At 39.9% G+C, this 144,179-nt stretch overlaps 1 protein-coding gene across 6 annotated transcripts; it reads right to left on the bottom strand.

The window, feature by feature from the left end:
- Positions 1–40,360: 40,360 nt before the first annotated feature.
- On the bottom strand, positions 40,361–104,307 carry LOC149184697 (transcription regulator NOT2/NOT3/NOT5 family protein). 6 transcript variants are annotated; one of them, XM_089417669.1, is made up of 16 exons: positions 103,859–104,307; positions 103,591–103,722; positions 90,451–90,588; positions 89,799–89,849; positions 72,683–72,772; positions 71,285–71,431; positions 70,673–70,792; positions 68,896–68,970; positions 67,287–68,069; positions 66,233–66,412; positions 60,671–60,902; positions 60,355–60,509; positions 44,549–44,839; positions 44,242–44,361; positions 43,961–44,142; positions 40,361–40,655 (listed from the first exon to the last, which is right to left on the bottom strand). In XM_089417669.1, the coding sequence occupies exons 1-16, from the start codon at positions 103,949–103,951 to the stop codon at positions 40,583–40,585; spliced, it is 2,862 nt and encodes a 953-aa protein (XP_089273795.1). In that variant the 5' UTR covers positions 103,952–104,307; the 3' UTR covers positions 40,361–40,582. The 6 variants fall into 6 exon arrangements, with proteins under 6 accessions (XP_089273795.1, XP_089273799.1, XP_089273797.1 ...); XM_089417673.1 differs by having other exon boundaries at positions 90,451–90,567; XM_089417671.1 differs by having other exon boundaries at positions 44,549–44,827; positions 103,859–104,306.
- Between the last annotated feature and the right edge of the window lie 39,872 nt (positions 104,308–144,179).

The raw sequence follows: 144,179 nt of genomic DNA, 5'->3' as shown, positions 1-144,179 counted from the left end.
AAAGGTCGAAAAGATCCTTCCTCCCATTTAGAAAAGCTTCATTTCGAAGAAGAGACATTGTGGGAGTATCATGTCACTTAGGAACAACCAGTCAGAGTACTTACTCAATCTTACGCTCGTTCCCTCTCAACTCCCCATCTTTCACTCTTTACCTCTGACAACTAAAATAAAGCCAAGGATCTATTCCATAAACGAAGAGACATCTGCAGCCCCTTCTCTTGAAGATATTGTGCTAGAATCCTTGCAAAGTATCGACACTCCTTGGGAATAAATTCCTGAGGATCCACTCTCTGAAGGTAATCCCTGGCCCGATTTGGGAAATCCTAATAAATAAAGCCTCGAAGAAACCTTCAACTAGAACATCCATATCCACAATATGGCTAACGTTCCTCTTCCAGGTGGGAACCAGCTTCAACAGGGTGGGAACCAACTCCCACCTCCTCCAGGAGCACTTCCTCCCTGGCTCGCTCAGGACGTCGTAGCGATACCTGGGCAGCAGCATCCCTTACCCAAGAATTCAGAATGAGAACTACCTAAATTTGACCCTAAGCGGGGAGACACGTCTGATAACCATATTCACTCTTTCTTCCTGTTCGTGCGCATGTTTGGGGTAGCCGATGAAGATATAGTATGTCGCCTATTCCCTTTTACTCTGATTGGTGCAGCCTCCACATGGTACTTTAGCTTGAGAACAGGATTGATCACCTCGTGGGTTGCCTTTCAACAGGCCTTTTTAGAAAAGTATGGCAATGACAAAACACCTGTGGCCTTAGTTTTAGAACTATCCCATTTGAAAATGGAAACCAAAGAAAAGGTCAAGGATTTTAACATCCGATTCAACACCTTGTTCAACAGAATCCCGGCTAACGCTAGACCTACTAAGGAGGTGCTCATGGAATTCTACATCATTGCTCTCCCTGTCCCTACTGCGATCTGGGTCAAAAGGAGTAACGCACAAACCTTATAGGGTGCTATCAATGAAGCAGTAAAAATTGAGAATGAAATGATCAGTCTCATAGCATGCCATCATACAACCAAAGAAAAGAAAGCCTCTCAAGCATCCAAGAAGAATAATGGGAGTGATAACAAAGGGGTTGAAACCAAAGAAAAGGATACCATATATGTGGAAGGTTTTCATCAGATCATTAAGAAACTGACAAACACAATCATCAATATGAAAAGGAATTCTGGAGAGAGTGGAGGAGAGTATAACAATAGAAAACCCTTCAAACCTTTCTATCGTAAGAAGACAGAAGGTGGTCATGGTCAACTTGCATTGCCTGCTCCACCCAATGAAGGGAATCTAAATATGGAAGAACTGGCTCTTATTGGATCGCTCCTTAGCAAAGAAGAACCTATAGTGGAGTTGGAGCCAGAACAAGAAAATGAGGAAGAATACCAAGTAGAAGAGCCCTTGGACGAAGAATCTCAAATCAATGTACTGTGGGATTTCTATACAAATGAGAATGATGATGACGAAGAAGATAGCACGGCAGAAATCCACACTAATGAAATCCACACATGAATTAAAGGGCCACTTGCAGGCGTAATGAAGCCTGTAGACCAAACAAAGAAAGATGTTCGCCCTATGAAGGCATCTGCTCCCAAAGTTCCTGTTGAGAAGGGTAGACCTAGTAGTGAGTCCAAGACTACTCCAGTTGCAAACTATCCAGAGAAAGAGAACACATCTTCGCCTGTGACGAAGGTGACTCAAAATGGTCAGCTCCCACCTAAGAATGGCAAAAGCAGTATTTGTACTCTGCCCTAGCCTGTTTATAACATTGATTACAACATTGTGGATGATCTTAAGAAATCTAGGGCTAATATCACATACTTTGATTTGTTGAAATTAACATAGCAAATAGATCGGCTCTTGAAATCTATGAATGAGCAGAATTGCAAAACTCCCACCATCTCTAGCAGCCAAACCAAGAAGTCGGTGTCCAAACCTGTTAGTACCACCAATATAGCCCAAATACCATTAGCTATGGAAGCCACTCTGTCTAAATTGAATCGAAACCCCCAAGATGTCAGTGCAGCCATGATAGGGAGGAAATCAAAATCCATGACTCCACCTTTCCTTATCACATTTGAGATCCTCAACATGAACATATACAATTGCTTGGTAGATTTCGGTGCCTCATCCACTGTTATGCCTTACGTTGTTGCTAAAATACTTCATGCAATACCTGAGAAAACTAGAAGTTGAATTATGCAACTGAACAGAATGAATGTGAAAGTAATTGGAGAATTGAAAGATGTGCTGATTCGGATGGTTGCAAAACCACAGTACACACAAGTCATTGACATAGTGGTAGTCGACATACCCAAGGCTTATGGAATGTTGGTTAGTAAAACTGAATGGATATTTCTCAACTGATTGGTCCCATCTCTTGCTGCCTCAAAAGGGAAAGGGTGATATGCTGAGAGTTGATCGAGAAAGATACATGAAGTATGTGGTGACGGAACTAAATGACCCTAATGAACCTGTAATGTTTACCAACTCTATCCTTAGGAATTATAGTTTCAATGTTTGTGCCACAGAAACTTGTTTTGGAGAATTCCATGCAGAAACAATTGAAGAAACTGCAATAAACACACAGTTGGAAGCTCTCCCCTGTAGTCCACCTGATGAACCACCCTGTAATATAGTAGATGATAGAACTAGTTTCGTAGGAAGCAGTTCATTTGATGTAACATTAGACTCTATATTTTGGAAACTCTATTTGATGGTTGTAACTGCCTTGAAGGTGCAGGTGCTGGGAGCATTCTCATTGACTTGCAAGAGAACCAACATCTGATGGCCAGCTGGTTGGAGTTCACGTGCACCAACAACATGACAGAATACGAAGGCTTGCTGCAGGGCCTGAAAAAAGCCATTGATATGAAGGTAAAAAATCTTAAGGTTTTTGGTGACTCACAGATAATTGTGGACCAGGTAAGGAAGAGGATACACTGCAATTCGCCACACTTGGTAAGATACCAACATGAGGTATGGAACTTAATTGATAGTTTTGATTCTTTTAATATCACATACATACCTCAAGGGCAAAACCAAGATGTCGATCTGATGGTTGGTATGGCTGCAAAACTTTTGCCGGATTTTAGAGTAAAGAAGAATAAATGTTATGTTGAATTGATTTTCAGACCATCCGTGCCTGATAACATCTCAAATTGGCAGGTGTTCGAAGATGACGAGAAAATCCTTGAGTTCTTGCACTGCAAGAAGACATTCAAGAATGCAGTCATTGATGAAAAAGAGCATGACAGACTTATGAACGAGAGGGAAGATGAGGAAAAGGATCAATCCAATATAATTCCCAAGTCAATTGTCAAGATGGAGCACTTGTATGACCTGCATGATAAATTCAAGAAGTCGACTAACTGCAAAACGCATAGCTCATCCATGAAGTATGAATCGATCAACCTTGGAACCAAAGAAGACCCAAAAAATGTCAATGTGGGCCTGGGGTGCTCTCCACAAGAGAAGGTTGCATTTGTTAAGTTTTTTAAAGAGTACAAGGACGTCTTTGCATGGACATATGGTGACTTAAAAACTTTTGATACCAGCGTTATGCAACATGTAATTCCTTTGGAAAAGGAGGCTAAGCCCTACCAACAAAAGCTTCGCAAGATGCATCCAAGCCTAGAACCGCTGGTGAAGAAAGAATTAAACAAAATGCTGGATGTTAAAATCATTTTTCCGGTCAGACAAACCCATAGGGTAGCCAATCTCGTGCCAGTAAGAAAGAAAAATGGAGACATCAGGCTGTGTATCGATTTCAGAAACTTAAACAAAGCATCGCAAAAGGACAACTATCTTGTCCCTTCTATGGAACACATTCTTCAATGCATTTCTAGGTCTGAAATGTTGTCCCTATTAGATGGGTTTTCAGGATATAACCAAATATTGGTGTCTAATGGGGATCAGCTTAAGACAACCTTCAACACTAAATGGGGCACTTATGCATATCGTAAAATGCCTTTTGGACTTATTAATGCGGGCGCCACATTCCAGAGAGCTATGGACATAGCTTTCCGAGGGTTGATTAACAGATCAGTAGTGGTTTACATGGATGACATCACTGTGTATTCATATCACAAAAGGGATCATATTTATCACCTGAAACAGATTTTCGAAAGATGTCGAAGATACAGAATATCGTTGAATCCCAAGAAGAGCATCTTCGCAGTTACAGAAGGGAAACTATTGGGTCATATCCTTTCTAAAAATGGGATTGTTATTGATCTTGAAAGAATAGAGATCATCATGAGAACACAACCCCCTGCAAATAAAAGGGCAATGCAATCTTTCTTCAGGAAGATTAATTTCGTTAGGAAATTTGTTTCAGGTTTTGTAGAAAGAGTGCGTCCTATGCAGCTAATGATGAAAAAAGACGTTGTGTATAAGTGGAGCGATGAAGCTAAGAAATCGTTTCAGCGAATCAAGGAGGCCATCGCAGAAGATCTTGCATTGGTCAACCCCAATTTTTGCAAGGAATTATTCTTGTACACTTTTGCTTCTGATGTTTCATATTCCACAATCCTCACTCAAAAAAATGATGATGGCAACGAAGTCCCTATTTCTTATATGAGCTCTAATCTTCAAGGAGCAGAATTGAACTACCCAAATGTGGAGAAACAAGGCTTTGCGGTTTTTAAATTCATAAAACACTTCCGCCCTTATTTATTAAAGGCTAGGACTAAAGTAATCGTTCCCCATCCTGCTGTAAGAGCCCTCTTCATGCAGAAATAAATGGGTGAACAGAGAGGAAATTGGATAACCGCACTTCAAGAATGCGACCTCGAGATTAATCCAGCAAAGATAGTTCGAGGGCAGGGATTGTGTAGGCTAGTTGCAGAAGCCTTGGAGGATAAAGAAAGGGCGTCCAAAGAACCAGAAGCGCAGAGCATGCAAAATGCATGAGTAGAATTCAGGGAGGAGCCCCTATGGATTAATGAAACGCTGATGTATAAGCGCAAAACGTTGGAATCCCTTTTGGATCCTGAGTCGTGGTATTACGACATACGCTTTTATCTCACACGGGGGCTATGTCTTAAACACATGGATGCATCACAAAGGAGAGCGCTCAGATTGAAATCTAATCAGTATCACTTGGCCAATGACACATTACACATAAAAAATTATGATGGAATCTAGCTCAGGTGTTTGGAAAAGGATGATGTTGATCATGTCCTGAAAGAAATTCACGACGGCCCAGCAGGTGGTCACTATGGCGGAGAGACCACTGCTCACAAAATATTAAGAGCCAAATATTATTGGCCCAGGGTGTTCAAAGACTCGCATGCTTACGCTCACAAATGCAAGGTGTGTCAAACCGTCGTAGGACGAGAAAAAAATCCAGTCGTTCCCCTCGGGCCCGTTATGATTTATCGCCCGTTCCAGCAATGGGACCTAGATGTCATAGGCGAGATCACTCTGCACTCTTCACAGCAGCATAAGTATATATTCACGGCAACCGACTACTTCACCAGATGGATTGAAGCCATCCCGCTTCGGAAGGTAAATGAAGACAAGGTAATATCATTTATTGAGAAATTCATTATCAATAGGTTTGGCATCCCTGACACTCTCATATTTGACAATGCTTCTTACTTTTCATCACTGAAATTGACTGAATTTGCTATTGATAAATCAATTCACATAAGGTATGCATCAAACTATTACCCCCAGGGAAATGGAGTTGCAGAGTCCTCAAATAAAAACCTCATCCGCATAATCCGTAAATCTGTTGCCGACAACCAGAGGAATTGGCACAACGCTCTAACAAATTCCCTTTGGGCCGATAGGGTCACCCCAAAAGTGGCCTTAGGAAACTCCCCATATTTCCTCGTCTATGGATAGGAAGCCATCTTGCCTCCCAACGTTACCCTTCCCTCTTTACAGCTCTCCCAAGCCTCAAGAGGGACCCCTTCAGCCTTACTTCAAGAAAGGATCAACCAATTAGTGAGGTTGGAGGAATTGAGAGATAAAGCCAGAAATAAATTTAGAAACCACCAAATGATTGTAAAGAGATGGTTTGATCTCCATCTGGCAGGAGATAAAGATTACCAAGTAGGAGAGCTAGTCTTGAAATGGGACAAGTTGAATGAGCCAAAAGGCAAACACACAAAATTCCAACACTTATGGTTGGGCTCGTTCCAATTTGAAGAAAAAATTGGTCAAGGAACTTACTGATTGAAAACTTTATAGGGAGAAACTGAAAAACTCCTGGTTAATGGCCAACATCTCAAGAGATGCTTCCAGTAGCCACCACGTGGTGGTTACTTCCTGAGTAGGTTAGGATTCATTTTTATTTTTTCTGTTAGCTTAGTTATCTTGTCATCCCTTCCGTTCTTGTTATTTCCACAGAGTTTATTTTCCTTTGAATTTTAGTTCATTTCAGCCAACGGATTTCGGTCCTCCACTCTCGTTTTTGCTTCTATAACTTTTTTCAGATTGCCTTCATTTGTCACCTTTAGCTTTGGCCTCCCTCATTAACCTGTTGATGAGTATATCAGTCTTAAATTCATCATTTCCCTACAAATCAAACAAACTTTTAATGAGCCTACGAGAACTTGAAAATCAATTGTGGAATTCAAATCGAAGCCACTCATTTTGCATCAGTTGGGAACTAGGTAAGATCTGTTGATAACCTGGATACCTGGAGCATGTAGGGGCATCTTTATAAAAAAAAATGTATAACCACAGCTGGACTGGCATGGCGAACGTTATCACCCCAAGAAACTCACCTAGGTTGTATATCAGTGATACTCAGGAACATTAAAAATTCAACAGTTTATAGTTGGATAAATGGTGGATGAATGGAACAAATGCTGCATATTCAAGCCAGATAACCACTTCTACTATGATTGACCCCAGACATGGGTGAACACCCCCAGACTACAAGGCTTTTAACCACCTATTACTCACAGTTTGAGGATAAGGTGATAATGGAGAAGACTGACCACACCAGCAGATGCACAGGACCCTGTGATGGCCGGCTGCAACCAGTTAAGAGGTCTGTTAATCTAGTTTCTAATGCACAGACAGGATGACAGCTCTCTTATGCATTAAACAACAGAAACCTGCACACATGTTCTATGATACATGCTAAATTCGAACACAGAGGTGGGATGACAACCCCTCTGATGCTAAACATTCACAGCAATAGAACAAATGGAAACAGGCACAGCCTGGAACAAGAAAGAGAAGTGGAAAGTGAGCAATAAACAGCAAAAGAAGCTTGTATTAGCTGGAAATGAAAACCAGACGCTGCAGGTTACAAAGTAATTACAGTCTCCAGAATTTGAACCTTACAACAGGGTTCTCTTCATCTAACACTCATCCACTGATTACATCTCTGTTTTGGGAATATATAGAGTTTGCTTACAAAATTGCTCTGCTGGTTATGCGTGGAGGAGCCCATAAATGGTCACCAACCACATTTACACTTGGAAATGGGCTTTGATACAAATCTGACTGCGCTTTAAATGGATATGACCCTCTGGTGCTCTGCAGTCCTCCTTGGGCAGGTGGCATGAAATATGGACGAAGTCCATGACTGATAGATGCACTGAATTGCTAGAAGCACATACTCTTTCCGCTCAGCCATACTGCTTGTTGAATGTGGTGGTTGAAAGATAACTGCGCTGAGCACTGAACATTGTCCAGCTTCGTCCTTTCGAGGATATAAAATGGCTATTGAGGCCTTTGTGACTCTTGAAAATGCTTAATAAGAACTATTTTCCATTGTATAGGAAATGCTGCAATATTGATCTACAACGAAAATACATTGAAAATGGGCCTTGGCGGACGAGAAGGATTATACATTTTAGTTTTGAATCACATTGAGTCCGGGCCCTTTCGCAATGCGCAGATATACATATAAAGGTAGTGCCCCCTTGATCTTCCCGATTGCGATCAGCTGATCGCGATATGGGCTGATACCACCGATCCCTTGCTTTTCCTCATATTTGAAAATATAATGAAATATTGGAAAAATGCCTCCGCCGGACCTCAAAAATATATATTTTAATTCACGGACCCTATCGGGTCCGGACTTCATCGCAGCATGCACCTGCCAAGGCCTCCCTTTGTATTTCCTTTATATAAAGAGAATACACAAAATGCATTGAAAACGCGACGGGCGCGGACCTGAAATATTATGAACTGGAGCGTTGTATTGTTATCGGGTCTGGCCCATCGCATCGCCATATAACATAAGTTAAAGCCCGCCCCCTTGTCATTGCCGATAGCGATATCGGCGATCGCCGCGGACCCGAAATAATATAAAGTGCAGCGTTGTAAGGCCGTCGGGTCCGGCCCATCGGCAAGCGCTCATTGGTGAAGTCTTGTGCTTCAGTCGCTGTGGACCCGATATTTTATGACAAGGAATTAACACCACCATCGGGTCCGGCTTGTCAGATCGGAACATATATATGCAACAGGCCCTGCCCCTTTGAAAGCGATATGCCGACGCGATCTGGACCGCAGATCGGCCAGATCCAACGGCCGAGATTACAGCGGATCCTTAAGCCTGTTTTTTGAATTTGTTAATGATTTTAGAGCAATTGTGCCTCCCGATAATGTATTTCCGCCCCTTCAAGGACTTTCCTCTTGCAGTTTCTTGATCGGAGGGAGGTTTTTGGCCATAATTTGAGGATTTCAACAGCCACCATGGATCCTCTGGCATAGCAAAGCTAACACTGGCTCCTTCTGGGGATGAGATCCTCCCTGTGAGGTCTCAAGAACCTGTAGATCAATGCCTTCATACAAAATCAGCTTGAAAAACACTTGCCTAGTATCCATTGGGCATGGAGTCAACTAAGCATACAATAAAAACTGAACAAAAAACTATTTACAAACATAAAAGCCTGAAAATGTAAACTTCAAAATTTGCCCATTTGTTGGGCCACCAAAATTGTTTCTCCTGCTCTCAGCCTGGTTCATCATATATCAGCAGGACAGGATTTATTTGATCATCCACCTCAAACAGTTTAGGACACTTGAGCTTAATAGGTAGAGATGATCGGTGCTTCATTCCCTTTCTGTGTGTTTTCCTCGGACGTTTTTCAGAGGAGCCTCTGTACACCTGCTGGATAATCATGGCTGCAGTGTACGAGTCTGTGTCTTTTGCGGCTTGCTCCACTAATATAAAAAAGGAACCATTAAATTTTTGTGCAGGGGATACAGAAATAGCCTCCACTCCTGAAACTTTGTTTGAACAATCCTCATCCAAGGAGGACTCCCATGACTGCGCATCCTCTCCCTCTGTTGTCTGGATGGCTGCCCTTTCGATTTGTGTGGAGACCTCCTGAGCAGGCATTAGAATATTAAGACTGAGGTGATCAATCTCAACCTTGGGCATTGAGTTATAGCCTGCTTCAGGGCTTAGTGGGCAACCATGAGGGCTTGTCATCTGAGCATACAAAGAAACAAAAGATGATAATGGAGAGCTTTCCTCTCCCTTTTTAATCGCTGGATTGGGGACAAAAGTGGGCTGGCAAATTGGCAGATCTGCATAGCCATGTAAAGATGAGTTGGCTTCAGGCACAAATTCTTCGAGGGGGAAAGGATCTGTTGTTGGCTGCCACTGCTGGTCAACTTGTTCTTCTGTAGTTACGACAAATTGTTGAACAGTGACTTTGGATATTGCTTCCTCATAAGCAGCCCTTGTTAAGAAAGGAGCACCTTCCAAAACATGGACCTCCTCCTCTTCGGGATGCTCTTCTTCCATGACTATATTTTGACAAAGGGTTTTCACCCTTTGATCTTTGTTTACCTCTCTGCTTCTCTGCAAAATCTGCGCATGCTCATGTGTTCGTCTACATGGGTCTGGAGTTGGAAAAGAAATAGAACAATGAGCTCCTGCTTCTTCAAAATGCTGCTCAGCTCTCAACTTGGAAACTTCAGAGGTCAAAAGCTCGATCATCCTAGCTAATTTATCAATCTCAGGCTCTGAGGATGATGAGGATTCACCTCCCCGACTTCTGCATTCATCACCACCTTCAAGTCTTCCTGCAGCGATAGTATTGGCTTCTACTTCAAAGGCTGCAGCTTGCATATCAGCCAAAGAAGCACATCTCCTTTCTCTTAACAGCAGGCAGAACTGAGAATCGAAGGCATTAGCATATGTGAGCATGGCAGAAGAAGGGGTAGGTTTAATTTCTGCTGGCATTCTACTGTACAAATGATTAAATCTGATATTGAAATCAGACAGCAGCTCACCATCTTCTCTTTGCAAGTTCCCAAATTCATCATGATAGAAGAGCAGATCTTTATTATTTCCCCAGTGCTTTAAAAGTACATCATCTAAAGCATCAATGTCTGCAATGGACCTAGGGGGTAAATCTCTAAACCATTTTCTAGCCTCCCCATCTAGGCTTTGAACAAAAACCCTCATCCAAACATCCTCTTCATTGATATGAAGATTATCAGCGTAACAATAAAAAGATTCGAGGTGCTCTTCAGCTGATACTCCTTCTGCACCAGTAAACTTAGGCATATATTCCATATAATCTCCTACAGGCATGGCATTCAAAGGGGTAGGCAAGACCAAAGGTGCATACCTAGCAGCAACTATTCGTTCTATCTTTGAAAGGGCTTGCTGGCCTGCCATGACTAAGGTAAGGTCAAAAGATACTGGTAAACTGAGTGATATGAATCAATAAAGAGGATGGAGAGACAGAGGAAAACGATAGATAGCATGGATGCTTCTTTCAACTGAGGTCTGAAAGGGAAATGAATGGGGAAAGGAGCTGAATGAATCTCTCAAGGAAATACTTCAACAGCAGAGATACATAAACTTCTTTAAGGCTTACCTGACCCTGCTGCTCCTTCTGCAATATTTTCTTCGATTAACGATCTTCTCAGGATCAGGCACTGGCCAGCTAGTGATTACTGAAGATTTCTCTGAGAAAACTTCACGAACTGCGCCAGAACTTCAATGTGGAGTCGCCAAAGGATGGCCTTCCTCCAGTGGAGTCGCCAGACAGATGATTACAACCAAAATCTTTGTTCAAGCCTTGTCTGTCATCAAAGCTTGAAGCTGTGTCGTCTCCCAGGGAAGCTGAGCTTCGATTCTCCTCTCCCCGGCAACGGCGCCATTTAATGTTATCACCCCAAGAAACTCACCTAGGTTGTATATCAGTGATGCTCAGGAACATTAAAAATTCAACAGTTTATAGTTGGATAAATGGTGGATGAATGGAACAAATGCTGCATATTCAAGCCAGATAACCACTTCTACTATGATTGACCCCAGACATGGGTGAACACCCCCAGACTACAAGGCTTTTAACCACCTATTACTCACAGTTTGAGGATAAGGTGATAATGGAGAAGACTGACCACACCAGCAGATGCACAGGACCCTGTGATGGCCGGCTGCAACCAGTTAAGAGGTCTGTTAATCTAGTTTCTAATGCACAGACAGGATGACAGCTCTCTTATGCATTAAACAACAGAAACCTGCACACATGTTCTATGATACATGCTAAATTCGAACACAAAGGTGGTATGACAGCCCCTCTGATGCTAAACATTCACAGCAATAGAACAAATGGAAACAGGCACAGCCTGGAACAAGAAAGAGAAGTGGAAAGTGAGCAATAAACAGCAAAAGAAGCTTGTATTAGCTGGAAATGAAAACCAGATGCTGCAGGTTACAAAGTAATTACAGTCTCCAGAAGTTGAACCTTACAACAGGGTTCTCTTCATCTAACACTCATTCACTGATTACATCTCTGTTTTGGGAATATATAGAGTTTGCTTACAAAATTGCTCTGCTGGTTATGCGTGGAGGAGCCCATAAATGGTCACCAACCACATTTACACTTGGAAATGGGATTTGATACAAATCCAACTACGCTTTAAATGGATATGACCCTCTGGTGCTCTGCAGTCCTCCTTGGGCAGGTGGCGTGAAATATGGACGAAGTCCATGACTGATAGATACACTAAATTGCTAGAAGCACATACTCTTTCCGCTCGGCCATACTGCTTGTCGAATGTGGTGGTTGAAAGATAACTGCGCTGAGCACTGAACACTGTCCAGCTTCGTCCTTTCGGGGATATAAAATGGCTATTGAGGCCTTTGTGACTCTTGAAAATGCTTAATAAGAACTATTTTCTGTTGTATAGGAAATGCTGCAATATTGATCTACAACGAAAATACATGAAAATACATTGAAAATGGGCCTTGGCGGACGAGAAGGATTATACATTTTAGTTTTGAATCACATCGGGTCCGGGCCCTTTTGCAATGCGCAGATATACATATAAAGGTAGTGCCCCCTTGATCTTCCCGATTGCGATCAGCTGATCGCGATATGGGCTTATACCACCGATCCCTTGCTTTTCCTCATATTTGAAAATATAATGAAATATTGGAAAAATGCCTCCGCCGGACCTGAAAAATATATATTTTAATTCACGGACCCTATCGGGTCCGGACTTCATCGCAGCATGCACCTGCCAAGGCCTCCCTTTGTATTTCCTTTATATAAAGAGAATACACAAAATGCATTGAAAACGCGACGGGCGCGGACCTGAAATATTATGAACTGGAGCGCTGTATTGTTATCAGGTCCGGCCCATCGCATCGCCATATAACATAAGTTAAAGCCCGCCCCCTTGTCATTGCCGATAGCGATATCGGCGATCACCGCGGACCCGAAATAATATAAAGTGCAGCGTTGTAAGGCCGTCGGGTCCGGCCCATCGGCGAGCGCTCATTGGTGAAGTCTTGTGCTTCAGTCGTTGTGGACCCGATATTTTATGAAAAGGAATTAACACCACCATCGAGTCCGGCTTGTCAGATCGGAACATATATATGCAACAGGCCCTGCCCCTTTGAAAGCGATATGCCGACGCAATCTGGACCGCAGATCGGCCAGATCCAACGACCGAGATTACAGCGGATCCTTAAGACTGTTTTTTGAATTTGTTAATGATTTTAGAGCAATTGTGCATCCCGATAATGTATTTCCGCCCCTTCAAGGACTTTCCTCTTGCAGTTTCTTGATCGGAGGGAGGTTTTTGGCCATAATTTGAGGATTTCAACAGCCACCATGGATCCTCTGGCATAGCAAAGCTAACACTGGCTCCTTCTGGGGATGAGATCCTCCCTGTGAGGTCTCAAGAACCTGTAGATCAATGCCTTCATACAAAATCAGCTTGAAAAACACTTGCCTAGTAACCATTGGGCATGGAGTCAACTAAGCATACAATAAAAACTGAACAAAAAACTATTTACAAACATAAAAGCCTGAAAATGTAAACTTCAAAATTTGCCCATTTGCTGGGCCACCAAAATTGTTTCTCCTGCTCTCAGCCTAGTTCATCATATATCAGCAGGACAGGATTTATTTGATCATCCACCTCAAACAGTTTAGGACACTTGAGCTTAATAGATAGAAATGATCGGTGCTTCATTCCCTTTCTGTGTGTTTTCCTCCTTGGACGTTTTTCAGAGGATCCTCTGTACACCTGCTGGATAATCATGGCTGCAGTGTACGAGTCTGTGTCTTTTGCGGCCTGCTCCACTAATATAAAAAAGGAACCATTAAATTTTTGTGCAGGGGATACAGAAATAGCCTCCGCTCCTGAAACTTTGTTTGAATAATCCTCATCCAAGGAGGACTCCCATGACTGCACATCCTCTCCCTCTGTTGTCTGGATGGCTGCCCTTTCGATTTGTGTGGAGACCTCCTGAGCAGGCATTAGAATATTAAGACTGAGGTGATCAATCTCAGCCTTGGGCATTGAGTTATAGCCTGCTTCAGGGCTTAGTGGGCAACCATGAGGGCGTGTCATCTGAGCATACAAAGAAACAAAAGATGATAATGGAGAGCTTTCCTCTCCCTTTTTGATCGCTGGATTGGGGACAAAAGTGGGCTGGCAAATTGGCAGATCTGCAAAGCCATGTAAAGATGAGTTGGCTTCAGGCACAAATTCTTCGAGGGGGAAAGGATCTGTTGTTGGCTGCCACTGCTGGTCAACTTGTTCTTCTGCAGTTACGACAAATTGTTGAACAGTGACTTTGGATATTGCTTCCTCATAGGCAGCCCTTGTTAAGAAAGGAGCACCTTCCAAAACATGGACCTCCTCCTCTTCGGGATGCTCTTCATCCATGACTATATTTTGACAAAGGGTTTTCACCCTTTGATCTTTGTTTACCTCTCTGCTTCTCTGCAAAATCTGCGCATGCTCATGTGTTCGTCTACATGGGTCTGGAGTTGGAAAAGAAATAGAACAATGAGCTCCTGCTTCTTCAAAACGCTGCTCAGCTCTCAACTTGGAAACTTCAGAGGTCAAAAGCTCTATCATCCTAGCTAATTTATCAATCTCAGGCTCTGAGGATGATGAGGATTCACCTCCCCGACTTCTGCACTCATCACCACCTTCAAGTCTTCCTGCAGCGATAGTATTGGCTTCTACTTCAAAGGCTGCAGCTTGCATATCAGCCAAAGAAGCACATCTCCTTTCTCTTAACAGCAGGCAGAACTGAGAATCGAAGGCATTAGCATATGTGAGCATGGCAGAAAAAGGGGTAGGTTTAATTTCTGCTGGCATTCTGTTGTACAAATGATTAAATCTGATATTGAAATCAGACAGTAGCTCACCATCTTCTCTTTGCAAGTTCCCAAATTCATCATGATAGAAGAGCAGATCTTTATTATTTCCCCAGCGCTTTAAAAATACATCATCTAAAGCATCAATTTCTGCAATGGACCTAGGGGGTAAATCTCTAAACCATTTTCTAGCCTCCCCATCTAGGCTTTGAACAAATACCCTCATCCAAACATCCTCTTCATTGATATGAAGATTATCAGCGTAACAATAAAAAGATTCGAGGTGCTCTTCAGCCGATACTCCTTCTGCACCAGTAAACTTAGGCATATATTCCATATAATCTCCTACAGGCATGGCATTCAAAGGGGTAGGCAAGACCAAAGGTGCATACCTAGCAGCAACTATTCGTTCTATCTTTGAAAGGGCTTGCTGGCCTGCCATGACTGAGGTAAGGTCAAAAGATACTGGTAAACTGAGTGATATGAATCAATAAAGAGGATGGAGAGACAGAGTAAAATGATATATAGCATGGATGCTTCTTTCAATTGAGGTCTGAAAGGGAAATGAATGGGGAAAGGAGCTAAATGAATCTCTCAAGGAAATACTTCAACAGCAGAGATACATAAACTTCTTTAAGGCTTACCTGACCCTGCTGCTCCTTCTGCAATATTTTCTTCGATTAACGATCTTCTAAGGATCAGGCACTGGCCAGCTAGTGATTACTGAAGATTTCTCTTAGCAAACTTCACGAACTGCGCCAGAAATTCAATGTGGAGTCGCCAAAGGATGGCCTTCCTCCAGTGGAGTCGCCAGACAGATGATTACAACCAAAATCTGTGTTCAAGCCTTGTCTGTCATCAAAGCTTGAAGCTGTGTCGTCTCCCAGGGAAGCTGAGCTTCGATTCTCCTCTCCCCGGCAACGGCGCCATTTAATGTTATCACCCCAAGAAACTCACCTAGGTTGTATATCAGTGATGCTCAGGAACATTAAAAATTCAACAATTTATAGTTGGATAAATGGTGGATGAATGGAACAAATGCTGCATATTCAAGCCAGATAACCACTTCTACTATGATTGACCCCAGACATGGGTGAACACCCCCAGACTACAAGGCTTTTAACCACCTATTACTCACAGTTTGAGGATAAGGTGATAATGGAGAAGACTGACCACACCAGCAGATGCACAGGACCCTGTGATGGCCGGCTGCAACCAGTTAAGAGGTCTGTTAATCTAGTTTCTAATGCACAGACAGGATGACAGCTCTCTTATGCATTAAACAACAGAAACCTGCACACATGTTCTATGATACATGCTAAATTCGAACACAAAGGTGGTATGACAGCCCCTCTGATGCTAAACATTCACAGCAATAGAACAAATGGAAACAGGCACAGCCTGGAACAAGAAAGAGAAGTGGAAAGTGAGCAATAAACAACAAAAGAAGCTTGTATTAGCTGGAAATGAAAACCAGATGCTGCAGGTTACAAAGTAATTACAGTCTCCAGAAGTTGAACCTTACAACAGGGTTCTCTTCATCTAACACTCATTCACTGATTACATCTCTGTTTTGGGAATATATAGAGTTTGCTTACAAAATTGCTCTGCTGGTTATGCGTGGAGGAGCCCATAAATGGTCACCAACCACATTTACACTTGGAAATGGGCTTTGATACAAATCCAACTACGCTTTAAATGGATATGACCCTCTGGTGCTCTGCAGTCCTCCTTGGGCAGGTGGCGTGAAATATGGACGAATTCCATGACTGATAGATACATTGAATTGCTAGAAGCACATACTCTTTCCGCTCGGCCATACTGCTTGTTGAATGTGGTGGTTGAAAGATAACTGCGCTGAGCACTGAACACTGTCCAGCTTCGTCCTTTCGGGGATATAAAATGGCTATTGAGGCCTTTGTGACTCTTGAAAATGCTTAATAAGAACTATTTTTTGTTGTATAGGAAATGCTGCAATATTGATCTACAACGAAAATACATGAAAATACATTGAAAATGGGCCTTGGCGGACGAGAAGGATTATACATTTTAGTTTTGAATCACATCGGGTCCAGGCCCTTTTGCAATGCGCAGATATACATATAAAGGTAGTGCCCCCTTGATCTTCCCGATTGTGATCAGTTGATCGCGATATGGGCTTATACCACTGATCCCTTGCTTTTCCTCATATTTGAAAATATAATGAAATATTGGAAAAATGCCTCCGCCGGACCTGAAAAATATATATTTTAGTTCACGGACCCTATCGGGTCCGGACTTCATCGCAGCATGCACCTGCCAAGGCCTCCCTTTGTATTTCCTTTATATAAAGAGAATACACAAAATGCATTGAAAACGCGACGGGCGCGGACCTGAAATATTATGAACTGGAGTGTTGTATTGTTATCGGGTCCGGCCCATCGCATCGCCATATAACATAAGTTAAAGCCCGCCCTCTTGTCATTGCCGATAGCGATATCGGCGATCACCGCAGACCCGAAATAATATAAAGTGCAGCGTTGTAAGGCCGTCGGGTCTGGCCCATCGGCGAGCGCTCATTGGTGAAGTCTTGTGCTCCAGTCGCTACGGACCCGATATTTTATGAAAAGGAATTAACACCACCATCGGGTCCGACCCGTCAGATCGGAACATATATATGCAACAGGCCCTGCCCCTTTGAAAGCGATATGCCGACGCGATCTGGACCGCAGATCGGCTAGATCCAACGGTCGAGATTACAGCAGATCCTTAAGCCTGTTTTTTGAATTTGTTAATGATTTTAGAGCAATTGTGCCTCCCGATAATGTATTTCCGCCCCTTCAAGGACTTTCCTCTTGCAGTTTCTTGATCAGAGGGAGGTTTTTGGCCATAATTTGAGGATTTCAACAGCCACCATGGATCCTCTAGCATAGCAAAGCTAACAGCGAAACACATCATTTTTAGAATATCCCACTCAGACCTAGCCTATACTTGCCTGTAAGGTTTGCATTTATTCTCCATTGGTCCCATCCACCACACTAAATTTTCTAATACCTGTCATCTACAAGTAAACCTCCTTTCATGGGCTAAGCTCATTGTCATATACCCTGTGGCAAACCCAATTGTGCTCTAGTCCTTGTGCCTGAAACTGGAAGGACTTATGTAAAAGAATATGAAATGTTGAGTCCTTATGCCAATCTGGAAGGACAGGTTGTTTGGGAAGCCGGTTAGAGTAGGGATTGTTGTTGGGCTCAGAGTACTGGTTGACACAGCAAGCCCAACCTTGCTTAAGTGGTTTAAAAATATGGCATGATCCATGATTTCACCCCATTCAATCATATGAAAATATAGCACTGAAATTCTTACATAAAGTGCAGATAAACATATCTACATCAAGTTTTATGAGCGATAAAGAGCTGAGGTACACACCTAAATAGGTATTGACAGACTAGTGATGGCCTCGAAAGGACTTTTGAAAGTAGAAAACAGGTAAAGGAGGGTCAATAAATCCCATAATACTATCATTGGAGAATGCCTGTCAAAGCCCTATCAGCAAGTAGAAGCTATTTGTCTTTATCCCACCTGAAGCAATTAATGTTGAAGTGGAACCCATGCCTGTCCATCTATACATTTTGCATTTCAAGTTTATCTTAACACCTCAATGTTCTATTGATCCAAGGTTTATTTGGAAACAGAGATAACTGGTTCACCCAGTAGTTCACCATTTGTTGTGGCCACAACCACCACCCTATTAAAACCTGCCCTGGTAGCAATTTTGAATGGGTCCCCTAGGAGTTTGACCTTTCACCTCTCCGAATGATATTTTTTATCCCAGGGATTTTAACTCTTTGCCAAGTCACATCTTCAATTCTTAATGGTTAAGGCCCCCTTAATAAATCTCTACCGCATGATTCATCTATAACCCTTTCTAGCCCTTCATTCATATCCTTCACCGGGACTGTTTCAACCCTCAAAACCTCCCATCGCATCCTTGTTTCTATATCAATGCTTTGATAATAGAAATACTCGACAACATGCATAACTCACCCTTTTTCGCTTATCGCAATCAACATTGACACACAACGCATACCATGATACACCGGACCCGACGGCATTATTAACCATAATATATATATTTTCGGGTCCGGAGCCTTTCGCATATCGCAATCGGCGGGAGTCAAAGCCGAGCCATAAGGCCGATGCGATATAGCGGACCCGACAGGACTATCAAGTATAATACATACATTATTGGGTCTACTTCCCCAATCGCATATCGCAATCGGCGGAACCCAAGGGTTATATATAAGGTGCGTTGTGATATACCGGACCCGCCGATAACTATGAATTTGGGTATATAGTATTTCAAGTCCGGCCTTATGGTCGGATGCGGGTTTTCTCGTGTATTCCCATGTTTTCGATAAAGTGTTGTGGTCCAGTATTTAAAAGGAAAAGCCCATAGGGTGGACCCGCTAGGACTATTAAGTGCAACATATATATATTTCGGGTTCGAAGCCCATCGCATATCGCAATCAAGATTCAATGAAACCCAAGGTCCATTCGCTCGCCATTGAAGCATTGCGATGAGATATGGTGAACCTGACGATAACTATAGGCCTGGGTGTATATCATTTGAAGTCTGGCATTATGGTCGGCCGCGGGTTTTCCTGTGTTTTCCCTATGTTTTTGATAAAGCGTTCCAGTCTTGGTTTTCAAAGGGAAGTCTCATATGGCAAACCCAAGGGGATTATGAACCGCGGCACATATATATTTCAGGTCCGGCCAATCGCAAGTCGCAATCGACAAAGCCCAAAGCTTAGACATGAGGTGTTATGTGATTAATGGCCCCGGTGATAATTATACGCCCAGTTATATAGTATTTGAAGTCCGGCCTTATGGCTCGGCCATGGATTTTCCGATGCTTCCCTATGTATTGCGATAAAAGGTTGTGGTCCGGGTTTTCAATGGAAAATCCCGTAAAGTGGATGGTCCGCTTTTGAAGCATTGATTAAGAAATCCTTGAGTAAAAATGAATATTATGGGTAAAGGAAATGCACGTCACAGCAGGCTCAGTGGTTTGATAATTATAGTTGCTATGCGTTGCAAGATTAAATAGAAATTGTGGCTAAATGAAAAGTTTGTTTGTGATCATATTGTCATGTTGCATAATCATAAAACTAATGTTAATTATCTCTGTAGGAGAGGAGTTAAAGACGCATAAGTGGATCAGGAGAGTTCATATATGTGGATGTGTTCCGTTTAAAGATCCGGCCTTAGGGGTTCTCGATCGGGTTTCCATGCGTTGCCTGTGTATTCCAAAAGTGAAATTGTCCCAGGTTTCATCATGAAGAGATGACACACAGTCATCCTCTTTTAATCAACATCTATTCATTTCCCCAGGAAATGAAGCGCTTCAGCAGATATGCCTTCTACGTGTCAGCGGTTACACTAGTTGTTCTATGTCTGTGTATTTTGATTTGTATATTGAAAAAAGAAGGGAGGTGGAAAGAAAAAGGGAGATCGAGGGTCATCTCGTTCGGTACAAATATTACCTTCAGAGATGAGGGGAGGGCTTTTTTTGGGCAAAATAGCTTTTGATTTATTGTGAATAAAGAAGACTATTTGGGTCAAGAAGGAGCCTTTTGTTTTAGATTTATTTTTATCCACTTTCATGTGTTTAGAATCAGAGTGTTGTTGTTGGCATAAAGATAAATGTGTTTTGCTTTGTGCATATCGATAACATACAGTTAATGGTTATTCCTAGTTATTCGAATATAATTCAATAGCATGTTTAACTCATGAAAGGTTGTTGATTCTAAACTTTGTTAAACATCAGTTGCAAGTGTTATTTGTATTGAAAGGAATGTGTATTCCTTTATAAGTAATTGGATTGCAATTATGATTTAATACAGCCTTGTTCTTATGTGAACCAGTGATTGATTCATTCGGACTTGGAATCTGTATATGATGTTTAACCTCTTTTGTTATGCTCTTGCAGGATAGATTAGGATAGTTAAGACTAGCTTAAGTAGTGAGAAGTAGTGTAGATAGGATTTGATACATATAGGTTAGTTGTTTCTTTTGTTGATTTAATTGAAGTCTTCCTCTAGGAAGCAATCTCTCAACACCTTTAACAGTTTACGGGATCCTTTAAAACCCGTTGGAGCTAGCCACCCCCAATGAAATCAGATCTAATTGGGGTTTGTGATCGGGTTAGTTCCCCTTGTTGGTATAGCGAAAATTCGCCATGTCAACAGGTCCAAAAATGCATAAAAGAATACTCAAGAGAACCTTTCAGTCATGCTTGACTAAAGTATTTCTTTTTTGTAAATAGTCCTTCCAATCTGGAAAAGGGTTAAACTTATATTAGGAAGACATCCTTTGATTTACTTTAATGAGTGCGAAAAAGACAAGTGTTCAACAATTTTTTGATATTTTGGGAGTCTAAAAAGGGCTTAAAGGAAACTCCTCCAGAAGGAACTGGTTTCATTCATAATGGCACTACTCAAAATATGTAGAGGTCAAGAAGCATGCTAATAAGACCACTCATCACAATGATTCCTCTAGGAAAGGGTAAAATGCCAAGTGAAAGCGAATGATTGGCCAAGCAGATGATAATGATGTAATGAGAAAAACAAGGCTCATCTTGCAGAAACGGGTTGATAAAAGTTGGGAATCATGAAAGATAAAGTGTGGAATCCTTCCAGGGTAAAGCCAAAAATATGACCAAAAAAAGGACAAGAGGCTCAGATTCTAAGTCATGGTGGGTCAAAAGGAGGGCTTCCGAAAAGATAATTAAAATGATTGCATGGATACCTAGACGAAAAAAAGGTGTTGTACTAGGGCATCAATGATCAGGTAGGCTCTACCTAAGGCACAATGATGGCAAACCAAGACTAAGCTCGGAATAGGTTTCATTCTTTACACAAGCTTGAAACAGAGAAAAACTATGCTTGAGGTAAATACATTGGCCCCGACATAAGGGTAGGGGCATGTTTCCCCCACCCCCCACCCCAGCTTTGTTTCATGCACAAACTGTTTTTATGGACCCAAATATATTGTTGGTTACTAATAGAAACATGTTCACCAAGAAGGAAGGAGGAGGATCATGTCATATGGGCAGACGAAATGAAGGTGACATAAAAGAACGATGTTCATAAGTTTTTTCAATTTTATATGACCTTGAAACATAGACGAAATTATGCTCGTGGTGACCTATTTCATTTTTTAACAAGCTTGACACAGTAAACGAACTACGCTCATACGTATTATTTACCTTGATCATGGCTCCCAAGAGGCCAAGGCTCTGGAAGGAATAGATATCAAGGGTTTGATCATGGCTTCCAAGAGGTTTTCATCAGATGGGAGAAAAATGTCTGGAAGGCATCAAGGTATCTAATAGGGGTAGAAAGATTAGGCTCCAATTCTCCCAACAAATAATTTACCATATCACCTACTGGATCTAGGTTAAAAGAAGTTGAGAAAATAGTGAGAGGCTCTTATTCACTAGTAGGGCAGACATGGAATAAGTTACCACATAATTAACATGTGGCGAGGAGTATACCACTTACATATTAGGAACATTTAGGGAAGTTGGATGGTTGGCAGTCAAATCAGGACCAATGAATGAAATTTCGTCAATAGTCACAATTTTTCCATCATGCGAGAAAGACATCACTCGAAAGAGTGTTGACAAGACAGTTGGAAATAATTAATTCCTACTTGTCTATGGTTGTAATTTTCTATTTGAGGAGTTTGTTCCTACATAATAGGAATAAGCTAGAATATAGTTTCTCCTAGTTTAGTGTGTGGTTGAGAGAATCTCTCAACCACACTACTGTACGTCTAAGATAGCATTCCTATCTTGAGACTATTGATTGTATAAATATGTGTGTAATTCCCTCATTCAATATTAACATAATATATTATTGAGTGTCTGCAATTTTATCTTGGTATCAGAGCCTGTGAGGGCCTGGCCCCTCCTGGGCTAAGGAAAAATAATTGAGTGTATAATTTCATTATTTGTTTGTCCATCCAAAGTTGTGTGGGAAATGAGCGATCTGCCAGAGTGGTGCTAATCTTGATTCGTACGCCTGGAGGAGGTCACAGTTAGAAGGTGCAAGAATTCAGCTGCTGGTGCGTCTGCCGGGAGAAGGAGGAGAACCCAACGTTCGGGGCTACGTGAGTCTGCGTGTTGGGCTACCATTTGAGATGGTTGTGCGTGTAATGTTTCGGTCCCTTCGAAGGCTCAATGTGGATGCAGACCTTGTTGAGATGGAGCCAAGGTAATCATAGTAGACAACCTGGACAATCCATAACCCAATTTCGACAAGCGTTTTGCTCTCACACTCAACAAAATATACGCATGGGATCTCGTCCAGTATGAGCGTGTTGTCATGCTCGATGCAAACAATCTGTTTCTACAATTTTATCCTGGTATCTTCGTTTTACAGCCATCGAAGCACGTATTCAATGATATGTTGAATCAGCTTGCAAACGGCGTGAGGATCGACCTTCAGATTGCAATTCCGTGGAGAGCGATACTTACAATATAATAAAAATGATGTCAAACCACAAGGAGCCAACAACAGGGCTCGAATCAGACAGGTGGTACCCGTTCACCCTCGGCTCTACTCTTGGCGACCAATCTTCCACCAAATTCTTCTCTCTCATATATGAATTCAAGCCAGCGTCCATTGACACATGTCGGCCAGGGTCCCTTCATAAAAGCAAAGAAAACAAGGTCACCGTGGAGTTCAATAAGGAGTTTGTCGAAGGGCGTGGACCATTTGAAGTAGATAGAGAGCGTTGTTTGAAGCGTTGTAGGAGAGTGTTTCTCTTTTGAATCCGAGCATGAGCGGTGAGCTGCTGCTTGGTGCGGTGAGTGTGGATTCACTGCCGGATCGCAGGCCGGGACTGTTAATTGAGAAGAGAGGCCACATGGAGGCGTGCAGCGATTGGAGGCTACTGCCTGCATTTTTCGCTAGATAGACGTCGCATGGAGAGGTAGCTATCTGTCGGAGGTAGGCATCCAACTATCAGTCAAGATTGCAATTTATGCGGCGTGGAGGAGGCCGGATTGCCTGCGAGGAAGCGGTGGCCATGCTTGCTGTGTTGCCCCTGGATGATGCGATGAAGCGAAAGGTCGGTGGGGCTGTGGAGTTGGAGACCATGGCAGGATTGCTGCGGAGCAAAAACGCAGAGGCGCGGATCGGGAGCGCCGAGGTCATCGAAAGGCTGACGATGGACGAACAGGTCGTGTGGCAAATTTCCTCGGTCAACGGACTAATTGAAGGCCGGGTGGAAATGTTGAGAAGCCCTCCAGCTGTAAGGGCGGGTTTGAAGGCCCTTCTGGCGGTTTGCTCAGTTGGAAAGAACCGCGCCGAGGCCGTGGAGGCAGGGGCCGTTTGAAGGACGCCTAATTCAGGCTTGGTGCCGAGCCAATAGCGCCAAGGGAGTTGAGTGGATCCCTACGCCAAAAACCCCTGCGAATCCCCATACGGTCCTTTGTTTTCTTCAGGAAATTGAACCGGCCGGAACGGCCCGGATCCAGGTCCTGTAAAGGCTCAAGAGGTTGGCCAGGGACAGTGCCCGGAACGCAATCTGCATCTCGGATGAAGGCAGGGCCACGATCCTCGCCGTAGTTCTGAGGGAAAATGGGGACGAAGAGGGCTCAGCATTTGTTAAATGAACGTTTCTTTTCGGGTTACTGATGGAAAATTTTCATCATGTTTCAACTACACCATGGCGACTCTGAGCGGAGCCGGCGGCGTGGAAGGGAAGGAGAATCTGGAGAAATCCACAGAGATCTAGCTTGTTGATTGATTGAATCAAAGTGATTTCTTGGGGGATGATATAATCCAACCGCTGTTGGACACAAAAGAGAGCAGATCAGCTAAACAATTCCAACTTCGGAGGCCGAGATCCGACAACTCTGCTTAAAACAGCCCATTCACTGCTTGACTGCGTGCATGAAGGGTGGTTTTCCCGTCGTCGTTGAAAAAAAAAAAAGTAGGCACGGTGCTATGGAGGCCATCAGTTTGAAATGAGGGCCGGTTAGCATGGTGATGGACGAGCCATAACAGTTGGGTTCGAGTTTCTTTGGTAATATTCTGCCACTACAACAGTAAAATGTGGTATTTATAAATGTTTTGGAATTATAACCATTGAGCTTAGCTAACTCAATGGAGTGGTTTTGTTAGAATTAGCTACTCTAACAAATCATACAGGTAAATCCAAGACAATTAAATCAGAAAGATGATGCAAATGTACTATGTGGTGGGTAACAAGGTTGAATTGCACCAAATATTAATTTTGTGCAACAGTGACACTAAAGGAGCAACGACAACGTTTATGGTGGACAACAAAGTAGTTTTTTTTTTAGTCAATGTGGCTTGTGGAATAGACTCCCTAGCATGTTATTGTAATAGTCATTGTATGTACCCAGAAACTCCAAAAATGTGGAATCAGATGTAAGATTTTTAAAGGCATCTGAAAGTTCATGGTGATCTTAAAACCACTTTGTAATGGTTTATGGTCAACCTGAAACCATCTTTTGTCACTGTAAAGTGATGGTTGGTGGTGAGCCAGAAACCATTTATATAGTCTTTGTGACTGAAGTGCCTTTGTGGCCAGCTTGCCTTTGTGGCTGAATCGCCTATGTGGCTTGAGGTTCCTTTGTGGCTGGAATCGTGGATGTTAATGCGTTGTTTGACAAGCTTGCCTTTGTGGCTGTGTGTACATGAGAGCTTTGTGCTCAATTGAGGAGGTGGATTGCAGAACACCTGGCTCGGACTCAGATGATTTTTCTGAGTAGAAGGGGATTGGCGCATTTTTTGCGCTGACAGCAGCGCCAGGAAGGCCAACTGGCGCATCTGTTAGACGATTAATCGTGCCAATGGGCGCGGGTTTTTCGTTAAGGATCGCGCCAATTCACCTTCAAGAGGATCCGCGAGATCAGAGAAGTTATGGATCTGTCCGAGGGCGGCAGATTGTGTTTTTGGAGGTTTTGTACATGCAATTCGCCTGATGGTGGTGGATTTGACTATCATGACAAGTAGTCATTAAGGGGGGGAGTTGGAAATAATTAATTCCTACTTGTCTATGGTTGTAATTTTCTATTTGAGGAGTTTGTTCCTACATAATAGGAATAAGCTAGAATATAGTTTCTCCTAGTTTAGTGTGTGGTTGAGAGAATCTCTCAACCACACTACTGTACGTCTAAGATAGCATTCCTATCTTGAGACTATTGATTGTATAAATATGTGTGTAATTCCCTCATTCAATATTAACAGAATATCCCAATATGTGAGGTTATCTACTGAACAATGTCCCAAGACACAAGAAGAGGAAGAGGACATGTCCCGTGTTCCATATGAAAGTGCAGTCGGTAGCCTAATGTATGCAATGGTCTGTACTAGACCAGACATTACACATGCAGTGGGAGTATTGAGCAGGTTTATGTCAAAACCAGGGAAGGAGCACTGGACAGCAGTGAAGCGAGTTTTCAGGTATTTGCGTGGCACTAGTGATTATGGTTTGTGCTACCAAGACCAGGATTGGACAGAGTGTTGGATATTTGTGGCTTTGTTGATGTAGACTGAGCTGGAGATCTGGATCAGAGAAGATCTACAAGTGGGTATGTGTTTAACCTATTTGGAGGTGCAGTCAGTTGGATGAATAAGAAACAATCTGTAGTGGCACTATCAACTATAGAGGCAGAATACATGGCAGCGACTCATGCAAGCAAGGAAGAAATTTGGTTGTAGAGATTGTGTTCAAGTATGGGGTTAGTACAGGAAGCTATAAGGATAGACTGTAACAGCCAAAGTGCAATTTTCTTGGCAAAGAACCCTGCATATCATTCAAAGACAAAGCACATTGATGTTCAGTATCACTTTGTGAGGGATATGATAGAAGACAAAAAGGTGTTGCTGGTAAAGGTGGACACTTTGAAGAATACTGCAAATGCATTGACAAAATTTGTGAGCTTTGAGAAGTTCTCTTGGTGTAGAGAGACAATGGGCATTTCAGGGCTGGGAAAATGACTAAGCTCTCTTGTGGCCCCCTGTGGAAAGAAAACAACAAGTGGGAGAATGTTGGGTTGTGTTATATTCTTTCCACGTAGTTAACAGGGGGTTTGAGGGGCACCCGTAACCCCACTTCATGGGGTCTGGGGCAGCGCCCCGGAAAATTTTGGTTTTGGACCCTATGTTAGGTTGGGCGGACCCACCTATGGTTTTGTGCATGATTTTCCCACATGTTTTTTGGACGCGATGGTTTTTTTGTCCATGGTATTGGACATTATGGTTTTTGGTCCATGGTATTGGATGCTTCGCATGTATAAATATGTATTATAGTATTGAAAGGACCATAATGAAAAATCAAGCTGGTAGTCCCGGTTTTGGGGTCCAGGGGAAAATCTCTGTGTATATGTGTTTTATGTGTTCTACTCTCGCATTATTTATTTTCTGTGTTTTAGAATTCATATGCAGGTAATTTCTGTACGGGGTTAAAACCTACAAGAAGTTGGCTTGAGCTCCTAGTGATCTTATGCTAGCTGACCAAGTGACAGCCTGTAGTAAGAACTAGTACTTGTGCATACAGCGTCGTCGCTTCCAAGTTTGTTACGAACTACTGGGTTGATAAGAGTAAAGTAGGCAGCCCAGGAGTTGCAGCATTATTGTTGCAATACTGGCACTCACCAACTACATAGATCCTAAAAGTTATGGCAAATGAAACCACTAAAAACATCTCGTTCCCTAGTTGAGTCGCCAAGTTGTTTTGTGGAATAATTCCTTCTGCAAACAGAAGCAAACTCCCTAGACCTAGTGGCTTAGCCTAGAAACAACCAAGACAAAACTACAATGCTTTTCCTTAAAGATATTTGGAATATGAAAGGAAAACCTACTTGGAATCCAATGTGATCCCCTTTTTCTCTTTATTTGTTAGTTCCATCTCCAACTCCAATTTCTAAAAGTGGAACCTACAAAGCATCCAAAATAAGAAAGAGAACAAAATATACAAGATAACATATACAAATAACTCTAAACAAGAAGTCAAGGATTCACGCTCTACATATGCATAATCAAGACATAATGTATAGGAGAAACAATGCACTTTAGTATTAACAATGGCTAAAAATATTACAACCCTTGTAGGACTTGACTTTGTGAATCTTTCATAATTATCTTGTCCTTCCATTTCCACAATGGTAAGCCTTCAATCTCACCTAAAGTACATAGATGGATCAAGGACCTCTAGACACAAAGGAGCAGAATAAGGGCATAATCAGAGTCTCCAAAATCCAACCCAACCTCTATAGCAAGTAGTGCTCTTTTTTTCCCCAGGGAAAAAATCATAATTTTCATTTATAGTGGAAAATTACATATTGGAGATGCCATTGGAATATACAGAACGAGGGACCAAAGTCCTCAATAAGCAGAAAAGTTTGTAATAGTCTATACAAAAAACCCAGAAGTGGGTGAACCATCATGTGTCTGTAAGCATATACCTATATTTACAAAAATTTAGTCAAAAAATCACCATCAGTGAGTCTCTGTTCAGTTCTCAAAATAAAATGTACTATAATAAGTTAGGGCCTATCAGCCTATAGCAAATAGTGCTCTTATAGGGTAAATGAGGTAGTTTTGGATTTACCATACTAAGGCTTAGATCCAATTTAAGAGGTAAGCTTTATGAGATAAGATATAAGACCTCATTAGTAGGAGTTCAAGATTAGATCCAACAATAAATGGTTAGATCCAATCCTAAAGCTTCTAGAGAGAGAAACTTTGAAATTATTTTTTATTTTTACTCTTTTCCAAGTGTCATCGCACTTTTTGTAAAAGAAACCTGCACTGACCAGTGCAAGTTCCATGTGTGCAGCATGTGGCATCGCAGTTTGTCAGGGGAGTAAGTGTGATGAGGTCTTAAATTAGGGATTTTAGCCAATATAATCCAGTATTATTATAACTCCTAGAGAGAGAATGATTTTGGCTTTGTAGGGATGACTGCAAGGTGTAAATAGATGATGACAGATTTTGGTTTAGGGTCATTTGTTTTAATGTGACAAAATGACCTGTAACATGGTGGTTGAAGCCTTATTAATTTTCTTTCAATGGTTAGGGTTTGATTGATTATACGTTATCCATTATTATATTTGCATACATAGTAACTTTATGATCTTTCCCATGTATACAAGGAGAATTAAGAAGTGTTTACCATAATCATGCAACTGCAACTTCAACATATGCACCAAGATTAATAACAAAATATTTACCATATCTATATGAATGCCAAGTGTCAGGGAAATAATTGCATTATATACATCAATGTATTAAGATTGGGACCATTAGCATCATATCTACATATTTACAACATGATTGGGGTCATTACAATGTACATGCATTTTAATATTATTTTCCAGATAACAACTACACATTTAAATCATATTTTCATACACATGTATGCACCGGTATATTTACAGGTATCTACGGATGTACTTACAATCACCCTATGAATGCAACATGGCCAGGATTATATTTACAATATATATGTGAATGTACCATGTGGAGGACCATTGGCGTAATATCTATCTACTTTTGCAAAATGAAAAGGGGTCATTACAGCCTCATTCTAGAGGGAATTTTGTATACTTCCAAAACAAGTTTGGGTTTGTGGATATTGCCCCTCTCATTGAGAAGGAGAGCTGAGGAGACACCATTATGAATGGACATTCTCCCTGTGCCTTCACGACCTTGGTTGGAGAATGGTCTAATATTATCCATGTGTCATTATGACCTTGGTTGGAGAATGATTTGATAGATTAGATAACATTATTGACTGACATTCTTCTTGTGTCTTTATGACCTTGGTTGAATAAGGGCCCGATGGATTGACATTCTTCTTGTGTCACTTTGACCTTGGTTGGAGAATGATTTGGTAGAAGACACTCTCTCTATGTCACTTTGATCCTCGTTTGAAGAATGGTCAAGCAAAGGATATTCTCCTTGTGTCGGTTTGACCTTGGTTGGAGAATAGTCCTAAAGGCCGCTTAGATGAGAAAATGCCTCCCAGCAGCATTCGTGTATCTCTTTCTAGAGTGAGTGTGTTTATCATTGATGAGGCTTGTGGTGTTTCACCTTGACTATGTCTATAGATGTTTGATGGTGAACCGTGATTATGTTGATGTTGGTGATTATGATATTGACGGTGATGCTTATCTTAATCTTGATCCTTCCTTGTAGAATTGTCAACTTGAGAACATATTGATAGTCATTATGAATACCTCCCTAGTTAAGAGGGAGTGTTGAATTTTGTAACTATGGTCAGTCTTCATAATGTATATTTGCATGTTCTTCATGCTCACAAGAAAAATAATTTATCCCTGTATTTATCAAAATAAAAAATATTTACATTTTAAATTTTTATTTTGAGACCACTATTTTTCCAAGATGGCCCTCATGTATTCATTCGGCCAAACTATTCAAAGCACCCTTTCAGCCTATGGATCACTATATATTTGTGACACTCATCCTCCTTTCCAATTCAATTTAATCTTGACAACAAGTCATAACATCCTCTAGCCATACGAAGGAATTCAAGGAACTGAATGAAGATAAAGTAGAAAATTGAAGGCAAATCGAATCTCTATGGAAAGGGATGAATTTTTTTTGTGGTAAATATATGTGGAAGAGGGTTGAATTTTTGTGGTTCATCTTTGTGCAAGAAGGTCAAATATTTGTGGTTCATTTTTGTTCAAAAGGGTTGAATCTCCTATGTCTCATCTCTGTGGAAACGGGTGAAATCTCTTATCGTCTAACTCTATGGAAAGGGAGTTGAATTCTCTTTGTACTCTTGTGGAAGATAGACCTCTATTGCAGTCAATTTGAAGAGGGCTTGACTTGGACATAGATAAGATATTTTCAATTCTACTTGATGTGACAACTTGTTCAAACTCGATGTAACCCCAAGTGAAGCGCAGGGGAAGTGAAAAATAGCAGGAGAAATAACACGCAGAACTAGGGTTTGGAGTAGAATTTCGAAGTTTGGTACCATGTAGGGGTGAGAAGGGGGGAGTTCTACTCCCTCCTACACTCATGTAGTCTCTAATCGTTTCAAGAAGCCCATGGAAGTGGAAACCGGGTGTACAGAAAGAGGAAAACAGGAAAACAGCAGAGCACAGAGGATGGCAAAAATGCAGGAGTAAGTCAAAAGAGAGAAACGTACAGAAGTAGACAATCAGAAATCTGACCCCAGAATTCGGACAAGACCATGCAAACCCAGGGCTTTCATTACACCCCGAGTGGTGTTAAGTGACCCAGCGCTACAGGGGCATAGGAAGCACATGGCGAGTTATGCAATGATTTGCAAATTCATGGGGTTATGGCCAACGGAGAAGGCCCTACACGCGTGGATAAAAAACCATTGGAAACCTAAGGGAGATATAGATCTACACCTTGGATCCAAGGGTTTCTTCACAGTTGTGTTTAGAAACCTCGAGGATAGGGACAAGATATTTGAAGGAGGACCCTACTTCTATGCGGCTGCGGGTCTCTATATGCAACCTTGGGTGATGAACTTCGTCCCAGAGCGAGAAACATTTACTTCGGTGTCGGTATGGATAAGACTTTATTCCCTACCTCTAGATTATTGGCTGTTGAAATCACTAAAATCCATAGGTAATAAACTAGGGCATTTCATAAAAATATCAGAGGCCACACTGTGCAGAAAATATACCTCCTTTGCCAGAATATGCGTGGAAATGGACCTTTCTGGGGCTTTGTCGAATGAAATAATTCTAGAAGTTTATGATGAAGATTGGGTGCAAGCGGTGGACTACGAGCATATACCCTTCAAATGCAGCAAATGCCATGAACACGGGCACCTCTTCAGAGACTGCCCTTTAAATAAAATGGAGAGCAGTTTCAAAGCAACCTCAGGTAAAGAGACTAAAAGCTTTACCAAAGTGGGAGGCAAAGGAAAAGGAGGAAGAAAGAACCAAAAAAAATCTATGAGGAAAAGCAGCCTAGTCATAATAGGTTCAAGATATTAGAAGAAGAAGAAGGGGATGAAAGAGCGAAGCAAGTTCTGAAGGACAATCCAGTAGAGAAGGAAAAGGATGACAGCATGGAGGATAGACCTGACAAAATCCAACAAAAGGAGGATCAACCTAGCATGATGGAACTTGATAGGGACCAAGATATGACCTGAAGCGAAATGGGGACGAAGGAGCATGAACTGCGGGACATACTAGAAAGGGAGCGTCTCGATCTAGAAAAGTTCCTAGAGGAAGGAACTACCAGAGGAGTGGACTCGCCACCTCAAGAGGAATTTAACAGAGTACAACAACTCTTCCTCTGGAGAACTCAGGCAAAGGGTTCTGGGGTAAAAAGAAACCATGATAGTCAGGATAACGGAGGGGTCAAAATATGGAGGCAACAGAGGGACAAGCTCCCAAGAACCCAAGAAGAAAAAGAGGAAGAAAAAGACAAAATGCGCTGCTGATTTCTATGTGGAAAATTCATGATCAACTCAGGTAAGATGAAAGACCTAACTAGTTACTCATTTACAAATCTTTCTTAATGAAGCTTACAACATGGAACATTAGGGGTCTAGGAAGTAAAAAAAAACAACGAAATCTCAGCAATAGAATGAAGGAAGAAAAACTAGATTTGGTTTTAATCCAAGAAACAAAATGTTTTGTAGACAAAATAAGAGAGATACACAACAAGTGGCTTATTAAGTATGAATATCTAGAATTTAAAGAAGACAACGCAGCAAGGGGAATTCTTACACTGTGGAACCCTTAGAAACTTGGAATCCTAGACGCTGAAGCATCCAGGAACTACCTATCAGTGGTCATCCAACCTCTGGGGGACAAGGAAGTTTATCTGATCACAAATGTCTATGGTCCACAAAAGCTTGAAGATAAATTCCAGCTTCTAACCTCTCTGGAGGAGCTAAGAGAAAGACATCCAGGCATCCCATGGATTATGGGAGGGGATTTTAATATGATCAAATCTCTCTTGGAAAAAAGGTGGGAGTAGATCTCTAGGCAGAGATTCCATAGCTTTTCAAAACTTCATTACTAACATGAGGCTAGTAGATACAAAGACTTACAATGGTATCTTCACCTGGAATGATAAAAGGGGAGGCGCTGCTCAAGTGGCCTCTAAACTAGATAGATTCATTATCTTTGAAGACCTTATCCTCTCAGGGCTTGATTTCTTAGCTATGATCCTCCCTTTTGGAGGCTCAGATTACTAGCCTATTCAATTAGAAGCGTCCTTTTTAGGAACGCCAAGAAATAGACCTTTCAGGTTTGAAAACATTTGGCTTACCCATCCTGACTTCAACAACAATATTGAAAAATGGTGGACAGAAGATTTGAATGTTCAGGGTACTAAAATGTTCCTTTTACAGCAGAGGCTGAAACACATCAAACGCAGGCTTAAAGATTGGAATAAGAATGAGTTTGGCAATATCTTCGAAGCCAAAAAAGTAGTTGAAGGAAAGCTACAGGAAATTAACCAGGAACTCATCTCAAAGGGATTCACCGAGGAGGGTAAGAAACAAGCTGACTCGCTTCAACAGGACTGGGAAGGCTTATGTAAGCAAGAGGAAATCTTCTGGAAACAGAAATCGAGAGTTCAATGGTTAAAGGAAGGAGACAGGAATACAAGGTTTTTTCACAAGTCCACTATGGATCATCAGTCTCATAATAGGATTTTAAAACTAAAATATATGCAAGGAAATCAGCTCAATACCCACAAAGAAATAGAAGTTGCCATGGTTCAACATTTCCAAGGCATAGCAGAGGAACCTCTCATAGACAGATCACAATTCATCAATGACTTCACTAAGCACATTCCCAAGCTTGTGACAAGAGAAGATAATTATAATCTTAACAGGCCAGTGAATGAACAGGAGGTTAGCGAAGTCAGTAAAGAGATGCAAAATGGAAAAACTCCAGGCCTGAATGGCTTCAATGTTGACTTCTTCAAAGCATGTTGGAACATAGTCAAGCACGATATTTTGGAGGTAGTGGAGGACTCAAGGAAAAACAAAATTGTTTTGAAGGCCCTCAACACCTCTTTCATATCCTTGAATCCAAAACAGGAAAATGCAATGACACTAGACAGATCTAGACCCATAGCATTATGCAATGTGGTGTACAAAATTATTTCTAAAATAATTGCAAACAGGCTCAAACCCCTTCTTCCAACTCTTGTGTCTGAGGAGCAAACTGGATATGTGGAAGGTAGACAAATTCTAAACAATATCATTCAAGCTCACGAAGTGGTCCACTCACTGAAGAGCAATAAGCAGACAAGTATGATCATACAGCTTGATCTAGAAAAGGCTTATGACAAGCTTAGTTGGGCATACATCAGGGAAGTTCTAAAAGCATATGGCTTTGACCATAACTGGATAAGATGGGTAATGGCCCTTGTCACCACCTCAAGCTTTTCAATACTACTGAATGGCTCACCATCTAAAACCTTTAAACCTTCAAGAGGACTCAGACAAGGAGATCCGCTCTCACCCTTCCTCTTTATTCTCATGATGGAAGGGCTAGGCAATGCAATAAAAGTTGCCAAAGCAGAAGGCAAAATTCAAGGACTCAAACTCACCCTGAATGGGGATGCTTTGACTCATCAACAATTTGTGGACGACACCATGCTGCAGGGCACACCTACGGTCAAAGAAGCACATGCCTTCAAACAAACCCTGAAAGACTTTGCTAAGGCTGCTGGTACTGAGGTAAGCCTTACCAAATCAAAGATTTTCTTTTTTAATATTGATATTGCTATATAGAGAAACCTCACCAGAATTCTAGGTTTTCAAAGAGAAATGCTACTCTCCAAATATTTGGGAGTTCCTCTTACAAACAAGCCTCTAAGCAAAATAGTTTGGGAGCCTGTTACTAATAGACTCCAAGATAGAATCCAGAAATGGACAAACAGGTCTTTGAATTTGGATGGAAGACTATTGCTTACAAAAGCCATCCTACAAATTGTTCCTATTTTCATGTTTTCAGCACTCTCAGCTCCTAAAAAAGTTATGCAACACATTAGAAATATTCAAAGAGATTTTCTTTGGGGTAAAGGGGAAGAGAAAAAGAAATGGGCTTTGGTAGCCTAGGAAAAGATATGTAAACCTAAGACACGTGGAGGTTTGGGACTTGATGACCCTGAAACCTTAAATAACGTTTTGGGGGCAAAATTATGGCGGAGATGGCTAAAGGAATCAGATGCCCCTTGGGCCAAGATATGGAAATAGAAATATGCAAACAATTGGCAAGAAAAGGAGCACATCAGAATGTCTGGAATAATCAAAGGCTCCCACATCTGGAACAAAGCTTGGGAGAATAGAGCTATTGTTCAAAAACACAGTTTCTGGGAAATCAGAGATGAAAACCTTGCTTGGTTTTGGGAAGATAATTGGCAGCAGGAACCAAAACGGTTGAGAGAAGATTTTGACAATTTTAAGAAGGATACAGATGACAAAGGGTTACACAAGGTAAATGACTTCTGGGAGCAGGATGGAGATGAAGGAAAATGGGGAGTATGGAAGAACCTAATTTATAGTGAGGACTCTCTGTTAAAGGCACAGGCAGAAGCTCTCATAGTTATCTTGGAATAGAGAAAGATTCTGATTTCAACATCTTCAGACCAACTAAGATGGGGCAAAAACAATGAAGGTAACTTTAACCTTAAAGAGGACAAGCGAATATCCCTGGGGCTTGACTTTCCAAACCCTGACACAGTATGGAAAGACCTGTTGCAGAATCAAAACTAGATGAAAATCAAATTTTTCATGTGGTTGGTGCAACATAAAAAGATTCTAACTTGGGGAAACTTGTGGAAGAGAGGTGTAATTGGTCCATCAAGATGCCAGCGTTGTAAATTACAAGAAGAAACTATGGAACACCTTCTCAACCTATGTCCATTCACATCCACCTTGTGGAATTGGGTGGCTTCTATCTTCAGACAGTCTGACAGGGACATTGGCAGCATCAACAGCGCATTGAGGAATTGGAGGAGAAATTTCTCTGCAAATGAAATAATCAACAAAGCTTGGGAGTTGGTTCATGGCTTTCTAATTTGGGATGTCTGGAAAGAACGCAACAACAGAATCTTCAAGAACAGGATTGCTTTTACCCAAAGCATTATGGATCAGATCATAGGACAGCTCAAAGAGACTGTAAGAAGCCTTATAAAATCCCCCCCTAAGAACCAACCTCAGGATCAAGATATGCAGATACTTCTACATTTGGGCCTTCAGGGGCTCTTCCCCCAGGGAATAACCAAGAATGTAAGTCATATAACAACTGATAAGGATTTCTGGCAACCACCCCCCCATGGATTTATGAAGTGCAATATAGATGGGGCCTCAAAAGGAAACCCTGGCATTGTTGGTTATGGAGGAGTAATAAGAGATGACAAGGGTTTAATAAAAACCATCTTTCACAGTCATCTGGGTAAAGCCACTAATAATATGGCAGAGCTCATGGCCCTTGAGCAATGCCTAGAAATCTTAAGGGACTCAAACTTACATAATACCATAGTTGAAGCTGATTCTGAACTGATAATCAATTCAGTCAAGAAAATATGCAATGGCTCAGTGCCAGACAGAGTGTCGAAACACTGGAGATTACTGCAAGTTTATCAACTTATTCAATCCCATCTGCGCACCATGAGAACCCTTAGTTTCATTCATGTGCGAAGAACTGCCAACAGGTTAGCGGACATCATGGCCAATGAAGGTGTTCTCTGTGCCAAAAGCAATAAAATATATGAATGGTCAGAGACTCCTCGAGGTCGATTGTGGGATGAGTGCCACAAACAGGGAACCTTAGACATGGAGATCTGCCAAAACAGAGGAAATAAGCAGGGCGTTCGTCAAGAACAGAGGACTTTTAGTCGTCATGAGGAAGAAGTATGAGCAGGAGGTCAAGGACGGATCCAAAATTTTACTCTGGTTCTCGGGCGGGAAATTGGAAACGGAACTCCACAATCCTAAGTTTCTCGGGCAGGAAACTAATGATAGAACAAGTCTTTTAATACAGCCTTTTAATGTTTGTGCCGAGAGCTTCATTAAATAGTGAGTAGATCAGTGAAATCGCAGAAATACAATGTATTTCGCGAGGCAAACAGATAGTTGGTTAACCTTCCAAACAGACCCGAAATGAGATCAGGCGATGTCTCTATCTGGCTTCGAGTCTGAAGTAGTAGTTAAGTTTTACGCTGGTTGGACAGGCCTTTTGAAATCGCATGCATCTCAGGAATTTCGGGTGGATAAACTACACAGAGGTTATCTGCCCATTCGGACCCGAAATCGTTTATAGTGGTAGTTCAATATTCTTTTCGGGTCCGTTTCTATTGTTATCGAGTGAGCTTGTTGGTAACCCGATATATCACCTGGATCGTTAGATCTTCGAGGCTTGATCGAACGGTTATGTTTGTTCGGAGGGTCTTAGGTGGTAACGTGGAAAGGAGGTCTGGGCTTGAGTCTCGATTTGTGGACCCACAGACCAAGGCTTTGTAAAGCTCGGCTTGTGCATGGGAAAATGCTCATCTTTATGTACATTATGTAATTTGTCTTTTATTGGAATAGAAGGGCCTACGCTTACTTTAGCAAAAAGAAAAAGACAACTTGTTCAATCTCAATAGTTTTGTCTTTAACCTCTTTTCCTTTGTCTCTACCTGCTTTAGAGATTACCAAGTCCTCCATGGTTATATCAATGATGCTAGTAAGGTGTACCTTGATTTGCCACACCCTATTATAGTGTTTGATCAAGAGGTGTCATCAGTGTTCTCTATAACAACAACTTGGCCCTTTTGTAATTGCAATCTCGTTCTATGTTCATCTTCTCTTGTTATTCCTTTTTCCTAGTTTCTTATTTTGATTTTGCTCCTTCAAATTTTGCATTTTCAAGTTTTTGGTCTTCTATCATTGGTTTTGATTCCTTCTTTCTTATTTTTTTCATATTCTTTCTTTAGTTTGTATTCCTTTCTTATTCTTTCATCTTTAGCTTGTACCTCGTGCTTCTTCTTCCTTGGCTTTACCAACTTCTACTTTTAATTTTCCTATTCCTCTTTTCTTATTGTCATTACCTACCTTAATCCTCTAGTCTTCTTCTTACTTTATTATCTTTTCTTGAACTCTCTCCATATTCTTTCTTCATTGACCCCTCTACTTTAACCAATTTATGCTTTATTATTTCCTTCTATTCATTAAATGGCAAGCTATCAATAGGGGCAAAATCATTTGGCAAGTCTCAATGGTACATCCTAACAAGTTATAGCATTCTCAAAGGACAATTCATTGTCTCATTACTCATGTGCATGGGACCGCGTGATTGATATCATTATACTCTGTTTAGCCACTATGCCCAAGGGATCATGTCTTCTAATTTGGCCTCATGGAAATCTATATTCTAACATCACATTTGCTTCATGCCTTGCCTATTTGGAATTTAGCAAACCATAATGGCCAAATGTAATTGTTATAAGGGTAAAAGTTCTTTTTCTTGTATCATTTGCTAGTGAAGCATTGAAACCTTGCAGAATTGTCTGATAAACAATTTTTCCCAAGATCAACCTATTGGGAACATACATGAGCAAAATATGGGAAGCAGTGACCCCATAGATTCTTTTTGTCTTTATTATTGCACATGGCTTGACAATACACATGTATCGATGCCTCAACAATATTCCAATTCCATCTTAACATGAGGAAAATGTTACACGCATATATAATATCCATTAGATAGGAGGCCAGGTAAAAAATCGATAAGACTTTAATTTTCGATTTGGCCTTTTGTGCCTTATCAATGACTCTACTTAGTGGGATAGTATAGCAATGCAATTGAAAACACTCATAGTTGTCATAATGGTATCCACTAAAGGCACTCGAACATTCTTAAAGTGGATGCAATTTTGTTTCATGCACAATCTACATACAATAGCCATAGAGATTGTTTATATATATGGATCTCTTAGCTAAGCCATTATACATATATCATTAGTTTTTCCAAAGAATTTTTTAATCTGATTAATATTTTCTTAATATCGTGTTATTTGTAGAACCACTTCATAAAACCAATTATCATAAGAACATCTCTTTAGTTCAAAAGCTCGCTATGAATCTACATGCATATCTTCATCATTTAACATGTTCTAGTATCAACATTAGTGCAAGGGATTATCCATTATAGTGCTTTTAAACATGGAATATTTGGATTTCTAGTTGCAATGATGTGAAAGTGATATCCCCTTATGGTAATGAAAACCATGTCATCATTCTCATTGTTGGACCACTTAGAGGCACTGTCTTAATCATCCTCTTCCCTAATCCTCAAATAGATTTCACCCCATAGAGGGAAAGGAATTTGAGCATTAATTATGGCTTATGCATTTTCATATATTGGTCTCATTGGTTCAAAATCAAGTTTGAACAGTTGAATTACAAAGACAAGCTTTTTGGGGTGGATTACATATCACTCATTGTTCCACAATGCCAATTATTGAGTTCTTTCCTCCATGTGATTTTATTAGAGTTTTGGAGTTGTTTCCTCCATGTGATTTTATTAGAGTTTTGGAGGAAGGTTTTGAATAGTGGCATTATTTGACTTTCAAAAATAGAATTGAAATTACAAAAAAAAAATTGTATTCATCATCTACAATCTATGAGTATATTTAGCAATTAACAAAGAAAATAACGCTTTGTAAAAAAATAACATTTCTACTTCAAATTTTAGCGAATCAAAAAGGAATTTCAGTGAACAGTGAGAAAAATAAGGTTTGAACACCTGCCTCGTGGATTTAAGCTAAATGATAAAACACTTTACATGTGAGAAAATTTGAAATCCAAGATATGTTTAACATATTGCGACTAAATTGCCAGAAATCAAACTGCAAAGTTAGAATCCAATAATAAACAAGAGGCAACTTGCATAGGAAACTAAAAACTCACAAGAGCTTTGATCTTGTAGAAATGGATTTCAAATCCAAATCATAATGAACCATATGCAGTCAAAGCTTTGGCTAGACTGCAATCATTTGATTCTGAAACACATTTCATAAATGTTCATGGAAGCAACAATCAAGTTACTGGCAATGTTTAACACATTAATTAGTAAAAATTGTAAAAAACAAATTGCAAAAAAAATTACGAAGAGTATAAAATTGTTACAGGGCAATCTTATTTCAAGATTGAAGCATATTTCAACTTCGAGTCCAGCAAGAATCAAACTGATTTCTTCGAATTGTATTGGAAAAGTTGAAAACCTCATCAACATTTATTGAAAATATTTTGGCACCTTCCAATACAATTATTTCTCAAAGCTTATTAGAGCAAATTTGAAGTTTGCATCCGGGCAAGTTTACTTTTCTTTCAATTAAAGAAACAATTTCTTTGAGGTGTCATCCAAAAATATTTGCTTTCCATCAGATTGTTTTAAAACTCTTCTTGTGGTAAGGCTGATTTGCACTCGGCCCACGGTGCAGTTCAATTGGTGATGGCCGTGTTATGGTATATTATTTAAATACGAGATTCAAGGTTCAAATCTCCCACGCGTCAAACAAACACCAAAACCACAAGAACCACATCAGAAATATCTTGCACCACGCCTGCTAACTCTGAATGTGGTATGCAGCTATCATCCTCTAATTGACAATCCGTTACTAATTCTCATAATATCCATTTTTGGTAGAACCACTGCTTCCTGTTCACTCTTTCAACACAATTCGGGACTTCAATTAATTTGTTTTAAGCAATTAATTGCAACTCTTGGCTCTTTCATTCTCATTCCAAATTATTTAGGCTTTGAACCGAATCAACGTTGTCATAACATTCAGAAGGTACCATTAAGATAAAATAGTTATTTATCCTCCCCAATCTTCAATTTCACCCATTTTCTCATAAGATACCAGCAAGCCCCTTTCTTAGCACAATCATATACATAGATGGCAGTCTCTATTTTATTCCATCCTTCAGGAGCTCCCAAAAAGATTCTTACTCAACAATCATATGCCATCATCAATTTGAAAAATGTGCGTGCTCTCATCATGTAACCCAAACTCTGCTCTTTCCTGAAGATAAACCAAAAGTATGACGGGAATTAAAAAATATATATCGCCAAATGCACGTTCCCTGTTCATTATACAGTGTGTTGGAGTACATATGCTGATGATCATCAATAGTCCTATATATATATATAAACCAAGAAGTATGACTGGAATCAAAAAAAATATCACCAAATGCGCGTTCCTTGTTCATTATACAGTGTGCTGGAGTATATTTGCTGCTGTGTATATTTATAATCTTTCCATAAGCCAAATGGAGTCCAGCCAGATGCATGCAAAAAAGAAAAAGTGAATAACCACAAAGGAGGGGAAATTAAAAGAAACCTACAAAGGACAACCCAAAATGTGAGCATTACTTCTTTTCTTGTACATTCCTTTGGCCTTCATACTTTTCACGAAAGAATCCAAATATTTTGGTTTTTCAATTTCATCCAGAAATTTGCAGAAACACGTTTTTTTAACTAAATGCATGTATAAATATTCCCATTCATTCCATTGACTGCCTTTTATACAAGAGAAAATAAAGAATGACAAGAAGCTACCATTCTTTTTTTACTAGAACGATTTTTTCAACTCGAATTTGTTATGGGAATGAATTTTTAAGCAATGGCGTTGATAAAGAATGTAGAAGAACCTGATGAAAAAGACACTTTTAGCAAACTGAACACCGAAGTAAACTGAGAGAATACAGGATATTTAAAAAAGCAAATCTCAAAGGGACTAAAATAACACAAAAATGGATTTTACCATCATCAATGTCATAAAAAAAGAGTTAGCACATTAACAATGAAAATTTCTTTTCATCCACCTATATCAAATAAATGACCATCTCCCGCTCAAAGGCGTGCTCCAATGCCACAGCTGTCTGCCAGCAATAGGCAAATGGCCAGACAGAACAAATAAGGTAAACGTGTGCACAATCATAAAGATACAATTTATACAACAAGCTCATCTTCAAGATAGCTGTACTCGAAAGTAAACTCTGTCTTTATTCTTTGGCACCTGCAGCCATAAACAAAGTACACTGCAATCAATTGTGATCTGGAAAAGGTATACAGCTACTTTATTACATCCTCAACTTAAGCAATACGTCAAAAAACCATAAATTATTCCCATTACTCCTGACAAAATAAACCTTAAACATTCAGCAGCGATAAAAAGAGTGTTTGCAGATAGTAACCAACACTCACAATTCATCTTTCTTGATTAAAAATACACCTCAAGAATACTACAGCAGCCTAAAAAGATACCACAAAGTTCAAACCTACTAAAGACAAACCACTCATGAATCAGATAATAAAATTTAAATCATTGAGGAAATAAACAGCCATGCGTTCAGAGATAAACTGAAAGTACATCTCTGCCGAAGGACAGTACTTCAGGATGCTTTAAAATAGACAAATAAAGGTCATACATAGAACTAGAAAATAACAATCAATTAGACCACCAACCAAGCAGGAAATGGGCAAAGCACTACCAGGTTGTCATAGGTATGTTACAATGTAGAAGTTGAAAGTCCATAAGCATTACTTGTTGGCAAAGATTTTCCTTCCATGGGAAGTATAGCGATGAAGGCTGGAAGGACCTAAATGGATTACAGCAGGTTGTTAAGAAAACGGGGAGTATTTTTTCCCCTTTCTAGTGTGGTGCACAGCAACCAAGGTTGGAGACCCCTGTACCACCACACGGAATTTGAATGTACTCATCGATTATACGAGGCCTCTTTCTTGGCACCCTTTGAATCTTTTCCCATGGCTTCTTCCTAGGGTACTATTGCTTAATTGTGTCTCTTTTAAGCTTTTACTCTTCTCTTGCTCTCTTCTATTTTCTCCTACGGTTTATTTTTGCACTCTAAATGTACTCGTCAATTTTTATTCTTTGTAGTTCTCTCAATGCTTTGTACAAATTGGCCAACTTTTGCCACTAGTAAACAAAATGTCAACATTGTGATGGTATGACTTTCATGGGCATAAAAACAAAGAATATCAATATTGCAATGGTAGAACTTTTTGTTAGAAGAAAGTCCAAAACCCTTTCCAAACAAGCCATTCTCCATATCTTGAGCAGAGGACCAAAAGAAAACAACTGATTGTGTCAGTCAGCGCAGCGGATATGGGGGATTAATTTGAAAATCTATTACTTCCATCAATGAGATAACTGATTGTTGTTCCATGTGGCTGAGAAGAAAATCTGTGAACGTCTTCTCTGCAACATAGTTGCATCAATCACTGTTTCCTCCAGGAAAAAGATTATGATTTTTATGAGAGAATAAAAAAAAAATTTAAATTAAACTTATATCTACTTGCACTACTGCCTGTCTGACCAGTCGAATTCAACTCTCCAGTCTGGTTTCGCTCTTCGAGAAAGTGGAGTCCAGTCAGCTCTATACAAAGTTTGACTTGGCTTTGAAAACACTCAAATCAAACATGAACCAAATTGACTTGCAAGTCTCAAGTTGACCTTTTATGTTTTTTCACATAAAACAACAGACCAATGAATTATTCAAAATCCAAGGTGCTTTGTATATGTAGTTTCAAATGAGTTTTGTTGAAAATTTACAACCATACACACATTGTAAACTTACATATACATGGAAAATATCTATCTATTTTTTTACAAATTGTGTATTTTACTTTTTATTTCCTATACCAACCTCGCAATTTTTCACAGATCTGAGCCAACCCTTTAATTTCTTCCCTGGCAATTCATTCTCCATGTTGCACATAGTAACTCTTAAAATGGAGCTGAAAACAAATTTAAAAATAAAATCTAGATTTTTGATGCCTATAATTAGTAGTATTTCCAAGATTGGAATCCATTAAAAGTCTAGAATGGCGAAAAACTGTCCATAGAGAATTTTCAGCCTAAGACACAATCATAGTAATCTCTCTAGACTAAGAAAATACACTCACCAACGCAGAAGAAGAGCATGACTGGCATCCTTACATATATAACTATACCGACCAGACTCAACATTACATCAATAAACTAAAAACATTTCTGTACCATTAATCCACATTTTTGTACCATTAACAACTGACCAGAAGCTATTTCTACAACACGCATGCAAAATGACACTTCAGCAATAACTCAGTTTTACAGCAGACAATATAGGAACCATCCAAGTTGACAAGACACTGCAATATCATAGCAATTCCAGTTATAATGATGTTTAATTCCAAAGAAATGCAAGAATGCAAACAATCTCACTGTACTATACTTTACTTGGTTAGCAATAAAAAGCTACATGTTCCCTCAGAAAATCTAACTAATTAATTAACAAAAAGAGGATAATTCAAAAAATTACATACCAGCCTTGCTGATGATCATCATGTAATATGTGGAAGTCAAAATACACATATGTTCCTTGCTCATAATCATCTGTTGTAACTTTGGGCTCCTCATGCCGCTGGAACCATGTGTTATATTTTCGATGGTATCTCCAGGATTGTTTCTTCAATTCTCTTGCCGCTAAATACTGTTGATATGTATTCTGCAATATTGTAAGACCAGAATAGATGCATAAGCCAGGATTTCTAATGTGGAGGATGGTTCTAACTGTAAAACAAGAACTAAAAAAACAGTTGCATACTTGCTGGTAGTAGAAAGCAAAAAATAGGGCATCTGGGTCCAAGCGGTCCCAAAAGACAGGATTATCAATAATTGGAGCTTGTGTTTGGGGATAGCTAGCAGGTGTTACAGCAGGATGCCTCTGCACATTACATATGATGAACGTCAGAAATATATACAAGGCCTATAATATGACGATAAAATCACCGAATCAAGCACACAAGCTATACCAGAATCCAACATTCATCACTAAAGCACGATTTTGTAATAGAGCCAAATTTATTTACACATTGATGATTGAAATATAGGATAATGCAAGTTCTGCATACCGGCACATAACTTCTCAAACGTTCAGAATCCTTGGGTTGAGGAAGTTTGTGATATGATGATTCAAGCATCTGGTGACTATAAATGTGATCATGCACTCCTCCAGGGCTCCCAATCGAACCTACTAGATTATCACCAATTGCACCAAGATCAGAACCACTTCTCCGTCCAATAACACCATGCCCAAGTGAAGACTGCACAGGATGAACTGGTTGGCCTGGAGCCAGATCTGCATCTTTTGAAAGTTGACTAAACTCTGCTAAAGAACCAGGACCCTCAACCTGCACAGAATACTGCATTACAATTTCTAACTTGCTTCAAAAAATAAAATACCAGAATGATCTGCACATTACTCCTAGCCTGTCTCCTCTTATAACAAGGGTCCACTCCATCCTGTACTCTTCTCATTCCTATGTACTGCTATGCAATGTTTTCTATGAACATACAAAAAGCATCTAGATTATATTTCATGAATGGGAATGCACAAGTGAAAATATATTCCTTCCACTGTGACAGTCTACACTGGATTCAGTTTACACAAACAGATGATATGGCTATATTGAGTTCATCTAAATATAAACAAATCAAAATGGCAACACAAGTATAGCACAATAAAAAGAAGACATTTGGCTTAAAAAACAGATAGCAAACACAACTAGTGCACAACTTTCCTAGCTCAATACTATCTACTTTGAATTAAATGTGTCCACCTGACAAATGAAACTTCCTACAATGATATGGATGAAAAGTAAAGCCGTACAACTGAAGACCATTTTTGCTCAGAAGACAACCCCAAACAATATTCAACGGAATTTGTAATGGCCTCTGCAGAGCTATTCTATATCAATGTCAAATATTTTTGGTCAAGCAGAGCCCCTTTTACATGGTAAACATAACTAATGGCATTATTATTACTACTAGTCTTATCAATGACTTTATCACTGTTTGCTACGCATACTATTATTGTCAGAGTCATCTACCGAGGCAGAGGAATTGCCCGGACGGCCAAAAGTGGCCAGAATCCAGGCAAAAAGAATTCAAAAATCTTGTAGAGGCAGTGTTTGAATCGTGTTTTGATGGTGGAAATGGATTCAGCACCATCAAAAACTTCTAGGACACCTAAAATTTTGAAGTTTAACAACTATAACTTGGATTTAGAAAAATCCTTGCCGGATTTTCCATAACTTTCTGGGCAATTTCTCTGGCTCGTTAGACTATGGCATTATTGTCACTATCATAATAATAAAAAAATATTCCAACAATCACTACAGCTATTATAACTGTATAACATAACCCAACTTAAAAGAAGATTTCAGTGGCACAGATTGTCAACTTAATTTCACTGTATGCAATGCCTAGTAGAAATTATAACTTATCACTGGAACTTTGTGAGGCCCTTCGCCACTCCCCAAAAGCCTTCTAGCATATTATTTTTCCTAAACACCACACGATCGCACCTATACTCGATCCCCAGTCCCTGTTCTTCCACACAACCTCACTATATGACATCCTTGGACAACCTATTATCGGCATCCCCTTCCCCCCTCATGCCACCACCTCTTTTCTGAGAGGGGCGTTAGGAGAGCAGCTAATGAGGAAGGGCTTCAAGCCGAATTCCTTAAACATGCCATCCCATCTCTTGAGTCCTGTATCGCACCTTTATTTAACCATGTGGTTTGTTCAAGCTTCCCCTCCTCCTGGACAAGGCACATTATTCACCCAATCCACAAATGAGGGCGTATTTATGATCCGAACAACTACAGAACTATCATGGTGGGTCATCCATTCTCCAAGCGTTATGCCAGTCTTCCACCAGCAGCTCTTTGAGGAATTGAAGAGTCATCATCTTAAGGCTCAAGGACAAGAAAGTTTTCGATACAGCTCTAGGGGAGGCCTTGTTCTGAAGGCTCCGCAACATGAGACAGTGTGACCCATTATGAGACTATATGAGATCGTTTTGGGACACCTCATGATGGCAAACAGCCTTCCCAATTTCATCCAAAGTATCATCAAAGTCAAACAAGGTTGCCCCCTCGCCGAGCCTCTTCAAGATTTATATTGATGAGCTAGAGTCTTTCCTACATGAGCATAACCCGAGAGGGGGGTGGTTGTCTTCTACAAGAGGTGTTGATTTCGCTTCTCCTTTCATTGATGGCTTGGTCTTGTTGGCTTCTTCTCCTGGGGGATTACAGAGACATATTGATGCACTATCTAGCTTTTGTGATCTTTGATAATTTATTGTCAACCTAAGTAAAACCAAGGTTTTTGTCTTTAATGGATCAAAGAAATCTCTTACAGCCTTACATTTCTACTATCGGGGTGTTGCGATTGAGATCACCACCGCTTACACCCTATGTCACCTGTGTTGAATTCAAATTCAAGTTCGACAACTTTGAAGTTCGATAAAAAATCGACAGTGAAAAATTTTGTAATAAAATTCGGCATTAAATTCGAAATATTAAGAAATTAAAATATATATATATATAATCAATGAAACTAAAAATAAAAATATATTTAATTAAACACCTGCACAATTGGCTACACGAATTCTGAGTTAACACTGCAACTCTGCGACACCCATAAGCCTACAACCAGCTTGGAAGCATCATTTTTTGTTCATCACATGCGTGGTATACAACTAGAGCATTGAGATGCTAGTTATAAACTGACTAGTCATGGACGCTATCACATTGGAAACCTAGATAGTGGAGCCTAGAGGAGAGAAAATTGATAATACACTCCCACGTTGCATCCTCGGGTGTAATGAAAACGATAGGTTCCCAACAAAACCACAGGGAATTCACAAAACCATGGGAAATAAAATAAAATAAAATAAACCATACGGCTATATTTCTTTTTAATTTTACTGCCACCATTGAATTTCAATGTCATTGCCAAATTTCATTGTCGCAAAGATTAAATTGGCCAAGTTTATTCATTGTAAATTCATATCCGTTCCAGTTCAGATGCGAAGTGAAGTTTGATTTTCAAGGTCGGCAAATTTTTGTCGAATTAATTTAGCTAGCCTTCATATTTGGCAAATTTCGAATTTGAAGCCTGAAATTCACCAAGTGCAGTGACACAACTTACACCTACTTGAGGGTACAGTTCACAGGACCTCATTTTGGTATGTGACAAGTACTTCAGCCTCGGCTTAGTAAAGGATATGGTTTCGTAGCCCTCACTGGGAGAGTGTTTTCAGAGTCAGTTTCAAGACATCTCGTCCAAACTTCATGTCATGGAGGCAATATTTAGACCCATGGTTCTTTATGGCTTCGAAGTCTGGGGACCAAGCTTGTTGTAGATAGATTGGGCCTACAAGGAGGGAGTCCAGACCCGACTTCTCATACGCATCATCTGTTGTAAGCAAACAGTTTCATAGCCCACTATTCAGGCAGAGTTTGATGTCCACCCATTTCGCCTCAAGATCATTTTTCGTTTGGTTTCTTTCCTTCATAGAGTCCAGTCTTTTAGAGACTCGGACACTAGGAGAAAGAGGTATCCTATCTTGCTCTTTGCTCATCAAAGGATCTTGTCTCAAATCCCCCTTAGTAAAGACAAAAACAAGGTCGGTTTTTAGAGGCTTCTTGACTTCTCCAATCACTAACTATCTACCCACAACACCTTCCCCCATTCAGCTACTCCCTCAATGCACTAAGCCATCTCTTGCCGACTCAACAGATACTAAACCAGGCCATTAGAGAGGATATCTACAAATTTTACAATCAAGTCACTTGGACTTCCCCTCTATTGAAAAGTGTAACTAGGTTCGGTCTTCATAATGACATGTAATTGTGACTTTACGTAAAGAGATGTAAAGAAGAAAAATAAATTTATTGTAATGCTTGCATCATGGGTTTCATGACCAAGAGATTTATTTTTAGTTGAGGCTCCCATTGAGAGCCCTTAGGAATTTTGTCACCTAGTCATAAAAGTCTAACGAGTCATTGTCATGTATTGAAGGCATGTTACACTTTGTAAAAGATTCATACTTGTCTATGTAAAGTCACTCTCCAAGACCTTGTCACTAATCCTCATCAAGTCGGCCTACAACGAAGGAAGAATCCTAGAAGATGAAGATGGCCTACTCTAAAGATCATGTCAGCCTAAACAATCATGACAAACAAGTATATATACCCATACTCAGCCTCATTTGGAGACAAGAAACTCGGTGAAGCAAGTCTTTAATAAGAAGTATGCAATACATCTTAGAAGAAGTCTCCAAGCCAGCGAGGAACGAAGGAAGGTTAGCGAAGGAAAAAAGCATCATTAAGGACTATTTTGGGCATAGTATATTCTCACATGTGCGTAGGGTGCAAGTCTGAAGTTGGCAAGAAGAGGCTGAAGATTCCAATCATACTTAGGTACTCTTGTTTGGGTAGAAATCTTCGTTGAAGGAAGCTGAGTAAGATAGAGAGAATCTCTCTCTTTTGGAAGAGACTATTCAAGGAGCAAACCTGATCCAAGCTTTCTGCCATCAAGAAAGGAGTAGCAAAACGACAAGGAGAGGCCAAATTTCTGGAAGAAGATGAGAAGGCTAGTGACTTGGCCTTGGGAGGACTCTAGTGTCAAGGGTCTTTGTCAAGGCCTTAGTATTTGTCAATTGAATATTATCTATAAGAAGAATTTCGTTTGGGTTTTCCTCTCAAAGAGAGAGAGGTTTTGGCCCTGGCTGACAAGCCTATATATTGTATCTCTTGTCTCTTTATTGTGCATGATTTGGTAATTGTCTTTATGAAAAGAACACAATAATAACTCAAGAAGAGAAGATCCTAATCAAGAAGTAAAAAGACTATCACAAGCAATTATCATAAGTAGAAAAATCACATATCTACCAAAACCCTAGATTTCTCAACATGGTATCAGAGCTAAAGGTGCTAAATTCTAGGAGGGGCATCTAATCAACGAGACAAAGAATACCAAGCAAGAGATCAAGATCTTCATCATACCGAAACCCTAGATCGAAGAAATCTACTTTAGCAAGAGTCTTGGAATCATCATCAAGGAGGAATCAGAAACAAAGACCAAAACCCTAGAAGCATTTCCGAAATCATCACTCATCCATCATCTAAGGAATAGAAGCTTTTCAAAGTCTAAGAAAGGCTAGATCGAAGAACATTGCCATCATCTTCAAGAGGGTTGGTAAAGCAAGCTCTCGTCAAATATTCTATCAAGGAGTAACCTTCTTCTATCTGTATCACTCTCAAAATTGAGGGGGAAGCAAGTGGAGAAAGAAGCGTCTACTCAAGTAAGCATATGACTTTCATCCGAATCTAACAAAATGTTTTTTTGGCAAGGAAAGCAACAAATTAGTTGGGGCTTCAAAATTTCTTGCATGGGAAAAAAGAACATGCCTAAACCTCATTGAGAATGAAGTCATGCATCATATCAAGGGGTCAATAACCCAACCTCCCAAAGAAGATACTTAAGCACTTGCTAAATTCATGAAAGGGGCAGTGAGGACGCAGAGGATTCTCATAGAATTCATCAAAGACTCTCCCATTCCATATGTATCAAAACTAGACACTTCAAAAGAAATATATCACAAATTGGTAGAGTTGTTTTCTATAAGTGCTGCAGGAGAAGTTATCTCTCTAAGGCAAAAACTCTACAAATTGAAGATCTCAAAGGAAGAGGGAATAGCCTCATATTTCATGAGGATTTCAAAAATAAGAGATCAACTTCAAGATTTGGGCGAAATAATATCTGACAAATAAATGACCATTGTAGTATTAAATGCACTACCAGAGGAATGGGGCAACTTCACTTCAAGTATCTATGGGAAGAAAGAAGCCACTCCTTTCCAGGATCTATGGTCATTATGCAAGATCGAAGAAACCAAACTAAAGGCAAAAACTGATGTGGGATCAAATGAGCAAAATCAAGCATATGCTGCTATGACAAAAAGAAAGGGAAGTTTTGTTAAATTTGATCCTCAAAAGAAAAAGAACATGGCTAAGGTGCAATGTTATGGATGTCAAGAATATGGGCACTATAGAAGAGATTGTCTTAAACTTAAAAGGGACAATAACAAGAGAAATAAGGAAGAAGCCCATATTACCGAAGAGATGGAAGAACCTGAGACAAAGAAGCCTAAGAAGGAGAAAGTAAGAGATCTCTACTATGCCTAAGATAATCTCCTTCACCAGAAGGTATTCTTCTGTTATGTAAATTATAGGTAGGAAGCTTTGTAAATAAGATAGGATGCATCATATTAAAGTATGGCATCATGGTAGAAGCATTAGAAGACCTTGTGTCATAGACAACATGAAGGGTGTTTGGAACAAAACCTATAGCAATCAACTATGTAGGATATAGATCTTGGAAACCTCATTGAAAGCTCAAGTGATACTCATGAAAAAGGAAGAAGCCATCTAGGAAAAGGCTCATCATACATTAGTCAATAAGATAACATCTGCATGATAGGATATACAAGATCCTCTAGATTCTTTGATGGAATCTTCATTGTAAGATTCACCGATCATGAGTAGAAGCAAGCATTTCATCAAGAATTCCAAAATTGTATAATTCATGAGATGATGGTATGATGATATAACAAAGAAGCAGATCAAAGGAATTACTTAATTCAAGGGAAGTTGCTATAGGAAGTTTGGATGACCCAAAGGAAAGATGAGGTATGTATGCTTACATTTGATATTATAGGAGTCGTGTCATATGGTTGCAGGCAACATGGATCAATGTTCTATCTTGAGAAGCATGATCAAAGAAAGGATCTCCTCCCTCAAAGTATGTAGGAATGCATGGGTCACATATTTATTAGATGAAATCAACATAATATGCCCTCATATGAAGTATGAGATGATTAGCTACAATTAAGGAACTCTAATTGGAAGTTCCTTGGAATGAAATATGTGAATAAAGAAAGGAAGAGATCGTGGAATATACAACAATAGAAAAGGCAGGCAACATCCGAAAGACCAAGAAGATTTGACTATGATATCTCCTAGAAAGATATGTAGACTTTGATGGAAGTCTGGAAAAGATGGAGACCCTTGACATTACATATCTTAAGGAGATGTGTCAACATGTACGCTAGATGTTGATGCCTACTAGAAGATCTCATGACGAAAGACCATGACAAGGGTAATTATGATTTAAGTGCTCATTTCTTATTTATGAACTAGCATCTGGATGGGCTTATGCAAGGCTACAAAAGGAAGCACTGTGGATGCTTCCAAGAGAACCATGTAGAAGGATCTAAGATCCTTCCAAAGAAGGAAGCATGATTAAGGCGGCATAACATGAAGCAAGGCTAGATGTAGACTGATGAATCACTTTCTGATGAAAGGAATGATGACATGGTTGACTCATGAATGGAAGTGATGAATGATGTGTGCCCTATGTAGAAGTCCCAAAAGATGAAGACTTTGTAACAAAGAAATTCATGACATCGAAGGAAAGTGTTCTTCAAGCAACTGACTATCCCATCATCTCCACCTGGGGAGCTACTGTAGGTCCCTAATTAAGAGAGCTTGGAAACAAGTTTCTTACTTGGGAGAAACTTGAAAATTCCTAAGCAAAGAGGGAGCTTAGGTACATTCCTTCTATAGGGATGAGTACATTCCTTTATTGAATAGATATGTCCTCCCTAATTGAGAGGGATAGATAAGACACATTATTCTGGTCTTCACCTAGAAAGACAAAATGGAGGATTGGGTAATCATTTGGTATCCAATGCTCTTTTAGGATGCGATAGGGCATCCAAGAGTAGTCGTAGTCGTAGAGGACCGATATTCTTTGAGGACTGGGAAGTCCAAGATAAGAATAATCCTAATGGAACACACCCTGAAAGAACCCGGGTGGGGTATGTTCCGAGAGAGACAATGATGAGAGTGTCTGTAAATCATTGGTCTCGCTAGCATTGAGCTCAGATCTTGTGGAGAAATAGAGTTGTTAATCAAGGCCTTGCTATGTAACAATGTTGGTTCATATGATGCTAAACAAATGGGTTACCAATCCAACTCCTCTTATGAGATTATTCAGATTGAGAATGACCAAGTACCATTATGAAAACCTCCCTAGTTAAGAGGGAGTGCTGAAAAGTGTAACTAGGTTCAGTCTTCATAATGACATGTAATTGTGATTTTATGTAAATAGATGTAAAGAAGAAAAATAAAATTATTGTAATGCTTGCATCATGGGTTTCATGACCAAGAGATTTATTTTTAGTTGAGGCTCCCATTGAGAGCCCTTATGAATTTTGTCATCTAGTCATAAAAGTCTAAAGAGTCATTGTCATGTATTGAAGGCATGTTACACTTTGTAAAAGAGTCATATTTGTCTATGTAAAGTCACCCTCCAAGACCTTGTCACTAGCCCTCATCAAGTCGGCCTACAACAAAGGAAGAATCCTAGAAGATGAAGTCGGCCTACTCCAAAGATCATGTCAGCCTAAACAGTGATGACAAACAAGTATATATACCCATACTCGACCTCATTTGGAGACAAAAAATTCGGTGAAGCAAGTCTTCAATAAGAAGTGTGCAATACATCTTAGAAGAAGCCTCCAAGCCAGCGAGGAACAAAGGAAGGTTAGCAAAGGAAAGAAGCATCATTAAGGATTGTTTTGGGCATAGTATATTCTCACGCATGTCAAGGGTGGAGCTCTAAAGTTGGCAAGCAAAGGCCGGAGATTGCAATCATACTTACGTACTCTTGTTTGGGTAGAAATCTTCGTTGAAGGAAGCTGAGTAAGATAGAGAAAGAATCTCTCTCTTTTGGAAGAGTCTATTCAAGGAACAAACCTGATCTAGGGTTTCTTCCATTAAGAAAGTAGTTGTAGAACGACAAGGAGAGGTTGAAATTCTAGAAGAAGCTGAGAAGGAGAAGAGGAAGAGCAGTGTTCAAGAGGAGGCTAGTGACTTGGTCTTGGGAGGACTCTAGTGTCAAGGGTCTTTGACATGGTATTGGTATTCATCAATTGAAGATCTATAAGAAGAATTTTTTTTGGGTTTTCCTCTCAAAGAGTGAGAGGTTTTGGCCCTAGATGATAAGCCTATATATTGTCTCTTGTCTCTTTATTGTGCATGATTTGGTAATTGTATTGATGAAAAGAACGCAATAATAACTCAAGAAGAGAAAATCCTAATCAAGAAGTAAACAGACTATCACAAGCAATTATCATAAGCAGAGAAATCACCTATCTACCGAAACCCTAGATTTCTCAACAACCTCCACCAAGCTTGGGCTCGAAGATGTCCTTCTACCTAGAGCACTTCGAGAGCTACAAGAGGGCACACCATAGTCCGCCACCCTTACACATACCGACATTGGATGAATTCACTTAGGATCCCGCTAGGATAATATCGTGTTGGTACTCATAGACTCCGGATAGATACGAGCCACTATATACCACAACAAAATAAGATCTGCCAACTATGTGACATATAGGAGCCAAAGACAGAGACACCTCATTTTTAGGTGCCTCTTATACTATAAGATCAAAGGACGTTATTGTTGTCTATATTGGTATTCAAGAGGCTCCCTCTCTACCTTCTTCAATTACCAAGACCAATGATGATTAGCACTCTTTATCAGGGAGATTTTTAGCCACAGATCTCATAACCTACACACCATGCCCCGCCCTAGAATGACTAGGACAATCACCTCATACTTTCATGTGGATTTGTCAGACCATGGCCACAAGCGACAAGCAGAGGTTTAGAATGTTGCAAACAACAGAAAGGTGAGATATTGAATCTATTCTAACCCTTCCCCTTGGCGAGATCGACAAATACCTTAGGCACCAGTTCGACAATGTCGAACCATACATCACTTCGCAAGTTCTCAGAGCACCAAATCGACCAACTCCAAAGAGTTACAGAGTAGAGCACGTGACTACCTTGCAGTCCCATAGGAGCAACTAGAGACCTATTCAAAGTTTCTTCCTTTCAACCTTCGATGTTAGGAGTATCCCTTGCCCTAATACCCCCCAAGATCATACGATTGGACCCACTGCTAGCCTCAAGGAACTTCGACAGCAAACCTACACCCAGTTCGCTTCCCTCACGACTATTCATTACACTCAGGAGCCCCTGACATCTCTAGCTCCATTGCCAAACCTTAACATCTCACTCACTCATTCCTTTTTAGCAAGCCATTATTATTTTGTATCAAGCCACGGACTATTGAGTATTTTGGATTATATGATGATCTTATATACATGTCACAACAATACTACTAGTGGCTTCTTTCTCTCTATATATTATTTTTAACATTTTTTTTGGAGATGTGCTTGCACTTATGTCAAATCGATGGGAGTTCTTTCTGAACCCCACCCATCGAGTTATTTTAGAAATGATGTGAGATAGCATACATATCTCCATTATGATTTTTTCCTTCTAATATGAACCAGCGACATCATATTACTCCACCCAAACCTTACACTGCACAAGGTATTATGAATTGCATGGCAGCTCAATTGTGTTTTCAATTTGAGTTATATTGCCAAGACAAGAGACACACTCTACTTTCAGGTTTCTAGTGTATTTCAAGTTTTTAGGCACTTTGTTTTCTTGTTATACACTTCGATGTGGAGTATTTTTAACTTGAGCATGTTGTCTTGCTACCGTAGGGATATTTGTTTTACTTGAGCATATTGTACTATAACTGAGTTTTTAGCATTGAAAGTTGCACTTGGAGCTCCACTTGTAGCAAAAAAAACACTAGATGAAAGAGATGAGAGTGGCATGTGTCCCTTTCCTTTATCCTTTATCAACTGCCCTTAATGCTTGAACCTTGATTTCTGTGAAATAAAAGGAAATGTTGTTGTTGGAAAGAGAAACAAATCTAGTTTATTAATCCACCTTCAAATCACTTGGAATCCATAATCTTGATTTTACCCTTAACTTGCACAACAAAAAAACATGAGAGTTCCTTTCCTGTAGTTGAGGATGAGTAAAATACGTGAAAATTACCTTTTCGAGGCCAAGCACCATGGATCTCTTTTTTATGGACACATGTCAGCCACATAGGTACATGTCTAAGGTAGATTTCGTAGTGTGTCATATGTCATACATCGCACGCATAAAGATCATATATCTATATATATAATCTATGTTGCACAATATATTTCATTGACAGCGAAATCAACCCACACCTAAGAATATCTTCCTTGTAATCAAACCACAACTATGAATTCAATATACAATGAAGAAAATACTTCTCTAACTTGTTAGATTACCTACAAACCTAGCACTTGACACTTAAATTCCTAGTAGAAAAATTGATCTACTGATTTAAATGCACAGTTAGATTCCTAACACGATAAAATTCAGCAGAAGCATATATACCAATCTCAGACACAAAGAAACAAACAAATTATGCACAATCAAATCAATTCATCATTAACAATGACTCAGAAACTACTTGGGCTCCTGTTTTGGGATAATGGCCCAACTGAGAAAATAAAAAAGTCTTGGACCTAATCCAACAAATATGCCCTAAATCGGTGCTCGATCTTCTTGGCAGATCAAGATCTTCAGGCTCCCTCCTATTTTTCCTCGAACTCGGCATTCTTAAGTATCACACAGCTCCTCCTAAGGCTAATGTCTTTGTATGGTGTGTCTTCCCCCTCTCTCTAGCCCTACTTTTATACCTTTCCATTGACGTAAATCCCTAAGACTAACCTTAATCTCAAAGTGATTAACGATCAAAGTTAGATCTCACCTCACTTGAGATCAACGACTAAGATTAAAACAAAATCACTAATGTAAATTTCTTTACTTTTCCTAAGTTCCTTTTAGCTCAATAAGCCAACATACTAATATGTGATTTTTCATATGTTAAACTTAGAATAAATTACATTAGCAACTTGCTCACACTTGAGCAAATTGTTCTAAGAAAAATGTGGGCGACTTCTGCAAGCCTAGACACAAGGCCTATGCAAAAGTACCTACCCGAGCTACAAAAAAACAGCACTCCCTATTAGCGAGGAGGGTACTCATGCCACCTAGTACTGTCTTTGATCGTGGAACTGTATAGGTTGCCTTGGTTGTTACCTTTGAAACTAGAATCCTTCTCTGCCACCTGGTCCTCAATGTCCAACTCCCCTTAGCATTGTTCCTAAAAGCCTCCTACTCCTGACCATCCTGTAAGGTCATCTCGTACCAAGAGAGCTTCTCGACAAATTTGGAGGACTCTATTGTTGCTCCTACCCTCCTTAACTTGGATGTTTAGTAGCTCCAAATTTCTCAACTTTTGGAGCCTCCCATTCCTTGTTCCCTATCACTGCAATGCTTCTTGCCCTTGCACCTCTACTAACCCCTTATTGCATAGCACTATCGTGGGTCTATCTCAGTCCTCTTAGACACCCACAAAATTTGCTACCATGCCCCAATTGGTACGGTCTTCTTCTCTTCGTCTAAGGGTTGACCTCTACCAATCCTGTTGGCAACATTGTTGGTATTGTCATTTGCACGGTTGTAGGGGAGTGGCTCCCCTCCCTCGAACCCGCTCCGGAGCATGCTCCCGCTCCCTTTGGGAGTGACTCGGGAGCGACCCCGAGAGCGAAATTTTCGCTCCCTAGCCTTTTTTGCAAAAATAAAAAAATGCAGTAACATTCCAAATGGAAGTTTGTTTCAAAAAAACAAATAATTTTTTAGTGGGGCAGCCTAATGATCAAGCTTGGCCCTAATATTGATATGTGATTCATAGTAATGTTAAATTCTTGAAGTAAAAGTGACATTCTCCTTAATCTTCAATTTCATCCTTTTACTTAAATTTTGAACATTACCATGAAATGACTTGGGATGTTTGAGAGTGGTTCCGACCTCATTGGATTTCATATGGAGAAAGTAGAATTCTAGATCTCATTCAAAATCCAGTAGACTTATCACTTTTTTAGGATTTCAAGATAGGGGGATTGCAATGTTTCCATTGGATTTTGTCATGTATTAGGGTATGGAACTCGTATTTAATCCAAAGCACCAATCCCTCTATGTACCTTGATGTTAGTGACATTGGTTGTCGAACTCCTCTATCATGACCCTACTAAAAATGTACCCATCACTCAAACAAAAACTTGACTTGACATGCTATGTGTCTTCTACCTTATGTTAATGCTTAGAGGGTGATATTAATCACAAAGATTCTGATTTTCCAATAAGACTCAAAAATTAGACATTTGTCATGGCGGCAAGAGGCCCAAGCATTAGCAATAAATAATAGATTTACTTGTCTTTTCTAGTTTCTAGTAGTTTTTATAACTATTGACTCTTTCATATTTATTAATGATATTTTTGTAAACAATATATGACAATTTAAGTTTGAAGTTTGAAGTTGGCAATTATAACTCATTGGTAATGAATTATGAATATGATGCTAAGTGAAAGTTGAAAGTTGTTTCATTTCATTTCATTTCATGTTAGATATTCTTTGTTGTAATGACTACACTTAGCTTACAAGTACATCTTTGGTGATCAATGATGATAAATGTTATATATTGAATTTTGAAAGCTTGAACTTTAAGATTGATGAATCATGAGACTCAATATGTTGTATGTTACTAACTTGTGGACATGGTTGATGAAGATTATAACTTCTAGATGATTGGTGTTATATGGTTCAATCTATGTTTTTATGCTTTTTATATCTAATTCATCATTATACATGCTTTTGTTGACATATCTGCATCAAAATATAAATATATATATATATATATAAATTCGTTCCCGAACCAGGAGCTTCTGAAAATGTCACTCCTGCTCTCACTCCCCGTTTTCGCTCCCCCTCCCAAGTAACCTTGGTCGTTCGTACCATCTTGTTGGTTGAACCCTGCCAACACTTCTACTCACATCTTGTTGTGGTAGATCCCCTGGCCATCAACTTTTTGCAACCCATTGCATCCCACAGTGACTTGACCATGCCCAGCATGGAACCCTGCCCGCAGCGTGATCCTTTGTAGCTTGTCTATATGGCACCACCTACATCAGACCTTGTCACTCCCCCACGACTCACCCAACCATAGCCTAACTACACTCTGCACTGTACAATGCTTCCGCACGATTTCGACACCCCCTACACATATCCCTCACATTGTCTACAGTTGCTCAAACCATTGCTAAACATAGATCCTTAACCCTATCCAACCCTTATAACTAATTTTCCACCTTGCACACTTCCGCAAACCCCATAGCTAAGTACTCCTCATGAGCTTGTTGTCATGGTTGCAGGGAGTCTACTGAAAACACTTGTACCCGACCCAACTACCCACCTGCTTACCCACGGTTGCAGTCTCTACGCTTCCTCGCTTGTCGACTATAGCTGCTCCAATTCTCAGTCTGGCTATGTCGAATGGCTTGTCGCTATAGCTTCCGCTAGCCTACTCAACCAACAATTGTGCTTCTAGCTTCATCACGTCCTTTGGTGGCTAGCACTAATGGTTGTCTTGTCACCATATCAGTCACTCACCCTCTACTACACGACTCAAATCTTGTTTTTTTTTTCCATAGACCTTGCTTCACTTGCGCGTTGAGAGACCCTCTTCGCAGACAACAGCACACCACCTTTGCTCCTCTCTCCACCATTCTCTCGACCCAGCGTCTTTATTGCTCGGATTACCTCCTCTAAAGGCATGTTGCATCCACTAATCTCCATAGTTTCCGAGTTGGTGGATTGTTGATAGAGTATGGCATGTCGCCTTTCCCCACAACTACTTGTCGTTTTCTTGGTTTTCGACGTCTTTGTGCAACGCCCGCACTTGCTTACAACATCTGTCGACTGGCAACTTGACACAGAGCACTATTGTGCCCTCTTCCTGCACCTATGTAGTGTCCCTTGACTTGGTCAAATCATTGGTTAGGGTTTATGACAATCCCTTTTTTATCCAAATTATACCTACGATCTCCCTTCTCTTGCACAATTACAAAACCCTCACTTAAACTTCCAACAGTGACATGTTGTCACTAGATTCTTGATTTAACTCTCCCACAGCTACAGGAACTCTTTTGCAGCTGTTTGCCACTGTCCTCGATTGCAGCTAGCTATATGGTTACCAACCTATGACCAAGCTTCGATCCTACAACCCGTGGTTTGCTTGACTTGCATACCTTCAACCTACCTCGCTATTGTTGGACAAAGCCTAGAGTACCTCGCCACTTTACATAGAATGCCTCAAGATGTAGGAAAATGTCATAAATTTGTCTCCATAAACTAGTCAGCCCACAGAGATTACAGTCCCCCCTTCCCGACATTGCTTGTCCTCAAGAAATTGCAAGTTTGAGTGCTGCAAAATTTGTTCTCTTCCCTTGATGTTAGAAATCAGGGCATGTAGATGTTCAACCATTTTGATAGTTCCTTCAAATTCACACTCCTCATAATCATATCAATCATAGGTTGCCCAATGTTCTTTAGCAATGTCTGCGATAGATACCAACTTTTCACCAACCTATTTATCTTCATTCTCATGAGCGATAATTGAAGGCCAAGCTAGTAGGGGATAGCTCTTGTAAAGGATTCTACAAATTGATGCATCCATATTTCTTTGAATAAGGAATATGAATTGGCCTTGAACCAGCTACAGAAAGCAGGCATATTAAAACAAAAATATTCTAAATTGATTCTTATAACATAGCCATAATGCAAGTCCATATAATGACCCAGCTCCAAACCTTGCCTTCTAACCCAATAATGCAGAGTTAGTGTTCACAATTCCCCACAAATCAAAAAAGCATAGCAAATAAAGCAAGTGTCATAAGAAAATCAATAATAACTATCAAATTTACATCCATTCTCATGAGTGAGGTATATTAATTCCATTAAACAAAACCATAAGGTGTTGTGTTCTTACAGGCACATCAAACGTATATGAATTCTTTAGGTCATCTTCATTTACGAAATTCCTTAAAATCCCAGAATTAGAAGTTGTTTCATTGTTGGAATTATCTGCCAACTTCTGCTGCTGCTGTTGTAGCTGTTGCTCTTCTACCTTGCTAGAAGAAATATCTGTTTTGCCAAGTATTCAAAAATTACAAAGACTAGAATAATACCGAATAACACAATGTTTTCTTTGAAATAATAAATGGCCATGAAATTTTCAACTTAAAATTCTTGGAATAAATGTTGGAAGTAGAAATTAAACACAAATTAAACATGAGTTTTACTACCATTGTCCTTCGATGTCAAACTTGGTGCTAGAACTTGTTGAGCTGCAGACTGAGCACCAGATGACTGCACCTGCTGATGTTGTTGGGATGGAGAATTGGCAGCTGACAGAGATTGTGACTGCAATCCAAGACCCAGACCAACTTGCTGTTGCTGAAGCGAAGAGCTTTGAGAATTTTGAAGGAGAGATCCCTGCTGTTGTTGGTGCTGCTGCTGCAATAACTGCAACTGTGCCTGCAAATTAAACCAGAGAATAAACACAATTTTCAGAAAATGTCAGAGGAACTAGAAGCTAATATCTTCACAGAAAGAACAGCATCCAGTATGTCTAAATAAATAGACGTAAATATATTTTATATTCAACTAGGTCAAAACCAACCTAATAAGGTGAATTTCACAAGTGTAGCCAGACTCACCAACTACAAGCCTGAGTCGTAGACTATACCCAGCTTGATCCGTTTGCCCACCATAAATGACATGGATTCAAAAATCACTCCTAAGGTTTTGTGACCTGGTGAGTTTGACTTCACAAACCCAAGTCAAAAGCTTGTTGGCTTTTACTATTTAAGCAAAAATCAAAAAATCCCTTTACTGTGCTGTTTGATTTTGCAGTTTCCCAGCAACTTCTAGTTTTCAAGTTAACATTAAGGAATTTGACCTAGACTTTTACATTGAAATTAAGAGGGCAAATATCCAGTAAGTTAGTAACCACTAAACCCAGAAGCAGCAGTGATCCAACAAACTTCCAACCTCTTTGTTGTGGCATATGGTCAGGAGGTAAGAGGTATATGTGGCCTCGAAAAGAATCTACAACAACAAATCATATTTCGCAGTGGCAAATTTGAGTGAAGATAACTACCAAAAGTTTGTGATAAGTTGGGAGAGGCGGGCAGCATAGGAGTATCTTGGCAGACAAAAAGGTGGGGAAAGGGGCATTCCCAAGAGAGTAAAGGCAAAGTATGCTTGGTCAACAAGAAGGTGTCGATGAGAGAAACAGATTTCAATGTAAGGGATCAAAGACTGGTTAGACAAAACACAATCAACAACACTATGCCCACCACCATGAGGAAAGCATGTATACCTACTTGAGCCTAGATAGCTAGCTAGAGAACTAAGATTTGTGAGACTCTCAGATTTACCTAACAGGAGAAGGAAGCCCATTAAGAATGTAAAGGATCAAAGGCTGGTTGCACAAAACATAATCAATAGCATTAGGCCCACCACCATGAGGAAAGCATTTGAGCCTAGATAGCTAGGGAGCCAATTAAGTATGGCGAGACTCTCAGATTCACCTAACAGGAGAAGGTGTCTACCATTTCTAAACTAACACCATATCAGTTCAACTCATGTATAAATATTGCATCCCTGGTCAAACCATGAATCAGTCTCTATAAAGTGCTAGTGTGGCATTAAAATCACCCAAAGGAGTTTTGAGATATCTCTAGATACAAATCAAGGAAACACATCACTATGAGCAATCTAAGAATTCTGGTCAAGGAATCTTCTGTTGTGAAGGCTGAGTTGTGTCATTCTGTCTAGAGCAGAGGCAGAGTTCTGTCCAGTAAAGAAGTGATCCAAAGACTGTTTAACGTAAGTTCTGGTCTCTCTAAGGTTGTAAGGGTAAAGCCGCAGGCCTATCTGTCTGATCCAGAGTTATTCGGAAGTTTGTTCAAGAGGTTAGGGCAGCCGCACTGCAAGAAAGGTTGGCCGCAGAGCTGTCTCTGCCCTAGGAGCAGGGCCGCAATGGGATCAAGCAAGGCCAAGGACCTCAGACATCAAGAGCAGGCTGACTGAGGGTTACTTCTGAAGGGCAGGGCTGGCTGAGTCAGTTAGATGACATCCGAGGTGAAGATAAGGTGGCTGGCTGCGCAATAAGGGTAGAAGGAAGTTGTTATGATCAGTGGACTAAAGGAGCAGTTTCTAAGAGCTACAGCAGTGTACAAGATTGAAAGGAGCTGATCTTGTGACCTGAAGTGGACTGTGAGCCTATAGGAGTTGGTTGGACAGTATTTGGAGGCAAAGGACAGCCAGGATCAAGGACAAAGAGGACAACAGACAACAAATCAAGTTTTTTGTCTATGTTTTATGGGCAGGTAAGGGGCCTGAAGAATTAGACCTCAGCCCTAGTTGAATAGTCAAAGGACAGACTTGTATTTGTTGTATTATAGCTTTGTATCAGGGTTTCTAAAGGGCCATGATCCCTGGAACGGGAGCCCTATAGTGCATCTCTAGTGTGTTTATGTGCTTGGTTCAGTCACAGACCTAAACTTTAGGGTTCTAGTGAGAGAGTGCAGTCTTCCAGACCATACAAGGACAACCACAAACCATACGAGGATGGTCATGGTGGTGCAAGGAAAGTCGTAGCCCAGGCGAGGACAGTGATGGTGCACACAAGGAAAGTCATGGTACACTCAAGAATAGTCATGAACCATGCAAGGAAAGTCATGATCATGCAAAGAAGAAGTCATGGACATGCAAGGAAAAGTCATGGAGTTGGAGGATTTCAAGGAGTATGGTATCTTCAAAGAACCAAGTCTTCGAAAAGGACGTGGTTGTGGATCAGATTCGGAGGCAGGGCCACTTCCAAGTAGTGGCAAAAACACCTTCTGAGTGGAAGGTATTTCTAAGTGGAGAAAACACACAAAAAGTGAGTCTTTGGGCAAAGTACCCAAATTTGGGGTTTTGACCCAAAGGAATGGGCTTGAAACCCAAGAAGAAGGATTCAATTTAATTTTGAGTCATGCAGGCTCAGGTCTGCCAGCAAGGCCAAGGGACATGACGCTTGGGGTTTAACACCCCTTGGACAAGTATAAATATAAGCCAATGGAGAGGCTTAGTATTACAAGTGCAAAGGATTTCATTTAGGCTTAGTATTACAGCCTAAAAGAGAAGGACAAGTCCAAGAAAGTCAGAGTTTGGATCTGTTCTAAGAATTTTGGTCAAGGAATCTTCTGTTGTGAAGGTCGAGTTGTGTAATTTTTTCTAGAGGAGCCAAGTCAGAGTTCCATCCAATAAAAAAGTGAATCAAAGACTGTTTGATGTAAGTTTTGGTCTGTCTAAGGTTGAAAGGATAGGACCGCAGGCCTATCTGTCTGATCCAGAGCTATTCACAAGTTTGTTCAAGAGGTTAGGGCAGTTGCTATTAAAGAAAGGTTGGTCACAGAGTTGTCTCTGCCCTAGGAGCAGGGTTGCAGTGGAATCAAGCAAGGCCGAGGGCCTCAGACATCAAGGGCAGGGTGACCGCGGGTTACTTGTGGAGGGTCGAAGGCTAGCTGAGTCAGTTACAAGAAATTCGAGGAGAAGATAAGGAGGTTGGCTGTGCATTAAGGGTAGAATAAGGAAGTTGTTATGATCAGTGGACTGAAGGAGCAATTGTTAATATCTACAACAGTGTACAAAATTGAAAGGAGTTGATGTTGCAACCTGAAGTGGATTGTGAGCCTAAAGGAGTTGGTTGGACAGTATTTGGAGGTAAAGGACAGCCAGGATCAAGGATAAAGAGGACAGAAAGGGTTGCTTGCCAAGGACAGCAGACAGCAGGTAATTCAAGTTGTTTTGTCTTTGTTTTATGGGCAGACGAAGGCCTGAAGGATTAGACCTCAGGCCTAGTCGAATAGTCAAAGGACAGACTTATATTTGTTGTATTATAGACTTGTATCAGGGTTTCTAAAGGGCCATGATCCCTGGTACGGGAGACCTAAGGTTTTCTTATTAAAGGATTGATAAGAGAAGAGTTTAGGCGATATATTCTTGTATATTGTCACTACTTTGTTGATTTCTCTGTTGTTATATTCCATTGTGCAAAGTGGTTCATAGTTGAGCATCTCTACTGTGTTTATGTGCTTGGTTAACTCATAGACCTGAACTAGGATGCAAGAGAATTTCAACATATTCAACAAGTGAAAAAATGTTAAAGATAGTTGGTGCACTAAGACTAGAGTGTGCTCATGCACAAGAGTAACTCGCATACAAAGCATGGAAAACAACCAATATAAGGATAACTGGTGGATAAAAAATAACCTATCCAAGGAAAATAATGAAGCTCAATGCCCAACATAGGACATCAATTAACAGTGGAGACGTTGACTGTTGAAAATTGGCAGCTATGGAATGAATTTCCTTGAATAAAATTTCATTTTTGACCTTTCTAGAGCGACTTTCTAAAAATAGAGAGTCATGTCTATCTTTACACCCATGACTTTCCAAAAATATTAAATCACCTTTCATCAATTTGTAATCATATATAGATGATGGAAAATCACTTAACTTGTCCTTAATTAATTTTTAATTTAATCATCAATATTATTAATATTAATGTTATTATCCTTATGATGCTATAATAATATTATTAAAAGAGAAATACATGTCACCTCTCCTACTTGCCAATCAATCCACCCCATCTCTCTCTCTCTTTGATGGCCACTCATACCTCTCTCACTCTCTCTCCCTAAATGAATCCATTCCTCTCTCTTGAATGCTCTTACGCACCTCTTACACATCTCTTACACGCAATTATTACTTGTCATAAGATTCCTCTTACACCTCTTCAATGCATAAGTTACACTTTTCAAGGCATGCGTACCTCTCTCTCTTTATGGTGTAAGTTACTCAAGGCATGCATATTCCTTCTTGATGCCATAAGTTACTAAGGAGAGTGTACCCCCTTTATGACATAAGTTACTCTCCAATTTTGGCATGAGAAACTCCTGCTCAAGGCATAAGAGTTTCTCCCTAATGAATTCAACCTCCTTGATCTTCCTATATATTTGTGCATCTCATCCTCACTTGACACACTTACTTGTGTTGTGAAAGGAGAATTCAAACTTGAAAGAGAGATTTGGAGAGGCTAGAGAAAGATTGAGAGAGAGAGAGAGAGCCTTGAAGAGCAAGAGCAGATCATGGAGATGTAAAGTGATTCAGTGCCTGCATCGGCTACTGCTATCAGAGATCTTCGGATTTGGGTAAGCTTCTTCATTCTCTCATTGTATTTTGTATCTCTGTTGAACAATTGATTTCTAATAAAGAATCTGGTTAGGGTTTTTCCCTAGTCATTGACCTAACCTCTCTGTGTCTCATTGAGTTCTTGGCTGTCTTCTATTGTGCATATGGTTTATATGGTTTATGTTCTATCTACAGTTACTTAACTTGTATGCAGCATAAAGAAAATCTGGATTTAAGTGATTGTAACAGCATAGAACTTCAAAATTTCAACATCGACAACACTATGTTGCCAGCGTACTTCTATAACTTACTCAATACATAAACACATCATTTGAAACAGAACTAGAACACAACACCTTTAAATTCAATTACCACTGCTGTTAAAAATATCCAGATGGTTCATTATTGCTCAATTTTTTAGTAAATCTATAATTGTATGTCATGAAATAAAACCTTTCAGACTCCGAGTAATTATAACTGACATATTTCTTATTTACTTGTACTTCTTATTTAGAGGAAAAAATTAGCATGTAACTAGCATTACCTCCTGAAATAGCATTAACTAAATTTGTATTTGTTTAGAAGAGTTTGTAAAAGGCTTCTACAGGAGTGGTGGAGTTTACCTGCTGTAATAGCGCAGATTGTTGTTGAGATGAAAATTGCTTAGGGTTGGCCGCTGATAAATGAGATAATTGAGCCCCCAGGAGGGCAGCACTGTGACCTTGCTGCTGAACCTGCTGAAGCCGCTGAAGAAATTTCTCCCTTTGATCAGGTGCAATTTCAGCCCTTCCACGATATTGTCCCTGAGAAGACAAACAAATTCATCTAATTCAAAAGCAGATTTGACATCCGCTGCCAATTTGAAAATTGACTGATTTGTTAATGATAAATAAAACATCAATGAAAATGAAATTATAAAGTCAGATGGAAGAGACTTGGCAAACACAGTGCTTAGAAATCTCAAGTAAATAAGGAACCTTGTTCACAGAAAAGGAAAAGAATAAGCAAAAAGACTAGGCCTGGTAAAATCCGCAATTTAATTTGGTCCTCCATTAGTCCCGGAATATCAAGAATTATCCATTGTTGCACCTCTGAAGCCTTTGACATGGGTAATAAAGCCAAGTGACCTTACAGAAAAGGCCATGTGCAATTTCTGGCCAATACTTGCAGACTAAAATGTACAAGAGAGTTTGTAGATTCGCCAAATATGCTTTTACCTTTTGACTTGTTGCTATTTTAGCTCTTACATCCCTTCTATTTATTCAAAAAAAAAGAGGCTAAAAACTTAAATGTCTTTCAGTGAGACAGTAATGCAACCAACATATATGAATCCATATCCCCTTTGAAAACCTGGGAATCCATGAGTCGATCTAAAGTTTAAACCTCCATTAAAACAGTTTTGGCTGTAATCATTTCAAGCAAATTATATATGTGGAATTGCCCAAACAAAGCAAAGTTCTTCTCTGGCATCATATTCTAGGTGAGAATAGGTTAGATTACACCATATGTTTGACATATAATCATATTTTAATGTGCAATACTTACAATTTCAATCTGCCTTTAAATGCTGCATAATGCAAAATATGTTGTCACGGTGCAGAACAGAACATAAGTAACTCAGTAACCACGGTTATGTGCAACTATCATTATCATTTGCAGAAAACAAAAAATAGTTACCATTTCAGTCTGATTTTGAAAAGAGTTTCCACTAGGAGGCCTCCACTGGCTACCAGGAACACTTGAAGGATTGAAAATCCGTGCGCCTATTATACCTCCCTCTGGCACGCTGTTTGAATCATTGGTCGCAGTTCCATCAGGCAACTTTGCTCCCTGTTGTAAATAAACTCTACTCTGTCCTGCCAAAGGTGATGCAAGCTGCTGTGCAAGACCACCACCACCAATCCTATCATCAGCTGCAAGACCAGTTGTTCTCTTAGTTATGTCAGGACCAAGTCCACTTGCCGAATGAGCAGCTCCACCTAAATTCAAAGGTGTTATTAGAGGTGATGTTGGCCCAGATCCAACTCCACTCACAACAGGGCCCCGGCCAACACCTCTAGCTGATACTACGTCTGGCATTACTCTACGGCCAGCAAAGCTTCCACTGTCATCTTCTTTTGTTGAATTAACTATGGATATAGGTGATGATGATATAGCAGTTGTGGATGTTTCTTGACCAGCTCTAATTGTATTTGAGCTAGGGCCAGCAAGCAATGCAGAAGCACTTGCACCACCCAAGCGTGTCAGTACAGTGCTCCCTACCAATCCTGGAGTCATGCCAACATTTGTCCCAGATGCAGCTCCAGAAGAAGATGCTGATGAAACTGAGACTCCTGCATTAGCAATTGTTGCTGAGGGTGGTGTTCGAGGCCTAACATCAGAATTACTATCTTGGGAAGCTGTGTCATCCACTTGATCTTGAGTAGTACTTCCTTGTGGAGTAACTGAACTTGGAGAACCCTGCAAAAGGATTGTCAGAATTTACACATCCATTCAAATAGGTCAACCATATTCATAAAGCAGGCAACAAGTCAAAGTATCATGAAGAACATAAACTTGCATGGAGATAATCTGAAACATTTTATTGATGCTGCAGCAGTACATTACAGCAAGCCCAAGTTAGCCTGTCCATAACAACTGACACACATATTTGTGTGTGGGCATTATTACGACAAAACTAGCTGTATAATACTTATGCAGTCATAGAGACCATCACTAAGCTGGCCAAACAAAGGAAGTACTAAATAATTCAGCCAGGGTAATGTTCTTAAATTTTAGAAAGAAGAAAACATGTACACACAACAAACAAACCAACTATATAGGTTTGTATGTGTATGTAAACTGAACGTATGTACATGTATTTTGAAGTTAGATATATGAAATTATGAATACAGATGTATTTAGAAAAATAGTATTTTAAAACTAAAACGTGATAAAAATGATGCAAAAACACTTTGAAAAACGCCAAAAAATAGGAGCATCCAGCAGACATTTCAAAAAACTTTCCACGTCTGGATATATTCTTTAACAAGAAATGGGGTTGGAATGGAGATGCCAGTAACACAGGTCAAGTACATCTTCAAAAATATTAGAAAACAATGTTAAAATTAATAAATAAACCCTGTTATTCAAGAAATCTTTGTGCTATCATAGTACTACAATAAGAAAATATAGACACAATCAAAGAATGTAACAAATAGCAACCAGAAGCGTCTCATGGTAACTATATAAATCAATTTTAAAAGTTTATGCATCTCTCTAATTGTGCCACAAAACCAAAGCTTACCGTTGGTTGGGTTGCAGGGGATGCAATGGAAACTTTCAAAGAAGTGCCATTCACAGTTGGAGCACCTGCAGCTGCCTGGCAAAAAAATACTCAGCTGTGTGAGAACATATAATATTAGTGAAAAGCATAGAATACTTAATTTAGTGCAACTAGTATGTTAGAGCATAAATAAAAAGAAGAGCATATTTGCAGCATGGAATCTCCAGACACCTAAATAAATAGAGTTTAGCACAAGTCAGAGAACCATAAGAAACTTTAAAAATATATTCCCGATTAACACCACAACTAATGTTGAAAACACTTTACATAATATGCATATAGCAAAAAACTAGAGCATAGGAAAAAAGTTAAAACCCACAAAAACTGGAAAAAATGATCTGATCTAAAAACCTAATTAGAAACAGGTATAAATTATCAAACTACTAATATGCACGGAGTCAAGATCACAGTCAAAAGGTACCAGAGTCACATAAGCCAAAAATGTAAGAAAAAGTATGGCTCAAAATTTTTGGCATGAAAAAATATTAGAAGGTACACCTACAGAAGCTTTAGGTAAATACAGAAAAGCTAGAGAAACAAGACAAATAAATATAGAAAATTACATAATAAAGTAACAATTGCACTTAGCAGCATACACCAACCACATATTACGGATAGATGGTTCGATTAGCTGGAAAGGCCCTCATATTGTGTCAATTAATAAGCACAGGTTTATACTATTATATTCATCTGAGTATGTAGTTTTTTCATCAGATATTTATCCCCTTGTCTCCAGATATCCACCTTCCTGAGAGCAAGTCTCAGGCAGTAATGTTGCATAGGTTTCTGTAAAGAAAGTCATTATGAAGCCAGAGAACATACACAATTGATTTTTTTCATATTTACATAATAGCTATTATGCCATTATCCTACAACTAATGTTGAAAACACTTTACATAATATGCATATAGCAAAACTAGAGCATAGGAAAAAAGTTAAAACCCACAAAAACTGGAAAAAATGATCTAATCTAAAAACCTAATTAGAAACAGGTATAAATTATCAAACTACTAATATGCACGGAGTCAAGATCACAGTCAAAAGGTACCAGAGTCACATAAGACAAAAATGTAAGAAAAAGTATGGCTCAAAATTTTTGGCATGAAAAAATATTAGAAGGTACACCTACAGAAGCTTTAGGTAAATACAGAAAAGCTAGAGAAACAAGACAAATAAATATAGAAAATTACAGAATAAAGTAACAATTACACTTAGCAGCATACACCAACCACATATTACGGATAAATGGTTCGATTAGCTGGAAAGGCCCTGATATTGTGTCAATTAATAAGCACAGGTTTATACTATTATATTCATCTGAGTATGTAGTTTTTTCATCAGATATTTATCCCCTTGTCTCCAGATATCCACCTTCCTGAGAGCAAGTCTCAGGCAGTAATGTTGCAAAGGTTTCTGTAAAGAAAGTCATTATGAAGCCAGAGAACATACACAATTGATTTTTTTCCTATTTACATAATAGCTATTATGCCATTATCCTACAGCTTATGCAGCATGTAAATATTAAATTGCTAAACTGTAGAGACTATTTCTGATAATCATTCATTACAAAGCTGTTTATGAATATGTTGTCCAGTCATAGAGACTATATGAACTGACACTTGGATTAATTACAAGTAGCCTCTTGCTTTAATCGTGTTTGATAATTAAATGCTGGAACAACCTTCATTATATAAATATGGAAAGAAAAATATACTCCAATAGCAGAAAGATCCATTACCTTCTCCTTGACAACAACTGCAGGGGGAACTATTGTAACCAAATCTTCTAATCCCTCCACCTTATCTAAGGGCATTGTGTTGTATAGATCATCTACGTCCTCAAATTCTTCAAAGTCAGTCTTCATACAAAACAAGAAATGTAGTTATTAGTACATGTGACAGGATAGTAGAACGAAATACTCATCTCAGTTAAAAAATGAGAACTGACTAACAAGCATTTCAAAGGAATGAAGGTACCGGAACAGTGAATTCAGAACAGCCAGCAGGCATCATAACAGTAAAGTGTAAAAGATAGTGACACTTGACTAGTCTACAATCAAGAGAAGATCCTAAAACATTCAGATCTCTCTAAGGCGTACTAAAAATGAACGAGTTACATCATGAGAGATGAATACAGCAAGTGAAATAAGAATTCTCAAAGTTAAAAGTGTATGATGAATAAAGAAAGCAACATTCATATCAACTGCATAGAAAATTAGAAATTACAGCAGTACCATATTATGCACTACATGACACAATATTGGAGACTTTAATGTATGATCTAATGCACAATGTACAAAAACAAGCAACAGAAAAAATAATTGTAGAATTCAAAAAAAACATAGCCATACCTGATTACGCTCCACATAGTCTTCCACAAAATCTTTCACGTCATTTACTTGTTCAGGACTTAATTCATCATTATCCAGAAGTCTCAAAATAAGCTCTAGCTTCACAATATGAGCCTTATGGCGTGTAATAGATTCCTCTAAATGGGTCTGCAATGTAAAAGTGACAAAGAAAAATATGTTAATTATTTAATATAAAAGTTTTGCTACAATCACAGGAACAAAATAGATAGAATTCTATTGATTTCCACTAATGACCAAAATAGAACAGTAATACTCAAAAAAACATCAAGTAAGAATCACAAAATAAAGAGTGCTTAGGGCATCTACTCCCAAATAAAATAAAATAAAATAAATAAAAACAGCATTGTAAAGAATAAAAGTGTTCAAACCTAGAATGGATAAACCCTCAACTGTATCTCAAATCTTACAGATTTAGGCATATAGATGAGCAAACTTTGCATATTTTGTCCCTATTGGTTTAGAATCATGGTTTTCAATCTTAAAAATAGCTTTTTTCATTAAAAAATAATTATTTCATGTTTATTTTAAGGACCGGTTCATTGAGATCTCACCAGTCCAGTTTTTCCAGTTCTGGTTTGAAACCCGGTTTTATAGGTGGACGGGTAAATCACCGGTTCCAGTTTTGAATACTATGGTCTATTTACTCTTTGACTGCATTCCGATTTTACTGTTTACGAAATCTTTCATTCTCTTATGTTCTCACCTGGTCCACTTCTATAGCCATCCAAATCATTTCCTATCAGCTAGTCCATTTTCCATAGACCAGTTTGTCAAGCCTTTCTTCTTAAGATTGTAACAATTCAAAAACTAGATTCTACTGTTTCGTCCCTAAAATACTAAACTTTAACAACTAATTTATAATATTGTGAAGCTAATTTGTATGAATGTACTGTTTTAACTTCGTTTTATTTGTATATTTCATAGTTTCTAATAGCAAAAAAAAAAAATCTGTGCATGCCTCTATTAATGTCACATCATGTGACATGTCTAAATGATTGTGGCAGTGCTTACAATCTGATGGCAACACAAATACACAAATTATGATGTTGGCGTAGACCTACAAGTCAAGAATTGACTGAAAACCCACATAATAATAGCGTTGAATATTTAAAGTTTATGCAGTAGTGATATCAAATGCCATTTTGATTCATCAAATAAAAATTAAACCGTAGCCATGGCAATATCCAATGCCATTCAATCTTGAACAAAATTATACCATAACTAAATACTTACAAAAGGAACAAACACATTTCAACTACACAGTGGGGAAGATACTATTAATGTCAACAAGTGAGCAAAAGTGGCCAATGCTACTCCTGAGTCCCAAGTATATGATGTCCAAAACCACAAAAGAGTTGCAAATGGAGAGAGAGATACCAGTCGTGGAGGTTTAGACTTGCCCTTTTTCACTGAGAGGCCCTCAATATCAGCCTCAAAGCAATCAATTTGTGACTCCAACTCGCTAACCTATTACAAACAAACAACGTAGTTAACTGCATGCACTAACAAGCAACAATTAAATGAAAAGAATTATGCTCCACAAATTTAAGAAATATTCCCAAAAGAATAGATGCATGCATCAACTACTGCATCATGATGGTACCTAAATATCCATTCTGAATTGCCAATCAAAAGATAAAAGGCATATTAAACAAAGTATAATATCCTTAGCAGAAACTAAGATTAAAACAAGATCAGTATCGCTCAAAAAAAGGGGTTGTTGGAAGCTAACCACCCATTCTTGCCAAAACTTACAAATTGCAAGTATAACCAATAACTGATATATTCTCACTAACAATCAACAAACCATCTATTTTTTCCTTTCACAATTACTATTTACCTAGCGCAAAATTCAGAACAAGAAAGCAAATGCATGGCTCCAGATTATTACTGGAAGAGCATTTTTCTAGGAGGCCCAGTAAATGATACTCAAATGTTGGAAGCTCTAAAACAAAAACAAAAAAAGTTCAAAATAAATTAAAAGAGAGGCACGGAAACCTCTTTGTTTCATTCATCTTACTTTTAAGTCTATTGACCAACATAATCCCCTTGATAACAAGACTATCATTATTTACATGCTCCAGTTAAGTTGATCACCAGTATACTTGATATTAGATAATCTAATTGATAGGCTGATTGAATCAAGGATATGAATTGAAAAGACTAGAGTAGCCATCAAATTTAATCACTGGATATGGGAGCATGCCTTTACTCTGATAGCTAATGCTTATAAATGTGAATTCTGTGTTGAAAATGGTAGCGAGAGAAGGTCTTCTCTGACTTGTGCCTTAGCCAGACAGAGAGCACGAATAGTCTTCCTTTGACCATGGACGAGTTCGTGGAGATTCTAAACTCATGTGTAGAGTTGAAAGAAAAGTTACACGGATCTCCAAGTGGCAGTTCAAATGGTAGCGAGAGAAGGTCTTCTCTGGCTTGTGCCTTAGCCAGAGAGAGACCACAAATAGTCTTCCTTTTACCATGGATGAGTTCGTGGAGATTGTAAACTCATGCGTGGAGTTGAATGTTCAAAGAACAGTTAAGCGGATCTTCAAGTTTGGAAGATGATGAGTTGGGGAGTTAACTAGTCAATCTCAACTCGTGTTCTAAATTTGTACTCGCCAGATTAGCATGGATCAAATTGATAAGAGGAGGAAGAAAGCGCCACTATAGTCCATTATTGTTGCACGAGTTTGTGTGAGAGCATCTTGTTGACACTACGTACCTTGGAGGAGCCAATACGCAGAGCATAGAGAGACTTTCTTGCTGCCAGATTGCGATAGGATTTAGGAGGTCTGTCCTAAATAATTGGGGCCAGACTCTGCAGGGAAATAGGAGGAGACCAGTGCAAGGAAAGAGGGCCAGGTAGGCTGCAAGGAAGTTGGAGCTGGGTCAAGAGTTTGCAAGGTGTTTTCAATCTAGTTAAGCAGTGAGAACGAGAGGGTTTTCATAGTGAAACAGATTGCCTTGTAAGAGATCTAATTGCTCTAAATAAATTCTACAGCAAAGAAGTGGGATTTCCCAGTTGGGTTTCCCAAGAAAAATTATTGTCTCTTGTGTGACTGTGTTTTTATCTCTACGTTTATATTCTGCTGCTGATCAGTTAAAGAACTTTGCATCTTAGCGAAAGAAAAATTGGTTTCAGTATTGGTTGCCTTGTTTTCAGTTATTCACTAAGTAGTTGCAAAGTTCTATGGAAATTTAACATTCTACTATTACTATGTGAAATTCTACAAAGCTTTTAACACAGTTTATAATAATTTACTATTCAATGGGCTTCAGGATAATGTATTCTGGAAGAGATTGTCACTATAAGCTTTCTTGAGAAAGTCATTCGTGAGTCAGTATCCCTGAATTCATACTTCTATAAAAACATAGAGCAATGGATCATGTTGTCACCTAAGTTGCACTGAAACGAAAACGGGAACGGATACGGATACGGGGTTTGAAATGAATACGACAAATTTTCAAAAAATCTGGATATGATATGGCAAGGAAACAGCATATATATATATATCCATTCATCTTTTAAATCTAGATTCTATATCTAAAAATACATAATCATCATCATCAATTCAACATAAACATTGTCATCAACATTAGCGTTGATTATAACATTCAACATATTATCATCATCATTAGTAATGTAATCAGAAATGCTACAACCTTTGTGCTTTCAGATCCAACTCCTTCAAAGAACGTGTCATGCATGGCAGATGGTATCTATCTTCCTTGCATGACAATTAAAAGGCCCATGGGATCATTGGGATATTCTGTCAAGACCTATTTGAACATTTCAATCTTCTCAATGTCAGCTTGGTCTCTTGACTATATGCAGGCAAAAGATTGGCTAGAGAAGATTTGTTATATTGGAGGGATTTACGAAATCAAGAGCAAAATCAATGACAATTAACAAAACCTTAACCAAACTGAAAATTATCGCTCAAATAAATCTCTTTATGAAGACATTAATCAAACCCTTCTGTTTGTATTTTTGAACATCTATCTTTTTCTGTTTGTATAAATTTTTGAACAAATTTTCATGTGTTTTAACATTTTAAGGGTGGATTCCGATCACGATTTAAATCTGGAAACAGATCCAAAAAAATTAAAAACCCTTGGAAATGTATCCAATTCCAAATCCGAAGTTTCCGATTTTTTGAAACGGTACAAAAACGTTTTTACAGTGTCGAAAACGGGGATTCCATTTCCAGCAATTTCTTTAGGCCTTCCACTAACTTAGGTTTTCACACTACAAAATAGCATTGAGGAGAGAACAAAAAAGTCACCATGGGTCTACTGTTCTTTTCTCGATTTCAAGAAAGCCTCTAACTCAATTCTTGGATTGTTTCTATATGAACAACTCCAAGTTTTGAGCTTTTAGTGGCTAATAGTTTCCAACTGAAAAATGTATAGGATGATAATGTTGCTTATGGAAACCACCAATTATAAAAGCTTTATTACCAACATATTTGGCATATAAGGCTCAAAAAATCACCAAAAACATGTGGGTCTTTTTAGCTTCCTTAGAAATTCAAGGCAATTCCCTACATGTCTCGCTCAAGCAAACTATACACAACTCTGTAAGATTAGGTCAGCCTTGTAAGATATTAATATAGTGTTCCACAGGGACACGTCCCCCGAGGTTAGGTGAGCGCACCCCGGATGAGGGGACGTCTGGGGAAACGTTTCCCCACGTCCCCCTTTTGGGGAGACACGAGGAGACGTAAGGGGGGGCATTTCCCCAATGTGGGGGATGTGACTCCCCAAAAGATGGGCTATGCACCCCACCTTAAATTTGCTTGTAAACAATGATTTATGACAGGGAAAACCTAGTATTTGACCATATTTCCCTACTAATGCTATGCAATTCATGGTAATGTTAAGTAAAAGTGACATTCTCCTTTATCTTTCATTTTCATCCTTTTACTTAAATTTTTAACATTACTATGAAATGACTCAGGATGTTTAAGAATGGTTTTGACCTCATTGGATTTCATATGGAGAAAGTAGAATTTTATATCTCACTCAAAATCCAGCAGACTTAACAGTTTTTCAGGAATTCAGGATTCAATGGATTCCAATGTTTCCATCGCATTTTGTCATGTACAAGGGTATGGAATTAGTATTTAACAAAGAGCACCAAGCCCTCTGTGTACTTTAGAGTTACTTTTAGACTCATCACTCCATTGTTTTTGAGTTTTAGTTATATCAATTTACTATTCCAGTCTTTAGATTTCAGTATCTATTAGAGTCTATTTTTCTTAGTACTAATTAGATTCTAGAATGATAAATGATGAATTTTAATTTTAAATCAATTTAGAATATAGAATGATGAATGATGAATTTAATTTTTAAATCAACGTAGATTCTATAATGGTGAATAATGAATAATGAATATGGATCAGAGTATTTCATTATTGAATCTCGTGGTTTATGGATGAATCATGTATGTATCAGTAAGGATGATGAGTATGGATCAATATAGTACTGCATTCATAGTTAATTAATTGTTGGTCCAGGTTAGGGTCCTTAGTGTTAATCACTTGTTGTATAGGCTCACTAGGACCTTCAACATCTTCTTGAGAAGATGTCTAATCTTGACCATCATTGTCCCTTGAGATATTCTTACAGACAGGTATCTCTTCTTCATCAGAGTTAATTGGAACATCCTTTGATTTCTTGTAAGCTATACTTTTGTCAAAGATGGCATCCCTCCTTACATCAATTCGACAATCCTCCTTAATATAAATTCTATATGCCTTTGATGAAGCACTATACTCAACAAAGATGCCCTTTAGTCTAGTAGGATCCAACTTCTTTCTCTTGTCCTTAGGTATATGAATATACACAAGACAACCAAATATTCAAAGATGATCCACACTTGGCTTGTTTCCTATAAATGCTTCTTTCGGAGTCATGTTGTTGAGAATCTTGTGAGGACTTCGATTCTTCAAGTAAACAATTGTCATACATGCCTCTTCCCACAGGATTTGAGGGAGATCTTGATCATGTAGCATGGCCCTGACACATTCTTCAATAGTTCTACTCTTCCTTATAGCCATGCCATTCTATTCAAGATTATAAGGAACAATAAGCTCCCTCTTGATCCTTGCTTCTTGGCAGAAAGTTATCAGTTCTTTGGAGTTGTTTTATGCACCATTGTCTGACCTCAAAGTCTTGATCTTTCTCTCAGTTGGGTTCTCCACTTAATTCTTGAACTCCGAAAACTTTTCGAATGCCTAGAATAACTTATCGGATACATGATCAAATTATTCTTTATCCTAGAAAGACCTAGAAACACCTAGAAAACCTAAAATCACGAAGAACATGCTTTTGACTCAAACTTGAGTATGAAACCCATACTCAAAAATTAAAATATAATTTCTTTTTCTTTCTTTCTTTTTCTTTATAAAGAATATACAATGTCATGCTTACAATTAGGTCATTATGAAGACCAAACCTAGTTACAATTTTCAACAGTATCATCATCATGTTAATGTTTATAATATATATATTTCATATTTTATGTGTAATTCACTAATTTGTTATATTCTAATATTCTATATAACGTGTCCGTCATGTTATGTCCATGTAATGCCCCTTCCCGAATTAGTGCCACGTATGCAAATATTCTTTCATTAAACATATATGATGTCCATGTAATTTGTTACAACAAAGATGTATCACCAATGCACTTTTGACAATAAAGAAACCTTCATAAGAGAAATTTGTTGAGTCTTCACAGCATAGAATCCATTGAAGCCCTATGTTCTATGGTTTCTACATAGCCCATCCTTCATAGTTTAAACTTCAGGCTACTTAGCATTCCATCCACTAACTCACTGCCCCTCCTTGGCCCCTATATTGACCTATTGTGTCGGCTTTCTATACTAGAGAAGGTATACTATAATCCACACCCTTTGTTATGCCAAGTAGGCCTATGATTGAATATAGGATAAGCCCTATTTCCAGCGAGCATGGCCCAAGCATTGCCACTCAAAAATAGTTCCACTATACTAATTCAACCAACGCCTCCAACAACTATATGAATCAATAGCCTGCCAACTAATTTGCAATGTTGTATCACACTGGTTCACCAATATTAATCTCGAACAAGAATCTAGTATGGCGACAACATGACTCATAATACCTTACTCAAATTCTCACACATACCGGTCATAAATTCAATGATGTTTCCAAAGCAATCTTTGAGATTGTTAACAAAAAGGGTACCGAGGAAGTGCTTCCTAGTGCCTTTTGCCTTTGGCTAGGAAAACACATGAGACACCTTTTTAGTGACTATGAGTTATTAAAGTCATGTGAGGTGACTTTATGAGTTATTAAAGTCACTTTATGAGGTTTAGAAAGTACAAAGTATTTTATTATATTAAAGTCACTTTATGTTTTTAAAGTGACTTTATGAGAAAAAATGCATGGTACCTTATATTATTAAAGTGACTTTATGTGGAAAAAGGTACAAGGTAGAAAAACAACATTAAATTGACTAGGGAGGCTATTAATGAAGGGGGGACATGAAACTGGGGGTCAATGGGAGATTAGATCTCCACTCTTGATCAAGGAGAACTGAGATCTAATCTCAACCCTTGATCATATGGTTAAGGCTTCACTTCATTATGAGAGACTAAAAGGGAAAAGGGCAAGGAGAACTCATTCATTCTTCAAGTGCAAGGTTGGAGAAGAGGAGAGGAGAAGAGGAAGTTGAGAGAACTTCAAGGAGAAAGAGGGAGGCTGAGATAGCCTCTATTGGTGGAGAGATTCTACAGCGAGGAGAAGGTAGGGAGCTGTGAGAGCCATCTGGTAAAGGAGAGAACAAGTTGCAGCAAGAGAAAATTATCACCAGTCCGAGATTTAAGGCTGGTGGAGCAGCACGCAGCCCAAGGTAAAATTTCAGAGGTTCCAGCGCAATTTCCAGGCAAGAAGAGCAGCATGCAGATCAAGGGCAGGAGTATAACAGTCCCTTCCAGTGAATTTAATGCTAATCTAACAGCACAGTTTTCAGGGAGGAAAAATCAGTCTGTGGCACAAAAGTCAAGGAGATTAACTCAGCTGTCAACGCACAATTTAATGCAAATATATGCCAATCTGACGCTTGATTTCAATGATTTGTGTGAGGAAAGTCTGGTTTCTGGCATGATTTTCAAGGAAATTTAATGCTACTCTGTGGCCTGAAATTTAAGGAAGTATCTATTGGTTCTGTGGCACAAAATCTGAGTCTCAATATCTGGAAGTCTGTCAGTGGCATGTTTCTCTGAGTAGAAAACAGAAAGTGGCACAAACTCCAAGCAGAGATTGCTGAACCTGTTCATAATTTTCCAAATCTGTGGCTCGAATTTCTAGAGGACTGGCACAATATTCAAGGGAGAGATAAGTACCCTTGATGAGTCATTAATTTTGTAATTAATTCTCTGAGAAAAGCTAATAAAAACTCCTAGATTGGTTTCCCCTTGTGGGTTTTTCCAGGGTCAGAGTTTGACCAAAAACAAGTGTTCATCTGTGTGCATGCTTGTGTGAATTTTATTATCAGCTGGAAAGTTAACGAAGTAGTGGTAGCCTGTATTGTTTCTCTTTAAATTTGCAAACAGTTTATATATATATCATCTTTATGTGAGGCTGTGGGCACTAAACTCATGCAAGGAAAACTGAAACTGGGAGGGCTACAGGAACCTTAAAATTTTCTACAGAGACGATTGTCGATCTTGAATCTTTGCCACTGTTATCTTGGTCTTCAATTTACCAACAGAACCACCATGGTTGATTCCACTCATGTAATTCGGCCATCTTGAAGCTTGTCGGGTGTAGGAATCACACTATATCAGCACCCTGGTAGCCTCGTATTTTCTTAAGCACAACTAGCCCCAACGCCACTAATTCATCCTTATCATGGCCGTTTTCGAAGAGTCTCCTGAACCGCGTGCTTTGGTCCCTTAGTCATAAAATATTGTTTCCCCTCTATGGGTAAATCAGCTTCACCCCAAACCCTTGTGTAAACTAACTCCTATTTCATGTAATCTGCCCATGGCTATTATGCTCGGCTACTACCAAGGGGCAGCGTAACCTGCAAATGGGATCTCTTCGGTCTCACATAAATTCAGTTCAAGAACATCCCTTTCGTGAAGGGAAAGGCACCCTTTTTCACTTCACTAACAATTATACTGGCAACACCCTTAACTCGACTCCTTATAATAAACTGGCTCAGTTCTGTTGTCAGAGAGGAGTGTTGCAAATACATTCCATGAATTAATCCAATGAGGAATCTGAGTGATTCCTCCTTCAAGACTAGCTAGGGCGTAATCTTTCACCACCAAAGACTAGTTATTTTGATCAACTAGGGTTGTTAGTTTCTCCACTAAAGAAGATCATGCTCAGGGTTATAAACACTCAAGCAAGCTCCCAGTTCCAAAGTAAACAATCCATCAGTTATCCCGTCATGTCCACGAACAATTCCCTGCCTTCCTTTTATTGTGATGACCATTAGAATACCATGGGTCTTCCAAAAACCACAAGTTCCTTCTCCTCTTTTAATTAAAGTGTCTTTACAAGGTTCATTAAAGTCACTTGATAACCAGCTTTTTAATTTAATTACTCAACATTACCTCAATGATGACATTAAATAATTAAATTAATTAACTTGCCTCTTGTTCTCAGAGAGGATCCTTACATTCTGGGGGGTCACCATGTCATGTGTGGAATACTCATATTTTCATGTCCTGTGTCCCATGTCCTCATGTCATGTGACTTAGACGTAAATACAAGCATATTTTTTCAACCCCTTGTAGTATACATGCACTCAACAATGCCTTGAAAGGCATTGGCGAAATTTCATGGGTATCCATTTTGGAGACAACTACAAGAAATGTGCAGATGTTTATCTGCAACCACCACACCTCCTTAGCCATGTATAGGTCTCACTCAAGAAAGGAATCCTGTAAGCGCAGAGACTAGTTATGCTAGCTATTTTATCTTATTAGAGAGATTTTTGGAGGCACAAGAAGTATTGCAGGCCATGGTTGTGACTCTGGATTAGAACAGGTGGAGGGAATCCATGATAGATGAGGGGACGAACATCATGCTACATATATTGGATAATGATTGGTGGACCAATTGAATTATCTGGTTCAATTCCTATGCCCTATAGTAAAGGTCATTGACACAAATTCTCCTAGTCTTGGAGAAATCTATGAGATTGTTGATACCATGTTGGGTCAAGTGAAGGCAACCATTCATGAGGAAAAGCCCTCCTTAGAGTTCTATACAACATATTTTTGACCCATTATTCAGCATATCAGTGAGATTGAATGAACACTCTTTGCACATGGCAACATATGCACTCAACCCAAAATGGTATATGGAAAGTGTAGAAAATTTTGCAAGTCTGTTGAGACAGTTAGGACTACTCTACATTTTTCTTTTCAGCTGATATGAAAATAAGGACAAGCACACACATACACAGTGTTTTTGGTCCAATGACCCTGGAAAAACCCACAAGGGGAAAACCAGTCTTTAAGGAGAATTTAATTGTCTTAAGGAAAAAAATTACACAACAAAAATATAACAGACTTATCTCCCTTTTGCTGATGAAATAGTAGAGTCCTTTTTGCATGCAAAACTCTGCCACACAGTTAACTATCTCAATCACTGATTCTGCCTCTGTTCTCACGCAAAAGATGCTTTGAAACCCAGGTCAAACTCAGCAGTTTGTCCTCAGAAAATCTGTGTCCCTGTTCTGACCCTACAGCCTCGGGATTCATCAAAATTGCAGCAGAGACTGTCCTTGGAATTCAAGCCAGAATTCCAGCCTAAATCTGTGTGCTCAGCTAGCTGACAAATGGCCTCAAAATTTGTGCCAGGAAACCTTCTGTAGCTGACTCGCAATCTGTGCAAACAGTCCAATTTCTCTACCAGGAAACTCGGGCTACCTAGGAAACCATGCCACCAAATTTAACTCTCCCTCTTCCTTGGGATTTGAGCTCCTTGCTTGCTGTAGAATTATCCTCCTGCAATTGCTGTAGAAGCCTCCTCCCTTTTCCTCTCCTCTTCTCCAAAAACTATCATGTGTAAAATGAATGAGAGATTCCTCCTTTTTCTTTTTTTGTCTTCTCAAATGAAAAGAACCCTAGCCCTTGAGATCTAATGGCTGAGATTAAATCTCAGCTCATTAGATCAAGGGTGGAGATCATTTCCTCTCTTGACCCCTTCTTACATGTGTCCCCTTTCAATTAATGAGCCTCCTAGTCACTTTTTAATGTTTTTGTACCATGTGCATTTTCTCTCAAAAAAGTTACTTTAATATTTAAAAGTGTACTTTGTACCTTTATCATAAAGTCACTTTATAACACTAGCGACATTAATATATTAAAGTACATAGTACATAACCCATAAAAAGTAACTTTCCTCCATGACATTTACATTACTCATACTGTCACATGACAAAAAGACATTAATGTGTCTTCCTAGCCCAAAAGGATAAATGCACATGGAAACACCTCCTTGGTATGCTTAATATTTTTAACGGAAATACCTAGTAGAATCCTTCCCATCGAGTATCCAGAGATTATGAAGGAATTTCAAGCAATGTTTTTAAAACCGGAACCGGTGACCGGACCGGTCCACCTAATGAACCGGTTTACCGACCGGAACCGGTCTAACCGGGACTGGTTTGGTCTAAACGAACCGGTTTTAGAAAAATACATTAAATAATTATTTTTTAATGAAAAAAACTATTTTTAAGATTTAAAAGCATGATTCCAAGCCAATAGAGACAAAATATGCAAAGATTGCTCATTTATATACCATGTAAAGGTGAATATATCAAAATGGCACCGAGTGCAATACATATCATCGACAAAATACATAAGCAATGAGGCTCTAAATGGCCTCTAGAGTGCAAAAACAAAGCCTACAAACTATGGGGCCAGTGGCCTACTACAAGACTTCAGTCTAGACTCTACATATATGATAATAGTAATACTATAATAGTGATCAACATTATCACTTGAAGTTGAAACTTCTCATGAGTCTCAGTCATCATGATCAAACTCAGTTGGCTGAGTCTCGACTCCCAAACTTTGCAGTCACAAACTTCTCTATTGGTTCAGTGACTTGAGTCTCAAACTTCTGAAGGTATTCTGCCCTAATATGCCCTATTATTTCATTTGGTGCTCCACATGGCTTTACATGGCCTCCTATCCCTGCCAAGTGTTGCTTGAACCTGTTAATACCCCCTCCTTGAATAGATCATTTTGCCATCAATCATATCACAATGAGCCCATGCAGTATCTCTGGCTTTTGGAGGCATGATGACTCCCTGGATGGTAGATCATAGAAGTGAGAAGTTTATAACACATAAAAAAAATTAATTCATGGACAACAGTCAAATAAGGAATTTTCAAGTGCAAATCCTTACCTGGAAATGCAAACTAGCTTCCTTAGCCTCCTCTTGAAGATGGCAACTCCACTGGCAGCTACACACTATCTCCAAAATAGCTCCAACTCCAACTCCAAGATGACTACTTCAACAAATGCCAAAAACTCAACACTCTCCAAGCTCACAAACACTCCAAAACAGTTGTGGGAGGCAAATGAGAGTGAGAGGGGCCTCTTAAAGGCTTGGAGAGGGTGTTTTTGGAGGGAAAACACCCTTAGTTTCCCCCCAAAACCCCTAAAACACAATCCGCATACACTTTTTGCATTACACAGTGGGCATGCCTCTAACCGGTCGGTTTAGGACGGAACCGGCCGGTTTGATACAAAACCGGCCGGTTCCGTCCTAAACTGGCTGGTTAGGACCGGTTTAGGGCAAATTTTAGTGAATGGGCAATTGAACCGGGTTTTTTTGCCAGTTTAGACCGGCGCCCTTACTAACCGGCCGGTTAGACCGATAACCGGTTTTCAAAAACGGTTTTGAAAACATTGATTTCAAGCAAGCATTACAAAGATGTATAATGCAAAAGAGGGGAGAACAATTATGAGTGTTATATAAAATTTAGTATTTGTAAATGAATTAGTTAATTAGGGCAGAAGGCATGATCAGAGATCATGCCCATTCACCAAGAGGCACGTAGCGTTGTATTTAAGCCCGGGCCTCTCATCCTGTAAAGCATCCATTTTCATATTCATTATTAATAAATATATTCAATTTTATATTCTTATGTCAATCGTTGGTTTTGTCCACGTCCTCTGGTATCAAAACCACCACTGCGTTACATCCACTGCTTGTACAGTCCACCACTACCAATCTCCCAACGTCTCTGTGCCTCAATTTGTTCGTACTATCCACCTCCCATAACCCTTCTCCACCCGTCTTCCCTGTCTTCGCGTATTCTTTCCTTGTCGCATTCTCCGAAACCACCGCAGTCCAAAATCTTTGCGTCGTCTGCAACCCACCCAAGCCACTACCACCATCGTTTGCACAAGCAACCGCCAAATTCTCGAGTTGTTGAACACGCTGCGTCTAGGTCAACGTGTGGGTTATTTGGTCGTGGGTTTCCGTCTCCTTCAAATTGATTAAAGGTTTTATTTTTTGGATAAATATATAACTATAAGTTATATATATAGATATATATATATATTATATACAGATATATATATATATATATATAAGGAGAAAAATTAAAATAACAACAACATATATATATATATATATATATATATATATATATATATATTAGTTCAAATTAAAGAAAGGTTAAGCTAGCGAACAAATATACACCCCCACAAACCCGTTCAATGTCGTTGATGACAATGACCAATTTCAGCAAAACATTGATTGATCCTGAGAATAGGATTACTAGCCACTCCGATGATTTCAACCCAAAATTAGTTGATCTCGAAAATAAGGTTACCGGACATTCTGACGATATCAGGAAGCTTCAGGATACGACAAATCGGATAGAACAACAGCTCAGAAATAACCATATCAAATCCAAAATGAATCATAATCAGACAATAACAATGCTGAGCATTTTGTGTGACAGGATGAAGATTACACCCGAACAACTACTCCAACAAATTCAGCAGATTCTCATGAAAAAACTGAGTCTCCAAAAAAATCATCCACGCACCATTAAAGAAATAGTAACACAACTTTTTCAAATAGGCAACTCTAGAATTCATTCACCAATCAATACCCTCTTTTCGCTCCACCGTTAGCGACGTATCAACGAAGAGCAAAAGTCGGGTTGCCAAGTTCAACAGTAAAGAAAATGCAACGTTGTGTGGTTGAATAAAGCAGAAGAATATTTCGAGATTTACGACACTGACAGTGATAACAAAAAGATTAGGCACACTTCCATGAAAATGGAAGGTGAAGCATATATTTCGTATATGTGGTGGAAGAAGACGACAATCGCTATCAATTGGAGAAAATTTAAGGATGCATTCTTTAAAAGATTCCAAGGTGTAATGGAAGAAGAGTTATTTTCAACATTCATCAGATTGCGACAAAAAGGAGATGTGGATGAATACACTCGAGAATGGGAGACCTTAGCAACACGAGTACCTGGGTTATCAGAATCTCATCTAATTCAATCATACATCTCCAGACTTAAAACTCATCTACGAGTAGAACTTGAGCTTCATGACATTACGTCAATAGAAGTAGCAAGACAAAAAGCAAAATCTGCTAAAAAGAAATTTGAACAGATACTGTGGTCAAAACCGGAAAAGTATATTCGAGACGAAGAATGCCCCAATTTGTGAATACGGATAATACAAGATATGTTCCACCACATCTTCGTGAAGGCGAAAAATCTAACGTGGAAATGCAAAGGATAAAAGAAGGCAAATGCAAACGTTGTGGCGAGAAGTGGGACCCTAAACATAGGTGTGCTAAAGGAAAAGAATCAAAGAACCTATATAACTGTGAAGCAACTAATGATTCAAACAATGATGAATCAGACATCGAAGGAATAGAAGATGCCCCAGAATTAGATGACGAAAGTATTTCGCAAGAGTCACTATCAGCGATGACAGGTATATCACACCCCAGACTTTAAAATTAAAAGGACATATAAAGAAGAACAACGTAGTGGTTCTCATCGACTCCAGTAGCACCCACAATTTTTTAGATTCAAGCATGGCAAAGAGACTCAACATTTTCACATTCCCCATGCCCAACACAAAGGTGATGGTAGCCGACAATAAGAAGATTGAAAAGGTAGGGAAATGCCATAAGGTCAAATTGCAGATTCAAAACTTTAATTTAGAATCTGAGTTCTGTACTATACCATTAGGAGTAGATGTGGTCTTAGGTATCCAATGGCTACGACCCCTAGGCACTTACTCTGCCAACCATCAAAGGCAGTTCATAAGCTTTAACTGGGAAGGGCAGAGGTACAATTTATACGGATTCCAAGCACCAGAAAATCAAATCGTGTCATCATCCCAAATGATGAAAATGATTCGAAAAGGAGCACCAACTTATGTAGTACAATGTCACCAATTAGAAATGTTATCTACAAAAGTGATCAGCGAAGAGTCACCAGAAGTACAAGAGCTAATTCGGAAGCATGAAAAAATATTCCAAGACTTGCCCATGAAAATGCCTCCTAACAGGGAAATCGAGCATACAATAGAAGTCAAAGCAAGATCAAATCCCATCAACATCAAGTTGTATCGATATCCACATCACCAAAAGACCGAAATTGACAGATTAATCCAAGACCTTTTAAAATGTGGGATCATCTCGAAAAATAAGAATCTGTATGTTGCTCCAGTGGTATTGGTAAGGAAGAAAGATGGATCATTCAAGCTATGCATTGATTATAGAGGATTAAACAAAATAACGATTAAAAACAAATTCCAATTCCCTTTATCGATGAAATGTTGGACGAACTACATGGCGCAAAATACTTCTCAAAATTGGAATTAAGGTCGGGCTATTACCAAATCAGAATCAAGTTGGAAGACATACCAAAAATTGCGTTCCGAACACATGAAGGTCACTACGAATTTAATAGGATATAATAGGATATATCTTCCGCATCTCAGAAACTTAGTGGAACATCATAATATATCCTATTATCTTGCTATCAATAGAGCACAACTACTGGAGAAGCATCTATTAGAGCAGAGGAGTTAATGAATTGGCATCAAACTACAGATTGAGTTGTTCTCACAGCCTCACAATCTAAATCTTTCTAATAGAATAGCCCATCAAAGCAATTTGATTTTCACTGTGAATGACATGATCCTGCTCATTATCGAACCCCCACTAGTCTAATACTTGAATACAAGAGATACTTATTAAACGAAGAAGATATCACATTTGAGTTAATATGGCACATAGTTCAAGTGTATCTTATGTCTACCTAAATTATTCAGTTGTGAACAAAGAATACTTTTTTGCTATAAAGACCGGTGTTGAAAATATCGGTATCAGCAAAATATCAGCGAGAGTCCAGAAAATATCTTATCGGCAATATCGGCGAAAATATTGGCAAAATATCAGCAAATATCAGCAAGCATAAAAAATGCATAATATATTCATTTTTTTCAGATTTCTAAACATATAAAGCAATAACAACATTAACTAAACACATTGGCACATAAATATGAAAAAAGCACTGATATATATGATGTCAAATAGAAATGATACATCAAACTTCAAAGACGATATCAAATCCTGCTAATCCCTGATAATTGTCCAATCAAGGACTCAAACAAAATAACATCACATATCCCGCTAATCCTTGATAGTGATAATTGTCCAATCAAGGGCTCAAACAAAATAACATGACATATATAAAACTTTAAAAGTATTTCATCATCATGAGTTATAAACTTATATGTAGCAAAAGTTGCAAAACAAATAAAACTAGCAGCTATCTAACTGAGACCATTAGCCTATCCCTAGCAGCTTTCTTTCTGTCTTGTTCAGCAATTGCTTCACGAGCTTTTTGTATAACCTCTGCACTAGAAACCATACAAGGCATTACATCTGCATCATATGCAGAGAGTCTAGCCAGATGGTATTTCAATCATGTAACCCCTCCTAACATCTTGGTCCCACACAAGTTGCATGATATATATGCCTAATTTGCCCCACCAACAGCGTCCCCATACTCCCAAAATGGGTCCAAGGCTTTTGGCATATTTGACATTTGTAGTGAACTAATTCAAACCTAGGGCACAAAAAAAAAAAATGGCATTAAACCCCCCAACACAAAATGAAAAAAATAATAAGTAATAACCACCTCATTCAAAAAAAATTACAACATTATTTGCATTTTGCAATGTGAATGAAAAATGGCAATAAGAGGGTGCATAAGAAAGTTGAAAAAAAAATGAAGCTAGCTGTCCAAATATGGAGAAAATCATAGCAAATGGAAAAAAACAAAGAAACAAAATGTTGGTAGGCAAAGAGGCAAGCAAGCATAACCCTAAATCTATGAAAAAATCATTAACATAGGGGTTTTTAAGAACATACCTGTTAATGGAATAAATGAAGTTTGTCTCACTATTCTTCAATCTTTGATCCACAAAAAAATCTTAGTTGGTGGTGATAATCGTTGTTTGATCCTCAAACCCTCCTTGACAACCACCATAAAACTCTTCCTCTTCCTTCTCCAACACTCAGAAACAAAAATGAAGAAAAAAAAACGATTTTTCCTTTTTCTAGCCGCGGCAAAACACGTCGGGCGATATTTTTTATCGTCTCGCGATATTTTGCCGATATATCGCCGATATCTCGGAAATATCACAATATTTTTCAGGAGCCAAAAATATCGCCATATTTTCTCGGCAATATTTTGGCTCGCCAAAAATATCGCGATATTTACGATATTCGGAGATATTTCGCCGATATTATCTTCACTGATAAAGACTATAAATATTATCAGGGGTTTGGTTTTGCATGAGACCAGTGAAGTGCTACTAAGACATTTTTAAACAGTGTACTTTGGTCATTCAATTTAGTCTTCTTAATTTGAAAAGAATGCAAACAATCAATTGCCACAATTAAGTGCATGTTTGTACAAGATTTCTTGCCCAAATAGTAACTTTATTTCTAGTAAGAGTTCACTGCAGAAATGAGACACCACCAGATAAATATTTCCCCATTTAACACAATTGTCTATTTATGTTCAACTATCACGTCAAACAGTTTATCAAGATCTCAATCATCTAGAAGATTCATAAACATTTGTACACCTCACAAAATTATACTGGACATAAACTACAGTTCATTTGTTTGCAAATCTCTTTCCCCGCCAAACTCCACATAGACTAGAACCTGGTTAAGTATGTATTGCAATGGTCAACGTATCATATTCACATTATTTTCAATAGAAACTATGCAATCTTAAGTCCAGACAACATCACTATTATCAGGAAAATTTAGAAACCCTAATCATTTTCTTATAAGATATAACCATGACCTTACAGCAAACAAAATCCATATTGAAATCAGCAAAAGAACCTTTGAAAAATAAAAACATTAACAAGATAACATTGTTTAAAGCACAAAATGGCATACCATGAAGTTCAACCAATCTCTCATCTCCGCCTTGGCCTTTTCTCTTGGATCCTATTTGCATACAGATAGAGTATCAGGGCTCTAAAAAATACAAAATGAGAAAAGCACATCAAAAAGAGAACATATACATAAAAGAATTTGTTTGAACAACCCTTCGTCCTCCTCCCTTTTCAATCTTATTTCAAGTTGTGATGATAGACTTTAAAGATTATCCCAGTGGAAATCCCACATCTCTTAATACTGCTCTCCAACTTTTGGGCACACAATATGAACTCCATTAAACAATTTGATCCATGAAAGATCAAATTATTTATATTTCAACTTTATTTAAAATTTAGGTAGGAGCTCAAATGAACTTCTGCTCCCATTGTTGAGGACAGAAGAACCAACAATTCAATTAAATTTACACTAGAACTGAATTAGCAAGGAAACGTCAAGGGAAAATGTTATCACGCCCAACTTAAGATAGATTCTGTGCTAGGATATCAGATCATGCCACAAATACTCCTCTGAGACTGAGAGAGAGAAAATTGTAGAATATAAAGAAGCTAAGAATTTAAAAACACCATAAATCAGCTCAACTGTCAATAACAAAGTTAGAATTCAAGAAAAAGGTATTTATAGACAACCAAAAGAAAAGAAAAAAACTTACAGTCTTTGGCTGTTGGCCCAGGCCTTCCTTTGAAAATGCCTTCGTTTTAGTTTCCTTTTCACAAATTTTGAACCGCTCCATTTCACGCTCAATGAGTTTACGTGCGTCTAGCAGAGCCTGCTCATAAGACGCACTAACCTATGTCAACATGTGTCACAAGATATCTTGTCAACTTCTGAACATGACCTCTCACACTATTACAAAATAGCGATAGTATAATTTATTATGATTGCATAATGTTGTAAAAAAATGGAATCCTGACATTGCCAGTGCATCAAGTGAAAAAACATACGACTGTCCTTCCTGCAACTCACAGTTCTCAAGTACCAACATTGAAATGCCATGGAAATACTCAACACATACCCAAGGTGGATTGGGAAAGTGGACTATACACATCCAAGGGATATAAGCTTTACAAGAACTCATTTTGAACAAAAGTTGACAACATAAATTCTGAAGATGCAAACAATGGAAAACCAGTCATGTTCATAATATTTCAGAACCCAGAATATTGATTTTGCAGGATGATAAAGTGATTTATTACCTTTTGGAGAGGATTCTGTTTTTACTAGGGCTGTCACAAGCAGAAGAGTCATTAATCTAGAAGGTTTAAACCATAAGAAAACTGCCACTGTTAAGTGATAATAAAGCATTATAATTTAAATTCAATATATGCAAGAACAAGTCATTTAAGCTTTTAAGAGGACTGCATAATAATAATTAGCTTCCCAAAATAGTATAGTCTTAACAGATAACTAGAATCCTATCTAATTTTGTTGATAGAAGTGTTCTAGTACTCCCACTTACAAGTAACAACTACAATGAAAAATCTTTTATATTCCCTCTAGTAAATTGCACTTTATGGTAGATGATGGATTGATTCTTGTTTCTCCCTTTATGAATGCTCCCATGAATGTCTGTCTTTGACATTATTATTTTGTAGACTCCAACTTTGACAGTTTAAATAATTGTGAATGGAGTTTTCATGTTAAATCACAATGGCATTTGTTTCATCAACATTTGGGGCCATACTATTATGGACCATCATCAGGAAAGAGTCAATCTTATCTTTTGGACCAAGATCTTGAAGCCCATCATCAGGAAAGAGAAGATCTTTCGGACCAAGCTTTTGTTTCCTATCAACAGGAAAGAGAGAATATTATCTTTCTTTCCTGGTGATAAACCAAATATGCCAGGATTACTTTTGAATTTCTGTTAAAAAGAAAAGAAAAAAAGGTAGTACAAAGGAAAAGACTAGCAAACCTTTTCTTTTGTACTACTTCCTCTACACACATATATGGATAAATAGATCTCAATAGTACTTGTCCATATATGGTAAATGTAGGACGAAGGACCTCGTACAATAAAAGAGTGGAGTTGATGACCTTCTTCGTGTCCCTGGAAAAACAGAACAATGTAGACAGATTCGGGGCTTAAGCTCACTCACTGCAAATGTCATCTGCTTACGTTAGGAAAATATGCACAGATGCAGCATAGGTGAGAACCTGCCATCCTCCAAAGCACTTCAATCACAATGTCTTCTGTTTGATATCACCAATAGGTATTGTTAATTATACCTTTGATACTCTGCAATTATTAAATGTATCTTAGCGTACATTAATTTATAGTTGGTTAATGTTGGATGATACTGACTTCGATCGTCCCAATTAACAGAGGCTTCAAGTGTTAGTTTGTTATTGTGTTTACCCAAGTTTAGTCTTTTGGATATGTTTTGTACTTTAGACTGTTTTGTCACAAGGTAAATTTAGTGTTGTATTATAAACTGATATAATTAATAAAATTAACATGAGCTTAAAATATGTAATCACTCTGTGAGTTGTACAAGGGCTGTAACATTAAGAGGTATAAGCAATCATTACTGGGAAGTCATGATTACTTGGGAATGGAGATTTGCACCCCAACTGCTGCATATGTACACCCTTAATATGTAACACGCACCTTTCTCAAACAGAGTTATCATCAAGGAAGGAGACAAAATTGCTTGTATTGTGCTTCCTGTTGAAAAGAGTAACTAGGTTCAGTCTTCATAGTGACATATGTAATCATGATTTATGTATTTGATGTAAAGAGAAAAATAAATTTATTATTGCCATTCTTGAGGCATGGGTTTCATCCTCAAGGAAAAATATATTTTAGGTCAAGCACCCATTGAGTGCTTCTAGGGCTTGTCATTGAGTCTACATGTCAATTGAGTCATTGTCATGTATGGAAGACCCTCTTGGGCATGTTACATCATGTAAAGAAAATTTATGTAAAGTCATAAGTGTTATTATTGCCATTCTTGAGGCATGGGTTTCATCCTCTAGGAAAATATATTGTAGGTCAAGCACCCATTGAGTGCTTCTAGGGCTTGTCATTGAATCTACATGTCAATTGAGTGATTGTCATGTATGGAAGACCCTCTTGGGCATGTTACATCCTGTAAACAAAATTTATGTAAAGTCAAAAGTGTCAAATAGCACCTCCGAGGCCTTGTCATCATCAAAAGTCCGAGTCAGCCTCTATGAGTGGACAAGTTGACCTACACGCAGCAATTCCACCTAGAGAATGACCTATATATAAGGAAGACCTTGAGTTCATTTAAGGAGGAAGACAAGCAACTCATGGACACGCAAGAAGAGCATAGAATACCTAGCGAAGGGAAGAAGAAACCAAGAAAGGAAAGCAAAGTCTTGGAAGATTATTTTTGGGTCATCTACACCTCACACGTGTGAGAAAACTAGGGCCTAAATTGCAGCTACCTTTAGAGACTGAAATCAGGGGTGAAAAAGGTTAACTTCGCAAGCCAAGTAGTCAAGAAGGAGAAGGCTATCCAAGCGAAGGAAAGGAAGCAAATTCATCATTATTAGTTCACACATGCCATCTAGGGTTTCTACAGTCAAAGTTGCAGAAGAACCTGCTGGGTGTCAAAGTTGGAGATGAATATGTTGGGGGTCGAGGTTGTTGGAAAAGCTGATGGGGATCGAAGCTGAAGAAGTTGTTGGGGTCGAAGTTGCTAGAGGAATGATTGACTTGGTCTTGGAGGGGACTTTGACAAGGGTCTTAGGTCTTGGAATTCATCATTTGAAGTTATATAATAAGATAAGAGTTCTTGTGGATTTTCCTCTCAAGAGGAGAGGTTTTGGCCCTCGCTGATAACCTATACCATGTGTCCTCTTGTCTCATTGTTCTTTATTGTTTGGTAGTTGTTTGATGATAAACACACTGATTATAATCAAGTGAAAGAAGAAGCTAATCAAGTTAAGTAAAATACATCACACGCAGTTAACAAAGTAAGAGAAATCACTCAATCTAGCTACCCCTAGATTTCTCAACATGGAATTAGAGCTAAGGTGACTACAACAAGAAAGATAAGGCAGCTTGAAGAAGAATACACGAGGGACAAGCTCAAGGACTATCATCAAAAAGGATCTAATGAGCACCACAAGGATCATATCATCTAGAAGTAACATCAAGAAGAAGATCTCAAATACTCTACTTTCACGAAGGATCCTACCTCCACTCTATCAAAGAAGGATTACACATTTGAAGCAAAGCCTCCATATTCTACATTTCTACATCCCAAGGAAGCAAGAAGAAGCATTACCATCATCATCGAAGAAATCAAGGTGATCTCTCTCCCTTTGAAGAAAGAATCACATCTCAAGTATATTTGAAGAAGGACGTCTCTAGAAGAAGAAGTATTGTTATCTTCAAGGAAGCAAACATCATCAACTATCATCAAAATCAAGAAAGGCATCAAGTTGAAGATATCATCATCAAAGAAGCATCTTCACTTGACAAGTATCTTTATATCTATGTCTGAATCTACTATCAAAATGACTTCATTTTGCAAGGAGAGCAACAAATTGGTTGGGTCGTCAAACTTCCTTGCATGGAAGGAAAGGAAAGAATTGATCCTCAAAGAGAATGAAGTTATTAAATATGTCAAGGGTAAAGTCTCCAAACCACCTCAAAAGCAAGCTCAAGCATTATCATAGTATATGAAAGGGGAAATAAGGGCTCCAAGGGCTCTAAGAATCCTTATAGAATCAATCAAGGATCCCCTCATTTCTTATGTAGTAAAGTTGGAGACATCAATAGAAATCTATGAAAAGTTGGTAGAACTATTTTCCATAAGCACTACGGGAGAAGTAATATCTTTGAGAACTGAGCTATACAAGATGAAGGTATCAAAAGAAGAACGGATAGCCTCATACCTTATGACGGTGTCACAAATAAGACACCAACTACAAGACTTGGGGAAATAATCTCTGATAAAGAAATGACCATCGTTGTGCTCAATGCACTACCTGATGAATGGGGCAACTTTGTATCAAGCATCTATGGAAAGAAGGAAGCCACCCCATTCAGTGAAATTTGGTCATTATGTAAGATTGAAGAAACCAGGTTGAAGGCAAAAAGTGATGTGGGGTCAAATGAACAAGTTCAAGCATTTGTTGCCATGGCTAGAAGAAAAGGAAATTTTGAATGTTTGGTCTTCGAAAAAAGAAGATTGATATGTCAAAGATCCAATGCTATGGATGTCAGGAATATGGGCATTTCAAGAGAGATTGTCCTAAACTCAAGAAGGACAACAAGAAGAGAAAAGAAAGAAATGAAGCCCATGTCACCGAAGAAGTGGAAGAACCTGAAAAGAAGAAATCAAAGGAGGAAGTGAAAGATCTACACTATGATTGAGATAATCTCCTTCACTTGGTTCTTTTCAGTTTTGTAGAAGATAAATATCAAGATAGGATGCATTAGATCTTACTCAGAGATGACATCATCATAGAAGCATGGAAGTATAGCTGATGTAGAAAGTCTACATGATTGTAGCAATCATCATGATAGAAAGAAAGTAGCTCATGGCATCTCCATTGGAACCATATAAGGACAACTGAAGTAGCAATCAATATGATAGAAGAATGTCATCTAGCATAATAGAAGATAAAGAAATCATCATACATCATCATTGTTACAAAGGAGCACTTGCAAGATGGGGATAATCAAGATCCTCCATTGGAATCTTCTAGGTTCACCTCTACTTGGAAGAAGCAAGTGTGAGAAAACTTGGGCATAAATAGCAGCAGTAAGACCAAAATTGAAGCTACCTTAAGAGACAGAAATCAAGGGTGAAAAAGACTAAGTTTGCAAGCCAAGTAGTCATTAAGGAGAAGGCTATCCAAGCGAAGAAGGAAAGGAAGCCAATTCATCATTATTATTTCACATGTGCCATCTAGGATTTCTGCAGTGGAAGTTGCAGAAGAATCTGTTGGGGGTTGAACTTGCTGGAGAAGTCATTGGGGATTGAAGTTAAAAAGTTGTTGGGGTCAAAGTTGCTAAAGGAAGGATTGACTTGGTCTTGGAGGGGACTTTTTCCAAGGGTCTTAGGTCTTGGAATTCGTGATTGGAATTTCTATAAGAAGAAGAGTTCTTGTGGGTTTTCCTCTCAAGAGGAGAGGTTTTGGCCCTGGCTGATAGCCTATATCTTGTATCCCCTTGTCCCATTGTTGTTTATTGTTTGGTACTTGTTTCATGATAAGAACACTAATTATAATCAAGTTAAAGAAGAAGCTAATCAAGTTTAATAAAAATACATCACAAGTGGTTATCAAAGTAAGAGAAATCACCCAATCTAGCTGCCCCTAGATTTCTCAACACTTCCTCCATTATGTTGATAATTTGCAGCATTATTAGTAATTATCCACATTGCAGCAACTATTACCTCAAAATGGCAATTCATAAAAGATCACCTAAGGGGTGAATCAAACCAAGTCAAAGTGTTTCCTGGTAGAAGGTTTCCTCAAAACAACCTAAAAAGTTGCCACTAATTTTCTAGATCACAACTGTCAAAAGTAAATTATATGTTAAAAACAAACCCTTTGGCTTCAAAAACTGGGGGAAAATCAAAGCATTTATTCAAGCATGCCTTTCAAATTTTCAACCACATTCCCAAACATAAAAATTCTTCAAAGTGCAAAAATATCTAGAATCTATATTCTCACACCCTTAATGTTAAAATATATGTCAAACAATATACATTGCTGAAGCTTCCCTTGATGCTGTCCCCCCGCGTTTCTAAGACGCCATGGCTCCCACTGCTCCCTTCAGTCATTTTCTATAGCTTTCTGTTTTGTGTGTCTCAGCTTTTTTCTAGTTATCTATCTTCTGTGCAGGCTTCTAATTTCTCAGGTTATAGCTACATTCAGAATCAACGTGTCAATTCAAGTTGTCCATGGGTGTCCAAGGAAGCAAAGAGATTTTAGCTCCCTCCCCCTCTGTTTCTCTAGCTTTGTTGTTTTTTGAAGAAAGAAATTGCAAGTTAGGTAAAATGCCAAGAAAAATGCAGTCTTCGAACTTCTGAAGCTCCCATAATCCATCTGCACCACTTTCAGGAATCAAAACGGCTCCACACTCTGGATTACAAACACATAACTTTCTACTGTATTTCTGCTGTAGAAAATGCTATGTGCATGGCCACTCATTTGGAGACTTCCCTCTAAGTGCAGCAGCTAATATTAAGAAGCAGAAGGAAGAGACTAAAAAGGAAGGATTCATAGAGGTCCCAAGCATGTGAAAGCCTGGAAGTAAACAACCTACCCAGGTAGTCAATAACTACTCCCAAGATATCTAACAGTTTCTAATCTCTAGCAGCTTTACAGGATCTACAAAAGAAAAATCAGGAGAGGGAGCATCTGCAGCCAAGGATAAGATGCCCGCATCATACACCCCAGAGGAGAAAAACAAAAAAAGGATATTAGCTTGCATCCTGACAAGGGTGACACAGAAGGAACTGTGCTATTACAGATGGGCAATGAGGAAGAGAATAAATCTAATTCAAAGGAAAGAGAGTTTGAAACAACACAGGACATGGACATGCAGAAGATAGATCTACCAACACAGATTAGAGTTTATGGAGAAAAAAGACTGATAAATGATCTGAAGAAGAGATACAAGCCTTACAGAAAGAAGGCTTCAAAAGGACAAAATCAGAACATCCTCTCAAAATCCGGGAACCCCACAAGGATTGGGAATCAAACTGACACCACTCGAAACATTGAAAAAGGTATAAGGGGAGGAAAGAAAGAGGCAGAAATCCATAAACAAAAAATAGGGAGCTCAGCTTCATTATTCTGGCCAGGTATCAACTCTACCAGACAAATATCTGTCACCCAACCTAAAGTTCAATTATGAAGATTACATCATATAATTATAGAGGGGTTAACTGTAAGGGCAAGCAATGTTGGGAATCATGATTGCCGTTAGAACAAAACCAGCAGGTGTTAGTCAACGATCGCATTGCCAGAGATAAGGATCCACGGGAGGCGGTTAGTCCATGTCGCGAAACACATGGGGAGCATTGGTTTATCCAATGTCCAACAATCTCCCACCCCCCAACGCGAGCCAGGTGTGTATTGAACTCGTGACCTACACTCTAATACCACTTGTTGGGAATCATGGTTGCTGTTAAACCAAAATCCACAGGTGTTAGTCAACGATCGCATCACCAGAGATAAGGATCCATGAGAGGCAGTTGGTCCATGTTGTGAAACACACGGAGAGTGTTGGTTTATCCAATGTCCAACAAGCAAAGTATTCTCAAAAGCATGATAAGGAAGGACAAACCCACTATATTTATGATGTGAGAAACTAAACGTGATATGGTAAACTTTGCCTCAAAAATATAAAAGTGGTTGTAACTCAATTGCTGGGAGAGCATGTCATTTTGTGGAACCCTGCCTTGATAGTGCTAAAAAACTTCATAGCAACTAGCTGCACCATCTCAGTAAGCTTCAAGGAAATAAGATTGTCAACGGGAGGCACCATCACTAATGTTTGTGGACCCAATGCTACACATGGAAAACTAGATTTCTTGGAAACATTGAGGATCATACAAACTACAACAAGCCAGACTCACTGGATTATTGGGTGTGATTTTATTTTGTAATATGATAACCTCCCTTACTGACAAAAGGGGAGCATAAGATGATTGGATGGAGACAATGTCAATTTCAAAAAGACATTACAGGACTAAAACAAGTAGACATGAAGACCAGCAATGGTTGCCATACCTAGAACAACAAAAGAGGTGGAAAGCATCTAATAGCAGTAATATTATATCACTTCCCAGTATCGGAATCCCTCATCTAATCAGGAGCAGCTTTTGAAGCAGAAATTTTACCAGGTTCAGGATCTGATCACTGTCCCATAAGTCTGACATGGTACAGTTTAGGCCACCCACATCCAGACCCTTCGAATTTGAAAAATTCTGACTTGATCACAGAATTTAGAGAAAACATAAAACAGTGGTGGAAGGAAGTGGACCCTGTGAAGGGATCAATGGTTTATAGATTTCAATAGAGACCCAGGAGTAAGTAATACAAATTAAAAAATATGGGAAAAAGCAGTAGTTGAGGACGATTTTTCAAGCACAGTGTAAACTGGATGCTAAAATGGAATAGGTTCAAACACCCATTAAGGAGGGTAAGAATGATGAGATTGCAAGAGCAGAGAAACAATTCAGGGAGCAGCTAGATATAAGGGCAAAGCAAGAGGAAATTTATGAAAGCAAAATTCCAAAATCAGATCGCTTGAAGGAGAAAACAGCCCCAGATATTCCAACAACTGAATGATTAATCATCTGCACCACAATAAAATTGTTTCCCTGCAAAGGATCAATGGAGAGGAGTCAAAGGACTATAGAGTCACTGAACAGGAACTCAAATATTATTACCAACAGCTCCTCGGTTGACAGGCAGCAGGCTATAAGTTCCATCCTAACACACATTCCTCAATTGGTAACTCCATAGCAAAATGCAGACCTCATGAGAGAAGTCACCCTAGAAGAGGTTGAGAATGGTGATGGACATTGGAAATGGCAACAAGCAAATCTCAAGCACCTGATGGAATCATTATGTACTTCTTCCAGAACTGCTGCGCACTGGTGGGGCAAGATGTCTAGAGAATGGTGGACTCACAAGCCTTGCAGGAAATCCTTCAAGGTTTCAACTCCACTTTTCAAGCTCTTCAGACAAATTCAAACCAATCTCGCTCAGTAAAATGATTTATAAGGTCATATCCAAAGTCACATAGGCATGTTAAAACTGATGATGTCTAGAATAACTTCTCACGAGCATGGAGGATATATTGAAATGCATCAAACTCTTGATGGCATCATAATAGCCCATGAAACCATTCACTTGCTCAAATCAAATTAAAAATCAATGCATGCTCATTAAACTTGATATGTCCAAGGCTTTTGATCACTTAAATTGGGACTTCTAGTTTGAATTTGACAGCTTTCAGCTTCAATCAGTTTTGGGTCAGTTCTATCAAAAAGCTTGTCACACCAACATTCTTCTCCACCCCATCCTCATTAAACTTGATATGAGGAAAGCTATTGATCACTTAAATTGGGGCTTCTATTTCGAATCTAACAGCTTTCTCTTAGAAGGGCCCAAAAAAGAAAGAATACAAGCCTAGTAGCATGGGATAAAGTTCGTCTTCCCACACATTCAGGGGGGTTAGGTGTTTATGACCTACAAATCCTCAACAAAGTTCTAACGGTGAAGCCCCAATGGCCATGGCTTGACAGTAAGGACAAGCTGTAGGGTAAAATATGCTAAGTAAGGTATGCATAAGATGTGGAAGAAAAGGATCTCATAATTAATGGAGGGGAATTGCTCAAGCTCTCTTATATGGAACACTGCTTGGAAAAGCAAAAATATGGTCCAACAGCAATCCATCTAGGATATCAAGGATGGGAACTTGGCCCTCTTTTTGGGATAACTCTTAGCATCAACAGGCACCTTTAAATAGTCAAGATAATCTCTTAGAGGTTTGAAATCTATTTTGCACCTCAAACTGGCATTTAGCAGGTCAATATTGGGAGGTAAGGTCATTCACAGTGGACAAGTGATCCAGATTTTGGAAACCAAGAGATGCCTGGCTAGCTCCAATAGCTCAACTGCGAGCAGGGTCACTAGGTGTAGAACTGAAGGAAAGGATGATCAGAATAAAAGTTAGTGCGGATAAGCTCGAATGAGGGTAGAGAGGAAGGGTGGCTTTCTTAACCAAAGAAGCTTATAGAGTAGAAGTAGAGCATACAAAAATATGAGATATGGAGATATGTCTAGACTCTAGAACTCGTAAACATTACCAAAAGTCTCCACCTTCCTCTAGTTACTGGTATGATGGAAAGTTTTAACTTGGGATCAGCTACAAAGAAGGGGTTTGGAATTTCCATATATCTGATTTACACCTAAGAATGACAGAGAAACAGCAGAACACCTATTCAACCGTTGCTACCAAGCTATTTCACATAAGATAGATGTGTCAGCCTTTAGAAAAATAAATAGAAGACATGACATTCTGGAAACCTTGAAAGAGTGGTGTAAAACGCATTTCTCAAACCCTATCTTAAACAAGGTATGGTAGTTAGCTCAAAGCAATAAGGGAAGCTAACAAAGAAACTTATCATATCCCTCCCTCAAGCTAAACCTCTAAAAACGTGGTCTCCTCCACCATTGGGATTTATACAACTCAACTTTGATGAGGCTTGCAAGGGAAATATTGGCCACTCAAGAACATGAGGTGCTTTTAGAGAGTATCTTCAGAGTCTTTGGAGGAACCCTAGGAACAAATACCAATAATTCATCAGAAATGGCAGCTCTTGAAAAAGGCCTTCTTGGCCTTCTTGTAGCAATCACCCAAGTATATGACAAACTTATAACTCCCTAGTTCTAATAAATGCCCTCAAACTAGTACTAAATAGAACACCAGTGCACAGGTTGACCCATCACTGGAGAATTTCTTGAAGTCTGGAAGAAATACCCAAGTGGATGGCTCTCATACCTGAGATCATCCCCTTGCATGTCAATCATAAAGCAAATAACCTGGGAGATAGGATGGCCAATGAAGGGGTTCTAATGAGCAATCAAGATCTTGATATCTATTATCAACGGGGATGGCATGGAGGCAGACTCCCTAAAGGAAGACTGTGCACCATGAACAGCATGGATGGGCATACCCTGCATCAGGTGTAGGGGAGGAAAGATGAGGGAAGGACTAACACTTCTCCTCTCAGTAGATAGCTAGAGCTCTCAGACTTTGACGTTGGAGCATGAGAGGAATGAGCTGCCCATTCAATCCTTCGAGCATCCTTTCATTAACTCCATCTTCTGAACAAATGATAACTCTATTCGATCACATTTATCAATCTGATTTCACCATGACTTCAGAGGGAAGTCATGAAATGGAGTGGTAGGACAAGTTTGGTTTTCATTTACATAGCTTAGTTTTTTATGCTCGTGCTTCTACCTACTTCAGCCAATCCTGTGAATGAGGTTAGTTGTTGTTCTGGCTTTTGTGACAATTCTTCCTGTTACCTCACCCATCTACGGTTGGATAGGGTCTCTAAGGGTGAGAAGGGTCAGGCTACACACTGGTACAGTAAGCAGAAGGAAGCAAGGTTCTTGGATGCAAAGGAAATCGGTCATTCTCTAGATCAGTTTCCAGGCATGGAGTACATGATGGAGTCAGGACAAAGGGCAAGGCACTCAGACCAACCAGAATAGGAGTTGAGGATAAAAGATTGGGGCAGAAAATTTTGGAGAAAAGGGGCAGCACCTCCTCTCAGGATACAGACACAGAAATTATCAATTGGATACCTGATACTGGCTTTTCTAGAAGCCAAGAGCCAACATTTCCAGCAAATAGATGTGTGTTGACAAACCTAATCCATTCTGGCTTAGATCATTGAGGAACAGGGTACTGGCCAGAGGGCCATTCTTGAGAAGCTGGACTTCCTGGATAAAAATATTAAGAGGATTTATGGTCAATAAATTATTGAGCATATTTAGCCTAAATATTTATTTGAGTACCAGGGGTCTTACAGTAGTATTTGAACAATGACATATTGATGGCTATATTTTTTTCAAGTTTTGCTTTCTCTGTAGCTTTTCCTGTTCTTTCCGGCTTTTAACACATACGCACACGTGCACATAGCTATACACATATTTTAGCTTATTTTGAAGATCATGAAACTACAAGAAACACATACGCATTTTCATCATATCCCTGTTTTCTGCAAAATAATATAAGATAAGTAAATGCCAGGTTGATCAGTACAGTGGGATAAATCAAGTAAATGCAACATTAAATCAACTTAATGCCATTTTGATGAGTAGAATGGGATAAATCAAGTAAATGTCATGTTTATGAGTAAAGTGGTATGTTCTCATAGACCCATTTCATTTGAAATAGGTGGTAAAAAGAATGGTTCGGCAAATGTAAGCAGAATGATGCATCATGAAGAATAATAACTGGAAGCTTCAAGAATTGGCACAAGATAAAGATGTAATAGGTTACGAATGGGTTTATAGCACCGAGTATAAGATGTAAGTACTGAAAAGCACAAGCCCAGATTGATTACAAACGGTTTTCTGCAGAACGAAGAAATCAATTATAAGGAAAAGTTTGATCATACAACAAAGAAGATTATTGTCAGAATCATCTGGTCTTGTCCATCGTCGTTCAGTTTGGTTAGAAGGTATATCATACGGGTGTTAAAAGTAGTGTTGAAAAAATCGACATCAGCAAAAAAATTGGCAGAGGCATCAAATCCAGAAATTAGCAAAATTGGGAAAAAAAATTGAAATTCTGGCACAACTGGACAAGCATAAATTCAAACGTGAAAAAACTGATAAACTGGAAAACTCCGCTAACCAAAAAAAAAATCCAAAAAAAGGACAAAGAGGATATTTTTGCGACACTGATCAGAATTGCATCTCTCAATCGAGTTATACCCAAAGAGGAAACTGCTTTTTCATAAAGAGAGAACAACAGATGTTTTGTGGAGTTGAGAAAAGCATTCTACGGGTTGAAGGAGGCTTCCAGAGCACGGCATGAGATTGATGAGCATCTATTAACTTTACAGTTTTCAATAAAATAATAGAATTTTATCAATGGGATATAAATGACCAGAAATATAGGCCAATAGGACTAGAAAGTGAAGTCAGTGATACCAAATTGCAAGGGTGGCCTAGGCTAACCTGAAATCAGAATGATAATAAGTAGAAAATAGGACGTCTTCTCAGGGAGAGTTTAAATGGAGAAACGAAACAGCATTAGCGTCACCTTTTTGTCCTTGATTTCACTTGACTGAATCCATGTTTTTATTTGATCTCTATATCTCTGCAACTTCTTGATCTCCTTTTTCAGATCTGCTTCGAATTTCTCCTTCTGATTTGCATTCTCAGTATCATACACCTGCCATCAATTGCACAGGCCACGGTTTTGAGTTCAAACTGCAATTATAAGCTACAGCGGAATGGTTTCAAAGAAAAGCATATGTACTTTACGTTTTATGAGAAGAAAAAGTAGGGGGGCTAAGCCATGAAGGTACCTTATTCCAAATACTGTCAAAGACGTCAACGCCCTCCTGAACCTTTTTCAAAACCCTATCGATCTCGCCCTGGAGTTTGCGACTGGCGCCCATTTTGACTTCTTATCAGCCCCCGCGTAATCCCTGAGGGTATCAAACATCCAATCCCGTTTACAAATATCCTCCTCAAATCCGCTGAGAATGACAGAATCTCCCCTTCCCCGATAGGGTTTGCTGCAGTTTCCTAGGGTTTCAAGACCCTCTCAACTTATTCTCCCAGTCCAAGAACCAGAAAGCTGTAGTTTGTTCGCAATCCTAGTATCAAAGCCTCTGATCACGAGACATATGTATTCAGCTCCCATACAGTTTGCGTTGCTTGGACATGGGTTCCCCGCATTTTAGTCATTTATGGCCATCAATGGTTTCTTGTGAAAAGATGTTTGGGGTTTATGATCGATTGCCATTTTCATAGTGTTGTGGTGGGCTGACATGGAATATTGTTAATGGAATATTGTTAAACAAATAAGTCCTGATTAAACTCCGTAGCCTCTTTATTGGTTGAGTTTGACATTTCTTTAATGTTGAAGTGGGACCACGTCATCCTGGATTATCAATGGGCTTTTTAATAGTTTAGGGATATCTAATAATTATCTCCATAATAATTATCTATTATCTAATAGGGTAAGGAAGTTAGTAGGAAAGCCTTCAACGTGAGCTATAGGCCAACATGTTGTTTCCTATGTGTGAAGGAGAGTGGTCTTCATGTTCTTTGCCTTGATTTAATCTTATTGAACCTTGAGCGAGTCTTCTTCTTAAGACATTTGATCTAGCTCATGGGTGTCCAGATGCAAGAAATCTACAATGTAACTAAGTATGTGGTTGGGTGGATAGTGGCACTCCCTTCTTTAGTTTCCAAAAAGCTTAAGTGAATCATATATGTCTATCTAATTCTCCATTAATAAAATGAAATTGTTGATCAATGTTTCATGAATGTTGTCATGTTGGATTACTTAGTATCTGTGTAATGATGAGTGGGAGTCCTGGCTATTATCTATTGTTATTTCTTTCAAAAAGAATTTTGTAAATAAAATGCATTCCTTAAAGGATGTTACTTATGTTAAATATGAGATGTATGGTTTGGTGAAGCAAGATGCATAAGTTGATTTGAGCAGAAGGCTCTTCTTGTATTTTGTTGTTGTTAGGGTCTGACCCTAACCCCTTTATTAACGTAATAAGCCCAAGGGGCCTCGTAAGAGTCATAATTAGTGAGTTTAATAAATAAATTCCATAAGCATTATAAGTGGTTGACCCGCATTATAAAAAAGGAACCACAATTAGTTATAACGGGCCATATTTTATAAATAAAGTGGTTAACCCGCATTATGCAAGGGACCACGAGTAGTTAGGGTTTTGGGGTCTCATAAAGTCATATAATGTCAAAGATAGTAAGGAAAGTCTTGTCGTGCATTGTGTAATTGAGCTATGCTCTACTGGAGGTTGCCCCCCCCCCGGAAGAGGTAAGTGAACAGTATTTGTTGCAAATCTTAATAAACTATTATTGTTGTTCTCACCTCATTGTGTTATTTTTCTATGTTATTCGCTCTTCTGATATTTTTTTTAGGTCAAGCATATTACAAGTGGTACCATAGCACTTTCCCGAGCCAGGCGCACCTGATTTTAGCAACAACAACAACAAAAAATCTAGGCTAGAGGCTTGTGTCGACGTCTTTAAACTACAGAGATTTGTCATTACACATATTAGCATGCAGTTGGGGAAGCATACACGTAGGAACTACAAGAGGTGGTCACGTCTATTGAACTCCCTTGTAACCCTTATTAGTACCCCTTCGAGTAATAGCGCATCAGACAACGCTTGTACATGGATTTCACTTCCACATACCTTTGGTATCTCGAAAGCCCCTCAAGGTTACCCTAAACCCAACTTTAGATAAGTCGTTGGTTATCTTGTTGTTACAGTACACCGAGAACAACACTCGGGGAGATTACTCACACGTACCTGGGGTAGTTGAGTAGTATGGCTAAGGGCACAGTCGATCCTCCTTATTTAGCGCTCTGAAAGATGGGTCGAGTACTATTGTTTGACCCCAAGTGTATATCGCGATCTGTAGCACTTAATACTCATTTACTGCCATAGTTCCCTGTCTTCTATTGATTGGTTGTCACATTTTGTAGTATCCAAAAGTTGGGGTTTCCGTTGTCGCGGTACAGATCAGATATTGTCGTATCCAACAGTTGGTGTTTCTTCCATCTCAGTACCAAAAAAAAAAAAATATATATATATTAGAGTATCCAAAAGTTGGGGTTTTAGCCATCGCAATACAAACTAGTGGGACCGCGAAATTCCTACACATTTTGCAGTATCAATTTTTGTGGATTTTGGCCACCACAATATTGATCAGCCAGTAGTAATATTCCTACTGGGGTTAAAAATAAAAAAATAAAACATAAAATAAAAATAAAAATAAAATTATCGTGGTCCCAAAATTTTGCTTGCAAGAGACCTGGCCCATCAGATTCAGGACAACAAGTTGATTGCAGTGGTACCAGCCACCAATAAGCCTCCATTTTGATTGCGTTCCCAAATTTTTCAATAGTGCTTGCAAGTGACCTACATCAAAAGACTCCTTGCATCACACCCATTGCAGCCATACTAATTTGAAGTAAACCAAAATTTGACCCTGGGCTAGTGTATGGTAACTACGAGGGCTATGGAAAGCCTCTAGAAAAAAGTGGATGACATTGAAGCAAGCCTCACCACCAAAATCCAAGATGCAGTTGCACAGGCCCTAGCTAACTTCATACCACAACTCAAGGAGAAAGGCCCCATGGGGGAGGGGGACAAGGTTGATGCCCACCTAGAAGGAGAATCTAGCCACCATCAATATGAGGGGTATCATCATTTCCATGGGGGTCACCAATATGCTTTCAATAAGACACCCAAGATTGACATGCACAAATTTGATGGTTCTAACCTAGTAGTGTGGGTGGCACAAATGGAACAATATTTTCAACTCAATGGTATCTAGGATGATGACACCAAACTACATGTGGGAGCTCTTTATTTGGACCAAGAATGTTGGCAGTGGTGGCAATGGGATCATAAATTTTATGTATGAAAGCCCACTTGGAATGTGTTTTCTAAAGCCATTTGTGCCCGTTTTGATAGGGACTGTCACTTCCTAGGTTGCCTCCCAAAGCTCAAACAAATTGGTTTTGTTCGAGATTACATCACGACATTTGAATAGTTGGTCATTTAGACAAAAGGCCTCGAGGACACCTTTTATATGGAATGTTTCATCAATGGCCTCAAGGAAGCCATCCATACACATGTTAAAATGCATCAACCAGCTACGTGGTTGGAAGCTTGCCACAAAGCTTTAGATGCATAAGTTGTTATGATTGCCCAAACCACTTGTCCTTCATTTACATCAAAGGCACGTCCCACCCCTGGTAGTGACCCCACAAAAACCCTTAAGGTGCAAAAGGTGTTGCCTGTAGAAATGGCCGAAAGAAGAAGACATGGATTGTGTTACTATTGTGATGACAAGTATTCCTCAAGCCACAGATGCAAGGAACCAAAGTTTTTTTAGATTGATGCAACTAAAAATAGCTTAGAAGATGAGACCCATCCAAATGAAGTGTCTGGGGAAGACGCAATGGAACCCCAAGATAGTATAGCACCATCTAAGGAACCAACTATATCTCTACATGCATTAGTAGGTATTTCTTTTCCATAAACGCTTAAAAATGAGAGGCTTCATTACGCATCATCCATTGGTGGTATTAATTGACAGTGGCAACATACATAACTTCGTCCAAAAATAGGTGGTTGAGGCCATGCATTGCTTTGTGTAGGAATTATTTATAGCTGATGGGGGGACCATGAAATGCAAAGGATGTTGTGAGAGTGTAAAGCTCCAGATGGGGAACTACCACCTTAAAACACACATGTTTTCCATTGAAATGTAAGGTTGTGACATCGTCCTCAAAGTTGAATGGATTCACACATTAGCCCCCATTACCATGGACTTCCAAGAGCTATATATGAGCTTCAAACAAAATGGGCACACTCATACGCTCCGTGGGCTCCAAGTCGGTGCCCCCACTATCATTAGCTCGCACATAATGAAGAAGCTTCTAAGAAAGGGACACCATGGGGTAGTTTCTCAATTCAATGCAATTCATGCCATTGAATCAAGCTCTACCAATATTCATCTTGATCTGTAAAACGTGTTGAGTCTGTAACACCCTCCTCCCACATCTACCTAAGCAACCATGCCAAACAGGGTAAACATGAAACGAGAGGCTACTATGATTAGATTCGACCTCCTAGGTGACCTTAAGGAAGTGGAATCAACGAAACATCACACACAGTCATTTAACATCATCCCCAGAACCTTCAGGAGACAAGTCAGTCACTCAGACAACCTGTCCCTGGGTCCTACTGTTGTTTGGGAAACTTAGGGCAGAGTAACGCTCCCAAGGCACTGGCCAGGCGAGTTATACCGCTCCCCAAACATTATCAAGGTGCGTTATAACGCTCCCCAGACACTGGCCAGGTGAGTTAGTCCCTAAACTAACGCTCTGTTTGCTAGAATTCCGGGATTTGAGCCACCTTTTTCGGCCAAAAGCCCATGACACTGCCCATAATGGAATGATCACTTAAAATTGGTAAGAATGCAAGGAAACAAAGATGCAAAAGCAATAAGCTGAACAAGATCATAACCAAACCCCTACTAGCCATGACAGGCATTTCGTCAAACATATCATCGACATGTAACCTACAAGTGTAAACAATATAATTAAGTGTAGGGATCTCATACTTATCTGAGAATCACCATGAACCATTGTTTCCTCGTGTCATTTGTTGCCTTGTCATCTATTAGATCATAGATACATTATCCATTTAGATACAAGTAAAAAATGTTGAGAACCACGCATAGTTGTTGTCACAAAATATACGTATAACTAGCATAATAGGAACAGAAATACAATGGACGTATTAGCTATCAAAATCCATATATACATCAATACATTTGCACATGAAAATCAAGGGAATGAATTTCTCGTTAATAAATGCAATGAACCAACCGGTGATGGGACTATCACGTTCCACTCGACCATAAATTGGTTGAGTCGAGTCTCTCTTCAGCCAATCACCCTCGTGCCATATTCCAAGCATGAATGTGGGACTCATAGAACACATAAAAAACACCAATCAATGTGGATTCCACCGGAGTTCTCCGCCTACACCGTGAGGAATTTGAGTACCTCCTAGTCTCTCAGGCTTTACCGTGCATCCGTAGTTCGATCCAAGGATCACTAGGCCCTACACCGAGACATACTCTCCAGGGTTTACCGTGCATTCCATCCCGGAATCACTAGGCCCAACAGAGAGGAAATCCACCTCTTGGCTTTATTGTATATCCTGCCATTCACCGACAAGGATTCCTAGGCCCACCGAGGCACACAATATGGCTATACGGCAACCCACAGTCTGGTTCGGGGGTTACTAGGCCAGTGGCTTCATGCATCCTCTGTCTGGTTCAGGGACCACTACCACCATGTGTTTGTCAATACAGAGATCCACCCCACTCAGCTTCGAATCCAATCTAGCCATCCCACACAAACTGCATGAGAGAACCCATCTCATCAAAGCTATCAAGAAATGGAAAGGTTGCGATGAAATAGTGTCACACCTGGCAAAAACCATGCCATGGTAGAAAATAAACACATGCAATCCCATGCATGCAAAATCTAGCAAGGAAAATACACATGCAAGTTGATACTTGCAATGAAGCTTGTTGTAGCTGCTTGATCCTACCTTTCCCTGCTTGATCTTTGCTTCCTCTTGCCTTCTTTGCCTTTCTTGCTCCAATGCCAAAGTGCTCCAAGAAAACTCTAAGTGTCCAAGAGTATGAGAGAGAGAGAGAATAATGAGAGAGCTCCAAAGCTAAACTGACAAAAAGTTACCAACTGATCCTCAGAAGCCTTTTTATGAATGAGGTCTCTATTTTCTTCATTTTCCATTATTTTCCTTCATTTTCCTCCTCGCATGCAAACCTTTCACCTCCTTTTTCTCCTAATTTCCATTATTTTCATAAATAAATGTGCCAAAATGTCATTTTAATGCCTTAGCCATTGCCTTTGTCAATTTCCTTAGCCATAAACAATCAGATGAACACCCCCTAGGCTGTCTTGCCCAACATTCAACTTGGAATAAGTGTCCCAATCATCCGTGGTTATTATTTTTAACATTTATTACATGGAATTTTCAATAGGGTTGTTATAGAACTCTCCCCCTTGGAGGACACCATCCTCGGTGTTCAATCACACATATACCTCAACAACCTGCTGAAAGAAGACATATTTCTCATGGAGCTTTATAACATAGCTCGATGCATTATTTACAATGAAAGACCTACTCAAGACATAACGTCATGACATCATAACATCATGATAACATAACCACGTGATAGCATAATAACATAACACCAATACCGGATAGTGGAGCTTTATAACACGGCTTGTTATGGTATTTACATCCATACACGGGTGTACATATAACAACATCATCAAAATATATATACCAAAACATATGCCAAATCATAATACCAAACATATATCAAACATACACTAACATCATATAGCATATATTAAAACATCACAAGGCATATATCAAAACATCATATAGCATGTATCAACCAACATAAAGCATATATCGATCACCATAAAGCATATACCAAGCCATCATAAGCAAATACTAAACCACCATAAAGCAACTACCAAGCCACCATAAGCAATCACCAAACCACCATATCAAGATTGCTTTGTCTCAACCAGAGAACAAGGAAGGATACATGGCCCTTATCTGATCCTCCATCTCCCATGTAGCTTCATCGGGCCCAAAGTGCTTCCATTGCACTTTAACTTGCTCTATTGCTCGGTTCTGGAACATGAGCACCTTTTTCTGCAATATACAATGAGGCTTCAGCTAGAATTCTCAATCTAGTTCCACCTACAATACAGACCAATCAATCACATGATCAACATCCTTAACATACTTCTTAAGCAAAGATACATGGAAAACATCGTGGACTTCCACTGTCGGAGGCAGTGCAAGTCAATAGGCTACTGGCCCAATCTGCTCAATGATACTGAAGGGTCCACAAAACTATGGTGCTATCTTGGCACGTGAGCCAATACGCAAGGAGATCTTCTTCGGTTTGATGCGCAAGTACACCTGTTCCCCAACCTGGAACTCCTTGAACAACTTGTTCCTGTCTACATAACTCTTCTGCCTATCCTGTGTTGCCTTAAGATTTTTCTCGATCACCCGCATCTCCTATTCCATGTCTGCCAACATATCTGGTCCAATCAATACTCTGTTAATCAGATCACTGCAACTAATGGGAGTGTTACAACTCTGCCCATACAATGCCTCGAAAGGACTCATTCTAGTGACTCCTGATAACCGTTGTTGTATGCAAATTCGACTAAAGAGAGATATTCTTCCCACTTCTTCTGTTGATGCTTCATATGCATCCTCAATATGTCTTCCAATATCCTGTTGACCCTCTCTGTCTGTCCATCTGTATGCGGATGATAAGTTGTGTTGAAGGCCAACTTGGTGCCCAAACCTGCAAATAATTCCTTCCAAAACTTGGAAGTGAATTTCGCATCCATGTCTGACACAATCTTCTTTGGAACACCATGTAGTCTAACCACATCTCGGATGAATACTTGTGCCACATCACTAGCTGGGAACGTAGACTTCACCAAAACAAAATGTGAAACCTTTGTTAACTTGTCCACAATGACCATGATGGAATCATGCTGCTTCACTATCTTCGGTAACCCTGTGATGAAATCCATGAAAATAACCTCCCATTTCCACTCGGGAATAGTGATCGGCTGTAGCAGTCCACCTAGACGTTTTCACCATGATTTCACTCTCTGACAGTCAAAACATCTCGCCACAAACTCTGCTACATCCCTCTTCAGATTCGGCCAATAGTAATATCTCTTCACTGCTGTGAGTGTCTTCTGATAACTTGGGTGACCTAAATAAGGTTTCGCATGAAATTCCCTCAAGATCACCTTCTCGAGTTCACTATTATCCGATACATATATCTTTTCTCGGAACTTGACTAGTCCCTCTACTATAAGACAATAATCTATGCCTTGTGCACCTGCACCTGCACCTGTACATGTGCTTGTACGTATACTACCACCTGTACATGTACCACTACATGTACATGTATTATCACCCTGCTACAACCTATGCACAATCTCCATATACCTGACATCTTGTTGTCCTGCCCGCAAGATCCTATCCTGTAAGTCTGTCCCATAGGAGCTCATAGCTGCCAAGTGATGTACCTGTACCCGTCTGCTGAGAGCATCTTCCACCATGTTCTCTTTACCTTTGATGTACCTGATCTCGAAGTCAAACTCGTTGATCGTGGCCAACCATCTAGCCTACCTGGCATTTAGATTCGGTTGGTCAAATAAATACCTCAGCCCAATGTGATCACTCATAAGCACAAACTGCCTGCCAAGAAGATAGTGCCTCCACATCTTCAGTGCATGGATAATTGTTGCTAACTCAAGATCATGCATCAGGTAGTTCTGCTCGTGCTCGTTTAGTTTTTGGGACTCATAACATACCACCTGTCCATCCTACATAACGACTCCACCATGTCCTCTCTTACAAGTATCTGTACATACTACAAACTCTTTGTCCAGATCTGCAATTTATAGCAATAGTGCATGTGTCAGTAACACAACTGCTTAAGCTGCTCAAAGCAAGCCTCACACTCTTTGGTCCATTCAAACTGTTGGCTTATTGGGGCTTGACCCAGGTTCAAAGTTAAGTTAGCCAAACAAATCCTGGTACTACTGGCCCTTTCAGCAACAGTCCGCGGAGCGCGGACTGAGGTCTCACCCGAAGTAGTATGGGAGGGTGCTAGAACCAAGTTTTCGCACCCTGGAGATGTCTGATGAGTTCAAGTGGTCCACGGTTTGACCCTGCGTGCAGGTTTCTTAGCGCACTTTCCGCACTTCACAACCCGATATACTCCCTTCGCGCAGCCCTACCCAGGGGTTGAGCGTCGTGCTCTGCATTATTACCTAAGATCTTACTGGTATTCCACTATTAGTTGATTACTTTAGCTTACTTACGTGCTTTAAGTTACACTTAACAACATAAACCATTCATACAGGTGCGCACAATAAATAAACAATATATTTGCAAATTATATCAAACATGCATTAACCCAAGAACAGATACACATAATTAAGATAAAATTCTCTTTATTAATTCCTTCTTTGGTTACTGACTCGACTCCGCCCTGCACACTCAGCGGCAGGGGTCTGTGCACTCAGCGGCAGGGGTCCGCGCACTCAGCTGCGAACTACTAGGCCTTTGCGCACTTAGCTGCAAAGCCTTCTCCTACTCTACGACCCAAAGACACACTTCACCTTACTTCCTTAGCCTCTCCTCCTATCTCTCTACTTTCTTTCTTCTTACACTTAGAGCCTCGCTCTATTTATACAATCCCATGGTTTGCAGACCATGGGTAGGTCTATCCAGCTGACATTACATTACAAAACTAGGGCAGACAACCCTGTGACTCTATCATACTTTTCGCGCTCCATGCTCGCAATTCGCGGAGCTTTACAACAAGATTAGGTCAAAACTTGGGCTTTGAACCCCAAAACATGCCTTGGGGGGGATACCATGCCCAACAGGCCCCCAACACAAAAATTGTGACTCGCCCTCGAGTCACTCTGTCGGCGCAACAATCTTTGCACAGAGTCCCTCCAAATTTTCTCGAATTGCATGGAGGTCAACAGCGCATCGAGCTGTTTCTTATTGGATCTGCTGCTTACTGGATCTGCTGCATGCACTGTTCTGAGACCTCTGTGTCTGGAGTGCTTCTCTGCATTAATGTGTGCATCCCTTGTATGTGTGCGAGCTTGCCTTCAATGTCTGCCATGATGGTGAAGGCCTCATCGATCCAAGGCTGGATGCGCACTTTGAGAACTGCCTCCTTATGTTGTGCCGTGTCCACCTGCTCCTTTAGTGCTTTAGCCTGTTGCATCCTCACAAGCCGCTGGGTGAGGACCATTGTCTGCGCAGTTCCTCAGACACTATCATACTATTGTTGGAGTTCTCGCGCCTCTGTCTCTAAGCGTTGGATGTTGGGGTCCTCCTGCAGAGTTGTGAGGACCTCAAGTGATTCTTCCAACATGCTGGTGCAGTCTCGCACTGCACCTCCAATTTCCTCCAATCCCGCTGTGATAATGCTAGCGCGTTGTTCTCTGACTTCCGGGGGAGTGGATGGTTGCACCTTTAACCACAGCTCGACGATCTGAAGATTCAGCTCCAGCTGAACCTTTGTCATTTCCTCCCTGGCCTCGTAGACTCCTACTGCTAACCTGTGGATCCACACCTCCACTGGTAGATCTACTAGGATGGCCAGTTCCGGGATGCTTCGGCAAGCGTCGTCTATCACCTGCACTAGTTTTTGATTTTGCGACACTAATTCGTCGGGTTGCACGCTGAGTTGTTCCATATTTATCTTCTGCTCACTGAGGACATGGAGCGCGCGACTCTCCCTAGCACGCAACTCTGCTGTTATCCCATCCTGAAATAAATATAATGTCTTGTGCGAAAGGGTAGCTAGATTAACACCAAGACCTTTCATCATGCTAATCGAAAGCCTACCATCCTCATTTGATGTCACTAAAGCCCCTTCCGACAACACTATTGTGTTCATGATCCACGTGCACAACATCTGCTTTATTGTTGTGGATCCGACTGTGAGGTTGGTTGAAAGGGTACCAACCCGAGGGGGGGCCGCCTGTTATTCTTGCAACTGCGCTTTAAGGGCCCCCAACACAATCTAGTTCTCCTGCATGAAATCTTGGAGAGCCTCATTTGTGACATCGCGCACCGTCTCGTTGATGTCATGTAGATCACCCTCACTCAGGGTGATCGGGTCGATGGAAAATTTCAAGGCCTTGAACTTCTTCCGCGATCCTGCATGTTCTGCTAGGAGTTGGTGCTTCAGCTGTGTGGACGCGGTTCGTGGTTTTGCTCCTCCTTCTATTTCTGCTTCCTATGCTGCCTACCCTTGCAAAGGCGTTGTTTGGCCCTTGGCCGCCTTCGCGGTTGCTTCCTGTGCTGCTGCGGCCTTTTCCTGCTCGGCTGCTTTCTGTTCTATGTCCGCACTTTTGCTATTGTTGTTTCCTTCCATCATTTTTCGGCCAACTGTGCGATGCGTAGCTTGGCATCGTATTTCTTCTTTTGTGCTACTGATCTCTCGAGTTCAGAAATGTCTGGGGCGCGCCATTCCGGAGGCCATGCCTCCGAGACATTGAAAATGGCATCGTTAATGGCCACAAAGGGTAGCTTTGTCTATTGCTTTGTTGGATCCTTTCGCGCCCTGATATATATGTTATGCATGTCTGCCTTAAATTCTGCAAAACTCTGCAGACTGTTGTAAACCGTGGGCGACAACCACAGCTTACAGTTGATCCACATTCGGATGTTCATCTCCATGAGCACCCAAAAGATCTTGTTGTCACGTATCCTTGTAGCATCCTTCGTGGCCCAGAGCAAAGCGTACTTCGCGGCCTTTGGTAAATCTCTGTCAATTATGGGGAATTGCTCCAACAATTCCCCTGCTACGAGCACTATGGACAGCAATAGCCATGCATAGTGGAAGGTTTTACCCTGCTCCTGGGCTTCGCGACAATTCTCTAAAAATTATGTGCAGAGGAATTTGGACCAGTTAAACTGGACCCCCTCCACGCACTTCTCGACCAATACGACCACCGGCACAGGTACCTCGTCGGCGCGACAATTGCGCATAACTTTGCCTACAAGGATTTTGGTTGCTATGCGAACTCCTTTGTCCCTGATGCTGGAGATGGCGTAGCCCCTCTTCTTCTTTTCCAGCTTGTACTTCTTCTTCATGGCCTCCGCGATGGCCAAATCACTGCCTTTTCCTTTTGATATGGCCACAGGGTCCTCTCCTTTGTATGGAAGCTGAGAAACACGATGAATCAAGTCGGCCATGACGGGGATGGGCTCCTCCAGCCGTAAGCACCCATCATGCACCAGGCACAGCAGCTACCTGATGACGAAAATGGTTATGGGGGTGCGGTGGAAATGCGGCACCCAAAGTAGGTTCAAGAGCCCGACCTTCTCCACTCCGCGTAACCACTTTCGCGGCTTTAATGTTGTTACCACCCCTGCATTGTTCTGCTTCATGAGGTTTCCGATCTCCAGGTGAGGGAACTTCTCGTGGCCAGCAAGGTCCCAATCTTCAAATTTCATGCTCGGTACACAACCCAGGTGCATGCCTTCAAACATAATTCCATTTGGGAGGAGCGGGGTCTGGAGCGAGCTCTTGGTCTTGTCCAAGTCCTTGGGCACTTTGGCCTTCCCTTTTTATGGAGGGCCATAGGCGGGCAGTTTTGTCGTCGAGTGCACAAGCTGAGTATCTACCTCCATGGCTTCATCTCCTTCTTCTGCGATGATAAGCTCTTGCAAAACTTCTTCTTCCTTGTCTGTGTCTATAGTGACGACTTTCCCTTTCTCCTCCATCAACAATTTGTTGCGCAGCGGGTTCCGCGGGGACACGCGTACATGAGCCATTGCTTGTTTATCCTTCTTGGGTCTTGGTGTGTGCGGTGATTTCAGGATCTCTGCCACAATCCCGACACCTTCTAGAACATCCCCCACAGTTAGGGCTTGCGCGGCCTCGCCGGCGGTCACCTCCACTATCCCCATACCATCCTTAGTTGTCGTCATTATTGTTGTGCAACAATTTATCACTTGCGAATTCAGGGGCTTAATCAACACTCGACTCACAATACTCAAGGCTCTGCTCAATCGCTCAATTCGCAAATGACCAAGTGTTGTTTTTTGGGCAACCTTTTGTATTTTATAATGCTTTTTGAATTCGAATTCAACCGTTCCCCCCAATTCTGATTCATTAATGCTTTCTTGGTGGCAGATTTTCCCAAATCTTGCCCATAAATCGCATCTTAAATGCCTGTCGCTCGCTCCATTTGGCCTCAAGTCGAGCATCCCATCGTGAATAATGACTTCAATGGTCACTTTCTAGCCAACCTGCGCGGCAACGCAGCCCCCCGTGCGCGGTCACGGACCTTGTGACTCTCTGCTTCTGCGCGCATCTCTAACATTGCGCAGCCCCCGGGTAGAATAGTTTATAGTCTCGTGCTCCCTTCCAACTGCCTGGAGCACTAAGACTGTCCTTCCCTCGGCTAGTCAAGTGGCCGCACCACCCGTGTAGAATTTCATCCGGTCCTCCGTCATGGCTCCTAGATAATCCCCACCTTTTATTGTTACGGTCGGCATCGCACACTTCACCATTTGCAACACGCTACCCTGGTCACTATGCTTAGCAATATGCGGTCCAAGCCAAGGCATCAAACTGATCAATTCGCGGCAATAGGTCTTAACCCTGTCATCGGAATTGCACGCCTCTTGCCTTACCACTCTGGTCTTTTTGCTGAGAAAATCTTTCTTTATCTCGTCCTCCAACTTCTCGACTTGCGTGTCCACCAAAGCGTTTTTCTTCCTTAACCGTACCCTTTCTTCTTCAAGTTCGTGGAGTCTAAGGTTTCCCTGTTGGATTTCTTCCTCAAGTCCCATGAGTTCTATTTCTTGCGATTGTGTGATCCCTTGTTTCCGGGCTTCGCAAACCATCGTATCTACGGGCGTTAGTATGCACAGACTAGGCTTTGCATGCTCCCTACGGATTATAGTATCTGCTTCATACTTCAGCTTCGGAAGTGCCCACACAGTCAAGGTTCTGCACATGGTCCTATAAGTCCATAGAACCGTTGGTACGCACAAGTGCCAGTCAACTTGTTTCACATGGTGGAACGCGTTCAGTGCTTCGCATACTTTGTCAAAGGCTTCCACGCGGATAATCTTCTGCGCGCTTGGTCTTATCATACTTCCTGGTTATTGCTCGCGCCATCATCTTGCCCGCTCCTGTTTGTTGGTCATGTTTCCTATCGCGATAACGATGTGCGTTTGTGCAGGTTGCACACCATACGTCTGTACCCATCTAGAAAGGTGGGTGCGCGGGCTGTTTTGTCCGTCATACCTAGCTTTCATCCGCATCTAAGGATTTCCAAACCGCATGAGTATCATCCTTCTGCATTCGCGGCAGTCCTCAAAGCTTCTTTGATGCGTACCCCACCATCTTGTCGGCGTAGCACACAATACGCGGGAAATACCCATTTCAGAGCGTCAAAACACTGTTGTTTTTGTACTTCTCTTTCAAGTTGGTTTAGGAAATCATCCACCTCGGTCAATCCATCAGACATAAGCAGATCTCTTACCTCTCTTGTCATGCAACGTAGCGACCTTGTCATCATGTTGTAATTGAGAGTGGTTACCTCGTGTAACCGGTTTTGCCATTGTTCATTCTCCTCATCCGAATCTGAGGTGCAAGAGCTTCCACGCTCCCATGAAATCCTGCCATCAGCTGTTGAATTCACCTAGTCCTGCTCCTGTGCGGTTATCTTGTAGATACAATCTAGATCGTCATCGCTCTCATAGTTGCACACTGGCTCTGTGTAACACGATCCTTCCTCAGGGTCTAAAGGTACCACTATGCGCAGTGACTTTTTCTCGAAAATCATCTTGCGCTTCTTTAGATTTATCACTCTATTCATGTCAGTGGCCCAATCTATTCCTAGTAGCGCGAGATAGGGATTGTTGTCATCAACAATCTCTATCACTTCGAAATCTGCAAGCACACTCGCACCTTCAATATCCACCGTTATTCCTTGCAATCTTCCCATAGGTAGGATATTTTGTTGGTTCGCCATTCGTAATTGAATAGGAGACCATTGCAACGTGGGCCTGCCCATGCGCTCCCATGTCTGCTTTGGCAGGACATTCGCGTCCGATCCTAGATCCAAAATCACTTGATCCATTTCATATTCCCTGATCTGCGCGATCAATCTCATCTCCCTTCCTGTTCGCATTGTGTGTTTCTTGAGCTTCCAGACTACGCGTGGTTCTCCTGGTCCAACACATCTAGTGATGAGTTCTTACAGTCCCTTCACCGCTTTGTTGTCGCATAGTAGCTTCATGCATGTCTCCAAAAATGTAGTGAGCATTGATGGGTCCATTTCTGGTTCCAGTTTGTCTTTACTTCCTGAAGTGGAGGCATCCACAAAGCTCTTCTTAGCCTCCATGAATGCCTCCTTAGCGCGCTCCAAATCAAATTCTGGTTCCTTTGTTGGAGCCTTGCGAACCCAGGCACTCTCTTCGGGCTGCTTGCCTTTGTCATCTCCTATCGTGATACCACTTCGGAGCACAATATTTACATTCAGGTCTTCCTCCCGCCAGGTAGTTCGCTAATACTAGACAATGGTCCTTGTCATATCCCTAGTCTTTGCACTTTACACACCATACCTTCTCGCACGTTTCTAGGCGAGTCGTCCTGTCTTGTTTCAAACTCTACATCTCAAGGCACAAGTTTTCAACTGCACGTGGATCTGTTGGACTCCTAGGTTAGGATCTTGTATCGGGGTCTCATGCAGTCTCATTGCAATCTCGAAGGCCTCGGCTTGAGTGGATAACTTCTGTCATGACAACGTGTTCCTTAGATGCGGCATTAACAATGCTACAAACCATGCGCGGTGTTTCCCATCCGTCAAGGTCATGTTGGCTTCACGAATCATACACTTCAGTCTCTGATCTAGCTCCCAGGGGGACTTGCCTGGAAGCATGCAATTTCCTTAATTCCAATAATCAACTATGTCTCTGATTTTGGCCTGCTAAATTCCCTATTTAGCGCAGCTTGGATATCCGTGATCCCTGTGTTTGGATTGTCATTGGAATGCTTAATGTACCACGTCAGTGTGCGATCCTGCAAAGCGCTAACCAGCGTTGCTTTATTTATATTGTCATCCATGACTCCTTGCGCTTCCCATACAGCCTTGACCATGAACGAAAACTGATCTAGATCTTCATTCCCTATTCCTTTGAACACCGACAACTTTGTCGCGCTCGCCATATTGAACTGTGGTGGTGGCGGAGGTGGTGTGGGCGAAGACAGGGGTGAAGATGGTGAAACTGGTGGTGGTGTAGGTGGGGGTGGTATGTGTAGAATTCGCTGCTTTATCAGACTGATCACACTTCTTGGTGAAACTTTCACGAGCTCTTCCTCGCTTTCCCACGGAGGTGAAATCAAGGGGCTAGACTCTAGTTTTGTGCTACCTTCGTTTTTGTAGATCCTCCCACTCCGTGTAGCCCCAAACATAAATTTATTCGCATAACCCGCTCTTCACACAGTAGCATTTTAATCCAAGTGTTCAAATATTTAACGTACCTACCTTGCAATCCTTTGAGGAAGCGTCGTTCTACCTCGCTATGGCTAATTAAAGTATCTACTGCGAACTCGGTGATAAACCCTCCTATAATTTGATCAAGCCAATGGTCCATAGTGCGCATGATCTTATCTTCCAATGCTTCTAGTCTGCGCACCAACTTTGGAGTCCACGCAATAGGTTTGTCGAGCCGACACCTTCCTTCGCTATCTGCTAGCTTCGCGATCCACTTGTACAACTCAGAGGGGAAGGATGTAAAGAAAATTTCGTGGATTTCCATATATAAGTAGCAATCTAACCACTCCTCCTTTGATAACTACGGATTCTTGTTTTCCTGCGTTGCGAACTCGTGAATTTTTTTGTCCAAACACTCTTCAATTCCTTTCTTTGTCAGATTCCAGTGATACAACATCAAACATCTCTTATGTAGATCCCGGTCTTGACAACGGAACCATTTGTTGGCTTATTGGGGCCTGAGCCAAGTTCAAAGTTAAGTTAGATAAACAAATCCCGGTACTATTGGCCCTTTCAGCAACAGTCCGCGGAGCGCGGACTGAGGTCTCACCCGAAGTAGTATGGGAGGGTGCTAGAACTAGGTTTCCACACCCTAGAGATGTCTAATGAGTTCAAGTGGTCCATTGTTTAACCCTGTGCGCAGGTTGCTTTACGCACTTTCTCGCACTTCGCAACCCAATATACTGCCTTCACACAACCCTACCCAGGGGCTGAGCGTCGCGCTCTGCGTTATTACCCAAGATCTTATTGGTATTCCATTGTTATTTGATTACTTTAGCCTACTTGTGTGCTTTAAGTTATACTTAACAACCTAAACCATTCATACAGGTGCACGCAGTAAATAAACAATATATTTGCAAATTATATCAAACATACATTAACCCAAGAACAGATACACATAATTAAGATAAAACTTCTCTTTATTAATTCATTCTTTGGTTACAAACTTGACTCCCCCCTGCACACTCAGCTACAAGCGTCCGCGCACTCAGCTGCGGACTACTAGGCCTCTGCGCACTCAACTACAGAGCCTTCTCCTACTCTGCGACCCAAAAACACACTTCACCTTACTTCCTTAGCCTCTCCTCCTATCTCTCTACTTTCTTTCTTCTTACACTTAGAGCCTCGCTCTATTTATACAATCCCATGGTCTGCGAACCATGGGTAGGTCTATCTAGCTGACATTACATTACAAAACTAGGGCAGACAATCCTGTGACTCTATCATACTTTTCGCGCTCCGCGCTCGCAATTTGCGGAGCTTTACAACAAGATTGGGTCGAAACTTGCGCTTTGAGCCCCAAAACATGCCTTGGGGGTCATTCCATGCCCAACATAAAATTCTTACCTTTCCTCTGCAATGATGTGATAGGATAAACAATCTGTGAGAAGTTCCTAATGAACCTCCTGTAATAGCCTGCTAGACCCATGAAACATCTCACCTCATCCACACTCTTAGGAGCTACCCACTCCGTGATGGCCCTTATTTTCTCTAGATCTACTACAATGCCCTCCTTGGAGACGACATGCCCCAAGTAGTGTACCTCCGTCTAAAAGAACCTACATTTGTTGAGCTTAACATACAATTGATGCTCTCTCAACAACCTCAATATTGCTGCTAAGTTCTCGACATGCTCTTCCTCATTTTTATAATATGCCAGTATATCGTCAATGAACACAATAACAAACTTATCTAAAAATGGATGCAACACACTATTCATCAAACACATGAATGTAGTTGGAGCATTAGTTAAGCCAAATGGAACAGCAACAAACTCATAATTCCCATACCTGGTCCTAAATGCAGTCTTGTATATGTCCTCCTCTTTGATGCATACCTAATGGTATTCGAATCTCAGATCAATCTTCGAGAACATTGCTACTCCCTTCAGCTGATCGAACAAGTCATCAATCCTCGGCAAAGGGTATTTGTTCTTGATAGTCACTTTTTTCAACTACTTGTAGTCAATACATAATCTGAGGGTACCATCTTTCTTTCTCACAAACAAGACTAGTGTGCCCCAAGGTGATACACCTGGCCTAATGTACCCCTTGTCCAACATCTCCTTCAACTGCAACTTTAACTCAACTAACTCAGGTGTGCTCATCTTATAAGGTGCTTTCGATGCTGGAGCTACCCCTGGCACTAACTCAATCGAAAAGTCTACCTCCCTATGAGGTGGCAACTCTGTAATGTCCTCAGGAAATACATCCTTGAACTATTGCAACACTGGGTACCTGTTCAACACATCTGCATCCTCAACCTCCTTACCCTTATCACTAGAAATGTGTACTGCAAATAGCTTGCACCCTTTCCTGCAACTATGCTTTGCTTGCATAGCTGTCACCATCCTAAATGATGTGGCTTTCTTCTTACCTTGCAAGATTCTTGGTTCCCCATTGTCATCAACACACTCAATAACTTTGTCATAACAATCAACCTTGGTTCTATGAAGATACAACCAATCCATGCCCAATAACATACTATATGAACCCAACGGTAATACATTCAAATGCGTTGTTGTAGGCATACCATTCAAATCAAATGCGCAAGCTCTTACCCAATGATGAACTCGCTTCTTCGTACCTGTAGCCAACTGCACTAACCAAGACTTTGCATCCTTATTCAAACCACACTTATCCACCAAGTTAGGACTAACATAGCTATAATTAGATCCAGGGTCAATAAAAATAAAAATAACTTAATCAGGAAGCTTACCATCCATCTCATTTATAGATGCATGGTGTTCTACTTCCCTGTTGTCCACTGCTACATAGATACTTGGAATACTTTGGCCAACATCCCCAACAGTTTGTGCCTCCTATGCACTGTATATCTTAGGCCTTCCACCCTAATGTTGCGGACAATCTCTCCTAAGGTGTTCTTCACCACATGTCCAACACTCCAACCGACCAGTGCCCTCACCTCTATGCTGCTTCTGCTACTGTTGTGGCCCATATCCCTATCTAGCTGCATTAAATCTCTTTTGTGGTGCCACATTTTCTTTCCCATCTGCATGTTGAGACATTGTCCTCTTAGGCCACCATTTTCTTTTCCTTTCCATCCATGTTGAGATTCATTCTTACGCTTTGATTGCTCATAGAAATGCTTCAGTTTCCCATTGACTTTCTCAAGTGACCGAGGCTCATCATACTCAATTTGGTCTCTAAATTCTAATGGCAAACCACTGACAAATCTTTTAACCTTAGCCTTCTCATCAGCAAGATACGATACATATCTCAATAACTCAAGAAACTTGGTCGTATACTCTTCATTTTTCATTGACCCCATCTTTAACTGATAGAACTATTTAGCCTTGCTATCATAGTACCTTTCTAACAAGTACTTCTTCCTGAAAAGCCTCTTGAATTCCCACCAAATCAAGTCATTTGTCATGATGTCTCTAACCCGCTTAACATCTTCCCACCAGATGTCTGCTTTACCTTTCAAGCTAAAGATAGTTATCTGAGCCTTCATGTTATCTGTGTACTCATGCAACTCAGAATTTTTTCATGCCAAGTATCCAAACCTCTGCATCCTATGACTTCTTCACATCTCCATCAAAAATAGGTGGTTTTGCTTTCTTAAATTCATCCGGCAAGTACCCCTATCATTCTTCCTGTAAGGATGATAGTGACGATGATCATGATGTCTATTAGAACCAGAACTAGAATAATACATGTACTCATCGCCCCTCCTTTCTAAAGTGTCCAACAACCTACCATCTCTCACCGTGTCAGATCTATCCGACCTGTGTCTACCAGGAGATCTACTGCCATATGCTCCATTAGTTCCATCCTCATGTGCATGGCTGATCCGAAGTGACCCTTATCGCTGCAAGTCTAACAAACTCTGAAGAAGTATAGCATTAACCTCTACTTGCTTCTCTTGTGCCTGTATGATCTGGTCATTATCTGCCTTACAACTCCTTATCTCTTCCTTCAAGCTCCTCAGTGTATCGGCCAAATCAAAAGTATGCCCCACACCACGTTTCTCATCTGATGCATAAGGAGATTCTACGTAGTCTACCACCTTGCTATCCATTTGATCTCTTTCTTCCTGCAATGCATAATATGTCAGATAAACCAAATCACAATAAATCAACGTACCATAGTATAGCTTGGGGAGGATACCTTATCTGCAAGATCACCAAATCAGTGTGATACATCTTTAACATAATCATAACATCATATAGACATTTACAAATAAATGTACCAACATACAAACATCACTCTAGTTAGGGTCCAGTCATCAATGCAAGGCCATATCAACAATGCATGTTGTGACCTCATGCATGACAACAACCATTACTCCACTATACACATTGCTACATGCAACCGACAATCATGCATAAGCAATGCCAAATCAACTACACCTATGCATAACGCATGTAGTTGAACATAACTAATCAGTTCTTATAATCAACCTACAAGACTGATGCATGTAATCAAAATATTCAAAATGTAACCTAACATACAAGGATGTAAGTAGGCGACATAAAATCAACATGTAAGCGACAAATAAACATATACAGTCAGTCACATACTTATTTCAAATACATTTCATGAAATCAATATCAAATCCTCCATGATAACCATACTACAACCCTAATCCATCATCAAGAAAATGCAACAAGTATATAAGTGTAAGAGACACACATGCAACTGACATGCATGCATGACCAACACACATTCAATCCATTCAGTCTAAGAGTTGAACCATGCTCTGATACCACTATGTAACACCCTCCTCCCACATCTACCCAAGCAACCATGCCAACTGGGGTAAATATTAAACGAGAGACTACTATGATTAGATTTGACCTCCTAGGTGACCTTAAGGAAGTGGAATTGACGAAACATCACACAAAGTCATTCAACATCATCTCCAGGACCTTCAAGAGACAAGTCAGCCACTCAGACATCCTGTCCCTGGGTCCTACTGCTGTTTGAGAAACTTAGGGCGGAGTAACGCTCCCAAGACACTGCCCAAGCGAGTTATAACACTCCCCAGACACTGCTAAGGCGAGTTATAACACTCCTCAAACACTGCCAAGGCCTGTTATAACGCTCCCCAGACACTGCCCAGGTGAGTTAGTCCCTAAACTAATGCTCTGTTTGCTAGCATTCTGGGATTTGAGCCACCTTTTTCGGCCTAGAGCCCAAGACACTACCCATAATGGAATGATCACTTAAAATTGGTAAGAATACAAGGAAACAAAGATGCAAAAGCAATAAGTTGAACAAGACCATAACAAAACCCTTACTAGCTATGACAGGCATTTCGTCAAACATATCATCGACATGTAACCTACAGGTGTAAACAACAGAATTAAGTGTAGGGATTTCATACTTATATGAGAATCGCCATGAACCATTGTTTCCTCATATCATTTTCTGCCTTATCATCGATTAGATCATAGATACATCATCCATTCATATACAAGTAAAAACATGTTGAGAGCCACACATAGCTACTGTCACAAAATATACATATAACCAACATAATAGGAACATAAATACAATAGACATATTAACCATCAAAATCCATATATACATCAGTACATTTGCACATGAAAATCAAGGGAATGAATTTCTCATTAATACATGCAATGAACCAACCGGTGATGGGACTACCACCTTCCACTTGACCATAGATTGGCTGAGCCAAATCTCTCTTCAGCCAATCACCCCCGTGATATATTCCAAGCATGAATGTGGGACTCATAGAACACATCATAGAAAACACCAATCAATGTGGATGCCATCGGCGTTCTCCACCTACACCGTGAGGAATTTGAGTGCTTCCTAGTCTCTCAGGCTTTACCGTGCATCTGAAATCCGATCCAGGGATCATTAGGCCCTACACCGAGACATACTCTCTAGGGTTTACCGTGCAATCCATCCCGAAATCACTAGGCCCAACGGAGAGGAAATCCACCTTTTGGATTTACAGTATATCCCGTCATTCACTGACAAGGATTCCTAAGCCCACCGAGGTATACAATTTGGCTTTACTACAACCCATAGTTTGGTTCAGTGGTTACTATGCCAGTGGCTTTGTGCATCCTATGTTTCGTTCAGGGACCACTACCACCATGTGTTTGTCAATTCGGAGATCCACCCCACTTAGCTTCAAATCTAATCCGACCATCCCACACAAACCGCATGAGAGAACCCATCTCATCAAAGCTATCAGGAAATGGCAAGGCTGCGATGATAATATTGTCACACCTGGCAAAAACCACGCCATGGTAGAAAATAAACACATGCAATCCCATGCATGCAAAATCTAGCAAGGAAAATACACACGCAAGTTGATACCTGCAATGAAGATTGTTGTAGCTACTTGATCCTGCCTTTCCCTGCTTGATCTTTGCTTCCTCTTGCCTTCTTTACCTTTCTTGCTCCAATGCCAAAGTGCTCCAAGAAAACTCTAAGTGTCCAAGGGTATGAAAAAGAGAAACAATGTAAACTTTGAAACGAGAACTAATATGATTACCCGTTTCATTGAGGTTGCAGAAGAGTCAATCGATTTTTCGGAGCATATTTTTGTCAGTTTAAATTTTCTTATGTATCAGATATAAATATTTGTTTTTAAATATTCGTGATTTTCATGCTGATTTTGAAACGTGTTGATGCAACATCAACATTTTTTTTAAAGAGCTTATTTTTGACACTTTAAATTTTTTAATGTATTAAGTGTGGATTTTTTTTTTTTAAATATTACATTTTTTGTGTCCAGTTTTCTTTGAAATTATGATTACTTAACAAATTTTTTAGTTGTCTTATTATTATTATTTTTTTAATATTGATTATTTAAAAAAACAAATATAAAATATATATAAAAACAAAAAAAACAAAAAAAAAATTGACTCGTAAACCATAAAATTTTTGGAAACAAATAATTTAAAAAAAAAACCTATAAAATTAAGTAAATAAAAATAGAAAATTTAAAAAAACATTAACAAAAAACTAAAACAATAAAAACAAGCTAGATTAAAAAAAATAAAAAATTAACTTAAAAAAATACTAAAATTAAGATTAATAACATTTAAAAAAAACCTTAAAAACTACTAAAATTAAAATTAAAAACATTTAAAATCATACATATAAATTATGATAAGAAGTAAGTTAAAAAAAAAAAAACATTTAAAATTTTAACAAATATATATATTTTTTATTTACAAAAAAAACTTTTTAAATTTTTATAAAGCTATAGTTTTTCGATTTAAAATATATATATATATATATATATATATATATTGATTTCTAAAAAAATAAACATTTAAAATTGAAAAAAAATATATGTATATATATTTGATTTCTTAAAAAAAAAAACATTTAATATATATATATATATATATATATACACGGCGAGGTCAAGGGGCTGAGGTTCTGTTGGGGCAGAAGCTGAGGTTATGGTGGGCAGAAGGCTGCGCTAGTTGGAAGTTTTATACGAAAAAAGATAACCCAACAAAGTGGGGTTGGTGGATGTTTGGTTGGAAGGTGGGGTGAAGGGACGTTTAAAGATACCCCCTCAAGGTGGAGCCCCATCTTACTATATAATGCGGCTCAAGGTGGGGCCCCATTTTACTATATGATGCACAATTGGCCAAATTCAGGCTTGTTTTGTGCCATTTTGTGGTAAATATCTTATATTTTAAAACAAAAAAAATTGCACGTCGCGTGGCCGCCCCTGTGGGTGCGGCCCTGGGCGGCGGTAGGGTGATTCCAGAAATCGCGTTGCCGCCAGTGGGGGCACGACCCTGGGCAGCGGCGCTGCAACGCCTCCACAGGCGCGCTGGCGGCGCATATTTTTTTTGTTTTGTTTTTTAATATATATATATATATATATATTTTAAATGTTTTTTTTTTTAAATATATATTATTTTTTAAAATTTTAATTGCATTTTCTTTCTTTCTTCTTTTTCTTTTCTTTACTTTTTTTTTATTTTTTATTAGGGTATATTTTTGTTTTTTGGGGTTTTTTTTAAATGTTTTTAATCTTAATTTTAGTAGTTTTTAATTTTTTTTTTGTTATTATTATTATATTTTTTTTAATCTAGTTTGTTTTTAATTAATTAATTAATTAACTTATTTCAAAAAAATTATGGTTTACGAGATATTTTTTTTGAAAATATGTTTTTTTTTTTTTATTTATTCCTTTATATTTTTTAATTTTTTGTTTTTTTTTTTTTTTTTTTTTTATAGGTTAATTTTGTTTCTTTTGTTTTTTTTAACGCTTTTATGATTGATTTTTGTTGTTGTTGTTGTTGTTTTTTTTATATATTTGATTTTTTTTTAATATATATTTTTATTTAGGTTTTGTTATTTCTTGTTTTCTTTTTTTTTTCATTGTTTTAATTTTTAATTTTATGTTTTGTTTTGTTTTTTGGTAGGTAAGTACCCAAAGGGGATTTGAACCAGTGACCTATCACAAGGAGTGCCTTAACAGTGCATCCATTCACCATCAATTCAAAGCCCCGTGGGCTTTAATTTTATGTTTTCATTATTCTTTTGAAATTTTAATTTTTTTGAAGTCATCATAAAAATTTTTACGCCATTATTTCAAAATGTTGAAAATTTACCCTAGAAAAAAAAAAGTGATATTCCAACATCAACACTTTTATTTTGAGGGTGTTTTTTGCACAAAAAATTGGGTTTCAATGCCATTTTTAAAACATGTTGAAAATTTACCCTAGAAAAAAAAATGTAATCCGAGCATCAACACTTTTCGTTTTGAGGGTGTTTTTTGCACAACTTTTTGCACAAAAAATTGGTTTTCACTGCCATTTTTAAAACATGTTGAAAATTTACCCTAAATAAAAAATAAAAAAATAAAAAATTGTTATTCCAACATCAACACTTTTCGTTTTTAGCACTATTTTTCATGTTTTTTTTGGGTTTTTTGGCTAGAGCTTCCGTTTTGAGTTTATAGTTCTCGTTCCAAAGTTTACATTGTTGAGAATGATGAGAGAGCTCCAAAGCTAAATTGACAAAAAGTTACCAATTGACCTTCAAAACTCTTTTTATGAATGAGGTCTCTATTTTCTTCATTTTCCATTCTTTCCCTTCATTTTCTTCATCATATGCAACCTGTGACTTTTCACCTCCTTTTTCTCCTAATTTTCATTATTTCCATAAATAAATGTGTCAAAGTGCCATTTTAATGCCTTAGCCATTGCCTTTGCCAATTACCCTAGCCATAAACAATCAAATGAACACCCCCTGGGATGTCTTGCCCAACACTAAACTTGGAATAAGTGTCCCAGTCATCCGTGGTTATTGTTTTTAACATTTATTACATAGAATTTTCACCATGGCTGTTATAATGTCATCATCAATGGGTGTTTGAAAAAAACCAAGAAACTACCCTCTTCTCAAGGTGAGCATGATCATAGCATCCCTTTGATTCTGGGAGCCAACCACCCATTCTCTAGACTTATAGTTACCCATTTGCACAAAAGAATGAAATTGAAAAGATTATTAAGGAGCTACTAGAAGCAGGCGTGATTTGTCCTAGCACCAACCCTTATTCGTCCCCATTGGTCATGGTCTTAAAGAAGGATGGGGAGTGGCACATGTGTCCCGATTTTAGGGCCCTCAACAAGCTCACCATCAAGGACAAGTTTCATATTCAAGTTGTTAATGATCTCCTTGATGAACTCCATGGCGCCCAATTATTTACCAAGTTGGATCTTCGTTCGAGCTATCACCAAATCAGAATGAAAGTACTAGACATCCCTAAGACAGCTTTCAAAACCCATGAAGGTCACTATGAATTTTTGGTTATGCCCTTTGGTCTTTGTAATGCCTCGTCCACCTTTCAAAGTCTCATGAATCACCTTCTCAAGCCCTATCTCAAAAAGTTTGTCCTAGTTTTTTTTTTATGATATAATCATCTACAACGAAACTTGGGAACGACATCTTCAACATGTTGACCGGGTATTTGTAACAACCTCCTCCCACATCTACCCAAGAAACCGACCAACTGGGGTAAACATGCGACGAGAGGACACTATGATATGATTCGACTTCCTAAGTCATGTTAAGGAAGTGCAACCGACTAAAGCACACCATACAAACATTAATTATCAGCTACAGGAACCTCAAGAACCAATCCAATACTTTAGACATCTTACCTTGGGGTCCCACTGAGATTTTGGACGATTTAAGGTTCATTCACTCCCATGATATAGGCATGAGTGCGACTAGCAACCCATAGTCACTTCCTCAAGTTTGCCTGCTAGTGACCAGAGACCAAAACTGTCAGTGCTATGCTAGCGACTCCAGGATTTGAGCCACTATTTCAGGTCCAGAGTCTAGGTCACTGCCTAGAATTGAACCATCTCTTCAAATCAGTACAATAACATGGAAATGACAGTACGAAGGCAAATACTTGTTTAAAACCTTGACTAGACCCCTACTAGCCACGACAGGGATTTTGTCAAAATATTGCAAATGTGCAATCTACAGGTGTAATTAACATTTCTGATCATAGGGGTCTCATACTTAGCTGAGAATCGCTGAGAACCATTAATGCGTCAACACATCAACTGTCATTCCATCCATTAGGTCATAGATACATTGATCATTCAATTACAAGTAAAAACATGAGGAAATCCGTACATGGCTATTGTCATAAAACACATACATAACCAACATAATAGGGACATAAATACTATTGAAAGTACAATCATGTAGACCACATGCAATCCATCAAAATGCTCATAGAAATACAAGGATAAATAACATTTCATTAATATGCAAAATCCAAACCTATGATGGGACTTCCACGTTCCACTCAACCATAGAATGGCTGAGCCAAATCTCTCTTCAGCGATTCACCCTCGTGCCATATTCCAAGCATGAACGTAGGATCTCATAGAACAAATCAATCAAAACTCATCTAGGGATTCCAAAGGTCATCCACCTCAACCCATCAAACAATGATTCCACATCACAGTGAGACATCACAAAACCATCATCCGATCGGTCTCTATCCTAGCCATCTAGGGCTCTAAAGCGTTTGTTCCAACCAAGGCTCCAGGACTAATAACTCAACCCACAGCTGATGCCGGGCTCAAGAGTGTTTGTCCAACTGAGGCTCCAGGACTAGTAACTCAAACCACCAAGGGCTCTAGAGTGTTTGTCCAACCAAGGCTACGGGACTAGTAACTCAACCTAAGCTGTTACAGGGCTCCAGAGCTTTTGTCAAACCAAGGCTCCAGGAACTAGTAACTCAACCCAAGCTAAGGAAACATGAGAACCAACAAAAAACAAACAATGAAAGTAAACCCACAATCACCATGGCTATATAGGAAATGGAAAGGCTAGGCAACCCACTGTTAATCCAGACAATCCTCCATACCAATGACAGATCACAGCCAAGAAACCACATGCATGTGCCATGCATGCCAAAACTAGTGAAGGAAACATACATGCAACTTGGTACTTGCAAGAATATCTGATGTAGTTGTTGATCTCAATGCCCTCTTGCGCTTTCCTGCTCTTCCTTTGCCTTCTTGGTCCAAAAATCCAAGTATGCCACACCCTCCAAGAGTGCTCCAAGAAAACTCTAAGTCTTCAAGAGTATGAGAGAAAGAGAGAATAGAAGAGATATCCAACATTGAACTGAAAAAAAGGTTACCAACTGATCCTCTGAAGCATTTTTGTGAATGGGGCCTCTATTTTCTCCATTTTCCACTATTTTCATTCATTTTCCTCTTCACATGCAACCTATGACCTTTCACCTCCCTTTTCTCCTAATTTCCATTGTTTTCATAAATAAATAAATGTCATTTTGCCTTTACAAAGCCTTAGCCATTGCTTTTGCCATTTTCCTTAGCCATAACCAATCACAAGTGATCCCCATCACTAGGATTTTGCCCAACATTCAACTTGGAATAAGTGTCCCATCATCCGATTACATGGAATTTTCACCAGGGTTGTTACAGAACCCTCCCCCTTGGGGGAACACCATCCCCGGTGTTCAACAACACGGATAACCACAAAATTGTTGCAAGCAAAATATATAATGTCGATGGAGCTTTATAACTTAGCTTGATGCAATATTTACAATGATCACCCTGCTAGAAAACAAACCAACATAATAGCATGACATCATAACAACATATTGCATAGTGGAACTTTATAACATAGCTCATGGCGGTATTTACATCCATATACATATGTACATAAACCAACACCATCAAACATATACCAAAATCACACCAAGCCAAAACTGCTTTGCCTCAACCGGCAAACAAGTAAGGATACATAGCCTGATTTGATTTGCCATCTCCCATGTAGCTTCATCGGGTCCAAAGTGATTCCATTGCACCTTAACTTGATCGATTGCTCGGTTCCGGAGCATGAGCACCTTTTTCTGCAATACACACTAAGGCTCTGGCTGAAATTCTCCATCTGGTTCCATCTGCAATACAAACCAGTCAATCACATGATCAACATCCTTAACATACTTCTTAAGCAATGATACATGGAAAACATCATTGATTTTCGCTATCAGAGGTAGTGCAAGTTGATAGGCTACTGGCCCAATCCTCTCAATGATATTAAAGGGTCCCCAAAACCGTGGTGCCAGCTTGACACATGATCCAATCCGCAAGGAGCTCTTCTTTGGTTTGATGCGCAAGTACACCTATTCCCTAACCTGAAACTCCTTGAACAACCTGTTCCTATATGCATAACTCTTCTACCTATCATATGTTGCCTTTAAATTCTTCTTGATTACTTGCATTTCCTGTTCCATGTCTACAAACATATATGGTCCAATGAACACCATGTTAACCGAATCACTCCAACTAACAAGAGTGTTACAACTCTGCCCATACACTGCCTCAAAAGGACTCATCCTTAATGACTCCTGATAATTGTTGTTTTATGCGAATTCTACCAAAGGGAGATACTCTTCCCACTTTCGCTACTCATGCATCACATACATCCTCAACATCTCCTCCAATATCCTGTTGACCCTTGTTGTTTGTCCATCTGTCTGCAGATGATAAGTTGTGCTGAAGGCCAACTCTATGCCCAAACCAGTAAATAACTCCTTCCAAAACTTGGAAGTGAACTTCGCATCCCTATCTGACACAATCTTCTTTGGAACACCATGCAATCTGACTACCTCTCTAATCAATACCTCTACCACATCGCTAGTTGAGAATGTAGATTTAACCGGAATGAAGTGTGCAACCTTTGTCAATCTGTCCACAATGACCATAATGGAATCATGTTGTCTCATTGTCTTTGGAAACCCTATGATGAATTCCATGGAAATGACCTCCCATTTCCACTTTAGAATTGTGGTTGGTTGTAGCAGTCCACCTAGATGCTTACATTCTACTTTCACTCACTGACAATCAAAACATCTAGCCACGACCTCTACTACATCTCTTCAGATTCGACCAATAATAAAATTTATTCACTACAGTTAATGTCTTCAGATAACCTGGGAGACCAGAATAAGGTTTCTCATGAAACTCCCTCAAGGTCACCTTCTTGAGCTCACTGTTATTTGGTACATATATCCTGTCTCGGAACTTGGCCAACCCATCTGTTGTAAGACAATAATCCATACCTCTTGCACCTGCACCTGTACCTGTATTGCCACATGTACCTGTACCTACACCTGTACATGTACTAGCATCTTGCGGCAACCTGTGCATAATCTCCATATACCTGACATTCTGCTGACCTGCCTGCAAGATCCTATCCTATAAGTCTGTCCCATAGGAGCTCATAGCTGCCAAGTGATTTACCTGTACTCGTCTACTAAGAGCATCTGCCACCATGTTCTCTTTACCTTTGATGTACCTAATCTCAAAATCAAACTCGTTGATCTTGGCCAACCATCTAGCCTTCCTAGCGTTCAGATTCGGCTGGTCAAACAAATAACTCAATCCAATGTGATCAGTCATAAGTACAAATCTCCTGTCAATAAGATAGTGTCTCCACATCTTCAATGCATGATGACAACTAACTCAAGATCATGCGTCAGGTAGTTTTGGTCGTGCTCGTTTAGTTCTTGGGACTCATAACATGCCACTTGTCCATCCTACATAAGGACTCCACTAAGCCCTCTCTTCCAAGCATCTGTACATATCGCAAACTCTTTGTTCGGATCTGCAATCTGTAGCACTAGTGCATGTTTCAACAACTGCTTTTGTTACTCAAAGCTAGCCTCACACTCTTCAGTCCATTTGAACTTCTTACCTTTCCTTTGCAATGATGTGATAGGATAAGCAATCTATGAGAAATTCCTGATGAACCTCCTATAGTATCCTGCCAAACCCATGAAAGATCTCACCTCATCTACATTCTTAGGAGCTACCCACTCCATGATAGCTCTTATCTTTTCTAGACCTACTACAATGCCCTCCTTGGAGACAACATGTCCTAAGTAGTGTACCACAGTCTGAAAGAAACTACACTTTCCGAGCTTAGCATACAACTGATGCTCTCTCAACAACCTCAGCACTGCTGCTAAATGTTCGACATGCTTTTTCCCATTTTTAGAATATACCAGTATATCATCAATGAACACAATAACAAAATTATCCAAATATGGACACAACACACTATTCATCAAGCACATAAATGTAGTTGGAGCATTAGTTAAGCCAAATGGAACTACATCAAACTCATAATGCCCATACCTGGCCCAAAAAGTTGTCTTGTAAATGTCCTCCTCTTTGATGCATACTTGATGGTATTTGGATCTCAGATCAATCTTCGAGAACACCGCTACTCCCTTCAATTGATCTAACAAGTCATCAATCCTCAAAAAATGGCACATGTTCTTGATGGTCACTTTGTTCAACGGCCTGTAGTCAATTCATAATCTAAGTGTTCCATCTTTCTTCTTTACGAACAATACCAGTGCGCGCCATGGTGACACACTTGGCCTAATGTATCCATTGTTCAACATTTCCTTCAACTACAATCAACTCATGTGTGCTCATCCTATAAGGTGATTTTGATGCTGGAGCTGCCACCGGCATTAACTTAATAGAAAAGTCTACCTCCCTGTGAGGTGGAAACTCTATAATGTCCTCAGGAAATACATCCTTAAATTACTATAAAACTGGGTACTTTCTCAACACATCTGCATCCTCAACTTCCTTACCTTTATCACTATAAATGTGCACTATGAATAACTTACACCCTTTCCTGTGGCTACGCTTTGCTTGCATATCTATCACCATCCTAACTGATGTGGCTTTCTTCTTACCCTATAAGACTCTTGGTTCTCCATTGTCATCAACACACTCAATGGCTGTTGGAAATAATACGGAGAGTGGGGGGGGGGGGGGGGGGTTGTACATGCAACTGTGCTTAAGGAAACAAGCGTATATCCAACAGACTAATGATTCAGTTAATTCATCATATGTTGATCTTTAATCTATGCATCAGTACTTTATTAAACATTAAACAGTAACCATATGCAGTTAATAACAGAGTGAACCATCACACATAAGCAACACACATGAACACCAAGATTTAAGGTGGAAACCCAATGTGGGTGAAAACCACCTGCTTCTATCGTCTCTGTCTTCTTTTAATAATAAGAAATTATGTTTACAATATTGTACTGGCGCAGACTCATACCAGTACGCAAGCTTCTACTTGTAGAAGGCTACAACCTTCTCTCGTTCTCCAGCTTCTACTAGAAGGGAGCTACAACCCCCTAGCTCTTGTACTAGCCGATATGTTTACTAGTACGTAGGCGCCGACCTATAGAAGGCTACAACCTTCTCTCTTCCTCTAGGGACCTCATTTCATAAATTTTCAGACTGGATACTCCTGGAACACAACACCATAATCTGAAGGCCATGTTTCATCCAATTTTCATACTAGACCCATCTACAACATTGAAGCTTAAATCAATCACCACCGCAATACAACCATCAACTATCTGCATCAACCAATCACTGAAACTCAATCATTACTTTCTGAATCAACCAAACTAAATCAATCACTGACAACCTCTGAACCTCTGACACAACTGAATCAACCATTCATTCATACTTTAATCAACTTCAACAAATCAACTGGAACAGAGAGATCACTGTAGCCAGTACATAGATTTGTACCCAGAACACTGCATCATTAATCAAAACCAGTTGTAACCTCAAAACCATGCATCAGAGTGTATACGCAACTTGGAAGAGCCGAACCAGCGTGTATACACAACTTCATCAAAGCGAACCAACGTATAGGTCTGCAAATACTTTCTTATAACTTCGCTGCTCTTCCTGACTTCAGACATACCCAGATCATTACATATAAAGGATAATACATGTGTTAGCAACTAGATCTAGCCCATCAGATCACATAATGATAATTCATTATGATTCTGATCCATTATTAGATCTCATCCATCATTACTGAAGCAAATCACAATCAATCTGAACATTGTTACCAGAATGCAGTCACCAGAACATAAACCAAAACCCAGATCTTTGCATCAACAACCAGATCCAATTGCAACTTCAAATATCATAATTCACAAGGTATACACTACTTCGATGTGTCAAACCTGCGTGTATACACACTTTCACCAAAGTGAAGGGTTTTCCATTGTTTCTCAACAATAAATAGGCCTTCGAGCCTCATTGTAACACAGTTCAGAGGCATGTAGCCACCACATCTCTTCTCAGAGATAAGCTACCATCGCCCTAGCTGGTTTATTTGCATTTCTGGTTGTAAGCATATTTCAGTATTTTCCATTAATAAAATGAAGTATTATTTCCGCTAAATCTTTGTGTATATGGTTATCTCTGTAATTTGTTGCGTTCCTATTTAAATCCGGATCAGTGGTATCAGAGCGGTCTGCTTTTTCTCTGTTTTTCTTTGCATGTCCCCAACAAGGTCGGGATATAAGGAGTTAGGGCTTGAATTGGTTGAACCTTTGCAAGACCAGCCTCGCAAATCCCGACGGCCTCCCATGGCGGATGAGAAGAAAGACGAGGGGGCAGGAGATCCCATCAAAATCTTGCTCGAAGAATCCCTCGAGCGACAACGGAACGCGATGATGGACAACTTTGCCCAGATCCTTCAGCGGCTACCCAGAAGCGACGCATCGGCTTCCAACAGCTACTTTGGAAACGCCATGCCCTTTAAGGTACAAGTTAATTTTGAAATCCCCATATTCGAGGGTCAGATAGACGCAGATGCCGTAGATAAATGGTTAAATCTGCTAGAGGGTTATTTTTCTGTTCATGAATTTTCGAGTCGGGAAAAGATTGTTTTCGCTCTTCCCAAAGCAGCCCCCCACGTCAAGGACTGGTGGGAAACCTACTGCGAGCAGAAGGATGAAAGTACTGGCTCACTATTTTCAGCCGCACCCACCTGGAATTCATTCCGGGATGCTATCAAGGAGCAGTACTACCCTGTCGGGAGCTATGAGGATGAATACATAAAGTGGACCACACTACGGCAGGGAAGGGACCAAGACGTGCCGGAGTTCACCAATCTTTTCCATACCCTTCGCACAAAGTTGGGTATCAAGGATTCGGAGCAACATTTGATACTCAAATACCGTGGCTACCTGCACAAGTACATCCAGGAAGAAATACAATTCCTGAACATCTCCTCGCTCGGCGCAACATACCGATATGCCATCAAGGTCGAACAGAAGTTTAAACAAAAGAAGCGAGACTTTGGATCTGCGAATCCAAAGCAGGGGAAAGGTGCCCCTAAACCACAGAACAAAGGACAAAGCCAAGGTGGGATAGCCCAAGACAACCCGCCGAAGCTGCAAGCAAAGAACAGCGCCGCGAAGCTGAAAAAGGACACTGGAAAATGGTGTGAGTTCCATAAGAGCTCCACTCACAACACAAGTGAGTGTCGGGCCAAGCAGTCACTGGTGGTTGAGCTAAAGGTTTCAGAATCAGATGCATGTTCCGACTCTGAGTCAGAACCCGATAAGGGGAATGAAAAAGGGAAGCAGATCATTGATGCGGATCCCAACGCCACTGTTGCTACCGCCAAGATCCAGAAAAATGAACCCGAAGATCCAGAGGAGGAGGAACGTCTCTTCCACTCCCAGATGTGGGTAAAGGGCTCCCCGATACAGTTCATTGTTGATAGCGGGAGTCAAAAGAACCTCATTTCGACAGAGGTCGTGAAGTGGTTGGGCTTACCGACCACAGCACATCCACAACCATACACCATTGGGTGGCTTCACCAAGGACGAGATCTTCGTGTGAGCCAACAGTGTCGCCTTCCATACAACATCAAGCCCTTCACGGATGAGGTACTTTGTGACATTGCTCCCCTTGAAGTTTGTGATGTATTATTAGGACAACCATACTTGTGGAAGCGACATGCTGTGTATGAATCAAGGCCCCGTGCTGTTATTATTACATTGGGAAATAAGTTGTACAGGATACCAGAGGTAGCACCACCTACCGCCATCTCTTTGATTACTGCAAAACAATGCAGTAAGATCATTTCCAAAACCAGGAAATTTGTTTTCCTGATGATACGCCCTCAAGGAAAGAAGAAGACAGTGGTCGCGGCCTCCAGACGGGGTCCCTCTACACGACAACTACAGATGGACAAGGTTGTGGAGGAGTACGAGGACATCTTCACCTCCCCTGCAGGGGTTCCTCTGCACTGTCAGGTCAAGCACTCCATCGATCTGACCCCAGGTGCGCCGCTACCCAATGGACCAATTTATCGGCGCTCCGTTCTGGAGAACAATGAAATCAAGAGGCAGATTCAGGAGCTCCTGCAGAAAGGTCACATTCGTCCAAGTTCATCGCCTTGTGGGAGCCCGATCGTGTTGGTACAGAAGAAGGATGGGACGTGGAGACTCTGTATTGACTATCGGGCACTAAACAAGATCACTGTCCGTAATAGGTACCCGATCCCACGGATTGATGACCTCCTGGACCAACTAAAGGGGGCGAAATATTTCAGCAAGATCGATATGAAGTCAGGATATCACCAGGTACCAATCGAACCCTCTGATGTGTGGAAGACTGCCTTCAAATCCAAGGAGGGCCTTTTCGAATGGTTAGTTATGCCTTTCGGATTGACGAATGCTCCTGCAACCTTCATGAGGCTAATGGATGACATCTTGTGGCCATTCACCAACTACTTTGTAGTAGTATACTTGGACGACATTCTGATCTTCAGCCAGAGTTGGGAAGAGCACCTCCACCACATCCGACAGGTTCTCCAAACACTGCGGCAACACAAGCTATGTGCCAATTTGGAGAAATGCACTTTTGGCATGACCCAGGTTCAGTATCTGGGATACATCATTGATGAACAGGGGGTGCATGTCGATCCAGCCAAGATCCAAGTCATTCGGGATTGGCCATCTCCAACCACTCTAACAGAGCTCCGCAGCTTTCTAGGTCTTGCCAACTTCTACCGCAGGTTCATGTTGGGGTTTTCTCATATTACTTGGCCCTTGAGTCAAGTCACCAAGGGAGGGGCGAAAGCAAAATTCTTTTGGTCTGAATCTCAACAGAAGGCATTCATGGAGTTGAAGGATCGCCTCTGCATGGCACCAGTGCTCGCGCTACCAGATTTACAACAACCATTTGAGGTCGAGACAGATGCCTCTGACTATGCTATTGGGGCAGTCCTTACTCAACATGGACATCCAGTGGCATATCACAGTGAAACACTTTCAGACACCGTCCAGAAGTACCCCACTTATGATAAAGAGATGTATTCCATTGTACAGGCCTGCCGACAATGGAAGCATTACATTTTGGGGAAGGAAACGGTCATCCACACAGACCACCGACCCCTACAATTCATACAGACCCAAGGGAAATTGCATAATGATCGCCATCAGAAGTGGTCTACATACCTGCAACAGTTCCACTTGAATATCAAGTATAAGAAGGGCAGCACCAATAATGTTGCAGATTGCCTCAGTCGACCACCGATCATGGCGTTAACCACCGTGCTCAACTCTTGTGGGCACGAGACTTCTGATTGGCCACTTCTCTACAAAAGCAACCCAGAATTCGGCCACACATACCAGACACTCTTGGAGGGTCGGCATGTTCTAGATTTTCACCTCCAGGATGCCCTGTTATGCCACCTGGGTCACCTTTGTGTTCCTTCAAGCGAGCGTGCCAAGATGATTTGGGAAGCACACTACAGTCGGGCTGCTGGGCATTTTGGGGTCGAGAAAACAGTGGCAGTACTGCAAAATTATTTCTATTGGCCGAATCTTCAACAGGATGTTGGGAAGTACATTAGATCATGTACTGCCTGTGCCATTGCCAAACCGACCATTAAGAAGCACGGCCTCTCTACCCCGTTGCCTACCCCTAGTCGTCCTTGGGAATCCATCTCCATGGATTACATGTCAGGCCTTCCTTCCACTAAGCATGGAAATGACTGTGTTTTTGTGGTCGACGACAGGTTCTCAAAGATGGCCATTATGGTGGCCTGCAAGAAGAATATCACATCAGAAGCCACTGCTAAACTCTTCTTTGAACGAGTGTGGGTGCACTTTGGGATCCCACAGTCTATCATCTCAGATCGAGACAATCGATTTCTCAGCACATTTTGGTCCAGTCTTTGGTCAATGCTGGACACCAAACTCACGAAGTCCACAGCCTTCCATCCTCAAACTGATGGCGAGACAGAGGTTGTCAATAGGATGATTGTGCACATTCTGCGCATGTATAACTCAAAGCATCCACGCACATGGGACGAGATCCTCCCCTATGTTCAGCACAGCTACAACCGAGCTCTTCACAGCTCCGCTGGCCATAGCCATTTTCAGGTGGGTTTGGGATTCCAGCCACTATGCCCCATTGATGTGGCCATGCCACTTGCAGCTACTCACATAAATTCAGCTCATGTCCAGTCCGAAACAGATAAGACCACCAGCTTCATTGAGCGCATCCAACATATTTGCCAGCAGGTCCATGACATTCTTGAGAAATCAAATGCAAAGTACAAGCAGCGACATGATCAACATCGGGTGCCACACAAGTTTCAGGTGGGCGACAAAGTCTGGTTGCATTTGGAAAAGGAACGCCTTACTGGAGCCTATCGGAAATTGAGACCACTCCGATATGGTCCTTACACCATTACTAAGGCTATGGGAGACAATGCATTTGAGCTCAACATTCCCCCATTCCTTGGCCTGCACCCAGTGTTCAATGTGGACCGCCTTCGGCCATACTTTCCACCATTGCTAGACACATCCGACATTGCAGAACAGCTCAAACCCACAGAATTAAATCCAGATTGCATGGAACAAGCTGCAACTGATCGGATCATGGACACACAGATCAAGAACACTCGCCAACAGAATATCCAACTGTATCGAGTTGTCAAAGCAGGCCAACTCCTTCAGCAGGGCAAGTGGCTCACCAGGGAACAAGTTCAGTAAAAGTTTCCTCATCTCATGGAGGAACTCAACGCAATGGGGACCATTGCTTCCTAAGGGGGGAGGAATGATCCAGGTGGATATTGGTGGCCACCTGCCAAGTCCACCTGGACCCCCACCATTGTTTCTCTCAGCATTTTCAGTTTCCTTAATTGTAGCACAACTTACTATTTTTAGCATTTTTTCGGGTCCTGAACTTCTGGAGCCGTTTTGAGGCCCTAAACGACGTTTTTTGGGAAATCTGGGGGCAACATGGGTCCATGGACCGATGTTGCCCTTCCCAAAGTGGTAGTGCTCGGATAGATCTTTCTAATGAGCTATTGTACGCGTCAAACGGAGATCGTATGCCAAAGTTACGACCCCGGGAAGTTGATGTACCAATTTACCCAAACGGGGCCCACAGTTTGGCGTTTCATCTCCTAGGGTTAGGTTTTTGAATGTGAAGGGTTTTCCATTGTTTCTCAACAATAAATAGGCCTTCGAGCCTCATTGTAACACAGTTCAGAGGCATGTAGCCACCACATCTCTTCTCAGAGATAAGCTACCATCGCCCTAGCTGGTTTATTTGCATTTATGGTTGTAAGCATATTTCAGTATTTTCCATTAATGAAATGAAGTATTATTTCCGCTGCATCTTTGTGTATATGGTTATCTCTGTAATTTGTTGCGTTCCTATTTAAATCCGGATCATGCGTGTACATGCGCTTTTACCAAAGTCAACTAGCGTATACATCTGTAAATATTCATTCATAATTTTGTAGCTATTCCAGGCTTCAGCTATACCCAGATCATAATATTTACAGAACAACACATGCATCAGTATACAGATCTAGAATAAACATGATCAAACTATATAAAGATAATTCATTCCAAGCCTTAAGATCCTAATCCATCATTAGATCTTGTCCTCCATCAACCGCTAAGGCTCCCCCTTGGTTTAGATCAAGCAGAGCATCATAAACCCATAACCTGCATACTGGATCTCACACTTCATCAAAATATTCATTGATTGTTACCTTTGACCTAATCATCTTCTCCTCCTTATATAGTTTTAGGCCTTTCTCAATACCATGGACCAAAACCACCTAGGACCAATACCTTGGACCAAATACCTAGGGTCAATACCTCGGACCAGATACCTTGGACCAATACCATGGATCAAAATACCATGGACCAAATACCTCGGACTAGAAACTTAGTTTTCCAAGGTATACATGCTTTTCTTTCTGTGAAAGTGCGTGTGTATGCTATACGCTCCTTTTGTTCTATTAACCTGCATGTATACGCAACTTGGTCAAGGTGAACCTGCGTATACCTCTCTTTCTTCATTCTTTGTAGTCTGAACTATTATTCTTTGCTATTGTCATGTTGTACTGTGATCTTTCATCTGAGTGAGTTGCCTTCTGAACTGATTCCTTGAAACTACCCTGCATTTCATCACATTTGTAAACACTACTGTCATGCATTTTGTCACATCTGATATTTCTTCTATAGATTCATCTAGTTACCATATACAAGTAAGTTGTTTTGCTACAAGTGGGTTGCCATCAAGTACAACACATACATCATAATGCCAACAATCTCCCCCTTTGGACTTGATGGCAACAACCACACCAAGTCACTCTCCCCCTTTGACATCAAGGGCAAAGGGTCATGCTCCCCCTGAGTGCATGCTGAATTTTCTGATATGCTGAAGTGTGTTGATTGAGCTTCCATGATCGAGTCCATGCTCCCCCTGAGCATAAGCAAAGTCTGCAAAAAGATGTTCTAAAAGAATAACATGACTCTATACATACATCACAAATGACCTTCCTATCACCAATGACTCATACATACATCCATCTCCCAACCAAGTGGGGATATACCAAATTTGACTCATCCACCCAACCAAGTGGGGATATATCAATTGTTTATACATGTCAAAAACAAGAAACATTACATCATTCATCCCATGCATAGTGGGGTTACAAATTAAGTCTTTTCATGACCATTACATTAAAAGATATACATGACATATATAATAGAGACCAAATATCTGATAGTCATCAGTAGCTATCATATGATCTGCACCATCAGCAACATTTGTCAACAACATCCAGACCAACAACCTGTATATGTTCATTAAGATATGACAATGTAAATATGATCAACTTGTGACAAAGTATGTCTGCATATAGATATCAACTCATCCTCTTGATCTCATCAAGATCAACTTGCTTCGTTTCCTTAGTAGAAAAAGCTTCAACATATGTCATATGTCCAAGCAGTAACACCATATCATATGTGAAAACACCATAGTCATTACCTTATGATCTTTCTCATCATCATCAAGCACTGCATGATCTTTCCACAAGGACTTTCAATATATCAACCATGTATCATCACTAGGGAACATCCCACATTTGATAAGCATCAACCATGATAATTGTTTAGTCAATTTAGTGTTTCTAAATTGATGTCATTAATTGTCAACCCGGGGCTCGTAAGCTGATGAAGTGAAGGTGTACTATATGTA

The sequence above is a fragment of the Pinus tabuliformis genome, chromosome 3_2 (genome assembly GCF_031772625.1).
Source record: "Pinus tabuliformis cultivar Carrire ecotype Pingquan chromosome 3_2, CPIR1, whole genome shotgun sequence".
In the NCBI taxonomy this organism is placed as follows: Eukaryota; Viridiplantae; Streptophyta; class Pinopsida; order Pinales; family Pinaceae; genus Pinus; species Pinus tabuliformis.
The sequence above is the reverse complement of the archived record's forward strand: the minus strand, read 5'-3'. Positions and strand labels throughout refer to the sequence as shown.

What these genes read in the sequence shown, in the direction of transcription:
- LOC149184697 (XM_089417669.1), bottom strand. Translation starts at nt 103,951, where the DNA reads ATGGGCGCCAGTCGCAAACTCCAGGGCGAGATCGATAGGGTTTTGAAA. An exon ending in ACTATGTGGAGCGTAATCAG is followed by an intron (nt 70,793 to 71,284) that starts GTATGGCTATGT and finishes TTTTGTATGAAG; the next exon opens with ACTGACTTTGAAGAATTTGA. An exon ending in CAGTTGTTGTCAAGGAGAAG is followed by an intron (nt 68,971 to 70,672) that starts GTAATGGATCTT and finishes TTTTTTTGCCAG; the next exon opens with GCAGCTGCAGGTGCTCCAAC.